The sequence below is a fragment of the Mus musculus genome, chromosome 4, assembly GCF_000001635.26.
Source record: "Mus musculus strain C57BL/6J chromosome 4, GRCm38.p6 C57BL/6J".
NCBI lineage: Eukaryota > Metazoa > Chordata > Mammalia > Rodentia > Muridae > Mus > Mus musculus.
In genome coordinates, this window is record NC_000070.6 from 23,209,877 (window position 1) to 23,354,055 (window position 144,179).

At 36.8% G+C, this 144,179-nt stretch overlaps 1 long non-coding RNA gene across 2 annotated transcripts; it reads left to right on the forward strand.

Annotated features, from left to right (window-relative positions):
* The first annotated feature begins 50,907 nt into the window (after positions 1 to 50,907).
* Positions 50,908 to 106,308, forward strand: Gm38450. 2 transcript variants are annotated; one of them, XR_390439.3, is made up of 5 exons: positions 50,908 to 51,072; positions 61,961 to 62,125; positions 91,478 to 91,548; positions 100,953 to 103,397; positions 105,896 to 106,308. It is a non-coding gene; the product is annotated as a predicted gene, 38450 (long non-coding RNA). The 2 variants fall into 2 exon arrangements; XR_390438.2 differs by lacking the exon at positions 105,896 to 106,308 and having other exon boundaries at positions 91,478 to 91,505; positions 100,953 to 101,148.
* The last annotated feature ends 37,871 nt before the right edge of the window (positions 106,309 to 144,179 follow it).

The following is a 144,179-nucleotide window of genomic DNA, read 5'->3' on the forward strand; positions in this document are numbered from 1 at the left end:
GTATCAAAAGATGGCCTAGTCAGCCATCACTGGAAAGAGAAGCCCATTGGACACGCAAACTTTATATGCCCCAGTACAGGGGAACGCCAGGGCCAAAAGGGGGATGGGTGGGTAGGGGAGTGGTGGTGGGTGGGTATGGGGGACTTTTGGTATAGCATTGGAAATGTAAATGAGATAAATACCTAATAAAAAATGGAAAAAAAATGAAAAAACAAACAAACAAACAAAAAAACCCAAAAATCTAAAAAAAAAAAATTCCAACTCAATTCTTCAACGAATTAGAAGGAGCAATTTGCAAATTCATCTGGAATAACAGAAAACCTAGGATAGCAAAAACTCTTCTCAAGGATAAAAGAACCTCTGGTGGAATCACCATGCCTGACCTAAAGCTTTACTACAGAGCAATTGTGATAAAAACTGCATGGTACTGGTATAGAGACAGACAAGTAGACCAATGAAATAGAATTGAACACCCAGATATGAACCCACACGCCTATGGTCACTTGATCTTTGACAAGGGAGCTAAAACCATCCAGTGGGGAAAAAGACCGCACTGTCAAAAAATGGTGCTGGCACAACTGGCTGTTATAATGTAGAAGAATGTGAATTGATCCATTCCTATGTCCTTGTACTAAGGTCACATCTAAGTGGATAAAAGAACTCCACATAAAACCAGAGACACTGAAACTTATTGAGGAGAAAGTAGGGAAAAGCCTCGAAGATATGGGTACAGGGGAAAAATTCCTAAATAGAACAGCAATGGCTTGTGCTGTAAGATCAAGAATCGATAAATGGGACCTCATAAAATTGCAAAGCTTCTGCAAGGCAAAAGACACCATCAATAAGACAAAAAGGCCACCAACAGATTGGGAAAGGATCTTTACCTATCCTAAATCAGATAGGGGACTAATATCCAATATATATAAAGAACTCAAGAGGGTGGACTCCAGAAAATCAAATAACCCCATTAAAAAATGGGGCTCAGAGCTAAACAAAGAATTATCACCTGAGGAATACCGAATGGCTGAGAAGCACCTGAAAAAATGTTCAACATCCTTAATCATCAGGGAAATGCAAATCAAAACAACTCTGAGATTCCACCTCACACCAGTCAGAATGGCTAAGATCAAAAATTCAGGTGACAGCAGATGCTGGCAAGGCTGTGGAGAAAGAGGAACACTCCTTCACTGTTGGGATTGCAAGCTTGTACAACCACTCTGGAAATCAGTCTGGCGGTTTCTCAGAAAAATGGACATAGTACTATAGGAGGATTCCTCAATACCTCTCCTGGGCATATATCCAGAAGATGCCCCAACTGGTAAGAAGGACACATGCTCCACTATCTTCATAGCAGCTTTATTTATAATAGCCAGAAGCTGGAAAGAACCCAGATGCCCCTCAACAGAGGAATGGATACAGAAAATGTACATTTACACAATGGAGTACTACCCAGCTATTAAAAAGAATGAATTTATGAAATTCCTAGGCAAATGGATGGACCTGGAGGGCATCATCCTGAGCGAGGTAAGCCAATCACAAAGGAACTCACACAATATGTACTCACTGATAAGTGGATATTAGCCCAAAAACTTAGGATAACCAAGATATAAGATACAATTTGCTAAATGCATGAAACTCAAGAAGAACAAAGACCAAAGTGTGGACACTTTGTCCCTTCTTAGAATTGGGAACAAACACCCATGGAAGGAGTTACAGATTCAAAGTTTGGAGCTGTGATGAAAGGATGGACCATCTAGAGCCTGCCATATCCAGGGTTCTATCCCATAATCAGCTTCCAAACGCTGACACCATTGCATATACTAGCAAGATTTTGCTGAAAGGACCCAGATATAGCTGTCTCTTGTGAGACTATGCCGGAGTCCAGCAAACACAGAAGTGGATGCTCACAGTCAGCTATTGGAATGATCACAGGGCCCCCAATGGAGGAGCTAGAGAAAGTACCCAAGGAGCTAAAGGGATCTGCAACCCTATAGTTGGAACAACATTATGAACTAACCAGTACCCTGGAGCTCTTGACTCTAGCTGCATATGTATCAAAAGATGGCCATCACTGGAAAGAGAGGCCCATTGGACTTGCAAACTTTATGCCCCAGTACAGGGGAATGCCAGGGCCAAAAAGTGGGAGTGGGTGGGTAGAGGAGTGGAGGCGGAAGGTATGGGGGATTTTTGGGATAGCATTGGAAATGTAAATGAGAAAAATACCTAATTAAAAATATATAGAAATAGAATATCAAATAAATGTTTCACCTCCCCTCTAGTGAGCTTTAAATAGGGAAGAAGCCAATTAATATCCCCTAACAATTTTGAAAATCATTCAAATTCCGTAATTTGTCTTGCGAATAACTATCTTCTGGGGAAAAACAGCTTTATCAGTAACTCTAAAGCCCAAATAATTATAAGGATCCTGAGTTTTTATCATTTCAGGAGCTATCTTTAATGCTTTTTCATGTAAAGCTTTTTGTAAATCTCTATAACACAAAATCAAATCCTCGGGGCCTTTTCCCGCCATCAAAACATCATCTGTGAAATGAATGATGTAAATCATGGGCCATTGTCATCTTACAGGCTAAATGGTCTGTGCCACAAACTTTTGGCATAGGTAGGACTATTAGTCATGCCCTGTGAGAGAACTGTCCATTGATACCTCTTCATAGGTTCCTTAAAATTTATAGAAGGAACACTAAAAGCAAATCTTTCACAATCCTTTGGATGCAAAGGAATAGTAAAGAAACAATCCTTCAGATCTACCACAATTTTATAATATTCTTTAAGAATGGCTATTGGGGATGGAAGCCCAGGTTGTAAAGGTCCAATAGGTATTATAGTCTCATTAAATTTTCTTAAAATTTTCTATTTTTCTTTAGGTAAAGACCACTGATCCATCCACACTAGAATATCATTAAGTCATTGGATTTTATTGGCATGGGATGCAGGCAAGATAGTGGCCACTACCGAAAATACTCCAAACCTCTTGTGTTAGAGTGAGGTTTAGGATCTTCAAAAGTCTTAATTCCCTGTCCCTTCTTTTTTAGTCCATGACCAGGCAAATGTCCCTGCCTGAGTGTCTGCTTAGTCACCATATCATTAGGACTGTACATTATAACGCCCATCTGTGACAAGAGATCTCTTCCCCATAGAGTTACAGGCAAATTTGACATAACATAGGTCTGAATTTGTCCTGATTTTCCTTACCCATCTCTCCAGGTTAGCAATTTGGAGCTTCGTTTTGGGTTACTAGCATAACCAATTCCATGAAGGTGAGTAAGCATATCAGTCAAAGGCCAAATTGATGGCCAATCCTGTCCTCTAATAATTGTTACATCAGCTCCAGTATCTATCAGTCCTTCAAATCTTTTCCCATCAAATGTCAATTTAAGGTTAGGTCTCTGATTAGTAATATATTGAACCCAATTCACACCAAAGGAGTCAAAACCACCTTGTCCTCTCTCATTCTTAACCAATCTGGACGGTGGTAGATGTGGAGGAATTAAAACAAGTTGAGCAAATCTTTGATTAGCAGGTACAGCTATAACGCCATGAGGGGAAGCAGCTATGATTTTTATTTCTCCCTCATAATCATTATTTATAACACCTGGATAAATCTGCAGGCATTACTGCAGGATAATTCTTTTACAATAGAACTGCTTCATCCTAAAAGAAATCCACAAGTTTCTACAGGTAGAGGTCCAAAGACTCCGGTAGGCAGAGTTTGGACTCCCATTTCTGGGGTTAATACTTTGTGGGTAGTGGAACAGAGGTCCAATCCTGCACCTCCTGGTTTTGCCCTGACAAGTTCAAAAACTGATCTCTTTGGCTGGGCAGCAGGTTTATGGCCCCATAAGCTGTTTTCTGTGAGTAAGATCGTCCAGGCAATGGATGGCCCAGAGTTCCTGGCTTGGATTTGCACACCTTAGCCCAATGGTTGTACTTTCTGCACCGGGGACAAATTCCTGGGGAATGGCCTGCTTGCCCATTCTCGGCACCTTTGCTCTTAGGACAATCACTTTTAAAATGACCCAAACTTCTACACTTAAAACATGCATTATTCCCTTGTTTCTGTGAGAACATTGCTTATATGGCGCTCCCTTGCAAAGTGGTGTCGAAAGCCAAACCCTGATTATATGCCAGCCTGATCTCTGCACAAAGACAGACATATCCTGCTAATTCTGTTTGTCCTTTGTGCGGCTGTATGGCAGTGCGACACATTGCATATGTTCTCATAAGCCAATTGCATAATGAAAGGATTTCCCATGTCAGATTTTTCAAGGATCCTACTAGCTGCTATGAATAGCCTATCCACAAAGTTCTGGTAAGGCTCATCAGGACTCTGCCAAATGCTGGCTAAACTCTCACCAACATCCCCTCTAACCGGTAACTGTCCCCAAGAGCAGCGGGCAGCCACCTCAATCTGTGTGTACACTCCAACAGGAAAACCAATCTGATTAGCCTGGCCCTCATACGGACCTTCTCCCAGAAGTAGTATGTTGCTATCTCAGTCTGGATTACCGGTCTGAGCTTTTAAAGCAGCAGTTTTGTTTTTGTTTTTGTTTTTTTTTTTTTTTTACTGGCATCTTACCATTCAGGATCCCAAAGCAAGAAATCTCCTCCTGACGGTGTAGCCTTACATAGAGTCTTACAATCTAGGGGGGTTAATTGTGACTCCATGAACGTATCTAGTAATGCTTCTGTGAAAGGGGCTGAAGAACCTTATTACACAACAGCTGTTTTTAACTCCTTTATCAACTTGAAATCCAAAGTCTGGTAATGTCTGACTCTAGTATCTTGCTGGTCAATTACCTCGACAACAGGAAAGGCTAGCACATCAGATGTATCCTGTCCTCTCCCACTAGCCTGACTCACTGCTTTTCCTAGTGGCGCTTGGTACATTTCAGAAGAGTTACTCCTTCCTGTATCTGACATCATTTTTAGCTCCCAAAGCTCATTAGTTAATTTCTGCAGCCTAACTTCAAACTCTAATTTGCTTAGTTGTGTGTCCCTATGAGTAGCATCTCCCACGGTGGAGTCTATAGGTGGAGCAGGAGACTTGCAAGGAGGCCAATCCTCCTCAGAATATTTGGCAGCACCTCTTTCTGAATGAACTTCTTTGTCTAAAATTAATTCATCATCAGAGTCTCTGTATCTATCAAATTTAGAGTTGACAGGACCCTTTCCTGAGAAGACCCTCTCTGAAAGGTGCTCTTCCTGGGATTCATCAAGCTCTACCTGGGTACTATGTAACTGCTGCGAGATCACCTTTTCAATAGCATCTTTTATGAGCACCTAGAGTCAACGGGTGAAATTATCTGCCTGAGTGATTTTCAAAGCTTTTCCAATTTTCTCCCAGGTTCTGATAGCTAAAGTTTCTTATTCCTTGAACCATGGGCAACAAGAATCTATCCTATATAAAAGATTTTCTAACAATTGTACTTTGAGCCTTACTCCTCTTGCTCGAAGCAACTCTAGGAAACTGAGGACAATTGCCTGATTCATTTCTTTTTTTAAATCCTTTTCCTCTTGCCTGAGGCAGCTTTTAAAAGCTGCGGACAACCACCTGATCAGTTCCTAGTTCCAATAATTCCGCTGCAGACCCAATTGAATCCAGGGCTGGCTTAGTGCCGAATCCAAACTTAGCCCATATCTTTCCACACCTGTAGCAACCCTTTAAAAAATAAAGTTTTAAACTAGTGCTAGAATGTGTACCTGTTGCTTTGGTGTCCGATACAATCCTTTTCTTTCTCTTTCGTGGAGCTCCACACAAAAAATTGTTCCTTCAGTGTCTTCCTGAACTTCTTCTGGTCCCAGTCCGGGTGCCAAATTGTTGCGAGCCATCCAGAGGCTCACAGTCCTCAAAAGAGACACCACTTCAAGGCACTGTAACATGCCCAGGATCTTAGGACAACAGGATCCCAGGATAACAGGAGGTGGGGTGACACCAGTATTTTAGGGTCTCAGAGGAAGCTTGACTGCCAGAAACTCTGACACACCCAGAATCTCAGGTTCACAGGAGCCCACAATCAAAAGATCACAGAGAAAGCTGGATTCTAAGGAGATCTTAATCTACTGGGATTATAGGAAGGACAGGCTCCAATCAGATATATTGAGGGCAGCAAGCACTTGAGATAATCAGATGGCAGGAGGCAAGCATAAGAACAAAAGCAACAGAAAACAAAGATACTTGGCATAATCAGAACCAAACTATCCCACCATAGCAAGTCCTGGATACACCATCACACCAGAAAAGCAAGACATGGATCTAAAGTCAGTTCTCATGATGATGATGAAGGATGTTAAGAAGGAAATAAAGGAAAACACAGGTAAACAGCTAGCAACCTTTAAAGAGGAAATACAAAAATCCCTTAGAGAGTTACAGGAAAACACTACCAAACAGGTGATGGAATTGAACAAAACCATCCAGATCTAAAAATGGAAGTAGAAAAAAATAAAGAAAACCCAAAGGGAGACAACTCAGGAGATAGACACCCTAGGAAAGAAATCAGGACGAGCATCAGCAACAGAATAAAAGAGATGGAAGAAAGAATCTCAGGTGCAGAAGATTCCATAGGGAATATGGACACAGCAATCAAAGAAAATACAAAATGCAAAAAGATCCTATCTCAAAACATCCAGGAAATCCAGGACACAATGAGAAGATCTGTATAACTTACAGATAATAGGAGTAGATGAAAATGAAGATTTTCAACTTAAAGGGCCAGCAAATATCTTCAACAAAATTATAGAAGAAAACTTTCCATACCTAAAGAAAGAGATGCACATGAACATACAAGAAGCCTACAGAACTCCAAACAGACTGGACCAGAAAAGAAATTCCTCCCGACACATAATAATCAGAACAACAAATGCACTAAATAAAGACAGAATATTAAAAGCAATAAAGGAAAAAGGTCAAGTAACATATAAAGGCAGGCCTATTAGAATTACTCCAGACTTCTCACCAGAGACTATGAAAGCCAGAAGATCCTGAAAAGATGTTATACAGACACTAAGAGAACACAAATGCCAGCCCAGGCTACTATACCCAGCAAACCTCTCAATTACCATAGATGGAGAAACCAAAGTATGACAAATCCAAATTCACACAATATCTTTCCATGAATCCAGCCATTCAAAGGATAATAAAGGGAAAACATCAATACAAGGACGGAACCTACACCCTAGAAAAAGTGAGAAAGTAATCCTTCAACAAACCTAAAAGAAGACAGCCACAAGAACAGAATCCTAACTCTAACAACAACAAAAAAAAAAAACAAAAAAAAACAAAAAAAAACAAACAAACAAACCAGGAAGCAATAATTACTTTTCATTAATATCTCTTAATAGCAATGGACTCAATTCCCCAATAAAAAGACATAAAATAACAGAATGGCTACACAAACAGGCCCCAACATTTTGCTGCTTACAGGAAACCAATCTCAGCGAAATAGACAGACACTCCTCAGAGTGAAAGGATGGAAAAATTTCCAAGCAAACAGTCTGAAGAAACAAGATCGAGCAGCCATTCTAATATTGAATAAAATCGACTTTCAACCCAAAGTTATCAAAAAAGACAAGGAGGGGTACTTCATACTTATCAAAGGTAAAATCTTCCAAGAGGAACTCTCAATTCTGAATATCTATGCTCCAAATGCAAGGGCAGCCACATGCATTAAAGAAACTTTAGTAAAGCTCAAAGCACACATTGCACCTCACACAATAGTAGTGGGAGACTTAAACGCCCCACTCTCATCAATGGATAGATCCAGGAAACAGAAAGTAAACAGAGACACTGTGAAGCTAAAAGAATTTATGAAACAAATGGGTTTAACAGATATCTACAGAACATTTTATCCTAAAACAAAGGGATATACCTTCTTCTCAGTACCTCATGGTACCTTCTCCAAAATTGACCATATAATTCATCACAAAACAGGCCCCAACAGATACAAAAATGTTGAAATTGTCCCATGCATCCTATCAGATCACAATGGACTAAGGCTGATCTTCAATAACAACATAAGTAATACAAAGCCAACATTCATGTGGAAACTGAACAACACTCTCCTCAACAATATGAAAGAAATTAAAGGCTTTTGAGAGTTTAATGAAATGAGGCCACAACATTCCTAAACTTATGGGATACAATGAAAGCATTCCTGAGAGGAAAACTCATAGCTCTGAGTGCCTCCAAAAAGAAACCAGAGAGAGCATACACTAGGGGCTTGACAGCATACCTAACAGCTCTAGAACAAAAGGAAGCAAATTCACCCAAGAGGATTAGATGGCAGGAAATAATCAAACTCAGGGCAAAATCAACCAAGGGGAAATAAAAAGAACTATTCAAAGAACCAACCAAACCAGGAGCTGGTTCTTTGAGAAAATCAACAAGATAGATAAACCCTTATCCAGACTCACTAGAGGGCACAGGGACAGCATCCTAATTAAAATCAAAAATGAAAAGGGAGATATACAACAGATTCGGAGGAAATCCAAAACACCATTAGATCCTTCTACAAAAGGCTATACTCAACAAAACTAGAAAACTTCAATTAAATGGACAAATTTCTAGACATATACCAGGTACCAAAGTTGTATCAAGATCAGGTTAATGATATAAACAGTCCTACATTCTCTAAAGAAATAGAAGCAGTCATTAATAGTCTCCCAACCAAAAAAAAAAAAAAAAAAAAAAAAGCCCAGGACCAGATGGGTTTAGTGCAGAGTTCTATCAGACCTTCAAAGAAGACCTAATTCCAGTTCTTCTCAAACTATTCCACAAAATAGAAACAGAAGGTACTCTACCCAATTCATTCTATGAAGACACAATTACTCTGATACCTAAACCACATAAAGACCCAACAAAGATGGAGAACTTCAGACCAATTTCCCTTATGAATATCGATGCAAAAATATTAAATAAAACCTTTGCAAACTGAATCCAAGAACATATCAAACTATCGTCCATCATGACCAAGTAGGCTTCATCCCAGGGATGCATGGATGGTTTAATATACAGAAATCTATCAATGTAACCCACTATATAAACAAACTCAAATACAAAAACTACATGATCATCTCCTTAGATGCTGAGAAAGCATTGGACAAAATCCTACACCCATTCATGATAAAAGACTTGAAAAGATGAGGAATTCAAGGCCCATGTCTAAACATAATAAAAGCAATCTACAGCAAACCAGTAGCTAATATCAAGTAAATGGAGAGAAGCTGGAAGCAATCCCACTAAAATTGGGGACTAGACTAGGCTTTCTCCCTACCTATTCAATATAGTACTTGAAGTCTTAGCCAGAGCAATTAGACAACAAATGGAGTTCAAAGGGATAAAAATTGGAAAGGATAAAGTCAAAATATCACCATTTGCATATGATAAAATAGTACATATAAGTGACCCTAAAAATTCCACCAGAGAACTCCTAAACCTGATAAACAGCTTCAGTACAGTAGCTGGTTATAAAATTAACTCAAACAAATCAATGGCATTTCTCTACACAAAGGATAAACAGGCTGAGAAAGAAATTAGGGAAACAACATCCTTCACAATAGTCACAAATAATATAAAATACTTTGTTGTGACTCTAACTAAGGAAGTGAAAGATCTGTTTGATAAGAAGTTCAAGTCTCTGAAGAAAGAAATCAAAAAAGATCTCAGAAGATGGAAAGAACTCATGGATTGGCAGGATCAATATAGTGAAAATGGCTATCTTGCCGAAAGTAATCTACAGATTCAACGCAAACCCCATCAAAATTCCAACTCAATTCTTCAACAAATTAGAAAGGGCAATTTGCAGATTCATCTGGAATAACAAAAATCCTGGGATAGCAAAAACTCTTCTCATGGATAAAAGAACCTCTGGTGGAATCACCATGCCTGACCTAAAGCTTTACTACCAAGCAATTGTGATTAAAAACTGCATGGTACTGGTATAGTGACAGACAAGTAGACCAATGGAATAGAATTGAACACCCAGAAATTAACCCACACACCTATAGTCATTGATCTTTGACAAGGGAGCTAAAACCATCCAGTGAAAAACAGACAGCATTTTCAACAAATGGTGCTGGCACAACTGGGGGTTATCATGTAGAAGAATGGGAATTGATCCATTCTTATCTCCTTGTCCTAAGGTCAAATCAAAGTGGAACAAGGAACTCCAGAGACACTGAATCACGATACATGTTCCACTATGTTCATAGCAACCTTATTTATAGTAGCCAGAAGCTGGAAAGAACCCAGATGTCCCTCAACCGACGAATGGATCCAGAAAATGTGGTACATTTACAGAATGGAGAACTATTCAGCTATTAGAAACAATGAATTTATGAAATTCCTAGGCAAATGGATAGATCTGGAGGGTATCATCCTGAGTGAGGTAACAAAATCACAAAAGAACTCACAAGATATGCACTCACTGATAAGTGGATATTAGCCCAGAAACTTAGAATTCCCAAGATACAATTTGCAAAACACATGAAACTTCTTAGAATTGGGAACAAAACCTCCATGGAAGGAGTTATAACAACCAAGTTTGGAGCTGAGATGAAAGGATGGACTATCCAGAGTCTGCCCCACCCAGGGGTCCATCCAATAATCAGCCACCAAATGCAGACACTATGGCATATGCCAGCAAGAATTTGCTGAAAGGACCCTGATATAGCTGTCTATTGTGAGTCTATGCCAGTGCCTGGTAAGTACAGATGTGGATAATCACAGTCATCTATTGTATGGAACACAGGGCCCCCAATGGAGGAGCTAGAGAAAGTACCCAAGGAGCTGAAGGTGTCTGCAACTCTATAGGTGGAACAACAATATGAACTCACCAGTACCACCCCCTACCCCACTCCCTGAGCTCATGTCTCTTGCTGCATATGTAGCAGAAGATGGCCTATTCAGCCATCATTGGGAAGAGGGGTCCCTTGGTCTTGCAAACTTTATATGGCACAGTACATGGCAAACACCAGGACCAAGAAGTGGGAGGGGGTGAGTAGGGGAGTGGGAGGTGTGGGCGAGGGTATAGGGGACTTTCAGGATAGATTTTGAAATGTAAATGAAGTAAATACCTAATAAAAAATTGGAAAAAAAAAACAAAAAAAATTTCAGGGCCAGATGGTTTTAGAGGAAAATTCTACCACAATTTCAAATAACTAATTCCAATATTCCTCAAACTTTCCACAAAATAGAAACAGAACGCACACTGCCAAACTATTCCTATGATGCCATAGTCATTCTGATAACTAAATCACACAAAGACTCATCAAAAAAAGAGAGTTTCAGACCAATTATTGAGTATTTTTGCATGAACACTGATGCAAAAATACTCAATAAAAGACTTGCTAACAAAATCCAGGAACACATCATTATTAACTAGGCTTTAACCCAGGAATGCAGGAATGATTCAATATATGAAAATCCATCAATGTAAACCACCATATAAAGAAAACTGAATGGAATATATCACATGATTATCTCATGAGATGTCAAGTGATTAGTAAGTAAATAACCAACATGATGCTAAATGGAGAGAAACTTGAAGGGATTCCACTAAAATTAGAGACAAATAAAAGGTTGCCTGCTTTATCCCTATCTATTAAATATAGTAATGAAGTTCGAGTCAGAGCAATAAAACCACTAAAGGAGATCACAGGGATAAATATGATATCATTCACTATTTATGGGTGATATGGTAGTATATATGAGTGACCCCATAAATTCTACCAGAGAAATTCTACAGCTGATAAACATTTTCAGCAAAGAGGCTGGATACAAAGTTCACTCAAATAAATCAGTAGCCCTCATTATACAAATGATGAGTGTGCCAAGAAAGAAATTATGGAGAAAATACCCATTACAATAACCACAAATAATATAAAATATCTTATATAAGTGTAACTGTAACCAAGCAAGTGAAGAGTCTATTTGACAAGAATTTCAAGTCTCTGAAAAAAAATATTTGAAGGAGATATCATAAGATGGAAAGATTTCCTAAACTGACGGGTAGAATTAACATAGTTAAAATGGTTATCTTACTAAAAATGATCTACACATTCAATACAATTCCCATCAGAATTCCAACATAATGTTTTATAGACTTTAAAAGAGTGGTTCTTAACTTTGCATGGGAAAAAAAAAAACCAACAAAACAGAATGGCAAAACCAATCCTAACAATAAAAGAACTTGGGGAAGAATCACCATCCATGACTGCAAGCTGTACTACAGAGCAATAGTTATAAAAACCGTAGGTGTTGGTTCAAAACAGGCAGGTAGATCAATGGAATAGATTTGAAGACCCAGAAGTAAACCCTCACACGTTATTTTTGATAAATATGCCCCAAACCATACAATGGAAAAAAGAAAGCATCTTCAACAAATGGTGCTGGACTAACTGGATGTCTACCTGTAGATGAATAAAATAGAACCATACTTATCAAAGTGCACACACTCAAGTCCAAGTGGATTAAGGACCTTAACATAAAACACGATATACTAAGTCTCATAGATGAGAAGGTGGAAAATACCCTTGACACGAGAGACAATTTCTTAATGGGAACACCAATTGCTCAGGGTCTTAATTCAACAATGATAAATGGGACCTCATGAAACTGAAAGTATCCTGTAAGGAAAATAATATTATCAATAGGACAAAACAGCAGCCTATAGGTTAGAAATGGATTTTCACCAATCCTACAGTTGACCAAGTACTAGTACCCAAAATTTATAAAGAGCCCAGTAAGTTAAATACCAACATCCAAATATCCAATTACAAAGTGGGATACAGAACTAAAGAAAGAATTCTCAACAGAGGGATCTCAACTGGCTTATAAGCTCCTTATTTGTCAGGGAAATGCAAATCAAAATAACTCTGAGAATCTATCTTACACCCGTCAGAGTAGCTAAGATCAAAAACACAAGAGATAGCATGTACTGATGAGGATGTGAAGCAAGCAGAGCAGGCTTCCATTGCTGTACAAGGAGCTCAAACTTGTAAAACAACTTTGGAAATCAATTTGGTGGTTTCTCAGAAAACTGGAAATAGTTCTATCTCAAGACCCAGCTATATCACTCCTGGGCATATACTCAAAAGGTAATCCACCATCCTACAAAGATACCTGCTCAGCTATTTTCACAGTAGCTTTATTCACAATAGCCAGAAACTGGAAACAACCTATATATCCTTCAACTGAAAAATGGATAAAGAAAATGTGGTGCATATATACAATGGAATACTATCTATCTATCTATCTATCTATCTATCTATCTATCTATCTATCTAACATTTTTGCAGGGAAATGGCTGGCTCTTGAGGATATCATCCTGAGTGAGGTACCCCAGGCCCAAAAAGACATGCATGGTATGTACTCATTTAAAGTATATATTATCCATAAAATATAGGATACCCATGCTACAGTCCACAAACTCAGAGAAGTTAAACAAGAAGGAAGGTCCAAAAGGATGCTTGAATCTTACCTAGAATGAGGGGTAAAATAGCATAAGAGGAAGATGGAGAAAGGGAAGTGGGAGGGGGAGGGATGGCTAGGGTAGTAAGCAGGATCAAGATCTGGTATGGTGACAAGCAGGTGGGATGGCTAGATGTTCATGAGAAGGAATGGAAATCTGTAACTGAGAGGGGTAGGGAGATAGAAGACATCTCCAGCATGAGAGAGAAAGACCTGGAATAAGGAAGGCACCCAAATTTTAATGGGGGTGTCCTTATCTGTAACTAACAGCATTGGGGATATGGAACCTGAATTGGTCACCTTTTGTAGCCAATCAGGAACCTCCATGGAGATATAGGGATGCCAACACACCCAAAAACTTTCAACCCAGAACCTCTGTATAAGAAATGAAGGGACAGAGAATGGAACAGAGATTGAGGGAATGGCCAACCAATAACCGGCTCAACTTGACACCCATCCCATGGGCAAGCACCAATCCCTAACACTATTAATGATATTTTGTTATGATTGAAGAATGGAGTAATGACTGTTTTCTGAGAGGCTGCACCCAGAAACTGACTCAGAAAGATGCAGACACCCACAGCAAAACAGTTAATGGAGCTTGGGGACTCTTGTGGAAGAATACAAGGAAGGATTGCAGCCATGATGCAGATAGAAACTTCACAAGAAGACCAACAAAGTAACCTAGACCCTTGAGCCTCTAAGAGACTGAACCACCAACTAAAGAACATGGTCTAGACTTAGTCCCCCCAACCCCCGTACATATGTAGAGGCTGTCTAGCTGTGTAGCTTGATCTTCATGTGGGTCCTGAACAACTGGAACCAGGGCTATCCCAAAAGTCTATATGCCTAGTTTTGTAGGGCATGAGCCAGGGTTGGTGGATACTCAGGGGACCCCCACCCATTCAGAGGAGAAGGGCAGGGGAAATGGGGGAAAGTATGTATAAGTGGATGACAAAGTGGGAGGCAGTGAGTGGCATGTAAAGTGAATATGTAAGAGATAAAAATAAAAAATATGTGTACATGTGTTTGTAAATATATATATATATATATATATATATATATGTGTGTGTGTGTGTATGTGTGTGTGTGTGTGTGTAAATATATACATATGTGCATATATACATACTTAGTTCAGAAATATACAGCAATGATAAAATAAGTACAATACTCATTTTTCATATTGGTAAAACTTGTGGCTCTAGTTATATTTTTAGCAGAGGATCGCCTATTGGTCATCAATGGGAGGAGAGGCCCTTGGACCTGTGAAAGCTCTATGCCCCAATTGAGAGGAATGACAGGACCAGGAATGGGAGTGGGTGGGTTGGGGAACAGGGGGAGATGGGAGGGGATAGGGGATTTTTGGAGGGGAAACTAGGAAAGGGTATTTATATTTGAAATGTAAATAAATAAAATATCTAATAAAAAAAAGAAAATGAACTTCAGAATAATGGATTATTGATTAACATTATTGAAGAAGAAGTAAAAACTTCAAGACTTGAGTACAGAGTACAGGTATATGAGTGAGAAGCCTTTGTTCCTTCCATTACATTAGCAATTTTGGGCTTCTACCCATCAGGAGGAGCCATCCCATGCTAATATAATAGATACATGTACATTATTGAAAAGATGTTACTATTCATGGGTTGGCTTCTAGAAACAAGTTAAGTATATGAAAGAAAAAAACAAAAAAAAATGTATCAAGTTAAACAAATCTATAAATTCAGCCACGATCGAGAGTGAAAATGTTGCTATGCTTTTTTATAAAACTCCTCAGAATGCCTAATGAAGCCTGTAATCTGTGTTGTAAATTGAGAAGATAATACATCTAAATGAACATGTGTGTTCATAACAAATTAAAGGAAAACAAACAAGCAAAAAACAAAGTGAGAGAAAAATAGCAAAGAATTTGTAGTGAAGTCAAGATGGTTTCAGGGAGCAGAGCCTTCCTTGTACTGTTCCTTGCTGTGACAGTACAGATCTCTGAACACAGTAGGGACATGCTCATTGTGATGACCAAGGAGCTTATAGATGTGGAACATCATGATGTTAATGATAACTTTACATGTATGAGGCCTCAAACTTGTCTTGTAAATTTGTCCTTGGAAAGAATAAAAGGAGAAAATATTGTACAATAAAGAGATAATGAAGATCTTATAAAAATAGCCATCTACAAAAGCAGGCAAAATGAGTACTTGGAAAGCCAGCATATCTACAAATCAGCAGGTCCAGATGAGGCGCCTTCTCTCTGTGGGATGAAAGAAACTGGCAAGCATGCTAACTGCATTATTTACACTTACTTTCAGAAAAACTCAGGGGATCTGAGGAATTATAAGAGACAAAAAGGAAAGAAAATACAATGTCTTCCTTACATTTATGAAAAGGATGAAAGTAACTCCAGAAAAAGCAATAATAATTAAAGTTAAGGGAAAGAGGAACAATGTAGTGGCCTACATGTAAATGAAATTTGACAAATATATTTATGTTCAGATAGAAGCATTTTTAAAATTGAAATTTATGGAAGAAACATGAATATAAAATAACTTGAATTTGAGTAATACTTCATAATGCTTTGTTCATAATTATTCAAAGAAAAATGTTTTTCTCAAGCATCAGCTCTAGCTCTAGAGGCATTTAAAGATACATTTTGGGGTGACTGTAAATAATAATTATAAATGGGAATCTAACATTTCAAAAATATCAAAGAAATATGATGATCTGTAGTGACAACTTTATGTAGGCAAAATTGCTGTGTTACCAATGATTAGGTACTAAACATTGTGCTGTATTGTGACGCTGATAATCACAACAGGTAAGTCGTTTGACATCTATGCAGGAAGAGTCTAATAAGTATAGGACTTACATATAGGAACAACTGTATGATAATACGAACTAAAATTACTGATAGTTATTAATTTGCAATGTCAATTTTTACATGGTGAAGATGATCTATTGTCTTTTCTCTTTGGACTAATGACTTAATAACTGTATATTATCAAAAAGCAAATGAAATATTTTGTGGAATTTGAAGATAATGAGAAGAAAGAAGGAATATTGACATTACCTATCCACCTGCATACAAAACTTGTGACTTGTGACTTTCATCAGTTCTGGATCCTCTAGTCTTACACATTTTATAGTTATTAACCACAGTAACCACTGTAAATTAGACCAAGTAGCTGAGTTTCAGTCCTTCTAAACTCTCTACATTCCTCCAACAGACCAATTTCCTAAGGTTAGTTCAAAATACTACAACAGAACATCAGCTTCAGCCTCCTTTATCCCTTATTCATGCCTCTTAAGACTCCCACAGGCATCACCTCCTTTCCCATACATCCCCTCTCACTTCTGTGTCAAAGTACCCAGATAGAGCAGACACCACCTGCTTTAACCACATGCTACTCCAGCCAGATAGCATGCCTACAGCCAGTCTCTGCTCTCTCTGTTGCCTTAGCAGATCCAGTCTTTCAGGCTTACCCTTAATGCTGCAATGAGCATCAGCTGGTGCCTACCTCCCTCTGATTCTATTCCTCCTGCCGGTCCTATAGGTCATGTACCCCTGACCTTTTTCTACTCCCTTACTCTTGAATCTAAGACTCCAGTATCAGCAGACATTCCCTTGTGAACACAGCAGCCTAGCAGACCATCAAGACAGGGAACACATAGCTACCACTTTTGGAAAATCCAAAGAGGAAGCAGAAACCAAAGAACGCAAACACATATCTAAAAAGGAACCCAGAAACCAGCACCTAGAACTATAATCACCCTGATTTCAGATCCCTAGTTGCCATAGTAAGAAGGCAGTAACAGCCAGGGCAATATGCCTCCACTGGAGTCCAGCTTCCCTATCACAACAAGCCCTGGACACTCCAACAAAGCTGAGCATAAAAAAAAGACACTAAACCAACAATATAAGGATGATAGATGTCCTTAAAGAAGAAGTGCAGAAATCCCACAGAGAAATCCAGGGAAACAGAAACAACTGGCCAAAGAGCAACGCGCCAGGAGAGCACAGGACACAGGAACTGTGGAGCAGCCAGGGACAGGATCCTTCCGTTATTGGGTGAGTCAGTAATCACCCAATTGGGGGAGTTAACTAACACCTAGGTCCAGATTGATGGCTTTGAGATGGCCCATCCCAAATTCTACATCATCTATGAAATGTTTGACCATGTGAAATGGCTGATTCTGCTGATTGAAAACTGTAAGATCTCCGTGATACAGAGTAACAAATAGGATAACTGAGAGAAGTCTCGGTGAGGATCCAATATTGACTGTGTAGCAGAAGCCAGAGTCTTCCAATCAGAAAAAGACTCATTGCAATGAACATTTCAAAGTAAACAAAAGGGTGTGCTTTGGGACACACACTTTGACACACAACTGCTTCCAAGATAAGATATTTTATATGCTTTGTTTTGTTTATTTTGATGTTTGTTTGTTTTTATTGGGGAGGGAGGGTGCAAGAGCAAAGGGCAGATACAAAGGCATAGGGACATGAGTGAGACTGCAGTGCATGGTGTGAAAATCACAAAGACTTAACAAAAAGCTAAAGAAAAGAAAAGGAAATCAACAAGATAGACAAACTCTAACTAAAACATACAGAAAGAATATATACAAATTAAGAAAACCAAAAAGAAAAGGAACATAACAACAGACAAGTGGGAAATCATAAGGACATATTTTAAAAACCTGTACTCCACCAAATAGAAAATCTAAAAGTAATGGATAATTTTCTTGATAAGTACCACTTTCCAAAGTTAAATTAAGATCAGATAAATAATTTAAATAGACCTATATACCCTAGTGAAATAGAAGTCATTCGCCTTTAATCCCAGCACTTGGGCGGCAGAGGTAGGCGGATTTCTGAGTTCAAGGCCAGCCTGGTCTACAGAGTGAGTTCCAGGACAGCCAGGACTATACAGAGAAACCCTGTCTCAAAAAACCAAAAAAAAAACAAAAAACAAACAAACAAAAAAAAACAAAAAAACAAAAAAACAAAACCCAAAAACAAAAAAACAAAACAAAACAAAATGTCTCTCAACTAAAAGCACAAACAAACCAAACTGAACCTAAACAAACAAACAAACAAACAAACAAACCCCAAGGGCCAGATGGTTTTAGCACAGATTACTACCAGATTTAGACATTTAAAGAAGAATTAACTCAAGAACACATCACAAAGATCATCCACTAAGATCAAGTAGGCTTCATCTCAGAAATTTAGGGCAGGTTCAATATTTGAAAACGAGTCATTGAAATTCATCATTAAAAAAAAAAGTGAAAGAAAAACCATGAAACCACATGATCATCATATTAGATACAAAAAAGGCCATTGGCAAAAATCAAATATTCTTTCATAATAAATATACTGGAGAGATTAGGAATACAAAGGACATATGTGAACATAATAAAGGAAATTTACAAGAAGCCTGTAGCCAATATTAAATTAAATAGAAAAAATTTAAAGCAATTCCACTAAAATTGGGAGCAAAACAAGGTTGTCCAATCTCTTCTCATCTACTCAATATATTATTTGAAATCTTAGCTAGAATAATAAGACAATTGAAAGATATCAGAGGTATATATTTTAGAAAAATCAAAGTCAAATATCTTTATTGGTAGGTGATATGATAGTATACATAAGTGACCCTAAAATTTCTATCCAGGAACTCCTACAGAATAAACACTTTCAGCAAAGTGGATGGATATAATCATGAACTGAAACCAAAACAAATAAAAACCAAAATATCCACAAACAACCAACCAACCAAACAAACAAAAACCACATGTACCATTATTATACACAAATGACAACAGACTGAGAAAGAAATCAAGGAGACAACATCTTTCATAATAACCTCAAATAATACATATATATATATATAATCTAGGAGTAACTCTAACCTAGCAAGTGAAAAACCTGTGTGACAAGAAGTTCATGCCTTTGGAGAATGATATTGAAGAAGGTATTAGAAGATAGAAAGATCTCCCATGTTCTTGGATTGATATGATTAACATATTAAAATGGTCATCCTACCAAAAACAATCTACGGATTCAATGCAATCCCCATCAAAAGTACAACACAATTTTTTAGATACCTTGATGACAAGTATCAACCTCATATGAAAAACAAAACAAAGACAAAAACAGGATAGCTAAAACAATCCTGAAATATAAATGATCTCCAAGATGTATCATCATCTCTGATTTCAATTGTACTACAGAGAAGTAGTAACAAAAACTTCATGGTACTGACACAAATCAGACACCTTGATTGAAAGAATCAAATTGAATACTCACATATAAATCCACATACATATGGACACCTGATTTAAAAAACAAATCCAGAAATACACAATGAAAAAGAGAAAGCATCTTCAACAAATGGTTCTGCTTGACCTTGATAGATGATTCTAGAACAATACAAATAGATCAATATCCATCACCCTGAACAAAACTCAGGTTCAAGTGGACTAATGTCCTCAACCTAAAACCAGATACACTTTAGAACCTCATAGAAGGAAAAGAGGGGATTAGCCCTGTGAAAGAATACCAATAACTCAGTTAAAAATCAGTTTTATGTTCATCTAAGTTCCCAGAAGCCCCTCCATACACCAGAGCTGGGCTCACGTGCTTTGGCCCTCAGCAGAGGTCTGATGTGGGAACATACTATCCTGACACAAGGAGCTCACAGCAGTCCCCAGTGCCTGTGGCACCACTGCTAAATTCTTATGGAGTCTCACTTTGACCTTTACCAAACTTCTGAGCTCCCTCAGGAACGAGATAACTTCAGCAGCGTTGGCTTGAACCACACCGACCACAAAGGGAAGCTCACCTGTGTCCTGGGTACGGTGCATTCCAGAATGTGTGTGGCATAACATTGTATAGCTATTTCCCACACTGTAGAATGTGTTCACAGACAGCAGCTGGTCTCCGTAAATACCCCACCCCACTTCCTTGTCCTCTGCTGGGTCACAGAGTAGCTGTAGTAGTTCAGAAGGGGTCGGGGAGCATCAGGACTTGGGTTTTCTATGCTGTGTGACACAAGGAGAGAAGTGACAATCGTGAAGGCCAAGCATCTGCAGCTCAGAGGAAGCAGAGTGCTGATCTGTGTGCAAAGATTTGGAATTTTTAAAAAGTACCAAGTTCCTGAAATTCAATAAAATATTTTTATTAATTAAAAAAAAAATCAGACCTCATGAAACTGAGAAGGTTCTATAAGGCAAAGGACACTGTCAAAAGGACAAAGCAGCAGCCTACAGAATGGGAAAAGTTTTTTAAAATCAACACTACATGATAGAGTACTAATATCCAAAATATGTAAATTATTCAAAATATATATGAATAGCTCAGAAAGCAAGGTTACTGTAAATACAACTGGTTTTAAAATATGTGTATATCAATTAAATGGTTCCTAATGACATTCTACTATACCCATTGCTCAGTGTCTTGTTCATTAATCATCAGAGAGGCTTCCTCCAGAAGCTGTTGGGAAAGATGCAGAGATCCAAAGCAGAGAGAGAGAGAGAGAGAGAGAGAGAGAGAGAGAGACAGAGACAGAGACAGAGACAGAGACAGAGAGACAGAGAGACAGAGAGACAGAGAGACAGAGAGACAGAGATAGAGAGACAGAGAGACAGAGAGACAGAGAGAGAGAGACAGAGACAGACAGAGAGAGAGACAGAGAGAGAGACAGAGACAGAGACAGACAGACAGACAGAGACAGAGACAGAGAAACAGAGACAGAGAGACAGCGAGAGACAGAGAGACAGAGACATAGAGACAGAGAGACAGAGACAGACAGAGACAGACAGAGACAGACAGACAGAGACAGACAGACAGAGAGACAGAGAGATAGACAGAGACAGAAACAGAGATATTAAATAGAAGGCATCACTAGGATCCCTCCTTTAGAAGCTTGGTGAGTTCTTTCAAAAGCATGCCAAAAGATTATAGAAATCAGAGATGGTGGAGAATACCAGGAGAACACAGATCATTGAATCAATAAGCAGGTTGCATTTGGGCTCATAGAGATTAAGGCAGCAAACATGGGGCCTGCATGCATCTGTGCCAGTTTCTCTATAATATTTGTGTGTGTGTTAGCTTGGTGCTTTTGAGGGACTTCTGCAGTGGGAGTTAGTTTGTTGGTGACTACTTTGCAGCTCCTGGGATTCTTTTCTTTACATTGATCTGCTTTGTCCAGGGTCAGTGTGAGGGCGTTAGCCTTGTCTTGCTTTATTTTGTTTTGCTGCATTTGGTTTTTGTCTCTTGGAGACCTGGACTTTTCTGAAAGGAGATGAGGGATGGATTCAGTAGAAAACGGAGGTGGAGAGAGCTGGGAGGAGTGGATGGGAGAAACCTAGAGTTAAGATATATTGTTTGAAACAAGAATCTATTATATATACCCGATATAAATTTCATAATGACTCTACAACTTAATTACAGGGAGATCACAGAACTGTTGAAGTGCAGTGTGGTTCCTATTTGGACAGATGTGAAAACTGAAGTTCAGGGTTTCCAAACCCTTTATGACTTTCTCAAAGTCATAAAGCTAATTTTAGTAGTAATAACAGAATAAAATTATTGAAGAGTAAATGCGTTCTAATCAATATATTTCATATATTAATGACTTTTAAGACTCACAGGAATTCTATGAAGTTGATATTTGTATTGTCCTATGAGAGAAATCAGTCCCAAGAGAGGCTAAATGAAGGGCCATATGCTAGAGACCCATCAAAAATTCAATTTTCTGACTGGTCTACTACTCTCTATCTCTGGTGTCCAGAGACAGTTTCACGTCTGTGAATAATTTTTTGTAATGTCCATGTCCCTTTGATTACCTTTACACCACTTTACCTAATATTTTGATAATATTATCTACTTTTGTCCCCATTTCCATTATAAATTAAAATATACATATAAGTAAATATTAGATATTTAACTTCAATTATTCTTGCGATAATTTTTTTTTTATTTTTGTAAGATCTCATTTCATCAAAATGAAACCTTACCCCCAATAAATCAGTCATTATTGCTATACTTACTTAAAAGTCATTTTTGGGTATGGGTACGTTGTTGGCATACACATTGGTGTACCATGCACATTCCTGATGATTACACAACAAGATGAAGCCATTTAATCATGGAAAATGATGGTTTTGAAGTGTTCGTGGATTCAGTTAGCAAGAATTTTATTGAGTATTTTTGCATTGATATTCATAAGCGAGATTGGCCTAAAGTTCTCTTTCCTTCTGGGGTCTTTGTGTGGTTTAGGTATCAGAGTAATTGTGGTTTCATAGAATTAATTAGATAGTGTTCCTTCTGTTTCTATTTTATGTAATAGTTTGAGGAGTATTGGTATTAGGTCTTCTTTGAAGGTCTGGTAGAATTCTGCACTAAATCCATCGGGGCCTAGACTTTGTTTGGTTGGGAGGTTTTTAATGACTTCTACTATTTCCTTGTGTGATTTGGGCCTGTTTAGATAGTTTATCTGCTGTTGATTTAACTTTGGTATATGGGTATCTGTCTAGAAAACCATCCATTTCATCCAGATTTTCCAGTTTTGTTGAATATAGGCTTTGTAGTAGGATCTGATGATTTTTTTGAATTTCACCTGTTTCTGTTGTTATGTCTCCCTTTTCATTTCTGATTTTGTTAATTTGGATGCTGCCTCTGGGTCCTTAAATTCTAGCTTATCCCAGAGTAACTTCAATGTAAGATACTTTCCATTCTTCCTGCATATATCAGGAGGAAAGAAAAGGCATTGGACTTCCATGTATTCTTGGTGATATTATGAATGTAGTATTACTTTTTTCTTGCTCACTTTCTGATTTTCCATTATGAGAAGGTATAGATAAATGACAGCCAAAACTATATAGCCCAGCAATAAGTTGCTGTTTCTGATATAATTTTGTAACATCTTTGGTTTTCAGACTCTAATCATTTTAACTTCATCTTATGATTTTCCTGTACATGAAAAAAATATTTAAGCACAGAATATATCTCTATCTATCTATCTATCTATCTATCTATCTATCTATCTATCTATCTATCTATCTATTTATCTAAGTGTATATATATAATTTATATAATAGGAAAATGATTATGAATGTGAAAAGATGTCAGTGTTAAATCTTCACACCCTTAGTTCTGTCTGCTCAGAGACCCAGTAGTTTCCTGATAACTTCACTGGTATTCACTTCTCTGTCTGAAAGTTCTTTCTAGATTTCCCATAGAATTGTTGGGCCACTAAAAATAAACTTTCTTGACAGCTTATGGCTTATCCCCCTCCCCAGCATCTCTTCTCATGATACTGGTATTTCTCCCCATTTAAAATATCCATGCTGTCATCTACTCAGGCTAATTCATATGCGTGAACTGTATCATTCCTTGGCATATGTCTAAAGAACTCAACATTTTACTCCATGGAGAAGCCATGTTCATTGTTGCCCTCATAACAATAGACAAAGAATGGAAACAACCAAAAGGCCTTTAAATAGATGAATGGATAATGAAAATGTTATTCATATACAACATGAGGGTAACTCAGTGGTAACAAAAAATAAATGGAATCATATATAACAAAGTAGCACATGTAACTAGAAAAAATATGAATTTAAAGTTTCCCAGAAGAAAGACAATTGCCATGTTCTCCCTAATCTAAGGTTTCTAGCTCCAGATCTTCAGATGTGAGTATTCTACAGTGGACTGACTATAGAAAATGGGAAAGTAAAAGGGTATCATTAGGAGACTGTCTAGAGAGGGAGATTATATGATACAGGTGCTATGAATTGGAGTAATAGGCAGAGTTTTTTAAAGAAGGGAAAGGAGAGAAAGGTTAATACAGAAGTATAGAGAAGGATGGGGGCCAAATAATGCTAATTATATTTGATAAATTTTACCTAAAATTTTATATATACATAGCTTAAATGAAGTTAAACCTCTTGGGCTGACAATGATCCTCCCAAAAGCCATAGACTGCCTAACATGGTCCAGTACCAGACTTGAGAAATAGAATGATCTTTTTAATGTGTTTGATATAAGTCTTAGCTTTTACTATTTTAGAAAAACCAAACTAAAATTTGAATAAGTATCATTTTCAACTTCTTTGAATAACTAGATTGACCTTCTGATACCAAGTCTTTTTTTTTTATTCGTTTCTCTCCCCAACCCCCTGATCAGTCTAAAAATTCAATTACTGAATGTGATTATCTTTAGAAAACCACATTTGTGGAACCTAAATGATAACTGCTTCAGCAATTTCTTCCATGCTCAATACAATATACATTCAAATACACAATATGCCATACATTCAGATACTCAATACATCATACTTTCAGATATGCAGTATAGTACGTATTCATACACAACATGATATAAGTTCAGATACACAATAAAACATACACTCAGAATACAACCATACATACCGAATACACCAGGACATGCATTCAGCTGGCTAAAAGCATCTGGCATTGCTCATCTCTGTGGAGGTATAGTTATTCTTCCATTTGATTTGATAAACATTTATACAACTATCATAATTGGCAAACCCCTGAACTTCATGAAAACTGGAAGTTCAAAGTTATGCTGGTGATAATTGCTGTGGGGTATGTATTAGTCACCCCCTCCCAGTTCTCCTCTCTTTCAAGTGCTTCTCTTATTCATACCTCTGTGTGCATCAGATAAGAAATCTAGAGGCAAGAGAAAATGGCTAACACTGATAATTAGACCTCATAATTACTGAGTGCTGACCGCATGCCAGGCCCCATGGTGTGTGCTTTCTGCACATTAGCTTAGGTAATCCTTATAAAAACCCCATGAGGTAAGGGTCATTATCTCCATTTACATTTGAAGAAACTGAGCCATGGTGTCAAGTAGCTTGGCCAAGCTCACCCAGCCAGGATGGCCCTGTCAACCTTGTGGCAGACACACATAGTGAGGCATCTTGGATAAATGTTTCCTTGCCCAGTTTTAAGATGAAAGGGAATGTGGACTTAAATGATGTCCTTATATATCTGCTCTGAAATTGTTTCACTGCAGGTGAGGTTAGCTGTATATATAACCACAGAACTGTGTGTGATAAGGGAGTAGGTTTTCAAAGTGGTAATTTTGCACTTTTCTTTTTAAGCTTTTGCTTTAATGAATACACTTTTTTTTTGTCTTAGTAGGCTGCCAATTTCTATCCTATTTTTCTTCTGTGTTTATTTTAAAGAAATTCATCTCCACTGAATTGTCTTCGTAATTTAGAAAAAAACTTGGGCTGATAAATCATCTCTATAGAGAGAAATTAAGCCTCTTGTAATTCCAGGGAAAATATATAAAAGTAACAACCTGGTGAAAAAAAAGTCTGGGTGAGTATCTGGATAGAATTTCTAATATAAGTGTGAGTGTGTAAAGAAGTTCTAATTTTTGAAGAGAATTGTGGTCATTGAATTTTCTATTTCATACAGTGAAGGAATAATAAAGAAGGACAGGAGACACTGGGAGAAAACAAAAACAAAAACAAAAACAAACAAACAAACAAACATGTCCAGACATCTATAGGAAGGTACCCTTGGCCATATTGTGAATGGCCATTTTAGTGCTGACTCTTAACCCCAATTATTTGTCAAATTTCTATTGACAAACATGCTACACAGGCCTTTCTATGATGCTCACTAATGCAAATGCTATCAGTATCTCCTATGCTATTATATTTTTGATAGATATAATGAATTACTATTTTTAAGACTATTTAGTATTTTTATATTATCTGCTTTCCCCATCAGTGCATCAGCTTGATGAAACAGAACAAATGTATTATTTGTCTGTCACTATACAACTTCTAAAATAGGCCTAACATAAGGTATCTATATGACAAAATTTTGTTGAATTAGTATAAGTAAAGGAGTCAATGGAAACATCATTTTGAAAAGTTTGCATTATGTATTGGCAAAAATCTATTGAAAACTCAAGAGGACAAGTGGTTTCTGAAGCTGCTCCCACCTGTGTATGTACCTTTATATGTATCACTGTTCCATCTCATAATAATTTCAGCACTTGTTCAATATATTAAAAATGATAGTCATAAAAAGAAGATTCTTAAGGTTTAGATTATACAGTTACAGTTTAGAACAAAGGAAAGAGGAGAGTACCCATGAGAAAATGCAGAAGAACTTGGCCATTTTATATAAGATGTCACCACAGACATACTTGAAGCTAGGCTTCATATTTCTTTGGGATGCTCCACTCACATCAACAAGGAGAAAAGGCTACTAACCTGCCTTTTATGCTATATACCAGATTTCTACTATTATAAAGTTTTAAATTTGAGACAAAATCAAAAGAATGTTGTATGCCATCGCATGCCAAATAGTGTGACCTCTTTCATCAGTGATCATCAATTATTGAATTGTATTCTTTGTTCTACCATTGTTACTCTCAAATGTATCTCTTAGTTTAATGTGAATCGTCTGATTCATGTAATCTAGAATATACTTTTTCCATTCTTATATTAGTATAATCATACAAATTGGAAGAATGTAAAGCCAAATGGTATTTTTTAAAAAAAGGTGAATCCAAGCCAAACAGAAACCCTTTTCTAAGGTAGAGAACAAAAAAAGTGAATGCAACTACAGATCTTTCTCCAATTTTGCCTGAATGCAAACATTAATGCAATGGGTCTGTCATCCTTGAGCTGGAAATTCAGAGAAGGGCATATTGTGGGTTCTTGATTTTCCCATACTTCTCAGAACAAATGAGGAATAAATTTTGACAAGGGAGTACAAATGCAACACTATACCAGAGAAACTATATGCCAGAGAAAGTAAAATGGACACAGCTTTCGAAGGACTGAGAAAAGACTGCAGAAACATCAGTGCTCATTAGCTCTTGGGTCTACAGTCCTTCTATGCTACTAGAGAGAAAGTCCCATGCTCCTCACCAAGATTTTATACAAGGAAGAGGCACAGACTTAATTCACCTGCCCTTGAGTAGTTAAGTTATCAACATACTATTTCTAAATAGTGAAACCTCTTTTAGATTTTATTTATAGCAAATGAACTCTATTGTCTATTGCACAAGAAGATAAGATTAAAATGGGGTAAAATATGAAAATGCTCAATGTGTAATTTTGTCAATTATTTTACCTAAAGATTGGATAATTATCAAAATATGTCTAATGCAATGTATGTGTTAGAAGTAGAAACCACATTATCCTTTGTAACTAATAAAAGTTCATTTTTAATTACAGTTCATATGCATTACTAAATTTATACATTAGTGTGGTGCTAGGCTCAGTAGTTTTAGAAGTGTATTTATAGGGGAGGGTCATATAATGACTAACATATAATGGATTTCTAGGTAAGAATTATGGTATGTGCTTCTGAGTATGTTTACTTATCATCAAGCTGATGTTTAAATATTTAATAATTCCCTAGTGAAACAAACTTGACCCACTACAGAAAGCGAAAGTGTCAGTGAGAAGCCTATTAATTTTTTTAAAAATTTACTAAAGCTTCTCAAAGTTTTAGAATTCCAATCAACATATTTTTTATTTTGCCATAATAAATATATACCACATCTAAACATCTGGCAACAATGATTTCCTTAATGTTTATGCTATGTGACATTTGTGTGAATAAAGGTCTGCTCTGCAAACTGATCTGGAGTCATGGTGATGGAGTAGCCCTTTTCTGGAATACTGCCATTTTTGTTGGAGAGGGACAAGAATAAAGAGCAATTGTAGAATATTTCCCAAATCTTCTGGTTTCTGATTATTTGAGCTATTTTTCAAATTTTGGACAAAAGGGATTAATATCATAATATTGTTTTAATTCAAATGTGTCATTATTTTTATCATATGCATCTCCTATTACTGCTCTTAACTCTTTATGCTCCTCCTCCCCCTCCCCTTCCCCTTCCCTTCCTCCTCCTCCTCCTCTTCTTCTTCTTCTTCTCCTCCTCCTCCTTTTTCTTCTTCTTCTTCCTCTCCTCCTCCTTCTTCTTCTTTCTTCTTTTATTCTTCACAGTTCTTTCTTTATCATGATAAAGAACACATATTTTCCCAATAACATGATTTTAAAACACTATACAATAAATAACAACAACAATAACCACAACAACAACAACAATAACCAACCATACAACCAACTCCTATACTTTGTTCAAATAGGGTTTTTATTATTGGGAGATTGGTTTGGTTGGTTTTTGTTGTTGATGTTTTTGTTTTGTTTTGCTATCAGAATCTATAAGAATCTCTCCTCTTTACCTCCTTCTCACTTTGCTAAATAGCCTACTCTTCCCTATTGAACTAGGAAAGTGCTTTTTGTAATAGCAAACCAGATTAGTACTGATAGCCCTGCAGGAAATATTCATTATTGAAGATAAAAATTGGAAACTATTGTTTTCCATAAGTGTACAATCAAAATCTTTTAGCTCAACCTGTCCACGTCTTGCCAGTTATCTCATAGCTTAATAGTTACAGTTACCTGATGGTAAGAAAATACTTTTGTAACATAAACTTGGTCATATGATCTTCTTTCTTATTGACAATGTCTTAAGAACTATCTTACCTTAATCCATATAGAATCATAATCTCAAATATTTCACCTTTTTTTTTTAAACCTGTTTGCCTCTTTAGTGAGTTTCATGGCCAGGAAATGACATTTCATGGTTTCTTCCATAGACTCTTTGGAAGCTAGTTAACTCTCTCCATTTTCTGTACTGATCTTCATTTAGTCTTTAAAAAGATGTAAATATAGCCAAGTTCTCCAAAGGAGATATGGTGTCCGTTCTCAGAATAGTATTTCACACTTTATTTTCTTGATATTTTTACCAATAAGTAATCAGAAGTATCTAAGCAACACAACATAGAGTTTCAACATGAAGCCTTCAAGTCAGGAGGCTTTGCATTTATCTTTGTCTATATTATATGAGTTAAAATTAGTTGCATTTTAGCTAAGGTACATTGTAAAAAAATATATTCAAAGGGGGGTATGTGTAATATATTTTGCTTAATCTTTGCTTCTCTATTATAGTTGTTAAACTACAGATATTTTCCCCCTCTCCCATCCCTTTGTTCATTTCTTTCTTTTTCCCTTCAACCTTTTCTTTTTTGGTGTCTCCTTTCTTACTCCCTCCCTTCCTTTCTTTTTCTCTTCTGCCCAAAGACTGTCCTGAAAAGCCATTAGAGTTCAATATGGCTGCCTTCCTTGACATTTTCATGATTCTCAACTTTATTTTTCCTGCATGGGAGCTATCTGCCTAGCTAATGAAATGAAGGTCGCACATTCAGCAATTTGTGCAAAACCAGTCACAAGACTATATTTTACTGTCTGTTGAATAATTAGCAATGTGCATGAAGATAGAATATAGAGTAACTTTCCTGACTTTTGGGGAAAGAAAAGATTAGAATGACAAATAGTCAGACTCTAGGGTCAAATGCTTTGCCAGTAGTTGCATATGTTTATGCCAAAATACATAAAGAAATGTCACTTCAGCACATGACTGATGACAAACACTCCAAGTGGGACTGCAGTTCATCAATCATTTCCAATGCATAGATTGGGCTTACCTGTATAAACAAAAACAGTAAAGCTACTCTGAGTCTCACCTTAAACAATTGAAGCATGACATAAACACTGTTACTGCACAGTCAAGCCCCATTTTACTTGAGAAGTAGTCAGAAATGTCCTAACAAACTATGATTTATTAAGATTAATAAAGCATATCTTTAATATGAAAAGTTCTGCTAATATTTTGCATAAATGTAGGCATCTCATTCAGCATCATATTGTATCACAAGAAATATGATTAATGGAACCTAAAGCTGTAGATTCATAGTCATTCTCAACAACTCTTTGATACAGTGTGCTAAACATAAAGAAAATTTGGAGCAAGAAACACAGTGGATGCATAACAATGTGTTCAAGTCAGGTATGGGAGGAGGCGTAAGAGGGTCAGGAAATTGAACATATGTATGTAACAGTGGGGAATGGGGAACTGGGAGTAGCCTCCCAGGACCCCATAGAGTTGTCATTAGCTGAAATACTAGACAAGGAAGGAGAACCTGTCTAGACCATATTCAGAGGTTAGGCATGCTCCCATGGTTGAAGGATGGGGCCACCCACCCATCTCCAAAATTCTTGTCTAAAGGAAATACAGGGACAAAATGTGCGACAGAGAGTGAAGGAAAGGCCACCCAGAGACTGTCCCACCTGGGGATCCATCCCACATGCAGACACCAAACCCAGACACTGTTGTGGATGTCAAGAAGTGCTTGCTGACAGGAGCCTGATATAGCTGTCCCCTGAGAGGATCAACCAGGTCCTGACCAATACAGAGGTGGATATTCAGAAGCTCACAGTCAACCATTGGACTTAGCACTAAGCAAGGGGGTGGGGGTCCCCAATGGAGGAGATAGGAGAAGGACTGAAGGAGCTGAATGGGTCTTATCTGGCATCAGTGGGAGGGGAGGCCCTTGGTCCTGTGAAGGTTTAATGTCCCAGTGTAGAGGAATGCTAGGGCAGTGAGGCAGGAGTGGGTAGGTCAGTGGGGGAACACCTTCATAGAAGCAGGGTAAGGGTGGATGGGATAGGGAGTTTGCTGAGGGGAAACCAGGAAGGGGATATTATTTGAAATGTACATAAATGAAATACCTATTTTTTAAAAAAGCTTGAAAATATATTTTATTAGATATTTTCTTTATTAACATTTCAAATGTTATTATTCCCTTTCCTCATTTCCCCTCCGAAAACCACCTATCCTATCCCCTCTCCCACTGCTCACCAACTCATCCATTCCCATTTCCCTGTCCTGGCATTCCCCTACACTGGGACATCAAGCCTTCCCAGGACCAAGGGCCTCTCCTCTCATTGACATCCCACAAGGCCGTCCTCTGTTAACATGAAGCTGGAGCCATGGGTCCCTCCATATATTCTCCATGGTTGGTGGTTTATTCCGAGAGCTCGGCGGGGGTGGGGTGGGGGGGGGGCACGTACTGTTTGGTCCATATTGCTGTTCCTCTCACAGGCTGCACACCTCCTCAGCTCCTTGTGTCCTTTCTCTAGCTCCTCCATTGTGGACCCTGTGCTCATTTCACTGGCTGGCCATGAGCATCTACCTCTGCACTTGTCAGGCACTGGCAATGCCCCTCAGGAGACAGTCACATCTGGATACTATCACCAAGCACTTGTTGGTATCCACAATAGTGTCTGGGTTTGGTAACTGTACATGGTATGGATCTCCAAATATTTTAATATGTTAACCATATTACTTACAAGAATTATATAAATTTTTATTCAAGAAGAAAATAAATAAAGATTATTCTTTAAAGAAAGCTAAACCAATAAAGCTGTGGTTAGCCACTGGTTCTCTACATTCTTAAGGTTGGGACTCTTGAATTCTGACACTTTCTGATGTTGTGTTAACTCCAACCATAAAATCATTTCATTGCTTCTTCATAACTGTAATTTTGCTATGGCCATGAATCATACTGTTAATATCTGATATGCAGGATTTCTGATATGTGAATACAGATTAAGAATCATTGTTCTAAGCTATTGTTTTCCTACACAAGATACTTTTGAGATATTGATGCCTTTAAAACTTTCTTATGATTTTGTAGAATGCATTCAAGTCTATAAATAATCAAAGATGAATGAAGTTATTACCTCTTCCAACCTTTCCTGGAAAAGATAAACTGTAAGCAGGGAACTCACTTTCTGGCTTTCTTCATCTAACTACTTGTAGTACCTGAATCTTATGCTATCATCAACTTTTAGATATTATAAATGAAAGAATAAAGCATAATATAGAAATATATCTTCAGGCGAAGCCACAATCTATTAATAGCAAATGATGGAGAACCTTATGGTTTTTGTTATCTTAAATTCTTTATTAATGTGTAATTTAAAAATAAAAATTGTATATGTTTATGATCTATAATGTGGTTTTGAAGTACTATTGGCTAAATGTAGAACCTAATGAATACTAGAAAATTGCTTCATGACTGAGCCTTCAGTCCAATCTGAGGTGATAATTAACATATTTATTATCTCATACAACTGTATGTATTGTAGAGGCATTGAAGATACAGTCTCAAAGCAATTTCCAAATAAAAAAATATATTACACTTAGCTATAATCATGTTATGCAGAGGACATCCAGAATTTATTCATCATCAAACAGAAATGTATACCTTTGACCAATATCTGCCCAATTCAAATGCTTTAACTTTGGAAATGAAGGACTTAATTTAATTGGACTATACTCTTTTAAATTTGACCTCAAATTTGAGAGAAAATATAGGCGGCAAGACTTTTACTTCCACTGTAGTTCCATACACAACCAAACAAGAGGTCACCTCTTTTCCTGTGGTATGCTTGAAATACAAGAATCATTTAGCCACAGTTTTGTTTCATTTGGCCAATTTTGTAGATTAAGAGGTCTTTTAAAATTCAGAGAACATTTAAAGCAAATGTATGAGAAACTAAAATTGTTGTAAGAATCATTGGTTGTTTTGCTCCTTCAGAGTTAGAAATAAACTCAACATTTGTCTTAAAGTGTGACTGGCTAATACTATAACTGAAAATTGATTAAAATAAAGCTCAAAATATATTAAGTTCTACAAACATGTAAAATTCATCCTTAGCAATGACAAAAGAATGTTATTTTTTAAATAGCAAATATGTTGTTTTTTTGTTTGTTTGTTTTTTGTTTGTTTGTTTGTTTGTTTTTTTTAGAAATGAAAGAACATCAGTGAACAAGGGCACAATGCATATCTGGTATACTGGACAAAAACAATCGAGAGCTGGTGAGAAAGTCCAACATAAAGAAAATCTTTTGCCAACAAAAAAGTATTTTTTTTTAATTTAAAATAAAAACAAACAAATTGAAAACAGAGTCCAAAGTAAAGGGAAAAGTTACTATTAACTTTGAAACTAAGGTTGGAGTTTTCATTTCATAAGGAAGGACTCATTAGTTCATGGAAAATTTTTGTTTTTAATAAATTATTTCATTTATTTACATTCTAATAGTTGCCCAGTCATTGACTTTTTCACCCCATCCCCCTGCCTCTAAGGAATGTCTCCCTACCTACCCACCCACTTCCACATCATCCCCTCCAGCATTCTTTTACCCTGGGGCATCAAATTTCCACAGGATTAAGCACATCCACTCCCAATGCTGCCATACAAGGCAGTCCTCTGCTACACATGTGCCTGAGGCCAGGAACCACAGGCCACTTATGCTCCTTGGTTTTTGGCTTAGTTCTGAGGGGTCCAGGTTAGTTGACATCATCATTCTTCCAATGGGTTTACAATCTCCTTCATCTCCTTCAGTCCTTCCTCTAACTCTTCCAAACTAGTGCCCAACCTCAATCCAATGATTGGCTGTAAGTATCTGCATTTGTCTCAGTCAGTTGCTGGTAAAGCTTCTCTGAAGACAGCCCTGCCAGTCTCCTGTCTGCAGGCCCAATATGGCCTCAGTAATAGTGTTAGAATTTGGTGTGCATGTATGGAATGAATTCCAAGTTAGGTCGGTCACTTGGTTGACTTTCTTTCAGTTTCGGCTTCATTTTTTTTCCTGCATTTCCTTTAGACAGGAATAATTCTAAGGTTAAAAATTTTGAAGATGGGTGGGTGGTTCCCTGACTCAACTGGGGGCCATGCCTATCTACTGGAGATGGTATCTTCCAGTACCATCTTCCCACTGTTGGACATTTCAGTTAATGTCATCTCCATTGAGCCCTGAAAGTCTCTCATATCCCAGGTCTCTGGAACTTTCTAGAGGTTCCCCCTGTCCCCTAACCTCTAGTGATGCATACTTTGATTCATTCTCCTAGCCCTCTGGGCATCTCTCCTATCTTTCCCCATACCTGATCCTGCCTATCCTATTTCCCTCCCCCTCCCCTATCCCACCCAGTTTCCTCTCTCCCTCTTCTTCCCATGATTATTTTGTTCCTTTTCTAAGTGGGTTTCAGATATCTGCCGTTGGGAGTTCCTTCTTCTTAAGCTTCCTATGGTCTGTGAATTGTACCATGAGTATTCTGAACTTTTTGGCTAATATCTACTTCTCAGTGAGCACATACCATGCATGTACTGTCCAGATTACCTCACTCAAGATGATATTTTCTAGTTGCATCCATTTGCTTCCAATTTCATATCCTCATTTTTAATAGCTGAATAGTATTCCATTGTGTAAATGAACCATATTTTCTATACTTATTCTTTGGTTCAGGCACATTTGGGTTGTTTCCAGCTTCTGGCTATTACAAATAAGGCTGCTATGAACATAGTGGAGGACCTGTCCTAGTGGTGAGGTGGAACAAATTTTGGATATATTCTCAGGAGTGGTAGAGCTATGTCTTCATATATATCTATTTCCAATTTTTTTGAGGAACTGCCAAATTGATTTTCAGAGTCATTGTACTAGTTTTCAATCCCACCAGGATTGGATGTATGTTCCTCTTTCTCTGTATTCTTACCAACATGTAATTTCACCTGAGTTTTTTATCTTAGCCATTCTAATGGGTGGAATCGCGGGGTCATTTTGATTTGCCTTTCCCTGATTATGAAGAATGTTAAACATGTCTTTAAATGCTTCTCAGCCATTCAATATTCCTCTGTTGAAAATTCTCTGTTTAGCTCTGCACCCCATTTTTATTTGAGTTATTTGTTTTAGTTTTAGTTTTTCTTCTAACTTCTTGAGTTCTTTATATATGTTGGATAGTAGCCCTCTATTGGATGTAGGGTTAGTGAGGATCTTTTCCCAATCTATAGGTTGTCTTTTTGTCCTATTGACAGTCTTTTGCTTTATAGAAGCTTTTCGGTTTCATGAAGTCCCCTTTGTTATTTGTTGATCTTAGAGCCTAAGCCATTGGTGTTCTGTTCATTAAACTCTCCCCTATGCCCACATGTTCATGTCTATTTCTCATTTTCTCTTTTATTATATTCAGTGTTTCTGGTTTTATGTGGAGATCCTTGACCCACTTGGACTTGTGCATTTTACAAGGAGATAAATATGAATCAATTCGCATTCTTCTACAAGCAGACATTGTGTTAGATTAGCACTATTTGTTGAAGATGCTTTCTTTTTCCACTGTATGGTTCTGGCTTCTTTGTCAAAGATCGAGGGTCCATGTGTGTGTATTTTTATTTCTGGGTCTTCAATTCTGTTCCACGGATTGAGTTGTCTATCTGTGTCTTGACTATGGGATTTTTATCACTATTGCTCTGTAGTGAAGCTTGAGGTCATGGATGGTGATTCCCCCAGAAATTATTTCCTTGTTGTGAATTGTTTTCTCTAGCATGACTTTTTTTTCCATATAAAGTTGAGAATTACTCTTTCCACCTCTGTGAAAAATTGTGTTGAAATTTTGATGAAGATTGCATAGAATCTGCAGATTGCTTTTGGTCGGATTACCATTTTTACTGTGCTAAGCTTATCAATTCAGGAGCATGGGATATCTTTAAATCTTCTGAGTTCTTCTTTGATTTCATTCTTCAGAGACTTGAAAGTCTTTTCATACAGATATTTCACTTGTTTGATTTGATTTACACCAGGAAATTTTATATTATTTGTAATTATTGTGGAGGGTGTTTCTTGTTTTTCTTTCTCAGCACATTTATCATTTGTATATCATTTGATTTGAGTTAATTTTATATCCTGACATGTTACTGAAGTTGGTTATCAGCTGTAGAATTTCATTGTTCATACTGAATTACTGTGAGAATCATTCACTTTGAACTCAAAGTGCTGACTGCTCTGCCACTCCCCAGTGTCATTAGATTTTAATATGGTTCAAACCTGTTTATTTTTAATTAAAATAGCAAGTGATGTTTTCTACTTAACAACTCAACTAAAATAATGTGAACTGATAGTGGTTTTATTTTCCATTCCCTCTCCTCCCAATTTCTGCCACTGAATGAAATTGCCCTCTACTAGACACTAGTGAGAGGTGTAGCTAGAGTTCAGGTCCATAATTAAGTATTATGAGGGTAAAAGAAATAGCATGGGACAATTTAGGAATCATCAAATCCAACAACTCTGCCCTTTTGAGTTGTAGGGTTCTTTGGAATGTAATTCTTTGAGTTTTACCTTATAGGATGTCTTACAACATTTCTTGCTTTTACCAACTAGATGTTAATATCTTCCTTTTCCAATTTATAGCAGCTGAAGCTATTTCTTGCCAGTGTGACCTAATCCTCCTGCAAGAGAGAGAGAGAGAGAGAGAGAGAGAGAGAGAGAGAGAGAGAGAGAGAGAGAGAGAGAGAGAAAGCATAATCACCCATTTGAAAAAAACTTACATAAATTGTAAAAGTTATAGGAAAGGTCAAGCCAAGTGCAAATCAAATCAGTCACTGCAGAAATAACTGAAAGTTTGCTTAGTCTGAGAGCCCTAAACAAGTAAGATGTAACTATGATTTGATCATCTGAGCAATGAAAGAAGGTTAAGTTTACCTACTAGGTACCTCTGTCATTTGTCAAGGGTCAAATATGGAGGTTTGATTCCTAGGTCTTATGTATATTTATATCAGAATGGTTTGGTGGGTTTACACAGGATTTATACAATTCATCCCCCTCAAAAATCTCTAGCTCAGAAAGTATGAGAATACTGCCAGAGAAAGGTATGTTGGTCACTCTTGTAAGAAATCTCATACTTGGAATAAATGCTATATATACATTAAGAGGAGTGTCAGGAATGCTGGCTGTATTCCACAGAACACATTCTAAATTGTTCCCTCAATATATACTTAGGTAATCGAGTATCAGTGAGAATTAATTTGAGAAATTTTAGATCTCTATAGAAATCAAGTGTAGTATTGTCATGATACAAGGAGAGATGGGAAGTATTCATTGGTTAGGATACACAACAGATGGAGAAAAATCTATTAATATTCACACTAGTCAATGGCTTTGGGTCTTACTTTTCAATTGTTGCATTTCAATGTATTTAAGCCATAATATCAGGTAAAAGAAATGCATGGAAATAATGCCAAATCTTTATAGAGGACCAAAATATAAGATGCATAAAAAGTAGGCAAAGAGTATGAAATCCAATTAAAATTTCACAGGAAATTTGCTGTAAGAATATATTTATTTAAAAAGCTTAATCACAAAAAAAGCTTAATCACAATTTTTAAAATAAAATTAAGTTCAGCATTTAACATTTTTTTAGAGCAGATGTCAGTTTATCAGGTGTATATTTAATTAAATGTATATTTACAATATTAAAATATAATGTGCACAAATATATCCATAAGCATGCATTCATACACATCCACATAGCTATTTCTCAGTTTTCATTTAGCTTATTAAAAATGAATATAAACAGACTCTGCGCTCCAGGACCCTCTAACAGCTTATAGCCTGTAGCAGCTTTCAAGATAAGAGCATCTTCAACCCAAGGAATTCTGACTTTTTGGTCATGCTGTTTGAAGTTTTTCAAGGCTTGGGGAGAGGGTGGTCTTTATAGAAAGAGCCAGCATTTCAAAGAGAAGACATACCTTTTTTCCCCCTCTTTAGTGACAAGATTTAAAAATGCTCTGAAGAGAGAAAAAAGAAATATTCCTTTTAAAATGTAGTATTTCCTAAAGAGACCCATCCCTCTACCTGGAAGAGTCCAGATGTGCTCCCTGCTAAGGCTTCATTCTCACAAGTCCTGGTCATGTCTTCAGACCAGGTGCTCCAGCAATATTTTGGCACTGACCACCTACAATCATTAGAATGTCTGTTTCTAGAATTAGTATCCATTAGTTAGTTAATTTGTTGTTTAGTCTTAAATATTTACAAGCTACTCCTTTGACCTGGATACATCTAATTCTTACATTAAAAGGCTACTGTAATTTAAATTTTATAAAACCACATTGTGGTATAATGTAGCTTTTTTTTTTTTTTTTTTTTTCTGTTCCAATTCTCAAAGCAGCTACAGAATTTAAGGATACTTCAAGAAAAGGAAATCTGAGGCTTGAAACTTTGTTAAGCCTTGTGAAAGTTATTTAACCTCACAAAATTTAATGTTCTCATCTGTCAGATAAATCTATATCAGAGTATTCCTGTGGAAATAAAATCATATAAAGAATATAGAGGTCTGACCAAGTTGAAGTCATTGTCTTATGCCATGCTCTTTCCTATTATTTAGACACTGAAGTATCCATTTGCATAAGTAACCTCCATTCTCATCTTGTTTACTGGAAAAACATCAAGAAACACATCAGTGAGGTATTGAAAGAACTTAAGTAAGACACAAAGAAATCTCACTTTAGCATTTGCCTGTGATAACTGATCCTTGAATATTAGATAGCAAGCATTGGAAGTCAATCCTTGCAAAGAAAACATCATTATCATTATTAACTACACTGAGTAGCATCTAAACTGCACATAGCATTGTGTTAGATGATGAGTGTTGAAATGTTAAAGATTATTGACTAATGAGAAGTTGGAAAATTATAAAGTATGAATTCTATGAAAAATGAGTATACAAAAGAGTGATAATTAATCATTGTGGTTTGAATGAGACATGCCACCAATACACTCAGGAATTTGAATGCTTGGTTCCCAGTTGGTGGCATTTTTGGAGGGGTTATAGGGAGGTGTATCCTTACTAGAGGAAGTACATCACTGGAGGCAAGCTTTGAAAATCTAGTGCCTTGCCCCAGTTTTAATTCCCTCTCTGGTTCATGTTTGCCTTTTTTTAAAATTAGGCATTTTCTTCATTTACATTTCCAATGCTATGACAAAAGTCCCCCATACCCTCCCCCCCACTCCCCTACCTACCCACTCCCACTTTTGGTCCTGGTGTTCCCCTGTACTGAGGCATATAAAGTTTGCAAGACCAATGGGCCTCTCTTTCCACTTATGGCCAACTAGGCCATCTTCTGATACATATGCAGCTAGAGACACGAGCTCCAGGGGGTACTGGTTAGTTCATATTGTTGTTCTACTTATAGGTTTGCAGATCCCTTTAGCTCCTTGGGTACTTTCTCTAGCTCCTCCATTAGGGGCTCTGTGATCCATCCAATAGCTGACTGTGAGCCTCCACTTCTGTGTTTGCTAGGCCCCGGCATAGCTTCACAAGAGCCAGCTATATCAGGGTCCTTTCAGCAAAATCTTGCTAGTGTATGCAATGGTGTCAGCGTTTGGAGGCTGATTATGGGATGGATCCTCTGGTATGGCAGTCTCTAGATGGTCCATCCTTTCGTCACAGCTCCTAACTTTGTCTCTGTAACTCCTTCCATGGGTGTTTTGTTCCCAATTCTAAGAAGGGGCAAAGTGTCCACACTTTTGTCTTTGTTCTTCTTGAGTTTCATGTGTTTTTTAAATTGTATCTTATATCATCCTGAGTGAGGTAACCCAATTACAAAAAAACTCACATATGTACTCACTGATAAGTGGATATTAGCCCAGAAACTTAGAATACCCAAGATATAAGATAGAATTTGCAAAACTCATGTTTGCCTTTAAAGATGTGATTTGTAAGCTTCCTGTTACAGCTGCTGCCTGCTGCCACAGTGTCTCCACCATTGTGGATTTTGATCTCTGGGTACCATAGGCCAAACGATAATTTTTCTGTAAGTTATCTTGGCCATGGTATTTTATCACAGTGACAGAAAATTAAGTTAAACAGAAATCAGTACAAGTGACACAAAAGTCATACATAATGGACATTTGAAGTAGAAAACTAGTAAGTTTAATGTTAGACATGCCATATACTGGAAGAGAATCTCTAACTAAACTAAATGATTTGAGATTTGCCACAAATGCCATTAAATAGAAGTCTGATTTTTATTTCAACAGAGGGTAGGGCATTGTCATGTTATTAGCCCACCAAGGTAAGATTCCATGGCCAGAGCCATGGAATATCTGTCAAGGAGATCTGTCGACATGGAATAAAAACAGACCAATAGAGAAATTTAAGTTGCCACCATCAAAGCTGGAGGGCAGAGTTAATTAATTATGCCTGTTGAAACTAAATAACCAGATACTAGATATGGACCTAAAGGATTTGGGATTTACTCTGAGGGATTCTTGTCATATTTAGGTCTGTTTACACTTGTTGTTTTTATTAATGTCTCTTTTGGGGGGAAAGATAAGTATATTTTGTATCATTATATACTATAATTAATTATAATTTGCTTTTCATTTCAAAGGGTTATAATTAAGAAACTACCTTGAAGCTCAAATTAGACTTTGGATATTTCAATAGGTCGACATCTTTGAAGACTATGAAGACTTTCAAGGTTGGACTAATTACATTTGCTTTATGATATGGACACAAGCCTATAATAGAATGGGGTGATTTGAATGAGATAGTAAAATGGCCACTTCAGCTTGTTTCTTGAAAACAATGTTTGTTTGCTTGGAAAACATTTTTCCAGACCTTTACTTTGAAGCTGTATCTACCTTTGTTTCTGTGGTGTGTCTCTTTCATGTGGCAGAATGATGGATACTGTTTAGGCATCCACTCTTTTAGATTGTGTCTCTTTATTTGGTAATTGAGACCATTGAGGTTGAGATATTAATAACCAACAATTATTGTTAGTTCCTGTTATTTTGATAGTTGTAGTGGTACTGTTTGTGTGTTTGTGCGTGTGCATGTGCTTGTGTGTGTGAGAGAGAGAGAGAGAGAGAGAGAGAGAGAGAGAGAGAGAGACAGACAGACAGACAGACAGACAGACAGAGACAGAGACAGAGAGATAGAGAGACAGATAGCCAGAGAGCCAGAGACACAGAGACAGAGAGACAGAGGAAGACATAAACAAGGAGAGAGACAGAGAATGAGAGAGAGACAGAGTGGAAGACAGAGAGGGTGAGAGATTCAGAGTCAGATACGGAGACAGAGAGAAAGAGAGAGGGAAGGAAAGATAGAGATATTCTCTTCATTTGGTTTCATTCATGTAAATTTATTAATTTCTCCTGTTGCTACCCTCCTTGTGCTAATAGTTTTCCTTCAGTAACTTCTTTGTGAAAAGGGCTATGTGAGTGGAAAGATATTGCTTAAATTTGGTTTTCTCATGGAATATCTTGCTTTCTTCATCTATGGTGATAGAAAATTTTGATGGATTAACATCTGTGGTCTATTAGGGTCTGCATGACATGTGACCAGGCCCTTCTGGCTTTTAGAGTCTCTGTTGAGAAGTCAAGTATAATTCTGATCCATCTGCCTTTATATGTTACTTGGTCCTTATCCCCTGCAGCTTTTAATAGTATTTCTTTGTTCTCTATATTTAGTGTTTTAATTATTATGTGGAAGGAGGATTTTCTTTCCTGGTGTTTTGTGGCTAGGAAAATTTTCTTTTATATTTTTGTTGGAGATATTTTGAGGGACTTGGAGCAGGAAATCTTCTTCATCTATTCCTATTGTTATTAGATTTGGTTTTTTAATTAATGTCCCAAATTTCTTGACTATTTTGTGTCATCAATTTCTTATTTAGATTTAGCATTTTCTTTTGACAGTTGTATCAATTTCTTCTATCTTATTTTCTATGCCTGACATTATCTCTTCCTCTCTTGTATTCTGGTGGTGATGTGTGAGTCTGTAGTTCTGGTTCTCTTTCCTAGGTTTTTCATCTCCAGGACAGTCTCAGTTTGTGCTTGCTTTATTGCTTCTATTTCAATTTTCAGGTCTTGAACTGTTAACTCATTTCCTTCCTCTGTTTGATTTTATTCCATGTTTTTTCTTAAGGATTTCTTTATTTCCTTTTTAAATGGATCTATCTTCCTTATAAGAATAGACTTAAAGTCATTGTCTTTTGCTTCAGGTGTATTAGGATATTCAGGGCTTGCTGTAGTAGGATAAAGATAGTTTGGTTCTGGTGGTGCCATATTGTCCTGGATTATTTATTTATTTATTTATTTATTTATTTATTTATTTATTTATTTATGTTTTTATTTTTATTTTTTAATTCTTACACTGGCCTTTAGCCATCTGTTTGTCCCTGGTGTTGGCTGGCATTGTTTTTCCTGATGGTATCTAACCTGTAAGACTGCAGATAGGGCTGACAGTCTCCAATAGAAGAAGGCCTCTGGGCACCATGGGTAGCAGCAACCCTCAAACATAAGAGGCAGAAATGTGGCCCACAGAATCTCTTCAATTTTCAATTGGATTATTTTGTTTTGGTTTTGGTTTTGGTTTGGTTTTAATATATAGTTCCCTGAGTTCATTATACATTTTGGATATTGGATCTCTATCAGATGTGGATAGAGTTGGCAAAAATTTATTTTTTGTGGGTGACTGGTTTGTCCAAAGGACTATGTCTTTTGACTTATAGAAACTTTTTAGTTTTATGAGATACCATTTATTACTATTTGATGTAAGCGTCTGCACTCCCAGTGTTCTGTTCAGAAAATTGTCTCCTGTGCCAATGAACTCATGGCTATTAGCCACTTTTTTCTTCTAGCAGGTTCAGTGTGTCTGGTTATATGTTAAAGTGTTTGATCCAATTACAGGATGAAAATTATTAATCAACTTGTATTCCACTACATGGGACTGTCCAGTTTGGCCAACACCATTTGATAAAAATAACGTCTTCCTTTCAGTATGTATTTCTGACTTCTACATAAAAAATTAGGTGTCTAAAGATTGTGGATTTATGTCTAAGTTTTCACTTTCATTCAGTTTATCAACATTTATATATCAACACATGCTGCTTTTATTAAATTAGCTATGCATTACATCTTCAGAATAAGGGATGGTCACACCTCCAGCAGTTCTTTCATTGTTCAGGGATGTTTTATGGATCCTGGATTTCTTTGAATTTCCACATGAAACTAAAATTTGTGATTTCAGTATCTGTAAAAGAAAAATTCTGTTGGAATAGTGATATGGATTGCATTGACATTGTATATTGTGTTAGGCAGGATGGCCATTTTTGCTAATTCTACCAATCTATGAGCATGGGAGATTTTACCATCTTCTCTTATCTGCTTTAATTTCTTTCTTTAATGACTTGAAGTTTTTATCATACAAGTCTTTTCACTTATTTTGTTAGTTACTCCAGTACATTTTACATTATTTGAAGCTATTCTGAAAGGCATTGTTTTTCTGAATTTTTTCCTCATTCCATTTGTCATTTATATATAGGTAGGCTACTGATTTTTTTTTTTTTTAGTTAATCTTGTATCCACCTACTTTGCTGTAAGCTTTTATCAGCTGTAAGATATAAAGTTTATTGTTATTTACGTATACTATAATATCATCTTCAAATAAAGACAATTTGATTTATTCTTTTCCAATTTGTATACCCTAGATGATTTCAAATACTCTAGTGAGTAAACACAGAGAAAGTGGACAACTTTGGCTTGTTCCAGCTTTTCATGGAATTGAGTTGAGTTCTCTCTTTTAAGTTGATTTTAAGTATAGGCTTGTAATCTGCCTTTAGTATGCTCAGGTATACCTTTTGCTTCTTTAAATTCCCCCAGGACTTTTATCACGAGTGGGATGTTGAATTTTGTATAAGACCTTTACCATTGAGATTATCATAATTTTTGTTCAGTTTTATGATGCATTATGTTTATTGATTTTCATATATTGAATCATCCTAATATCTCCGAGATAAACCTTACTTGATCATGGTGGTTGATTTTTTGATGTGTTCTTGGATTTGGTTGAAAAATACTTTATTGAGTATTTCTGTGGGTTTATTTCTGGGTCTTTGATTTGATTCCATTGATCCACCTGTTGGTTTCTACACCAAAGCTATGCAGTTTTTATTAGGATTAATGTGCAATACACCTTGAAGTTAGGGATAGTGATAATTCCAGAAGTTCTTTCATTGTTCAAGATTCTTTTAGCTATTCTGGCTTTTTTGTTTGTTTGTTTGTTTTGTTTTAGTTTTAGTTTCTGTTTACTTCAATGTGGAGTAGAGAATTCCTCTTTCAATCTATAGATTGCTTTTGGAAAGGTGGTCATTTTCACTAGGTTAATCCTAAAAATCCATGAGCAAGGGAATTCTTTCCATCTTCTGATATCTTCCTTGATTTCTTTGAAGTTCTTATCACATAGGTCTTTTACTTGTTTTGATAGAGTTATACCAAAGTATTTTATGTTATATGTGGATATTGTGAAGGGTATTATTTCCCTAACTTCTTTCACAACCCAATTATCACTTGTGTAGAAGAGGGCTACTGATTTTGTATCCAACCACTTTGCTGAAGGTGTTTTTCAGCTGTTGGTCTCTGATAGAATATTTAGGTTCACTTATAGACACTATCATATCATCTTCAAAGAGTGAGTTTGACTTCCTCCTTCTGAATTGATATCTACTTGATCTCCTTTAGTTGTCTGATTCTTATAATTAGAACTTCAAGTACTGTATTGAAGAGATATGGGAAGAGTAGACAGTCTTGTCTCATCCCTCAACTTAATTAAAATACTTTAAGTTTCTCTCCATTAAATTTGCTATTGGCTGTTAGCTTGGTGTATATTGCCTTTATTGTGTGTCGGTATGTCCCTTATATCCCTGCTCTAGCTAAGACTTTTTAAATAAAGGGGTGTTGGATTTGTTGAACAATTTTTTCAGCATTCAGTGAGATGGTCATATAGTTTGTTTGTTTTTTTTTTCAGTTTGTTTATATGGTAGATTACGTTGATGGATTTTCATATATTGAACCAAACCTGCATCCCTAGGATGTGGATTACTTGATAATGGTAAATGATGTCTTCGATGTATTCTTGGATTTGGTTTTGTGAATCATTTTTGAGCATTTTGCGTCAATGTTCAAAAGGGAAATTAATCTGAAATTCTCTTTCTTTGTTGAGTCTTTGGGTGGTTTAGGTACCAGGATGACTGTGGCTTCATAGAATTACTTTGGCAGAGTTCTTTCCTTTTCTCTGTTTCTATTTTGTGTAATAGTTCCAGGAGTATTGGCATTAGACTTTCTTTGAAAGTCTGGTAGAATTCTGCACTAAAACCATCTAACACTGGACTGCTTTCAGTTGGGAGACTTTTAATGACAGCTTCTACTTTCTTAGGACTTATCTGACTACCTAATCTTAATTTGGTTTTGATAATTGGCATTTATCTATAAAATTGCCCATTTTGTTTGGATTACACAGTTCTTTGGAGTACAGGCTTTTGCAGTAAGAGCCAATGATTCTTTGAATTTCCTCAGTGTTCATTGTTATGTCTCCCTTTTGATTTCTGGTTTTGTCGATTTTGTTATTGCCCCTCTGTCTTTAAGTTAGTCTAAGAGTTTGTCTAAATTGTTTATTTTTAAAAAAGAACCACCTTATGGTTTCATTGATTCTTTGTATTTTCTTTGTTTCTAATCTACTGATTTCTACCCTGAATTTGATTATTTTCTGCCATCTTTTCCTCCTAGGTGTGTTTGCTTCTTCTTCTTCTTCTTCTTCTTTTTTTTTTTGTTTTTTTTGTTTTTTGTTTTTCTAGAGCATTCAGATGTACTTTTAATTCATTGGTATGAGGAATCTCCAATTTCTTTATAAGGGCATTTAGTGCTATTAATTTTCCTCTTAGAACTGTTCCTGCATAGAACTTATTTAGAACTCTTAGTTCCTCTTAGTATTCATAGTGCCCTATGAGTTTGGGTACACTGTGTCCTTAATTTTGTTGAATTTTAGAAAGCCTTTAATTTCTTAACTAATGCAGCGGTCACTGAATAGAGTTCAGTTTCCATGAGTATGTAACCTTTCTGCTGTTTGTGAATTTGAAGTCCAGCTTTAATTTATGAGGTTATTTCAGTCTTCTTATATCTGTTGATTTTTGCTATGTGACCAAGTGTATGTCAAATTTGGAGAACGTTCCTTGAGGTTCTGAGAAGAATTCTTTTGTGTTTGTGTGAAATATTCTATAGATATCTGTTAGGCTCATTTGGATCGTAACCCTTGTTAGTTTCATTATTTCTCTGTTTAGTTTGTCTTGATGCCCTGTCCATGTATGATTTAAGCTTTAGTAATTTTTCTTTTCATAAGGTGGGTACATTGCATTTGGGGAATAGACATTCAGAATTGAGATGTCCTCTTGGTGGATTTTTACTTTGATGAGTATGAAGTATCTTTCCCTGTCTCTTTTGATAAATTTTCATTGAAAGTCCATTTTGTTAAATATTAGAATGGCTACTGCAGCTGGCCTCTTGAATCCATTTACTTGGAAAACTTTTCTCCTTTTACTTTTACTCTGAGGTAATGTCTATCTTTATTGTTAAGGTATGTTTCTTGTATGCAGTAGAATGATGAATCCTGTTTTCACATCCATTCTATTTTCCTATGACATTTTATTGGAAGAATTGAGTCCATTGATGTTGAGAGATATTAATTACCAGTGATTGTGACTTCCTGTTATTTTGATTTTGGTGCTGGTTGTGTGTGTGTGTGTGTGTGTGCATACATTTATTTCTTGTGTTTTCTTGAGTATACATGGCCTCCTTGCTTTCAGGTTTTTCTTCTAGTATCCTCTTAAGACTTAGTTAGTAGGCAAGTATTGTTTGAATTTGGTTTTGTCATTGAGTATCTTGGCTTCTCCATCTACAGTGATTGAAAGTTTTGCTGGGTATATCAATCTGGGCTTACATCTGTCTCAGATGAGAAATTGGGTACAATTCTGAGAGGTCTACCTTTATGTGTTATTTGGCCTTTTTCCTTACTGCTTTTAAAATTCTTTCTTTGTTCTGTATATTTAGTGTTTTGATTAGTATCCGACAGAAATATTTTCTTTTCTTGTTCATTCTGTTGGGTATTCAGTAAGCTTTTTGTATGTTTATGTATGTCATTGTTTTATGTTGTTTTATATTGTATGTTTTTGTATGTCATTGTTTTAGGTTAGGAAAATTTTCCTCTATGATTTTGTTAAAGATACTTTTTATGGACACTTGAGCTGAGACGATTTCTTCTTCTTCTTCTTCTTCTTCTTCTTCTTCTTCTTCTTCTTCTTCTTCTTCTTCTTCTTCTTCTTCTTCTTCTCCTTCCATTTGTATTATTTTTAGGGTTGGTCTTTTTATAGTGTACCAAATTTCCAGGATGCTCTATGTTATGGACTTTTTAGATTTTGCATTTTTTTTTAATGATAATGATTTCTATTATATCTTCTATACCTCTTCCAGGTCCTGTATTTTGTTGTTGATGCTCACATCTGTAGTTCCTGTTTTGTTGCCTAGGTTGTCAATTCTCAAAGACCAGCCTCAGCTTGGAGAGGTGTTTTGAGGAAAGGAATGTCTGGGATTGGCAAAAACAAAGGCCTCGAAGTCACATTGTGGATTCAAGCTGGTGACCTATGCTGGGTACAGCTTTCCCGTCTGCTTTTGCTCTGTTCTGTATTTTTTCTCTCTGGTACGCTTTTCTGGACATCTCTAGATGGCTCATTCTTTATTTTCTGTTTGAGAAAGTTCTCTAAGTAGTTCTTTCTTGTTATTCTAAAACATTTTTCTGGATAGCTCATCTCTGCAGATCATAAGTCTGGGCTTTTTGTTTTTGTTTTCTTTTTCCGTATCTACCCAGTCATTTACCTCAGGTTTACTTTTGATTATGGAAGATCAGCATCCTGTGACCTCAGCCTCTTTATTCTTAGGAAACACAAGCATACTTTTCTTTTAATTTGGTAAAATAATTCAGAGAATTGCCTTCCTCTGTTAAGCACAGATGCTAGGATAGCTGAGTGGGACCCTGTCCTTAAATCCTGAAATTACCATTTCTATGACACCTTGGCCTAACCTTGCTCTGTCTCAGACTGATCCTAAATGCAGGAATTTGTCTGTGTTTGTAAGCATAAGCAAACAAAGAAACAAACAAACAAAGTTATCTGGGTGGGATGTCATGCAATCCCCACTCCTTAAATCTCTTTATTTCCTTCCTTGTTATCTTTCTGACAAGTTGGCTCATAGTATAGCTGCCTGTTTCTTTAGATTTATGAAGCCCCTCATATAATTCATATTGCATTCTTATTTTTTGCATAAGTGTGAAGTTATATTTTTTGAACTCACATTTTTAGAGCTCTTTTTCACAGCCTTATGGGCTGTGCTGACAATCCCAGCATCTACCATATTGCTGAGACATTAGCCACACCTTCACCTTCTGAACTCATGCTGTCTCAGATTATCATGGGCTCATTAATATTAACAGGGAGGACATTCCTTAAAGGAGAAATATAGAATATGTACATTAGTATACAAAGGAACCCTACGCCCAGGCAACCACCAACACTCTTGGAGACCACACCCACTGGCCATGTGCCAGGGGCTGAAACCCTGTAATTCTGTCCTCACAAAGGTTGAACAAGACCAGCAAGTCCATCTCCAGAATATCCTCAGTTTTTGTTTTCACCATTGCTTCCACTTTCCTTTCGAGTTATTGAACAGTTTTATTCATAGCCTTCACCTGTTTGATTGTATTTTCCTGCATTTCTTTACATTTATTTGCTTTCTCTTTTAATTCCTCTACCTGCTTGTATTTTTTTTATTTTTTTATTTTATTCATTTATTATTAGATATTTTCTTTTTATACATTTCAAATGCTATCCCGAAAGTTCCCTATACCCTCCCTCCACCCTGCTCCCCTACCCACCCACTCCCATTTTTTGGCCCTGGCATTCCCCTGTACTGGGGCATATAAAGTTTGCAAGACCAAGGGGCCTCTCTTCTCAATGATGGCTGACTAGGCCATCTTCTGCTACATATGCAGCTAGAGATATGAGCTCTGGGGGTACAGGTTAGTTCATATTGTTGTTCCACCTATAGGGTTGCAGACCCCTTCAGCTCCTTGGGTGCTTTCTCTAGCTCCTCTATTGGGGACCCTGTGTTCCATCCAATAGCTGGCTGTGAGCATCCACTTCTGTGTTTGCCAAGCCCTAGCATAGCCTCACAAGAGACAGCTATAACAGGGTCCCTTCAGCAAAATCTTTCTGGCATATGCAATAATGTCTGGGTTTGGTGGCTGATTATGGGATGGATGTATTTTATTGTAGATCCTTCTGGGATTTATCCAGTCCTCATTAAAGGCCTCTGTCATCTTTATAAGACTGGATTTAAAAACTCTCGTCTTGTGCTTCAGTTTCATTAGGATATCTAGAGTTTGTTGTAGCGGGATAGCAGGGCTCTAGTCATTCCATATTGTTCTGGGTCTTGTTGTTGATTGTGTTCTTATGCTATCCTTTAGGATGATTTTCCCTGGTGTTGGCTGGATGATCCTGATGGTGGGGAGAGCTGTGGACTAGACAACAGAGGTTGAGATATTCTACTCTGTTGGCTGTGCCTCAGACAGACCCCACTCTACAGTCTGTGTTGTAGGTGGACCTTACTCCGCAGGTTGTGTCCTAGTCAGACTCAGATGGGCTTTCAGGAAGATCCAACTGCAATGGATTCCCAGGTGGTTAGTTTTGGGAGCCTCCCCTGAAGGTATCCACAGGGAGGTGGGATGCTCTTCAAGGCTCCTAGAGCTGGAAGAGTAAATCGGAGCTCAGGGTACCACAGGCACCATTCACCTGTTTCCTCAATTTTTTTCTCAGTACATTTGTCATTTTTATATAAGTTTACTGATTTTTATGTGTTAGTTTTATATTTTACTACACTGCTTAAAGTGTTTATAAGTTGTAGAAGATTCCTAGTGGAATATTTGGGATATTTTATATATAAAGTAATATAACCAAAACATTAATATATATATTTTTTTACTTCTCCCATTTCTATTTTTATACATTTGCTATCATTACTTATCTAATTGTTCCACTAAGATTTCAAGTACAATATTGGTTAGGTCTTTAGAATCTGAACATACTTTTCTTGTTTCTGATTTTAGCAGAAGTATTTTGTTTTCTCTCTTAAGATCACAATTGACTGTGACATTGCTGAATTACATTGAGATTTTCTTATATCTCTAAACACTAGGACATTTACTGGATACTGTTGAAAGCCTTTTTTGTATCTGATGAAATAATTATGTGACGTTGTCTGTTAGTGTTTTAATGTTGTAGACCATATTTATTGATCTATACATGTTAAAATATGCCTGCATATCTATGATGAAGATCATAATGGATGATCTTTTGCATGTGTTCTTGAATTTATTTTGCAAGAATTTTAGTGTGTGTGTGTGAGAGAGCATGTCCTTGTTTGCATTTTTGTGCCTAATGGATATCAGTCTGAAATATTTTATTGAGTCTTTCTGTGTCATAGTATCAGGGTAATAATAACTTTTAACCATAATATGGAAATGTTCCTTAAGTTTCTATTTTGTGGAATAATTTGAGACATGTTTGCGGGAAGCAGGTGCGGCCAAGATGGCACCCTGGCCCATTGCCAGGCCCCGTGAACCCCACAGTGAAGCTGCCTGCCAAGTTAGATTATTCCTCATGATCCAGATCTGTCAGCCTATCTGTGACCAACCTGAGCTCATGCCTGGAGCGTGTGTGATTCTGATTGGATGAGGTGGTGTGGAGTGAGATGATGTCAGTCACTGTGAGTATAGGAGTTTAGCCCCTGCTGCAAGAAGGACAGGGAGAAGAAGCTGCTGGGGAAGAGAGCTGGAAGTGAAAAAGCTGAAAGTAAAGAAGCTGCTGCCTGAACCCGCCTTGGTGTCCTTGTCGTTCTTGTCTCTGTGAGTCGGAGACTGTGGCAAGTGGTGGCCCTTACGGGGAACTCATCGCATTGGTCGGCAATGGTAAGTAAAGAAAGTACAGGCCTTAGGAAATTTTGGTAAGCAGCAGTAAGGAAATTTTGGTAAGCAGCAGTAAGGAAATTTTGGTAAGCAGCGGTAAGTAAAGTCAGGATCCCTGGAAAAAAAGGGAGGAAACATTAATATTCTCAGGAATAGAGACAAAGGGAATTTCAGCAACATGGGTTCAACTGCGACGAAAATATGAAAGTAAAAATGTTAGCCATCTGGAACTTGGTCAGGGCGTGCTTAAGGGACACCAGTGGAAAGTACAATGCTGAAATAGAGGAAGGAGTGGCAGTGCTTGAGGAGGCTAAGGAGATTGCTTCTCAGGCTAGCCGCCACCGAAAACCTAAACAGCTTAGACAACAAACCAAAGATAAGAAAGAGAAGAAGGAATCTAGCTCTGAAGGGTCAACTAGTGACAGCGACGGGACTGATAATGACAGTGACATCTGTAGTCGGATATCCCACTGGGGTTTGAGGTGTGGTAGGCTGCCCAAACCATCAGCCCCTCCGTTGCCTTCTCTCACCTATAAAGATGAGGGAGACAAAAGGGAAAAGTGTAGTCTTAATGCAAAAGTCTGGAAAAAATGTACCCACTGTTGCGGGAGCCTTCCCAGTATTTCAGGACCAACAGGGGCAATGGTATCATGAACCCCTGGATTGGAAGGTTGTAAAGAGTCAGTTTCGACTTATGGGGTCCAGGCTGCCTTTACCATAACTCAGGTTGAGTCCCTACAGTGGTACTGTATGATGCCATTTGATTGGCAGAATCCCTGCAAGGCCGTTCTTTCGGGAGGAGGTTATTTAACATGGAAGGCTGCTTATATTGAGCATGCCATTGAGCAAATTGTGGCTAATGCTGCCGCTGGACTCCCCAATGCAGCCTGGAATGTAGACATGTTAATGGGGCAAGGGAATTTTGGCAACAATCAAACAAGTTATCCTATACAGGTTTATGAGCAGATTAATAACTGTGCTCTTAGAGCTTGGAAGATGCTATCAGGCACTGGAGACCTTGGGGCCAGCTTGTCTAGGGTGATACAGGGGCCCAATGAGAAGTTTTCAGACTTCCTAGCATGACTAGTGGAGACAGCCAGGAGAGTATTTCTGGATGTTGATGCTGCAAAACCACTGGTCAAGCAATTAGCCTATGAGCAGGCCAATAAACCCTGGAGAGACACCATATGCCCTTACAAGAGCAAATCGCTGGATGTATGTAAAGGTTTGCCGAGATGTGGTGGACACTCCACTAACCAACCAGGGGTTAGCAGCAGCCATAGTTCAGGCTCAAAGGCAGACTTCTCATCAGTGTGGATGGCAGGGGGGAACCCAGGAGGGATGCTTCTCTTGCAGACAGCCAGGTCATTTCAAGCGAGACTGTCCTAATAAAGGAAGACAGGAAATTCAGACAGGCATGTGGCAGCCCAAGTTATGTCCTCGCTGTCGCAAAGGAAATCATTGGGCCGGAGAATGTCAATACAAGTGGGATGTAGATGGTCTCCCCCTAACTTCTCACTTCACAGGTGCTAGGCCAAAAAATGGAGTGCGGGGTCCACAGCCTCAGGCCCACAAACATATGGGGCCATGCAGCAGATTCCCACACCATGGCCAGACCTTCAACACATTCCCCGGCGCAATCGTCTACGGACGTCCCCAGAAGAGTTACAACAGGAAGTGCAGGACTGGACATCTGTGCCACCACCAGACTCTTATTAACCCCAGAAATGGGTGTGCAGATGATTTCTTCAGACTTTAAGGGTTCTTTGCCTAAAAACACCGTTGGTCTCTTATTAGGACGTAGTTCAGCAGCCATTAAGGGATTAATTATCCATCCTGGTGTCATTGATCCTGACTATGAGGGAGAGGTTAAGATCATGGTTTTCTCCCCCAGAGGGGTGTTTGCCATTTCCCATGGAGATAGAATTTCTCAAATTTTGCTTTTGCCTAGTCACCATGTTAGCTTCCTTTCAAGGGGACTGAAAAGAGGAAATTGGGGCTTTGGCTTCACTGGAATACAAATTTGAAAGCTGGTATTCTTAGGGTTAACCAAAGAGTGGATTGGTTGCAGGAAAAGATAAATATTTTGGAGCAGTTAGTATTTGCTTCCTGCATTACTCATATGTCAGGAATGTGTGTAACATCTGTTCAGTATCAGAATTTTTCCAGAGCTGCAAATCTGTAGTGTGCAATTGGTGTGATGCTGCTAGGAAATTGGAATCATGATCTTGACACAAAGACGAAGAAATTGTGAGCATCGATTGTTGACGTGAACAACACCCATGTAGAGATTGCAACTGCAAAGCAATGGCTGTAGATCATCCAGGGAACTGTGGAATTCTTAAAAAATTGGGGAGGGATGGCCATTTGTTGTGTGTGGAGGAATTCTATGGTGGATGGCACGTATGTGAAGGTGGCACAGGGCTGATAAACGAGCCTTAGTGCAGGCTATGGCAGCCTTGGAAGCAGGAACATCCCCCCAATGTTGGCTCAACATGCTGGATCAGTAATCAATGACAGGTAAGACCCTCATGTGCACATGCCAACCTAAGACAGGATGGCGAAAGTGAGTTTGTCACTCCCATGATGGGTAAGGATATGGCACGGATGGGGGTGACCTAAGACAATGTTGATCCCAGAGCTACTAATAAAACAAAAAGGGGGAGATTCAGGAAGCAGGTGTGGCTGCATGGGCCAAGATGGTGCCCTGGCCCTTTGCCAGGCCCCATGAACCCCACATGTTTACTGCCTTGCCCGAACATGCACAGTGAAGCTGCCTGCCAAGTTAGACTATTCCTCATGATCCGGATCTGTCAGCCTATCTGTGACCAACCTGAGCTCATGCCTGGAGTGTGTGTGATTCTGATTGGATGAGGTGGTGTGGAGCGAGATGAGGTCAGTCACTATGAGCATAGGAATTTAGCCCTTGCTGCAAGAAGGACAGGGAGAAGAAGCTGCTGGGGAAGAGAGCTGGAAGTGAAAAAGCTGCAAGTAAAGAAGTTGCTGTGTGAACCTGCCTTGGTGTCCGCGTTGTTCTTGTCTCTGTGGTTCAGAGACTGCAGCACATGTTGGCATTAGGTTTTCCATGAAAGTCTGATAGATTTCTGTACAAAATCCATATGGCTCTGGGCTTCTAATTGTTGGGAGATTTTAATTACTGCTTCTTCTTTTCGGGAGGTTATACATTTGTTTAAATTGTTTATTTCATATTGATTTAACATTGGTAAGCCATTTATATTAAGAAATTAATTTATTTCTTTCCTTACTTTTGGGGAATACAGAGTAATAAAAGGTGTTGTTATAATTCTTGAAATTCTGCTATGCCGGCTGTATTCACTTCCATTCATCTCCAATTAGATTGGATATCTTTTCACTCTCTTTTAGATGATTTTGTTAAATATTTGTCAGTATTGTTGATCTCTAAAGAACAAAATTAATTTCATTGATTTTTTTGAATTGAAGGCTTGTTGATATTGCTATATCATTCATTTTAGCTATGAATTTAATTATTTCTCCTCATTTATTCTTTTTGGATATGGCTTCTTTTGTTTTTCTAGATCAACATATATCTTTAAGTTATTTATAAATAATGTTTTCAGATTTGTGATGTAGAAACTTAGTGCTATGGACTTCCCCTTTATAAGTTTCTTCATTGTGTTCTACAGATTCTAACTATATTTTAATATCAATTTCTTTCTTGATCCTTGTCCTGACCCGGTTTTCATTCAGTAGAGGGTCATTTAGCTCTCATGACTTAGTATATTTTTTGTCATTTGTATTCTTGTTGCCATCCAACTGTAATCCATGATGGTCAGATAGATGGAAGGTATTATTTCAATTTTCCTATATATGTCAAGACTGCTTTCTTTCCTAATTTGTAGTTAATTTTGGATAAAGTTCCAAGGCTTTCTGCAAAGAAAGTAATCCTTCATTATTGAGTTGAATATTCTGTAGATGTATGTTAGTTCCATTTGATTGTGGTATTATTTAATTTCAATATTTCTGTTTATTGTTTCTGGGTAACCTGTCTATGACCCTGAGAAATGAAGTCATTCACGAACACAGTGTTAGGGCCATATGTGATTTAGCTGTAGTTGTTTCATTTTCTGAAGTCAGATGCCTTTATGTTTGGTGCATAAACATTTAGAATTCTAATATCTTTGGTTATATTTTATTCTTCAATGAGTATGTAGCATCCTTCCCTAATCTTCTGATTAATTATGGTTTAAAGCTTATTTTCATCAGTTATTATGATAGTTAGGCCTGCTTGCTTCCTGAAGGAGAAGTGTGTTTCTTGCATTCAGCAGAAACAGTTCCTGTTTTCTTTTTTTAATCAATTTATTTATTTATTTCCCCTTCTGAGTTAGATTCAAGAACCTTCTGTCTTCCTTGTAATTTAGTTTCTGTGGATTGTAGAATGTGTATCCTGTGCTTTATGGTTAATATGCACTTATAAATGAATACAAACCATGGGTGTCTTTCTGGATCTGGGTTACGTCAATCGGCATATTTTCTAGTTCCATGTACTTAACTGCAAATTTCATGATATTTATTTTTCTTTTTTTATTGGATATTTTCTTTATTTAAATTTCAAATGTCATCCCCTTTCCCAGTTTCCACCCCCATGAAACCTCCTATCCGGCCGCCCTCCCCCTGATTCTATGAGGGTGTTCCTCCACCTACCCACTCACTCCCACCTCCCTGCCCTTGCATTTCCCTACACTGGGGCATCAGGCTTTCATAGGACCAAGGACCTCTCCTCCAATTGAAGCTCAACAAGGCTATCCTCTGCTACATTTGCAGCTGGAGCCATGGGTCCCTCTTTGTGTATTCCTTGGTTAGTGGTTCAGTTCCTAGGTGCTCTGGGGGTTGATTAATATTGTTGTTCTTCCTATGGGGTTGCAAACCCCTTCTACTCCTTCAGTCCTTTCTCTAACTCCTCCACTGGGGACCCCATGCTCAATCCAATGGTTGACTGCAAGCATCCTCCTCTGTATTTGTCAGGCTCTGGCAAAGCCTCTCGGGAGACAGCTTTATCAGGCTCCTGTCAGCAAGCACTTCTCAGCATCCACAACAGTGTCTGGGTTTGGTGACTGTATATGGGATAGATCCCCAGGTGGGGTAGTCTCTGGATGGCTTTTCCTTCAGTCTCTGCTCTGCATTTTGTCTTTGTATTTGCTCTCATGAGTATTTGTTTCCCTTTCTAAGAAGGACCAAAGTACCTACACTTGGTTCTTCCTTCTTCTTTGAGCTTCATGTGGTCTGTGAATTGTATCTTGGGTATTCTGAGATTTTGGGCTAATAACCACTGATTAGTGAGTACATACTATGCGTGTTCTTTTGTGATTGGATTATCTCACTCAGGATATTTTCTAGTTCTATCCATTTGCCTAAGAATTTCATGAAGTCATTGTTTCTAATAGCTAAATAGTACTCTATTGTGTAAATGTACCAGATTTTCTGTATGCATTCCTCTGTTGAAAGACATGGGTCTTCACAGCTTCTGGCTATTATAAATAAAGCTGCTTATTTATAAGCATATGAACATAGTGGAGCATGTGTCCTTGTTATATGTTGGAGAATGTTTTGGTATATATGCCAAAGTGTGGTGTAGCTGGGTCCTCAGATAATACTATGTCCAATTTTCTGAGAAACTGCCAGACTGATTTCCAGAGCAGTTGTACCAGTTTGTAATCCCATCAACAATAGAGGAGTGTTCCTCTTTCTCCACATCCTTACTAGCATATACTGTCACCTGAATTTTTTATTTTAACCACTCTGACTGGTGTGAGGTGGGATTTTAGTGTTGTTTTGATTTGCATTTCCCTATGACTAAGGATGCTGAACATTTCTTTAGGTGCTTCTCATCATTAGATGTTCCTCAGTTGAAAATTCACTATTTAGCTCTGTACCCCATTTTTTTTATTTTTAAATTTTTTATTTATTATCAAACATTTTATTCATTTACAATGATATCTCCCGTTTGCTTACCCCTCCACAACCCCTACCCCATTCCCCTCTCTCCCTCCCCTTTGCCACTATGAGGGTGTTCTTCCACAAACTCACTCACTTCTGCCTCAGTCCTCTTGCATCCCCCTACTCTGGGCATTAGGCTTCCACAGGACCGAGGTCCTCTCTTCCCACTGATGTCAGATAAGGCCATCCTCATCTACATATGTGTCTAGAGCCATGGATACTCTTTGGGAGGAAGTTTAATCCCTGGAAGCTCAGGGTCATACAATTAGTTGATATTGTTTTTCCTATGGGGTTGCAAAACCCTTCAGCTCCTCCAGTCCTTCCACTATAGAATGCAATAATGGAACAATGTTAATTTTAAAGATATTTTGGAGAATTTGAGATAATATTTTAGAGAGGGTCAACTTTGTAAGTGACTCATCTATTTTAAAAAGACAGTTCCTAAAATATTTAATTTGTAGACTTAGGAAAAGGCACACAAGTTTCCATCTTAGATAAAGAAATATAGGAAACACATGTCCTACCTGGATGAAACATCTGAAGAACAGCCAATGGTGGATTTTGTTGGGGACATCCTGAGATGCAGTGAAAGTCCCAACATATCTGATAAACAATGATCAGGCGAAGACCACAAGGAATGGCAGAAGCTGTGGATAGAGCTGCCTATACTTGGGAGATGAACAGTATTTTCTGAATGGCAAAGTATAGTTGTCTGGGTATTATCGAGAAAGGAAGAACCAGAGTTGCAGATGATAGATATAAACCATTACACGGTTAGATTTTGGATTCATTATGATTATGACTGTGTCATATCTCTATCTTTTAAAGAAGAAACTATATTTTTTTGCACGGGTTTAACATTGAGACATTCTGAATATGTAAAGGGACATTGGGTTTTTAAACATAGCTTGGATTTATACAGGCAAAAGGGAGGGGGGAGGGCAAATGTGAGATAGGGGATGGTGGAGGGGTAACCAGGAAGTGAGATATCATTTGAGATGTAAATGAATGGAATAAAAGAAAAAAAATTTTAAAGTTAATATTTGACAATTTAAAAGAGAAAAAATAAAGGTACTGATCACAAAGACTGTGAAACTAAGTGTTATAATGTCTACATTATGTTATTAAAATACTAATATGAAAAATGGGGATGAACAAAAGAGAATAGGCTTGGATTTATGAAAAGATATCTGTGTGTCAAATTGACAGAGGATAAGTTTTGCTCTTTTGTTTGTTTGTCAAAATGACCCAAACTTAAATGTCTTGTCAGGGGGAATTTCAACTAGGACAATTCCTTCATATGATTATTCTTTATATAACTCTGCAGGGCATTTATTTTAGATGATAATTAATATAGGAAGGCCCAGATAAGTAGAATGGTGCCAACCCTAAGCAATTGGTCCTGGGATATATAAAATATAGGTTGAAGCAGCAATCAGGTGTATGCCCAATTAGCAAGACTCTATCATAGTCTCTGCTTCAGTTGCGGCCTCCAGTTTCTTGCTTTTGAGTTCTTGCACCAACTTTCCTTCATGATGGACTGCAAAAGTCAGCTGAAATAAAGCCATATTCCCCAAGTGGTTTTGGCATTTTAAGACAATATAAACCTAGTAATGCAAACCTGACATTGCAGAGATTGTGCTATGATTTGAATTTGTATATGAGGTCTAATACAAAAATGTATAAATATTGTAAAAGAAACAAGTTTTTCAATGTCAAGTCAGCTATTAGTTATAGAAACTCATTCTTTTATATATTTTGTATGAAAGACACTTCATACACATTTTTTTAGAACTTTGAACTGAATCTTATGAATTCATATTACTGGAAGTTCTATTGATGAAAATGAAAGTGAGCTCTAGGATGATTGAATTATTTCATTCTGGATATAAATTACATGGGCATCACTATCCTATAAAGACGTAGTCACCTATATCCAATTGCCACCATTGACTTATGGACAATATCAAAGAGATTTTAGTCAATGATGTGGAAATAAAAGGAGATTTTTTAAACAGCAATTTAAAATTGTTATATTTTGCTTAAATGTTGCAGTGTCTATGTTTATCACCTTTAATAAATTTGTAATTTGAGTTGCATTGTATTACTTATTCTTAAATTTTCAATCTTATTTATCATTTCTTAATGTTAAAGTTAAGTAATTCACTTGAGGTAATTCTATCATTCCTGGATGCAAAAATGACAATATGTTGTTTTCTTCCTTTATATTTTATTATGTATTTGTAACAAATATTTGTTGATCAGAGGTTTTATAGGTTTAATTATTCATTTATCTACAGGATACTCTGTTTCTCTATATTACTCAATAACAAAAATTCTATGAAAAATTGAGTCTTTTACTTGTATAATGCATGAGAATATTATATAATTTTTTGTCTAAATTTTCCAATTTTGAGACATTTGAAATACGTTAACATAACTATCTCATTAGATGCTAAAAAAGCATCTAATTCTGAAAAAAATACAACTCTTCTTCATGTTAAACATATTGGAGAGATCAGGAATTCAAGTCACATACCTAAACATAATAAAGCCAATAAAGAACAAACCAACAGCCAATATCAAATTAAATGGAGAGATATTGAAGCAATCCCACTAAAATCAGGAACAGGGATATCCACTCTCCCTATATCTATTCAAAATAGTACGCAAAGTTCTAGCTAAAGCAATATGACAACAAAAGGAGAGTAAGGGGATAAAATTTGGCAAAGAAAAAGTCAAGGTATCACTATTTGCAGATGATATAGTATACATAAGCAACCACAAAATTTCTACCAGAGAACTTCTAAAGCTGATAAACAACTTCAGCAAAGTGGCTGAATATAAAATTAACTCTCACAAATCAGTAGCCTTTCTTTATACAAATTATAAACAGGCTGAGAAGGAAAATAGGGAGACAGCACACTTCACAATAGTTTAAAAATAGTATAAAATACCTTTGTGTAATGATAACCAAACAAGTGAAAGGTCTGCATGACAAGAACATCAAGTATTCAAGAAAGAAATCAAAGAAGACTTCAGAAAATGGAGAGATATCCCATGATCATGGATTGGTAAGATTAACATGGTAAACATGGCCGTTCTACCAAAAGAAATCTAGATTCAATAAAATCTCCACCAAAATTCCAACACGATTCAAATATTTTAGATTATATTTTGAAAAACAAGTGATATCTCTAGTTAAAAGATATTATGTGGACCATAGGTTGTACACAAGGAATGAAGATGGGCTACGATAAGTTGATAGGAAGAAGCTCAGGGACCCTAGTCCTAATGGGATAAAGTTGGCTTCTTGGATTCTAGAATTTTTGACAAAATTAATGCAACAGTCTCTGAAAAAAGGAAGAGAATATGAAAAAATTAAGATGGGATGAAAAGAGATGTGGTAAAGTCTTATACCTCACTCTAAATGTCATGTAAAAGACATTTAGGTAATAAATAAATAAATAAACAAAGCCAAATTGTTAGAGGGTATAGTAGGAGAATTTCAGGCAATCAGATCTATTGGACTTGTTCTAAATGTTCCCCATCCCAAAAGCTTTCCTGGGAGCAGAGTGGAGTGGTCATAGACAGAAAATTTGGTAACATTCAACATTTTTTTTTAACAGGTCACTTCTATGTTCTATGCCAGAGTCAATGTCTGATGTGCACCTTGTAAGAAAGATAAGATCTGAACATCCATCATAGAATTTAAGAATTGGTGGGAAATGTGTCAGTTCTGGGTAGTTTGACAAAGAGATAACTATTTACTTACAGTTTGGGAGGAAGATAATTCAAGGTCCTAGTGATGGCGGAGGTTTATTTTTTGATGAAAGCTCTTCTTCTACCTTATAGCTGCTTGCCTTTGTCTTGGTAAGAAGGCTCAGTGTCTTCCCCTCTTCTTTTAAGATCATCAACTGTACCAGATCGTATGTTGACCTTAATTAATTATTTACATATTTCTCTGAATATAGTCACATTATAGGGCTAAGCTTTCAACAAATAAGTTCAAATTGGTACAGTTCAGTATATTCTGATGGACAACTTGAAACAGAATTATAATTTAATAGAAAACTAGAAAACTACTTATGTATCCTTGAGTTGATCGTTTACATTTCCTGGGTCTCATATTCTCTACTTCTATATATTCAGAGATGAAAAAATAAAATAAAATAAAATAAAATAAGACTGTTTTGCCAAAGATTTCCAGGTATCCACTTAGGTTTAATATTTTCTCATTTCCTCACTATACATTTTAGTATACAACTATTTTCATAGTTTCATGCAAAAGAAGCAAGAGAAAAGATGGTGGAGAAGTATAGTCATGGATCTCAGTGTTTCTGACAACTGGGATGAAGCAGTGGAGAGAGTCCATGAAGCAGGCCAGCAAGCATCAAGTTGAAATGGAACTTCTCATTTAGGTTTTTTTTTTTTTAATGTATTTACTTTTGCTTTTGGCAGCTTTTCTCTGAAAGCAAACACATTAATCTGCCTAGCATACTTTTTAGAGAAGAACTAAAGCAGCCAGATTCTGACCTACTCTCAACATAACTTTAGTCATGCATTTTCATTGACAGAAAATTATCTATGACTATCTGATGTTTAAGCAGTTTGATGAAATTCAGACGGTTTTCTTTTCTAAAATGACAATTAAAAAACCTCTTAATTAAAAAAAAAATACTAGCTTCAATCTGCTTTTCTGAAGTGGAAGCATCAATCCTGTTTAGATTTATTTTAAGCTGTGATCACAGCAAATATTTCTAAGGGATGAAGAAACTGAAGATTAAGACTTCAGGCCAAGAAATAAAAATGTGATAGTGATAGTTATAGCATCTTGCTATTTTCTATTAAACTTCCCATTATTAGAAACCCATGATCAGATTCAATAAGGACTCTGCAATCTGCTTTATTTCAGCTTCCAGTTTTTACTAGAAGCCCATCAGATCCATGATCTCTGGAAACCCTAGAGACCGAGAGCACAAGCAAATCCTAGAAGGAAAGGCAGGAAGCTCAGGATGCCTGGATGCTTCTTCTCCACTCAGCATTTTAACCAGAAAGTAATGTCCTCTGCCTCTTTAAGGTAACTGTTTACTTGCCCTGATATAGACAGTGAACATTTGCTTTGGCTTAAGGAAAAAAAAAAAGGAAAATGTGTGCTCTAATGGAAGAATCAAATTATATCAGAAAAGGAAGCACTTTAAGCTGTATTGCTGTAGATCACTCTGCCTCCAGCTGTGAAACTGATTGATGTTTAAAGCCCCTGAGGCACCAGCAGCTGTGGTGTCTGATTCCAATAAGAAAAAAAAAAAAAGGTATGTGAGTGTGTATGGGTGTGAATACCCTGTGTGCCAAGTGTGTAAAGGTAGAGTAAGACATTGTATTAGTAAAATTTAGTTTTTTAACTTTTCTCTAAAGATTTTTCATAAATTTTCTTTAAAACGAGTACATAGAAATTCGGTCAGTCAGTATTTAATGAACAGATGTTTAGTATGTCTGTGTGTATGCATACCTATATACTTATATTACATATATATGTATACATATGTGTGTTTAATTTTTTAGTCTTATTAAAAGTAAACTGTCCAAAATTAGGATACAAAAAGATTTAATAAGTACTTTTAAGGGATAATTTAACTAAATTCAATTAGATTGAATTGACCTGATTTTAAAACTGCCCAGGCTAGAGGCTTATTTGTCTATGGAGTGGATCTGGAATTTGATGGTATGGAGAAAAAGAAGACATTTGAGAGCGGTCTCTGACCATGAAATACTTGTTAAACTTATGCTTTGTTCCAAGATATTTTATATAGAAACATAAAGGTTGGTCCTGGACAATTTTTATTCCTCGTGAACCTTGTGGCCCCTACTGGAAGCATTTGATCTTAGTTTACATTTAAATAAAACATGTCAAGATTTTCTTAACGCCTTAAAACTAAATCTGCAGATGGGCTTTGTTTCTCATGTGCAGTAGGTTCCCTTGAAAGACTTGGACTCAATGAATAAAAACCTGAAGATAAGCTGAGGAAGTGTATGTACACACATACGCTCACAAATAAATGTCTACCACATTCCTCTGCACACTCACACAAAAAGCATGCATACTGCACACACATGCGAAAATATTCAACAAAGTTCTTCCAGAACTGATCCTTTGTACCCATCAAAGAGAACAAAGATATGAGATGGCATGGATACTCTTTGTACTGAAGAGGTGAATGGGAGAAAGAAAGAAAGAAAGAAAGAAAGAAAGAAAGAAAGAAAGAAAGAAAGAAAGGAGGGAGGGAGGGAGGGAGGGAGGGAGGGAGGGAGGGAGGGAGGGAGGGAGGGAGGGAGGGAGGGAGGGAGGGAGGGAGGGAGGAAGGAAGGAAGGAAGAATGGAGGGAGGGAGAGAGGGAGGGAGGAAGGAAGGAAGGAAGGAAGGAAGGAAGGAAGGAAGGAAGGAAGGAAGAATGGTTATTCATTTGTGTGTTACATTTGATTCCTGAAAGAGACACATTGGGTCTCAGAATGTGTCTTCCTCTGGAATACTAACATGCTTCTGCAGTTTCTCTGATAGTGCCAGACTCTCTTACTCCTTAACCTCCCATCAGGATATTTGTTTCCCATTCTCCTTTTGGGTGAGATCATACACTATCTGCAAGCCAGGTGTCTACTGACTCCCAACTCAAAGCTGGGAAGAAATCAGTCAGCCTAAATGCCCTGAAGAGAGCTGCTTCTAGAATGTCTGTCAGAGATAGACATAGGATAGAAACTAAAATAGAAATCTCAAATAAATAGGTAAGTAACCCTTACATATAAAGTTAGAAAATCCCAAAGCAGGTTCTAAGCAGATTAGGATCACTTGGGTGAGCTGATTAGAACTCAGGTTGGGATCAGGTTTTCTTCCTAAGAGGGCAAGAGTGTCTTTAATTGTGCTTCGTAGTACACTGCAGTGAGCACTTTCACTTATGGGGAAACATTCTCTTTTTTTTTTTTTAATTTTTTTATTAGGTATTTTCCTCGTTTACATTTTCAATGCTATCCCAAAAGTCCGCCATACCCACCCCCCCAATCACCTACCCACCCCCAGATATAGCTGTCTCTTGTGAGACTATGCCGGGGCCTAGCAAACACAGAAGTGGATGATCACAGTCAGCTATTGGATGGGTCACACGGCCCCCAATGGAGGAGCTAGAGAAAGTACCCAAGGAGCTAAAGGGATCTGCAACCCTATAGGTGGAACAACAATATGAACTAACCAGTACCCCGGAAACATTCTCTTAATCACACTATAAGCCTACTTCCCTTTCTCCTGGCTGCTGAAGGCTCTTTGTAGTCCTTGAAATTCCAGCTTATTTGTTTTTTAAAGGGAAGGAAAATAAAAGAAATAGAGTTTCATTCTTGAATCATGGGCTAAATAGTTTACATTGATTTCTTAAACCTATTAGCCTGGAAATTAACTTAAAAGTTTATTAGGAACATTGCAAAGAATTCCTTGTGCTTATTTTCTCACCATGATCTTCATATTATTTCAAGCTTCCTCTTAGTGCTTGTAGGCAGAGGCCTCATAAGACAGCTGGAAGAGAAATGAGCTGTTTTTACCATAAAAGTAATTGTAAAATTATGTCTTTCATGCATAGTCAAATATTGTGATTACTATCTTAGTTGCATAAGGAAAATGAGAAAGAGTATGACGGTTACACAAGATTCTTCTTTACAGTTTTAGTCTTTCGTGAGATGATTTTTGTTCTTCCTCAGGAATACTAACATGCTTCTCCTGCAGTTTCTCTGATAGTGCCAGACTCTCTTACTCCTTAAACTCCCATCAGGATATTTGTTTCCCATTCTCCTTTTGGGTGAGATCACTCACTATCTGCAAGCCAGGTGCCTACTGACTCCTGACACAAAGGTGGGAAGAAATCAGTCAGTCTAAATGCCATGAAGAGGCCACTTCTGGAGTGTCTGTCTGAGAGAAAAGACGAGTGTCAAGCTGCATGGAGACAGTGCCCTTGAAGCTGCATTTTTTTTTCCAGAAACTCTGTTTCTAAATATGACTTTATGTTATCTAGAGCATGTTTGAAGGACAGTGGCAATGGGCTGAATGTTTGTTATCTGAAGTGGGAAATTCTAGTTTCTTTGGAAAGTTAGTTATGTCAAATGATGTTTTGAAGGGGCAGACAGGTGAAAGGATGTCTTGCTAAAGTAAACATGTGAAAGACTCTTTTCCTGAACCAGAGACAGGTGAAAGGATGTTTTGATGTAGCAGACTCATAAAGGACACTTGATGAAGGAGTATAAAATATGACCCTATCAGACCATGGAAGGTGAGCACTGAGCATTGGTTTAGTTTGCTCTGCTTTGCTATTTTTCACTGAAAACATGCACGTGTTGGTCCACCTTACATAGCATTGTTGAGCTCAACTTGTATGTGGTAAGGCTACATTTGAGAAAACCTCATACAAGAACTGCTCAGGATATTCCTGTGCGGTTTGCAGCCTCTGTCGGCAACCTCAGCTTAGGCTGGTTGGTGACCTTGGGGTTCCTTCAGGATTGATCTACAGCTGCCTGGTGTCTCCTTGCTGAAAGGACTGGACTGTAGCTGCCAGTTTGAGCCTGTTGTCTGCTTGGCTAGAGCACGGGTCTGCAGCTGCTGAATCATATTTGGTGTTTGCTATGGGACTGGGACGGAACTGCTGCCAAAGAAGATGAAGCTTGCCTCAAAAAAACTTGCTGAACAGGTCCACTTCCCCCATATCCTAATAACATTTCTCTACCACTTTCTCTGCTGAGTGGTGGGTTACAGGAGAGATTGAACCCTTATTAAAAGTAGGTTGCAAAAAAATTATGCCTGCAGCTACCTCCTCCCATTTCACAGGTTGGAATCTAATCTCCATTGTTATTAAATTATAAAATGGGTATCTTTGTTGAGAGGACAAGGATTAGTGCCATTTGAAAATCTACCTGCCCTTCATCTTTTCTCCTTAGTTAAATTACTCTAAGTAGATGCCATCTCAGAAGAAATGGGAATTTCACATACTGAATCTAAATTTCTGAGTCCCTGGATCTAACAAATAGTTACTGGTTATTCGTAAGTCATCAGATATAATATTTATACTATAGCATAAGATAAGGTTTTCACTGTGTTAGGACTGCTCATCATCCTCAGTGATATTGTCAATTGCATTCTATCATTCTAAAACCATCTTCTTCCAAATCAGTATGGATATAATTAAACTTAAAGACATTGGATGTTCTTCAGTTATGTAAGTTAAAATAAAAATATTGGGAGAATATATAAAAGCAATCCACTTGTGAAACATGTCTTACCTTACCCTTTCATCTTCATCTTTTTCAGAGGTGTTCACATACACTATTTTACCAGATAATTTGCACCCTCTGCTGATGCTTGTCTACTAGTTAATAGACAGATCTTCTGCATGAATGTTAGGGATGCTCATGGCATCAGCATGTGTAAGCCAGACACAGTTGTGCATAGTTCTGTAGTTTTCAATTGTAACAAGTATGTGTACATTTGTTTTCTGCAGTGTTCTTCCCATCTTTACTCATGCCTTTCTATTTCACAGCATGCCCTAACATACTCCTTTCTGTGGTTTTCAGTGTTCTGTCTTTATGCCTTGTGTGCGGGATACTGATGTTGCTTACTCTTAGTTTGCATGAGACATGGTGCCTTGACACATACTCATATACAAGTCTCCTGTGATAAGAAAGATGTCTACCATCGGGCTGGAGAGATGGTTCAGTGGTTAAGAGCACTGACTGCTCTTCAGAAGGTCCTGAGTTCAAACCCCAGCATCCACATGGTGGCCCACAACCATCTGTAATGAGATCTGACGCCCTCTCCTGGTACATCTGAAGACAGCAACAGTACTTACATATAATAATAAATAAACCTTTAAAAAATAAAAAATAAACAAAAAAATAATAAAAAAAGATGTCTACCATCATTATCTAGAAGAGGAATTGTTTGAGCAAATGCCTAAGTCGTATGGCTATATTGATGCATGTTGCCAAATAGCCTTTCAACAGTTTTTAGTAATTTATAACTCCCAATGTAGAATATGAAAACACCAATTTCTCTCTTGTTTCTTTAACAATTGCTATTATTATTTTTTCCACTTCATCTATTAAATATTTAAAAGCAGCACACTCTTTAATTTACCTGACTTTAATAGCTAGAGATTTGACAATTGTGCATTTGTAGTTTTCTTTTTGAGTTTTTTAGAGCTAGCATCCTTGGAATTTTCAGATTGGCATCTCATCTTTTCCATACTGGTTTATAAGATGTATATAATAAAACAAGAACCCCTTCACCGAGGAAACAATAATGTATTGAGACAGTTTTCAAAAAGTTATTCTGGAATTGACACTAGCAACACTTTGGGTTTCATAGAAGTAGAAATTCACAGCCCCGACCCACCACCCTTACGAAGAGGTGTGCCTTTACAAATCTTCCAGCTTAGAAGATGCTCATTGAAGATTGAGGACTATCGCATTAGAGAATCAAGATAACTTCTCTTCTCAAAAGGATACAATTCCACTGCCCAGTGGATGTGTTTAACACATGGCTTGCATAGATTAAGCTTCATGAAGTTGCTGATATGTGGTGGGTTTTGCCCTACAAAAATGCCTTTTTATGTGGTTCAACTAAGTAAATATTCACTAGTACATTTACCAGAGATGCTACCTGAAACATTTTAAAATGCCTAGGATCCTCATTAAGTAGAATGTATTTCTTCATTGAGGAAGATGGTCCTCTCCTGTGCCTGTGGCGTTTTAATACTTCTCTTGTCCAAAAGGAAGAACATAGGGAAAGAAATCCTTGTGGCTGATCCTGGTACCTTTGACTGGTGGAAGGAGATACTTTTGGGGTTCTTCCAACTCTAAGTAAGTATGCAATAGCTTAGCTCTCCATACAGCTATGTGCAGAGGTGACTGAGACATCGGCTCCATTTTACGGAATGAAATCACCATGATCTTCGTGCATAGCCTCAGAACTATGTGTGTACAGATAGTTGCAGATCCAAAAAAGGGCCTTAGGTACCCTGGACTTGAAATTACAATTGTGGTTACCAAGAAACAAACTCAGATTCTACAAGAGCAGCAGTTGCTCTTAAGGACTAAGTTAGCTGCCAGGTGGTGTTGGCACATGCCTTTAATTCCAGAACTTGGAAGGCAGAGGCAGGCAGATTTCTGAGTTCGAGGCCAGCCTGGTCTACAAAGTGAGTTCCAGGACAGCCAGGGCTACACAGAGAAACCCTGTCTCAAAAAAAACAACAACAACAAAAAAACAAAAACAAACAAACAAACAAACAAAAAACAAAACAAAAAAACCCCAAAACCAAAAAAAAAAAAAAAAAAAAAAAAAAAAGGACTAAGTTATCTTCCAGGCCTGGATACTGATTGTTGTTTTGTTTGTTTGCTTTTTCCTTTTTCTTATTTTCTGGGGAAAAGGTGACAGACCAGGTCTTATGGATTCAGAGTCCATTTGAGAGAACCTCACCTAAGGTTGAACTTGAGTTATCTAATAGGCCAGTACCTAGCACCAGTTTCCCGGCTACCCCCCAAAAGACCAGCATCTAAAACCAGTTTTCAGGATATTCCCCAACAAATCTGCACTACCAGGTTACAAGCCTTCCCCTGACATTTCACTTCCTAACAACCACCAATGAGGAAAAAAACAAAAACAAAAACAAAAACAGAAACAAAAACAAAAACAGAAGTTAAGATTATGGTTTAGTTCCCAGCACCAGCCCATTGTATTAAAGCCATAATGGACCTCCAATCAGATGTGTATCAGGATAGATAACCCCTTCTTGCCTCCATAAATTCTTGCCTAAAACTAGACTCAGGGCTCCACCTTCATGTAACTGTCATGGCTTCTCTATTTCCCTAGACTCCACACAAAGGGAACATTTTTGGATGGTACCTAACCTGCTCACTGTGAAAAATGTCCTGTAGGAAAAACCTTCAGAGAAAAATTGTGTTTCTTTATATCTGACATTTTATGTGATTCTCTCTGAAACATAAAACAAATGATAGATACTTTAGTTTTTATTTTTATCAGTCCTTTTGTCACTACCTACCTGGCCAAGCATGCCTTTGTTATGAATGACAATGTACATCGTTGTACCTTTGGGCAAATCATCGCCAACGCCAGCAACCAGGACATAAGGGGTTCCAACGTAGAATTGTTGGGCCAGTTTTCCTTTTCAGGGAACAAACTGATTTTTTTTGTATGGAAATTGATTTGATGAGGAAAAATGTAGCAGGTAAAAACACCTGTCTAATTAAGTCCTCCTAATATTGTCTTAGAAGTAGATCCTTAAACCAGTACTAATTCCTTTAATTCAGCACCAAGAGTTACTGCCGAATATACCACTTTGTTATGACAACTGATGACCTAGAACAAGTGAAACCTGTAAACATGAAACATACCATTCAGTATAATGCACTTTATTCTGTTCAAAGGAAAAGTTATCATTTTCCTTTGCAAATGAGACTCTATGATGGGGAAATTAAGTTAAATGGTGATGTTATTCCCTAAGGACAAAACAATTCCTTTCAATAAATTAATTTTACATCAGTAACTCTTTCTTTTCTTGAAGCTGACAGTAATAACTTGACAGCTTAAAGCTCTAATAAACTTCAAGTTCAGTAGGACTATCCTCCTTATACAAAGAAAGAATCAGGATAGTACAGGCATGCTAATCATTCTCTGTTGATCACAAGGAGAAAACCCTCCAAATCTGATTTACCTAACTGTGTTCACTTCGTGAAGCAGCACACTGGAAATAGTTTTTGACAGTGTTGGCTTGAACAACCTAACATTCTCATTCTTTGGGAAGATCGCTAAACCTCACTGACATTTCACATTAAGCTATTATAAATAAATAACACTTGAAACCTGGAAAGCTATGGGAGAAAGAATTCTATCATCCTAATAAAAGATCCTAATAAAAGGGGTGGGAGAAGAGACTCACACCCTTACAATGGAGCCTCTGGCTTCAATAAAATTTAAAGCTACTCGGGTTTCAGCCACATGACTCAGAGGTGGTTTAAGACACCCATATTTTTAGCAATTAGATCCATCTAGCACCTATTACTGATAAGAAGCACAAATAAGGGGAAACTGCAGGCTCTGTGTCTCCACTTCCCCGTCTCAGCCTCTGCTGTCCTCAAATGAGCCACCAAGAACAAATATTAACCCCCAGGCACAGAAGAAGTCATCTCTTTTACTATTCTTCTCATAAAATCTTTATGTTTCTCTGAAAGTATTTTACAGCCATGACAGAAAACATTATCACTGATTCCGGTAGACTGATATTGGCCGAAACCTGGGAATTCAGCCAGCACCAGAGCAAGGCCTCTGAATCCTCTCCAGAATATGACTTCATTCCTAATACTTTTGTACCTACACACCGAGCTTTGGGTAACAAACCATATGCATTGTGCCAAATATCCCTGCACTTATCATTTTTCATTTTCAGATGATGCTGATAAATGATTTGCGAATGTAAAAACGACCATTAAATGGAATAAAAAAGAGTAGCTCCGATTCCTTGCCACATTGAGTGGTTCCAATTAGAGGCTGAAGGAGTCCTGCTGCTTTTTCATCATTCAAGTTTATGACATAATACACATCCCAGGGGTCCCAGGGTCCTGAAGACTCAAAGAGAAATGTCACCTGTACATCCAGATAGATTAGAGAATTTTGCTAATCTGCAAAAGAAATGCTAGTGTCTCAAAAGCAGGAGACATGCACTGCCTGTTTTGAAGAAAGTACAATTTAATTGCTATCGTCCTGTAATTATTCACCAGTCATGTTGAGCAGGGAACAATTAATCCCAAGACTTAGCTCAACAGGCTCTACTACAGCCTGAGAGTTAGATTTCAAACTATTTAAAGCAGTTAACTGCATGCATTTTTTTCAGCTAAAGCTGGGAGACTCCTTACACGTTTGTCATTTGTGCCATCAAGCATCCTAACACGGAAGCCTATGTATTTGATACAGAATGGAAGTGTCACAAACTTCTGCTCCGAAGAGTCTCAATCCCTCTGAAGAGATTTAGAAGCCAGAGCTCCGTGAATTCAGGGCAGAGAGGAGGCACTGGTTTTAGTTTCATTATTGAAGTCTCTAGGGCCTCCAAAGATAAAAGAATAATGTTCAAGGTTAACTTTTCATTGGGAGCAATTGGCTATTCTCTGGCCTAAACATGTAAAGTCCAAGTGGAGTGAACCCTGAATATTTGGCTGGACTTAAATAACCAATACAGTCTATACCCCTGCATTCAGGAAAGATTAGCTCTTATCTCTCACTTGGTGGATAACAAGATGCAAACAAACCCAAAAAGGTCAGACAGGTGATTCCACTTGGTACCTTAAGGCAATTTTAGTCCTGTATAACTACTCTCAGAGGGTTTGTTTAACGACCCTATTATAGGTATGATTCTGTAACAATATAATTGGTATAATAACAATACCTCCAGAGATAATTTTACATTTCATTTAGAGCCAACACAAGGAAATAACCATTGTGAGTTAGAATGGATGACAGAAAGAAATGCTTTTTTAAAAAATTTTGATTGTATAAGTGTAAAAAGAGCTTGACCAAATTCTTCAAACTGATGTGAATTCCTAGCTTCACAGATCTGCAGTTCAACCTCCTGTTCATATCAGTTTTCATACTCTACAAACCCTGGTACAGTTTTATTATTCTTTTGCTTGTCAATTTTGTATTGGACACTTTATAGAGCTAGACATGACTCTGGTTATAGCAACAAAGAAGAAAACAAATAAAACAAAACCACTTATCCTTCTGAGGCTTACGTTCATAGAATCGACAAGCATTTTATTTAAAGGGTCTCAGAACTACATTTGATGAGCATCTAATGGAGACACAATTGAAAAAAGACATCTCTGTAAGTATGTTTATCAGAGACCGGTCCATAATAGCCAGTTATGAAACAAGCCCTGGTGCCAATGTTACCAATAAATGAAAATAAAGTGTGGAACACACACACACACACACACACATATATGTATATTGAAATATTATTCAACTGAGAGGGGAAAAATATAATTTGTGGGAGAACTAGTGCTACTAGTGATTATTATGTCAAGTGAAATAAACGAAACTCAGAAAGATAAATATTGTTACCTTGTATCTCATGGAGAATTTTTAATGTTTTTAAATCTTTTAAAAATACAGGAATGTTAAACGGAAGATATTTGGGAAGAGGAAATTAATAAGAGGCTGAGGGTCAAGAAAGCATAAGACAGGGTCAGTATAATCATTAATATGTGTACAAGAATAACATAATGAAGCCCGCTATTTTTTCGTAGAATATGTGCTAATAAAACATGTAGTGAAACAAAAAGGCAAATGAACTATTTATTACATACAAAATTGTAAGAGATGTGTGTGTTTGTGTGTGTGTGTGTGTGTGTGTGTGTGTGTGTGTGTGTGTATTTTGGTAGAGAGGTAGCCAAAAATTTACATAAAGTAACCAGCATGATTTCCCTTTTATTGAATACCAAAAGGAAGTGAATGAATCGCATTAATATCTGAGACAATGACCTTCCACTGATCAAGACAGACATCTAGTAGCAGAAAGAAAAACAAAGCAATAATGACGACAAATTCATGAAGAAAAAGGGGGACAAATCTAGGTGATATGACAATGTTAGTTATTATAAGTACTTCTGAGTTTTGTTGCTTCAGTTTGGCTGAGAGTAGAAACCATATATGAAATATGAGTACAGGACTGGACCCATTTTTAAAGTTGTTACCAGGATGAAGATACTGATGAAGGCAGTGTGGAATCAGAAACCAGGAAAAAAGTCAGAATGGGCATCAACAAAAGAGCTAGGGATGATCTGAACCAAGGAGGAAACAGTAGAGATGATGTAGGAACTGTGGTCATAGTTTTAAGTAAATCCAAGATTGGTGTAGCATTTGGAGGAAAAGGAATTTCATTTACTGGGTTCTTTCCAGCCCTTGGCTATTATAAATAAGGCTGATATGAACATAATGGAGCATGTGTCCCTGTTATATGTTGGAGCATCTTTTGGGTATATGCCCAGGAATGGTATAGCTGGGTTGTCAGGTAATCCTATGTAAAATTTTCTGAGGAACTGCCAGACTGATTTCCAGAGTGGTTGTACCAGCTTGCAATCCCACCAACAATAGAGGAGTGTTCCTCTTTCGCCACACCCTCGCCAGCATCTACTGTCACCTGAGTTTTTGATCTGAGCCATTCTGACTAATGTGAGGTAGTGCCAACCATAGGACTGAGCACTGAGTCGCTAATGGAGAAGTTAGAGAAAGGACTGAAGGAGCTGAAGGGGTTTGCAACCCCATAGGAAGAACAACAATATCAACCAATCAGGACACCCCCCCCCCACCCCGGTCCCAGGGACTAAACCACCAACCAAAGAGTACACATGGAGGGACCCATGGCTCCAGCCGCATATGTAGCAGGGGATGATGGCCTTGTCAGACATCAATGGGAGGAGAGGCCCTTGATCCTGTGAAGGCTTGATGTCCCATTGTAGGGGAATGCCAGGGTAGGGAAGAGGGAGTGGGTGGGTGAACACCCTCCTAGAAGCAGAGGGAGAGGAGATGTCATGGGGGGGGGTCCAGGGGGAAACCAGGAAAGGGGATAGCATTTGAAATATAAATAAAGAAAATATCCAATAAAAACGAAATAAAAAAAGAATTTCATTTACTAAAGAAGGACACTAGCTGCCCAGAGTTTGAGAGGTAACAAATTTCACCGGTTTTGTTATGTGCTTTGTGTGTGTGTGTGTGTGTGGTGATTAAATGGAAATGTCAGCTGCGTATTTTGTATGAGTGTAGAATGTAGCAAAGAGTCGTGGAGTAATGGAATTAGCTAATCATTAGCACGTGGATGATGCTTTATATGATGTTAGGATGACGTCCCTAAGAAAATGGACAGAGGGATTAGAGATTGATAAACAATCAGGACACACAATTCCTTTCCATAGGCCCCTTTCTCTCACTATAAAGATCTTTACACTTTGACCTTTGTTAACAGCCAAGTATAAAGGCATCTAATTTTCAAAAAAAATAAAGAAAAATAATTCTTTATTGAAATAGATGTGTCTGGGACCTGAAAGAATCCAAATATAGATACTACTGCAGAAGGTTGTAACTATCAGTTTATTTATGAAAACATTGGCAATACATTTTCACATGCATTCCATTCTGTAGAAAGGCAACTGAAGATTTTCAAATTATACTAGTTTATACCTAAGTATGTAATGCTGCATTTGAAAACATATGGTCAGATATGTAAATGATCTGACCTATATTCAGTATGGAAGGATTATCCTTTCTATTTTTTATTTTATTATTAATTTTTTGGGTTTTTTTTTTTTTTTTTTTTTTTGAGACAGGGTTTCTTTGTGTAGCCCTGGCTGTTCTGGAACTTACTCTGTAGACCGGGCTGGCTTTGAACTCAGAAATCCGCCTGCCTCTGCCTCCCATGTGCTGGGATTAAAGGTGTGTGCCACCACTGCCTGTCTTATCCTTTCTATTTAATCTATGCAAATATCACTACCACCATATACAATCTTATAGCTGCCTGTGTAAAACAAATGAATAGCTTAGTATCAATGAATTTACATGTAATAAAACTAGAATGGGCAATGAAAGCGACGTAGCACACTCACTCTGACCTCTGCTACATCCCAGTTCCTTGTAGCCTAATTTCCCTTGTACAGTGCTCTGGGCTATAAATTGTGTTTACAGCTTTCTTTCAAAAACATTTTTGGCTGGTGGGTTGTTTTTTTTTTTTGTTGTTGTTGTTTGTTTTTGTTTTTTGTTTGTTTGCTATTGAGTAGATATATTACTTTGCTTGGGACTAAATTTTTCAAATGTCATTTGTTAATGTTTTGTGGTAATATGGCTACATGTCTTTAAATACGTAACAGATTTACTATTTTCTCAAAAATATTTCACACAGTCACACTTGCATCCATATATGTTCTCATGTTTATTGCTAAATTCAAGGATTCTATGTGTAGCTCTCTATTTGAAGGGATGTGTTTTACACTTTCACTGCCAAATGCCAACAAAATAAAATAGGGAAACCTTTCAAGCAGAACTAGGGAGGTCAGAATGATGGTCACTTAATAAGGGCTGCATTGGCCACTTTAACCTTCCTCTTTTTTCCCCACAATCTTTCTTTGTACTGCCAGATTTGCCTCCAGCTCGAGGTGACAGACAGCCCAGTCCAGATTGCATCTACAGACAAACCCATCTGGGAATTGTCTGTGAGTTTCAAAGATGTTCCCTGTGGCAACAATCACTTTATAAGTCTCTTTGCAAAGTTTAGGTTCTATTTAAATGTGTTTTACTAGTTAACATCCAGGATGTGCTCTGGGTAGACACTCATGAGAAAGCCGGCTGCACTCAACTGGGGCTAACTACTAGGTCAGCTGTGTTTTGTGTACTTGGGAGTGTAAACAGGTCTGTGCTGAGTACATTTCGTTGTCAGTTGTGTGTCCATTGTTTGTATTCCACTGCTTCTATGAGGACACTGTCTCATGGTTAGCTTCCTTATTTAAGCATGTAATAAAGTAAGAGGATGTGAACTACGGTTTACTCTTCCTAATTAGTTTAATCCTGTGTGTAATGGTCACATGTAAATATTGAGAAGCATTAATACATATAATACAATGAATTGAAAAGTATATTGTAGTGAGCAAGAGAGGTTTGTAAAACTTGTAATTTGTATGTTGATTTTGCAAGAAAAGAGGTGAGATTATCTTTGCTAAATAATGTTAAAAGAAATAATTACTTTAGAACATGAGGTGACAATAGAGACAATTGCCATCCTTGAAGTTTAGGGGATAGTAGACAGGTAGAAGGATTTATTAAAAAGGATTTGAAAAGGTAAAAATTAGGTTTATATCAGAGAGGCACACGAGAGGATAAATATATATGCACACAAGCCAGGTGTGGTGTTGAGCACCTGCAATCCCAACACTTACTAGGCTGAGGCAGGGTGACCTTGACTTTGAGTCAAAGTCAAATGAGTCTTCCAACAATGTTTTTGGAGCAGTATAAATACAACTTGCCCTATTTTCATTAGAATTAGACTCCTATTCAATTCAGATATGACAGCATATGGTGTTATCACCTTTATCAATTATTAATGAATTTTTGGACAGTATTTTAGATCTCCTCCCAACAAAGTACACTGAGGCAGGACTGAGCAAGTAACATGCTAACATATAACCCAGTAGAGGGAAATATAGAGAAACAAAAGGTATAGTGTAAACAAGCACAAATATTTATCATATAAAATACCAAGGTGCCTGTTGGAAAAGGAAGGATGTGAATACAAGTGGTAAAGCAGGGTTTTGTGGAATAGCAGTATATAAGATTAATAGTAGAATGTTATTTTATTGAAAATATCCTATTAACTTTATAAGAGATGCAGAATTGTCTCCTATAGTTGGGAAAACCTTTAATAAATATCCATTTGAGACTTTGAGATTTTTTCTTTCCTTTTTTTTTAATTTTGGAGGATTATAATATTATTATGACATTTTCTTCTTGCCTTTCCTCCCTCCATGTTTTCCCATATATCCCTTCTTGTTGTCTTTTAAACTTACCGACTCTTTTTTCATATATATATATATATATACACATATATAGTGTGTGAGAGATATATACGTACATAAATAAAGTGATGTATATATAAAGTGATATACATATACATATATATATATATATATATATACACATATATTTGAATTTAAATTTTCCTCAGGGAAAGCCTTTTCCCCTGCACTTAGCATTGTTCAGTTGCATTAGTCTTTTGTGAAGAGTTGAGGCCTTATAGCTTTTGCTCCTTTTAATTTGGCATCTCTACTGGTACCATCCTTATTCAGTTCAGGTGTGTGCAATCATGTTGGTGAGGATTTGGTTGTAGTTTCTGACAATAATAAAAAATAAAAAAAAATATTTCTAGAGAAAGACAAAGGCCAAGGAATAATATGGTAGGATTGAATGAATCTAACAATAAGGCTGGCTTTGAGGGGGGTGGGGTGGGTATGGGGGACTTTTGGTATAGCATTGGAAATGTAAATGAGCTAAATACCTAATAAAATATGAAAAAAAAATAGCCTATGCTGGAAATTGATAGAGTTTGTGGACCGGCTAAAACAAGTGTCAACACAAGACTAAAACAAGTGTCAACACAAGAATATTATGGGCAGTGGGGTCCTGTCTTCCATGGGACTATGATAAGTATATGATGTTTCAGTGACTGAAAATTCAGATTAGTATTGAAAAATACAAAAGACCACATCCCAGTGTAACACATAAAGGCATATGGCAAAGAAGGTCACTCTTACATGATGCATGCTTGCAATTCCTGAACTGAATTGCATTGTAGACGTCAGGATGTATGTATGCGAAGGCTTAGTTACAGGCAGAAAACAAGAACAACAAAAGAGGTGTTCTCACTTTAAAAAGTTGCTAGAAAAATTTTAATTTTTTGTAGTTATTTTTATATAAGCAAGCATATTATACCAAAATGAGCTCTACCAAGAGCTTACTAAAGGCCTGGCTGAGATAACCAAGAAATCCTGGGACAGGGCTGCTCTATGCCAACACTGTTTGGATTTATTTCCTAATAAGTTAACTAAAAGAAACTGTGGAGAGATTTATAATTATCTTTGGCCATATATCTAGGCTTTTCTCTGACTATAATCATAACTAAAATAACAAATTTATTTTAACCTACATCCTGCCATGTGGCTATTTACCTGTGCTTAGGTACCATGTGTCTATCTTGACACATCTTTCTAGCAAATCTTCCCATGCCTGACTCTATACCAGAATTCATTCTCCTCTTAGATGTCTCACTTTGTATTTCCTGCCTAACCATAGGCCATAAGACTTTTGATTGAGAGGTGGTACAGCCATGAAATACACAAGATTTAAATGTAAATGTATATGGTATCTTATATAGTTTCATAATTTTTATAATTGCATCCAATATATAATACCTCTTATCTTAAAAATGGGTAGGCTTTAGAATTTATGAGGATGGAGGGTGTAAGAATTCCCTGAAAGATATTGTCTCTCCTTCACTCTGCTCCAGGATGCTGGAGCATTATTGGCTTTCTGTTTACCAGTAGAGAAGGGAAAGGTATATATCAGCAAACTGAAGAAGACTTGGAAAATTCATATCTAACCTATGGGGCAGTTAGGAATATTAAAGGTAATTCTAATACTGCTGTGAACTTCAAGACTGATCAGATAGAAAAAAGAATCAAATAACTGCAATCCATGCTAGCATACTAAGCTCTCAATCTCCCATCTGGGATGTGAAATTCTAATTCTCTTTCCTATGGGACTAATGGGACCCTAGAAAAATGTATGCATACAATTGAAAACAAGGAGTGCTCTGTTATTATGATAGTGGTCAAAACAAACTTCCAATAATTCAGTGTCTTAAACCAGCATACTCTTACAGTCTCACAGTCTAACTCATAGGTACAGCTTAGATGTGGAGTCATAAGGCTAGGTATTGGCTATGAAATTCAGTATATTATAGCACCACTGTGACTATTCGCAGAATTTGGATTGCTAGCAGTATTTTCTTTCATGCTTTCTGTTTTGGAAGAAATGAGGGACAGCAGCAGCGGTCGCCATCTTGGTCCGGGACCTGCCGAACTTAGGAAATTAGTCTGAACAGGTGAGAGGGTGCGCCAGAGAACCTGACAGCTTCTGGAACAGGCGGAAGCACAGAGGCGCTGAGGCAGCACCCTGTGTGGTCCGGGGACAGCCGGCCACCTTCCGGACCAGAGGACAGGTGCCCACCCAGCTGGGGAGGCGGCCTAAGCCACAGCAGCAGCGGTCGCCATCTTGGTCCGGGACCTGCCGAACTTAGGAAATTAGTCTGAACAGGTGAGAGGGTGCGCCAGAGAACCTGACAGCTTCTGGAACAGGCGGAAGCACAGAGGCGCTGAGGCAGCACCCTTTGTGGGCCGGGGACAGCCAGCCACCGTCCGGACCGGAGGACAGGTGCCCGCCCGGCTGGGGAGGCGACCTAAGCCACAGCAGCAGCGGTCGCCATCTTGGTCCGGGACCCGCCGAACTTAGGAAATTAGTCTGAACAGGTGAGAGGGTGCGCCAGAGAACCTGACAGCTTCTGGAACAGGCGGAAGCACAGAGGCGCTGAGGCAGCACCCTGTGTGGGCCGGGGACAGCCGGCCACCTTCCGGACCAGAGGACAGGTGCCCGCCCGGCTGGGGAGGCGACCTAAGCCACAGCAGCAGCGGTCGCCATCTTGGTCCGGGACCCGCCGAACTTAGGAAATTAGTCTGAACAGGTGAGAGGGTGCGCCAGAGAACCTGACAGCCTCTGGAACAGGCGGAAGCACAGAGGGGCTGAGGCAGCACCCTGTGTGGGCCGGGGACAGCCGGCCACCTTCCGGACCGGAGGACAGGTGCCCGCCCGGCTGGGGAGGCGACCTAAGCCACAGCAGCAGCGGTCGCCATCTTGGTCCGGGACCTGCCGAACTTAGGAAATTAGTCTGAACAGGTGAGAGGGTGCGCCAGAGAACCTGACAGCTTCTGGAACAGGCGGAAGCACAGAGGCGCTGAGGCAGCACCCTGCGTGGGCCGGGGACAGCCGGCCACCTTCCGGACCAGAGGACAGGTGCCCGCCCGGCTGGGGAGGCGACCTAAGCCACAGCAGCAGCGGTCGCCATCTTGGTCCCGGGACTCCAAGGAACTTAGGAATTTAGTCTGCTTAGGTGAGAGTCTGTACCACCTGGGAACTGCCAAAGCAACACAGTGTCTGAGAAAGGTCCTGTTTTGGGCCTTCTTCTTCGGCCAGGAGGAGGTCCAAATACAAGATATCTGCGCACCTTCCCTGTAAGAGAGCTTGCCAGCAGAGAGTGCTCTGAACACTGAAACTCAGAGGAGAGAATCTGTCTCCCAGGTCTGCTGATAGACGGTAACAGAATCACCAGAAGAACAATCTCTAAACAGAGTCAACTATAACTACTAACTCCAGAGATTACCAGATGGCGAAAGGTAAACGGAGGAATCTTACTAACAGGAACCAAGACCACTCACCATCACCAGAACCCAGCACACCCACTTCGCCCAGTCCAGGGAACCCCAACACACCTGAGAACCTAGACCTAGATTTAAAAGCATATCTCATGATGATGGTAGAGGACATCAAGAAGGACTTTAATAAATCACTTAAAGAAATACAGGAGAACACTGCTAAAGAGTTACAAGTCCTTAAAGAAAAACAGGAAAACACAATCAAACAGGTAGAAGTCCTTACAGAAAAAGAGGAAAAAACATACAAACAGGTGATGGAAATGAACAAAACCATACTAGACCTAAAAAGGGAAGTAGACACAATAAAGAAAACTCAAAGCGAGGCAACACTAGAGATAGAAACCCTAGGAAAGAAATCTGGAACCATAGATTTGAGCATCAGCAACAGAATACAAGAGATGGAAGAGAGAATCTCAGGTGCAGAAGATTCCATAGAGAACATCGGCACAACAATCAAAGAAAATGGAAAATGCAAAAAGATCCTAACTCAAAATATCCAGGAAATCCAGGACACAATAAGAAGACCAAACGTACGGATAATAGGAGTGGATGAGAATGAAGATTTTCAACTCAAAGGTCCAGCAAACATCTTCAACAAAATTATTGAAGAAAACTTCCCAAATCTAAAGAATGAGATGCATATGAACATACAAGAAGCCTACAGAACTCCAAATAGACTGGACCAGAAAAGAAATTCCTCCCGACACATAATAATCAGAACATCAAATGCACTAAATAAAGATAGAATACTAAAAGCAGTAAGGGAAAAAGGTCAAGTAACATATAAAGGCAAGCCTATCAGAATTACACCAGATTTTTCACCAGAGACTATGAAAGCCAGAAGAGCCTGGACAGATGTTATACAGACACTAAGAGAACACAAACTGCAGCCCAGGCTACTATACCCAGCCAAACTCTCAATTATCATAGAGGGAGAAACCAAAGTATTCCACGACAAAACCAAATTCACGCATTATCTCTCCACGAATCCAGCCCTTCAAAGGATAATAACAGAAAAAAACCAATACAAGAACGGGAACAACGCCCTAGAAAAAACAAGAAGGTAATCCCTCAACAAACCTAAAAGAAGACAGCCACAAGAACAGAATGCCACCTTTAACAACTAAAATAACAGGAAGCAACAATTACTTTTCCTTAATATCTCTTAACATCAATGGTCTCAACTCGCCAATAAAAAGACATAGACTAACAAACTGGCTACACAAACAAGACCCAACATTTTGCTGCTTACAGGAAACTCATCTCAGAGAAAAAGATAGACACTACCTCAGAATGAAAGGCTGGAAAACAATTTTCCAAGCAAATGGTATGAAGAAACAAGCAGGAGTAGCCATCCTAATATCTGATAAGATTGACTTCCAACCCAAAGTCATCAAAAAAGACAAGGAGGGACACTTCATTCTCATCAAAGGTAAAATCCTCCAAGAGGAACTCTCAATTCTGAATATCTATGCTCCAAATACAAGAGCAGCCACATTCACTAAAGAAACTTTAGTAAAGCTCAAAGCACACATTGCGCCTCACACAATAATAGTGGGAGACTTCAACACACCACTTTCACCAATGGACAGATCATGGAAACAGAAACTAAACAGGGACACACTGAAACTAACAGAAGTGATGAAACAAATGGATCTGACAGATATCTACAGAACATTTTACCCTAAAACAAAAGGATATACCTTCTTCTCAGCACCTCATGGTACCTTCTCCAAAATTGACCACATAATAGGTCACAAATCAGGCCTCAACAGATTCAAAAATATTGAAATTGTCCCATGTATCCTATCAGATCACCATGCACTAAGGCTGATCTTCAATAACAAAATAAATAACAGAAAGCCAACATTCACATGGAAACTGAACAACACTCTTCTCAATGATACCTTGGTCAAGGAAGGAATAAAGAAAGAAATTAAAGACTTTTTAGAGTTTAATGAAAATGAAGCCACAACGTACCCAAACCTTTGGGACACAATGAAAGCATTTCTAAGAGGGAAACTCATAGCTATGAGTGCCTTCAAGAAAAAACGGGAGAGAGCACATACTAGCAGCTTGACAACACATCTAAAAGCTCTAGAAAAAAAGGAAGCAAATTCACCCAAGAGGAGTAGACGGCAGGAAATAATCAAACTCAGGGGTGAAATCAACCAAGTGGAAACAAGAAGAACTATTCAAAGAATTAACCAAACGAGGAGTTGGTTCTTTGAGAAAATCAACAAGATAGATAAACCCTTAGCTAGACTCACTAAAGGGCACAGGGACAAAATCCTAATTAACAAAATCAGAAATGAAAAGGGAGACATAACAACAGATCCTGAAGAAATCCAAAACACCATCAGATCCTTCTACAAAAGGCTATACTCAACAAAACTGGAAAACCTGGACGAAATGGACAAATTTCTGGACAGATACCAGGTACCAAAGTTGAATCAGGATCAAGTTGACCTTCTAAACAGTCCCATATCCCCTAAAGAAATAGAAGCAGTTATTAATAGTCTCCCAGCCAAAAAAAGCCCAGGACCAGACGGGTTTAGTGCAGAGTTCTATCAGACCTTCAAAGAAGATCTAACTCCAGTTCTGCACAAACTTTTTCACAAGATAGAAGTAGAAGGTATTCTACCCAACTCATTTTATGAAGCCACTATTACTCTGATACCTAAACCACAGAAAGATCCAACAAAGATAGAGAACTTCAGACCAATTTCTCTTATGAACATCGATGCAAAAATCCTTAATAAAATTCTCGCTAACCGAATCCAAGAACACATTAAAGCAATCATCCATCCTGACCAAGTAGGTTTTATTCCAGGGATGCAGGGATGGTTTAATATACGAAAATCCATCAATGTAATCCATTATATAAACAAACTCAAAGACAAAAACCACATGATCATCTCGTTAGATGCAGAAAAAGCATTTGACAAGATCCAACACCCATTCATGATAAAAGTTCTGGAAAGATCAGGAATTCAAGGCCAATACCTAAACATGATAAAAGCAATCTACAGCAAACCAGTAGCCAACATCAAAGTAAATGGAGAGAAGCTGGAAGCAATCCCACTAAAATCAGGGACTAGACAAGGCTGCCCACTTTCTCCCTACCTTTTCAACATAGTACTTGAAGTATTAGCCAGAGCAATTCGACAACAAAAGGAGATCAAGGGGATACAAATTGGAAAAGAGGAAGTCAAAATATCACTTTTTGCAGATGATATGATAGTATATATAAGTGACCCTAAAAATTCCAACAGAGAACTCCTAAACCTGATAAACAGCTTCGGTGAAGTAGCTGGATATAAAATTAACTCAAACAAGTCAATGGCCTTTCTCTACACAAAGAATAAACAGGCTGAGAAAGAAATTAGGGAAACAACACCCTTCTCAATAGCCACAAATAATATAAAATATCTCGGCGTGACTCTAACGAAGGAAGTGAAAGATCTGTATGATAAAAACTTCAAGTCCCTGAAGAAAGAAATTAAAGAAGATCTCAGAAGATGGAAAGATCTCCCATGCTCATGGATTGGCAGGACCAACATTGTAAAAATGGCTATCTTGCCAAAAGCAATCTACAGATTCAATGCAATCCCCATTAAAATTCCAACTCAATTCTTCAACGAATTAGAAGGAGCAATTTGCAAATTCATCTGGAATAACAAAAAACCGAGGATAGCAAAAACTCTTCTCAAGGATAAAAGAACCTCTGGTGGAATCACCATGCCTGACCTAAAGCTTTACTACAGAGCAATTGTGATAAAAACTGCATGGTACTGGTATAGAGACAGACAAGTGGACCAATGGAATAGAATTGAAGACCCAGAAATGAACCCACACACCTATGGTCACTTGATCTTCGACAAGGGAGCCAAAACCATCCAGTGGAAGAAAGACAGCATTTTCAACAATTGGTGCTGGCACAACTGGTTGTTATCATGTAGAAGAATGCGAATTGATCCATACTTATCTCCTTGTACTAAGGTCAAATCTAAGTGGATCAAGGAACTTCACATAAAACCAGAGACACTGAAACTTATAGAGGAGAATGTGGGGAAAAGCCTTGAAGATATGGGCACAGGGGAAAAATTCCTGAACAGAACAGCAATGGCTTGTGCTGTAAGATCGAGAATTGACAAATGGGACCTAATGAAACTCCAAAGTTTCTGCAAGGCAAAAGACACTGTCTATAAGACAAAAAGACCACCAACAGACTGGGAAAGGATCTTTACCTATCCTAAATCAGATAGGGGACTAATATCCAACATATATAAAGAACTCAAGAAGGTGGACCTCAGAAAATCAAATAACCCCCTTAAAAAATGGGGCTCAGAACTGAACAAAGAATTCTCACCTGAGGAATACCGAATGGCAGAGAAGCACCTGAAAAAATGTTCAACATCCTTAATCATCAGGGAAATGCAAATCAAAACAACCCTGAGATTCCACCTCACACCAGTGAGAATGGCTAAGATCAAAAATTCAGGTGACAGCAGATGCTGGCGAGGATGTGGAGAAAGAGGAACACTCCTCCATTGTTGGTGGGATTGCAGGCTTGTACAACCACTCTGGAAATCAGTCTGGCGGTTCCTCAGAAAATTGGACATAGTACTACCGGAGGATCCAGCAATACCTCTCCTGGGCATATATCCAGAAGAAGAGTCTGGAAAAAAGACTTCTGAGCAAAAATTGTGGAGGAAGGAATGGTGATCAGTTTCATCCTTAGGGTAAAGAGCAGTGTCTGGCCCTAGGAAAAGAGGGCAGTAATCTCCAACAACATCACGATGAAGTAGCTCTCTTCTCTGGACCATAATCTAGAACCCACACTGACTAATTCTTTAGGGACATTTTGATTTTAGATAGGATTGTGAGTAATATATTGTATTTAAAACTGGGTTGTCAATTAATCAATTAACTTTAGGTCAGTCAGAAATATAGTAACTACTCCAAACCTGTTACATATCTGAAGCTGTTTAGATCAGATGAGGCACTGGAAGGACCCATAGAAAGGCTGATATATCACTATGGAAAGGTCTAAGTATTTCTTGCTGCAAGAAACTGTGAGAATACAGATGTTCACTTCTGTTAAGGAACTCATCCTCTCCTACCATAATCCATAATAAGAAGAGAATCTCTTAGCTTGACAAACTTGCCTCTGGCCATCGTTATTACTAAGGGTAGCCACATAAGCATTTCATTGTGATTCATGAGAACAATGATGCTAACCTACCTACAAGTGTGGAAAAACTTTAAGAACTTTAGATACAAGGGACAACTGACTTGAATTCAGAGCTTAGAAGCAGGACAAACCTGAGATCCTAAAATGTGGAAGCAAACAGAACAAAAGGAGAAGCAAAAAGTATGGAGAGTTAGGTCACTGGTGTTTCACAGCATGTTTATAAAAGAATGAGAAAAGGAATCATTTAGGGACAACTTAAATAAGTTGTTGTCGTATTCACACTTTCATGCTTCAATCCAATTTATTAGTTAGGTTTTTTTTATTTCAAGTACTAGAGCCTTTGTACCCATTTGCTTCTGTCATACACATATGAAAGTCACTTAATGTTCTAACATAAATGTAGATTTCTAGACTTTTAATAGTCTCTTTGAAAATAAATGTGATATGGATAAATGAAATAAGAAATAGTGTTGCCTGTTTGGATAATGAAAATGAGGAAGTTAGCCTTCATTCTTTACTGAGAGTTAGGTGTAATTAATTTTATGTTATGACAATCATGATGATTTCAGAAGCAGCACAAAATGGAGGCATATGCAGAATTATATTTACTATCATGGGAAAAAGTGTTTCTCTAAAATTCAAATTTTGATAAATAATTGGCATGTAACATATTTTATGACACTTTAAATGGAGTGAGATATCTTGTAATATATTGGCCATGTTAGATGACCTTACTCTCCACACTTGTCTTTGAAGTCAAGAAATGTCAAAAAAATACAAACAGAATTCCTACTATGAAGGAAAGAAACTTTCTGTTTTCACATGAATGTAGTCCTGGAGAAAGACCCCATAAATAATCATAACTATGATGAGGCTGCAGCCTGCAAAATCCATCATGTCAAACATCTGATTATTACTTTCTTTAAAATAATGGAATTATTGTAATCAAACTATAAAATATGAATACTGTCTTAGTCAGGGTTTCTATTCTTGCACAAACATCATGACCAAGAAGCAAGTTGGGGAGGAAAGGGTTTATTGGGCTTACACTTCCATACTGCTGTTCATCACCAAGGAAGTCAGGACTGGAACTCAAGCAGGTCAGAAAGCAGGAGCCGATACAGAGGCCATGGAGGGATGTTCTTTACTGGCTTGCTTCCCCTGGCTTGCTCAGCCTGCTCTCTTATAGAACCCAAGACTACCAGCCCAGAGATGGTCCCACCCACAAGGGGCCTTTCCCCCTTGATCATTAATTGAGAAAATGCCTTAGAGTTGGATCTCATTAAGGCATTTCCTCAACTGAAGCTCCTTTCTCTGTGATAACCCCAGCTGTGTCAAGTTGACACAAAACTAGCCAGTACAAATACCAAGATACAAAATACAGAAGCAAAGCAATTCACTTAACGCAGTCATCAATTTAAAAGCCTTTGAAAAAAATCATAGCCCCCTCACTTCACTTATTTTAAGGTAATTTAATAATATTGGGTACTAAGTGAAAAGATAACCCTGTTTAAATGTTAAAAATAGACTCCCCTTAGTCTCCCTATCCCAGGCCTCCATCTAGATCCAGAAATGACTCTGATTTCCATTCTCATTCCCCCATGTCTCAACAGCTGATCTCATCCCCTCCTCAGCCCAGATTCCTCTCTCCATTCACCTATGGTGACTATTTCATTTCTCCTTCTGAGGGAAATTCACACATTCTCCTTTGATCCTCCTTATTACCCTGTTTGTTTGTTTGTTTGTTTGTTTGTTTGTTTGTTTGTTTTAATGCCTGTGGATTGTAGCATGATTATCTTACTCTGTGTGGTTAATGTACAGTTTACAGTTATAAGTGAGCACATATGATACATATCTTTCTGGATTCCCTCACTCAGGATTATATCCCCAAGTTTCATTTGCGAGTAAATTTGATGATACTTTTGTTTTTAATAACTGAATAGTATTCCATTGCATAGATGTACCACATTTTCTTTATTCTTTCTTCAGTTTGGAACCATCTAAGTTGTTTCCAGTTTTTGGCTATTACAAATAAAGCTGATATGAACATAATTGAGAGAGTGTTCCTGTGGTACAGTGGGGCATGTGTTGGGCACATGTCCAGGAGTAGTTGGTACAATTGGGTCCTAGAGTAGAATTATTCCCACTAACCTGGGCCCAGGGGCTTTAAAGACCAACCAAATTCGTGCAGGACCCAGGTCCCCTACACATCTTTAGAAATGTGCAACTTGGTCTTTATATGGGTCCCATAACAATTAGATAGGGTCGTCTCTGATTCCATATTCTCCCACTGGTTCTCCTGCCCCTACTTTGACTACCTGTTTTTGAATCAGTGGAAGAAGATGCGCTTGTCCTGTTGGGTCTAGGTTTCTCAGAGCAGGTTTCTACCCATGGTGGGCTTCCCTTTCTCTCCAGAGAAGAGAGGTAATAGGTGAAGGGATGTGTACAGTTGTGACTGGAGGACAGGAGGGAGGGGTTTTGTGTTTGAGATTTCATGGAAATAAAAAAAAAAAAACTATTGAAAGAAAAAGCAAAAGTGCATGAGTGTGTGGTTAGCGAGACAGGGAGGAGATAAGAGAAACTAGGGGACAGGAAATCGTCATCAGAACATATTGTATGGATTTTTTCAATAAAAATATTTACAAAAAATTTTTTTAAATACTCATAATTTCCAAATAGAAATATTCTAAAATTTTCCATCAAAGGATTATTTGTGGATACCTAAACACTATGTTTTCTTTAGAATTTATAGTTGAATTTGAAAGATGATTCTCCAGTAAGTTTAATATCAGCATATCATGTGTATCATTATAGATCATTTCTGTCAGTTATATATTTATATATGAGACATATGTGTGTGAATATATAAAAACATATAAGTAGGTATACAATTGATTATATATGCATATGCATATATATATATACATATATATATATATATAAGATTCTAGTTCTAGTAATTCTCATATACATATTTTTTAGAGCTTTCAAACACTATTGAAAGCCTAAAGTTCTAAACTTATGGTATTATCTTAAATTTTTCAAACTGTAATCACTAGACATGTTAAACATGTGCTTTATCATTAACATATATTCCTGCGCACAGATATCAAAATTGTGCTCAATGTAAGTTGCATATAGGCCTTACCAAATGAAATTGTATAGTATATGTAAATGTTAGCATATGTGTGTATATATATATATATATATATATATATATATATATATATACAGATCAGTCAAAACTCTAAAATATTTATATTAAACATACAGATAACTGTTTTACCTTCTTTTCTACAAGCTGTTGTTAACCTTGATGAAATTATTTAGAACCCCAGTAAAATTTTGTTTCAAAAGACCATTGACAAGTTAAGAACTTCAGTAATCATACAATACACTTAAATATATGATTTCATAGGTCAACTATGAAGCATCTTCATAATAATATTTTAGGGGAGACTGTAAAGACAGAGGGGTGAGTGTGTGATTTCTGGCATTGGCTGGACTATAAGGCAGTACAATACATATCTAAACATAAGTATTCTGGATAAAATGCTGACTGGGAGTTCATAGCAAATTTTTGTAATAGGAAAGCATGCCCATGTATGGATATGTACAAGATGCATCCAGATGGGAGGTGTATTCAAAGTATACGCCTATGTGGGCAAATTATTTTCTGATAAAGTCTACTGATGTCATGAATGGTTGAATGGTTAATTGTAATTTTCTTGACAGAGTAGGGTCAACAAAACTTAACACTTCCTCTTCACACAGTGCTTTAGGAATGAGAACATTCCTGAAACTGGATTCCTGATTTATGGAATATTAATCTCACCAGTCAGGACAAAAAAAAAAAAAAAAAAAAAAAGCCTATAAAACAGAAGACAAAGCCTCCTGTGTAGACTTCTAAAGTTTCTCTGTCTCTCTCTGTCTCTCTCTCTTTCTTTCCATGTGTGTGTGTTTGTGTGTGTGTGTGTAATCAATAGGATATGTAAGAGTGTAAAAACTAACATGATAAACCAATAATTCTGAGAAACATTAACATGAGTTGCCACTGTAAATGTACTATAAACAAGATCTTAAGAGAATGTGTGTGTGTGTGTGTGTGTGTGTGTGTGTGTGTGTGTGTGGTGTCTGGGAGCAGTGGGGAGAGAGGGGGGAGACAGAGAGAAAGAGAGAGAGAGAGAGAGAACACAGAGAGGCAGAAAGACAGTCTTTACAGAAAGAAAATCATGTTTAGAGCAGTACAGGACCATCATTCATTTAGTAAGGTAGCACACTGACAACCCACCCACAGAACTTCCTTGATGTTGGGGATAAACAGCAAACATTCTTTATACCACCACATATTTACAGACAAACTTGATAATGAGTAGCTTTCATTCAAGCAACTACCAAGTTTGAAGTTCTGGTTTACAACACCTTTGACACTACCCTCCATTGCAGTGTATTGTTAGAGAATGTCTGGAATGATCCCTCGCTTCCCTTTTAAAACAACAACCAAGGGACAGCTCATTCAGCTACCCTTGGAACCAAACTTTTATTCCTACATGTTTTCCATGAGAACTGTGTTTAATTTACTTTGTGTTTTGAGACTATTAGCCTGACTGTCTTCCTAGTTTTTTAGTAGACCCAGCTACTGTGTGTTCAGAAATAACAGGCTGGGGAACTTGCAAGCTGAATCTCATTATAGAAGTCAGAATAGAATAGCCAGACAGTATCTTCATGCTCTTGGGCCTGAGATATCCTCTCTACAGGGTCTTTTTTCTGATCCTCCAGAGCTGCCTGAATATATATATATATATACTTACAAACATTTCTTCCTATGTTTCTAATTATCACAGTTATATGTTTGTCTTATTTGCTCAACTGTGCATTTGCTTTTCTTTCACTATTTCTTTCCACTTTCTTCCTGTCTTCTTTTCGTTTTCCCCCCAGCAATTAAGACCAGTACCACAATTATCAGTGACTTCCTATTAGCATCTGGTGCCTGCTGTCACATAACTTGGAGTCACTGGGCAGACACGGAGTAAAATATAAGAGGCTTAAGTCATAAGAATTTACTTTGATATTTGAAGAGGCAAATTTGACAGGCTCCAGGACCTTAGGTAGTGAGAAAAAGTTTAAAACCAGTAGTCATTTTATTTATTGGTAATATACCACATTTGTGGTAAGAGGGAAAATATGACTGGATACTAACAGAATGGATGCTTTCACATGTAGTATATTAAGCAGAATTGTACTAAATATTTTAGATTTTGCCCAGGTGAATGATGAGGCTACAGAGAAAATGAATGAGGAAGAGATTTTTTTAAAGAAAGAAAGGAGAGAGAGAGAGAGAGGGGGGGGGTGGAGAGAGAGAGAGATAGTAGAGAGGGACAGAGGAGGGGAGGGCAGGGAGAGGGAGAGGAGGGGTAGAAGACTTACTCTTCACTAAGTACAAGTAAATCCTTTTGGAAGCAAAGTGGCAAGAGTGCTCATGCACACAGCAAGAAACAGGTTCTAAAGGTAAAGATGTGGGCTTTGAACCCTGCTGTGAAAAGCGACTCTTCCCAAATCAAAGGGTGAGGAGGGCTGCAGTTCTGCTCTTCAGCTGGGCACTGATCAAAGCCTTTATTTGCTTCTGCTCTTTCAAAGAACAGCTATGAATGGCAGATTACTGCCCTAATCCTCACATCCTCAACGAGTCCCTTTCCAATTTTACAGAACCAGGATTTTTTAACCTCAGGATGCAGAGTCTAACTGTATCAGCAGTTTCCTTCATGACAATGAAGTCTCGCTCATCTGGCTGTCATTGATTAATAATTGAGTCTCAAATTAATGTCTTCTTATGGAACTCTCTGGGCAGGGCTCTCCAAACATTTCTCCCTTTTGCTTAAGGAAAGTCCACTGTGTAATGATTAGACAGCAATGGGATAAGACAGGAAGACATCTTGTTTCACAACCTGATTTGTTGAATTCTTGGATAAAGCAACCTGATTTAGTGTGTCTGACTCTGCAATTTCTTTCCTCAATTTTTAATTTCCTCGCCAAGACACTGGTCTCTTTTCTGAGCACATTGTATGATGTATCTATAGTCTACACTCTGATTCTATTTCTCTTTTACACATGCAGGTAAACTGATGAGGTGGCCAACATGAAGGTAATGATCTTGCATCATCACAGTCCAGACTTTCACTTTTAAAGTAAGAAAAAGGAGGTAACTGACTAGCAGAACTATAAGTAGCAATATGACATACCTGAATTATGCTGCCAAAGGGATACTCTTGTTGCTATAATGGGGACAGTCAGAAGAGGTAAGGTCAGACAAAGGAGACCTGCTGATATTTGCTGGCTGAAAATTACTCTTGTTGAACCGTGTAATATTGGCTGATGGAGACAGTGAGTTGTGGTTGGTGTTTCAATTTTATACAAGGTAAAGCCTAACCTGATTTAAGGTTTTAGAGAAACCTATATCATGGATATTTGAAATATAATAATGTTATTAGTCACAATTATGAAGTCTGAGCATATTGCAAATTTGATATGGCAAGTATACTCACTGGTAATATTTCCAAAAAGAAGATAAAATAAGTAAAAACTTAGTTTTCTGTTATAAGTTGAAAAACAGTAATTGAGTGTATACTTAATCAAAAGCCAATTGGTTCAGGTTTTGTCACATATAAATAATACATTGGACACAATAAAAGGACAGTGACAGTCCTAAATGTGAGTTAGAAGGTAAGGTAGAGATTGGGTAAAAGCCCTAGATTCAGAAATAGAGGGTCGAAATCTGTGCTATCTCACAAAGAATATTTTCTCGTTCCATGTATTTCACTTTTCTTTATAGCTTTGTGTTATAGTGTGTGTGTGTGTGTGTGTGTGTGTGTGTGTGTGTATGACAGGGGAGGGAGAGGGAGCGAGAGGGAGAGCAAGAGCAGGTGAGCTAGCGAGCAAGCGAGTAAGCAAGAGAGAGAGGGGAGAGAGAGAATATATATACACAATGGATTTAATTTTATCCTCTGGACCCACAAAGAGGAAGGACAGAACTATAACTTTCAAATTGTCTTCTGAACTTTACAATCATGTCTCTGGTACTGTGTACCCCACTTAAGCCCCCACAGTCAATGTAGTAAAATATTTTAATAGGGAAGTAAATAAATATAGGGTTTCACAAACTTTTCAAAACATAGGACTTTTAGACAAATTATTATATTGTTAAAAAACTTAAAACTTAATTATCTTTTTATTTTATGTGGATGAGTGGTTTGCCTTCCTATATGTTTGTTCAGTACATGCATCAGTGCCTGTGGAGGCCACAAAAGGGGGGTATGATATATATCTGGATTTCCAGATATCTGTGTTCCACCCCTAAAATTATGATTCATAAATGAGACATCGTAATTACTTTTTGTTTCTGAGTTGCACTGATATAGCTGATCCAAGGACTACACCAAAGAAACTACTGGCAAAGGAGAAGTAGATCTAATGTGATGTAGAAATTGTAAGAAAAATAGAAGCTTAGAAGAAAGTATCCCCTATAGAGTCTAGTAGTTTCTCATTAGGCACTTCACCAAAACAACAATGTGGACGCTGATGGCAACCTGAACCATGGTTTAGAGAAATCATCTTCCTTTCAATAATAGGGCATTCATAGCAATGCTTACAGAGGAAGAACCTACATCTTCCATTCTAGGACTGCTTATCCATAAATAACCCTGTCCTACTCAAGATATTTACAATAATTTCATATTCTTATTTCCAGCAAAGACTTAAAAATATGAATTATAAATGGTATACAAAGCTGTCTAGATGACATTTCCATTTGGATCTTTCATGGTACATCAATGCCAACACATTCCAAAGTTTAAAACATTAGATATTCCTTACCTCTAGGAGTAGATAAATTAATGACAGATCAATACATAGATAGAGAGATAGATTATAGATGGATGGATGGATAGATAGATAGATAGATAGATAGATAGATAGATAGATAGATAATAAATAGGGAATAGATTAAAATGTTGGGTATATGGCAGGCCAAATGTAGATGGATATGAAGCACATAGGCTATGATTATAGATACACAGAGATATAAATAAATACTAAGGAAAAAAACACATGCTATATTAAAAGCAGATCGAGTCTCAGTTGGTGCAAATATCCACATATGAATCAGAGAAGAGTTGTCCAGTTGAACAACAGTATTAAAACCTTAACATATTTTTGCTGGAAGCCAGACCTATGTGGCTATGAGGATAAGGCGTTTTATAAGGAGAAAGAGAACAAAGATGAATATGAATGTAAGTAGACTGATGATAGATAATAATAATAGATAGATAGATGATAGATAAATAGATGATAAATGAGAGCTAAATATTTGATATCAGATATCCCTTTGAATTTCTTCTAGATTCTATACTGTGGTCATAGCTTTTCCTTTCAAAGTAATAATCTGTATAATATTACTTCAGTTAAAACTTTTCAATAACTTTTCAGTGTTCTTGGCATAAAAATATAAATGTACAACATGGTGTGCAAAATTCTTGCTTTATTTCCCAGTGACATCTCTGGTCATATTTTTCTCAACCCTGGCATAACACACATAATGCTTTCTTTCAGTTCATCAATGTGTCTTTTTTTTCTCATCTTAGAGTATTCACACAAGATTTCCCCTCTCCAACAAGTTCTTCCTCCAACATACTCTTTCTGTTATTTCTTCCTCATTTTTTGGATCTTATTTCACACATCAATTTCTCAAGAAAACATTCCTTTGTTTCTCTGGCTAGATCTGGCTCTTATAAGTTCTGTAATTTGCCAACAGAGTAAGGACTCTATTCTAGTTAAACCATTCATTATAAAACAGTTTTCCTCTTATATTATTAGAAAGGCAAGTTTTACAATTATAGATGGTAAATATTGTTTCTTTTCCAGAATACCCACTGTGTCTTATACCATTGTTTGCACACAGTAGATACACAATAAATGTGCTTCCCCCAAATCAAACTTGTAGATTAAATCACCTGGGGTATGCAGATTTGATTCTGCAGATCTGGACAGGGGTCTGAGAATTGCATCTCTAACAAGCTCCTAGTGCTCCTGCTCTTGGTTCTGTACACTACTCTGAGAACAGGGCTGCAGGAGAATCATAATTAAGTCCTATGGGTAACATGGAGCAAACAGTGGGAATTATTTAATATTTTAAACCTGCACTACCATTTTAATTTGATTCATTTAATTTCACCAAACAATTATTGAGCCAACTATTTCCCAGGATAGGCTAACATAAGTAAGATATGGTTCGTGTGCTCTAAAAGCTTACAGGATAATGGGCATAAACTAAGTACAAACAAATCAATGTGAGACAGAAATTCCTTATAATTAAAGTGACCATAAAGAGGAATGGGAACATAAAAAGCGAAGCTGCCATGTCAATTTAAGGAGTTTTGAAATTTAAGACATATTAATGATTTATCCTGACAATATTGAGTTTTGTCTCTTTTTAGACCTATATGTGGCCACTTGAACTGAATTACTGAGAAAGAATTGATTTGACTTTCACATTTTATTTTTGAATCAAACCAGTTCTTAACCTTATATTCTTTGAAAAGCATGAGGGTTCGATGGCCTTGTTTCTGATGCACTGTATGACTCTAGAATATTTAATTTCTATTTAATTTGGTAAATACTTACCAGTCTTGCCAGTTTTGTTCAGATCAGAAACCAAAATGTGCAGGAAGGGGAAATGAGAGAATGGTTAAACAAGCTGTGAACAGACAGATACTCGTCAGAGGAGTGTTGTCTCTAAAAGAACTCATCAGAGTTCTCTTTTCTCTAGCTCAGATATGTACCCAACAGGAAGAACATTTTAACTGTGATCCAGAATCTTCTTCAATAGCAAATTGGGGTGTAGTAGCTCACTTTAATCTTTGTACTCTTAACTTTCTTACAGCCTGTTAAGGGTCTCCAGAGAAACACGATCATTCTCTGTCCTACATACAACTTTCTTTAGCTACTCTTTTGACTTTATTTCAAGAGAGAGAGTGGTAAATAGCTATGACATCCAGTTTAGTGGTTAACCATGTTTTGTTTTGTTTTGTTTTGTTTTTTTGAGTACACAAATTTGAAAAGTATTACATATTTCAAGAATAAAAACGTTATTCAGAACTTAGTCTCTACTTAGTTCTTTGAAATTACTTTCATTTGCTATTTATCAATAGCTATTACAGGACTGGAAAGTTTTCACTTTTAGACACCACATAGGAAAGTGATAACAGCTGTGTCACATAGGTCCCTGGGTTTTGCATTACATTGTTTCCAGTCAAACCAAGTATTATTTTAAGGACATTTCCTCAGCCCAAATCACTAAGAAACATCCTCCTGTCACATTCAGCCCCCATGTTTTCATTGATGACAGCGTTTAAATATTATTATTCAAACTAATTATTTAATTTTTTCTTGCTCCTTCTGCTCCACTACCATTGTATTCTAAATTTCTGCCTTCCTCAGGATACTGACTTAGTCTAAATAAGAATTAAATATAGTGGACAATATCAGTAAGGCATGTGATTTTTGACATACACCCCTTAGGATTGGGAGCTACTCTATATAAAGTACTTACTTGCTCACGGGCATGTGTCACTCCCATGTATTAAAGTGCATCTGAGAAGTCAGCAGTGATTTGCTGTGATTTATGTGTAGGGCACAGTTTTTTTTTTCCAGCTGGGAACCGAGAATAGATTTCCATTCTCTGTGGTTTTCTTCCTCCTTTTTTTTTTTTCATAATGTAATTTGAGATTATTAGTGCAGCCATTTTTACAAAAGGCACTACAGGGCTGGTTGGATGGTTCAGTGAATAGAGGTACCTGCTACCAAGCACTCGGAGTTTATGACTCAGAACTCAAAAGGATGGAAGTCAAGAATTGACTCTGAATGTTGTCTTCTGATCTTCATACATTGGCCATGGCCTCTTTGCTTACTCACCTTACACACACACACACACACACACACACACACACACACACACACACACTAAATATAAGAAAATATTTTAAAGTATGGGTTTATGGATAGGATATTATTACTGATTATGATTTGTGAAAATAAATATCTTAGGATCCATTGCTTCACAAACTGAGTACATATTTTCACTTTTATGCTGTTGAATAAGTTCTGCTACAACCGAAGTAACTGGCTCATAATGTAAGAGAATTCTTAAACTTAAGAAAGTGTTTCTTAGCTAGCACATGGACTCTAGAAGACTGTCCTATATTTTAAATCCTGTTCTTGCAATTCAGTATCGTATTATTCTTATAGAAGTCCCTGGGACATAGGAAAATTCACTCTCCTAACTTACAAAGTGAAGTTTAATCAAAGGACTACTGAGCCACAAGTACTATAAAACTTCACATGCACACATCTGTGCTTATAGGATGTGTAACTGGTATTCAGAAAACGATGATGATAATGATGGCTCAGTTTCCTGGTGAATCTGTGTATACTCAGTATACTTTGAAGTATTTCCCTCTTTCAGGAGGAAAATACTTAAATCTATGAACTGTATTTGTAAAATAAAATTGACTTTGACTGTGTACCTGGCCACATACCTTCTTTACTATATTGCATTTATAGCTCTCAATATTTTATAATCTGAATAGTATGAAAAATGTTAGCACTATTAATATTTCTGGAGACTTGATAAGGGTGGATAGAGAAAACCAATTTAAAAATATTAAAATCAAAGAAAGCTACACTAGTTAGCTGCAGTGTCAGAAATGAGCAATAGCCACTGTTTTATGATATTTATCTCACTATTACTTTCTGTGTTGTTCTAAACTAGAACTCTCATTCGTAGAAGCAGCCAGTAGTTCTTCACTGAGCCTAATAAAATAAAAGAGAAAATTGCAGGGGAAAGATATATCAAGGCAGTAATCTATTGGTTTAGATAGATCAAATGCCTGGCTATATTGTTTATGGGAAAAAGTGTTATTCCTTCCCCCTAAACTTTGCTATTTTCTCAAATGGATCCACTTTGAGATGTAATTTTTTCCTCCCAACTTAGACCAGTTGGATTCCATCTATCATAATTGTGACAGATAGCAAGTGATTTGTTTCATTACATTGTTAATGGCTGTAGTGGGACCATTTGAGCTATTACATGAAAAGCTGTACTTGTGTCATTGCGAGGCTTCCAAGGATAGAATTTTCTCTTTATTCTTTGTTTCTGCAATAGGCTCTCTTGCCCATAACTGGGACACATACTGAGTTGTAAATCCGTTTCTGCCTGGCTTGAGAGAGTTTTCTTTTTATCCAATGTGTCATTGTTAAGTCCAGTGTTCAGAAACAGTGTTCACTTTCCAGACAGTGAAGGGCATAGAATTAGCAGGAGCTAAATAAACTTAAAAGTTGGTATTAAATGTTACCATTCCTTAAAAGTAACAAGGGGAAAAAATAACAGTTTAAAAAATTATATATATATATATATACATATACATATATATACAAATATATATTCATATTTATAAAAATTACTTTAAGTACTATGGGGGAGGGGAAGTTAACATCAGCAAAATAGGAAAGAAGGCTTTAAATATATCTATTTACTAAAATTACTTTAAGTCCCTGCATATAGTCTAATATTGACTGGTTTTTTTTTTTTCTAAGAATATGTAAAAAACAGGGTGGAAGTTGTCTCAAGAAGACAAGATATATGGGATACTGAAGCATGTTTAGATATATACTTTTAAAGGGGCTAGACTAGTTTATATATTTTATGAGAAATATAAACTTAAATAAACTTGTGTGTCAACTTGCATAGAGTCATATATATATATATTAATATATATGTATATATGTGATTAACGAGTTCATTCAGGTTTGTATTGAAAAAAAATCCCTCAAAACTCTGCTTCCAAAACTACAAGTAAGATGTTAAACGTTTGTATTAGATAATCCAGACATCATCAAGGTCATTCTTAATTAGCTTTATACCTTTGAACCAAGGATAGTATTTGTTACCAATGGCAAGTGAGCAAGAGGGGCTTTGGTAGCTCTGGGTCTTTTTAAAACTGATTTAATATTTTTAGTAATCTTAATCTGTATGAGTAAAACAAACCATAATTCAGTCATTGAAAAGCCTTGGCCCTTTTGAATGCAATTGTCTTACCATCACTTTCTCCGTGGTTTACGTTTCTGAACTAGACAACAACAGCACTTAAAACCTTATAAAAATATTGAGATTCTATTTTGAAGTTAATGTACTGATATTATGTTGAATTCCATATTCTTTTTTATTTCTAACCTTACAAATTCTTCCTAAGGATTGCTTTTTTGACATTGACACCTTCCATGGAATAGTTTTAAGAAATATCATCTTGTTTTCCTGGTTAATGATTTTAAAATAAAAAAAATCAAAGAATAAGGATGGAGAATGTGAATTAATTGAGACCAGGCAGTGTTAGGATATAGACCTCACATTTCCAGCCTCTTCTCCGCCCCTAGATTGCCTACCTGCTCCCGGATGGTACCGCCCTTCTTTGAGAACCATCCTGTTAATGTTTTTAAAGTAAGCCATGGATATTTACACGGACTAAAATGTGTTCAAAGGAGAGGAAGAGCTAAATAAAATGATTAAGACAACTGAAAGAAAATTTAAAAAAAAAAGTAATAATTAAAACCCGTCCTATCTAGAAAGGGGGGATAATAGATGAATCAGATAAAATGCAAATAAAATAAATAAAATGCACAAAATGAAGGAGGCAATTGATTTTTCATCTTCAAATGCTTAACTTACAGGATGGGAGAACACACAATTTAGCTTGTTTGGGGTTAGCCCTCCTAATGTATTCTACAGAGTAATTTCTTTTCAGAAGCCTCACTGCAGTGCTCCTATTATGATAATGGGAATTTATGCACATGAGTATTTGTGATCACATCACAGAGCAGTTTGGGCAAGAAATATGGGGGAGGGGAAGTCAACATCAGCAAAATAGGAAAGAAGGCTTTAAAAATTCTTCTATGCTCTCAGTTTATTATTCATTCTATCACCACACACAGGAATACACACAAATTCACAGTGAGTTGTCTTATTTGGGCTAAGCACTTCTTTAGGGGAGAAGCAAAGTTGGAAGTAAAAGCGGCTTAATGCACAGAAAGCTTGCATGGATGTGTTGATGAGAGGGTCTCTGCCCTTGAGATTGGAAAACACAGCCCAGCAGCCCCAGACCTCTCCAGCCATATTCGTTTTGCTTACTCAGGAGCAGACAATGACAGGCAGCAACTTAGTGATAAACCAAAGTCACTGTGATTCTGTGTCTCTCTGCTAGAATTGCTGTCAGCCTAGTGAGTTGACATGAAGTAGGGGAGTCGACCAGTAGACATGGCTGAAATTGTAAAGAAGGATAAGCTCTTTATGTGTAGACCCTGCTTCTCACTTTCTTCCATCACATTCTATGTTTCTATACAAAACCCAGACCTTTCAGAGTAAATGACTTTTCTGGTCATGAAGGAAGCAATATCAGCCCCCCAAATCGCTTAACAAGAGAATAGATTTTACCCTGCTTTTTATGTTCTGCTTGTAGTCGATTGTGTATGGCAGCTTCAGGACCGCTTATAGAATGTGCCAATATTACTGTACATAGCAGGTCACTCGAAATATGAATGCTAAGGGAGAGATTGTAGCAAAGTCACAGCTTGGGTACATTATTGAAAATAAAGCTTACTGAAGTGGCTGAATGAAAATATCCATGCACGAAAGTTTATTGGCACAAGTCAGCTGTCACAAGGTAAGCTAAGGGAGGCAGAATGTTTGTCATTTTTTTTTTCCTGGTAGAATGAAGAGTAGTTATTTTCTCCTTTTTAATTGATAATCTCCAACTGAATAGAGCACTGCTTACTGCTAACACCCTTCCCATATGTCTCAAGATGGCTATCTCAAAAAAAAAGTGAAGTTATAAATGGCTGAATTATTCTGAGGATAGACAACATCATTATAAAAGCAGCTCTTATCCTTATAAAAAAACACATGAAAATAAGATGCATTGGAAAATGCATGTTTTCACTGTTTACTGTTAAATATACTGACATCTATTTAGGCTATGACTTGGATTTAGACTGATTGCAATTGATATACATTATTAAAATATTGATGTTTGCCAGAAGATGAAATACACAGTAAATCACTGAATTTGTTTCTATTCTAATACTTTGCTATAATTATTTTCAAATAAATGCTAAAACAAAGACATAGATATTATTAGTAAAGGTTAACCTTGGGCTATAAAATATCTGTTTTTTAAGTATCAATTGCATTTGAAAGTTGAATTTCAAAATTATAGTAGAGTTGTCAATTTCCTAGCAACATCAATCAATAGGCACAAGAATAATATATAACTAGTTCAACCCAAATAATGCCATATTATTTTTCCCTTTTAAGGAAATTATGACTGCACTGCAAAAGGAAAGTTTCTACACTATTTAATGATCAATTTGAGTAAAATCAACAACAGGATAACATTATCTTAATTACTTATTACAGAGAAATTACAGTAGGGAGCTTTAGGAGATACAGAGTTTTCATGCGTGTGACTGTCTTGTGTTGTGCTCACAGTCATCCATCTCTATGAAGAGGAGCCTCATCAGCACCCTTGCCCATCTATGCACTGGTGCTCGAACTGAACCACACATTTGCTGAAAATTCAATCTACGTCTCAAAGAAATAAAGCAGAGAAGTGAACAAGCCTTTGTTACCACTGTGACCTACAGAGGTGTGAACGATGTTCTTAGAAGACCTCTTAGACCAAGTGTTGGTGAAGAAGAGAAAGGAAAAATGTAGGTCAAGGGAATTCCAGAAATTTCACGGTAAAAAAGTATCATTCAAAAATTCTAGTTTTAATAAAAATCCTCCTTTTCTTTTTATTACGTAGTTAGTACACAATGCTGTGCTCTAGAGCAGTGCTGAAGTGAGAATAAAATAAGAATCCTCAACGTACTCTTTTCTTCCTAATAAAGGCAGCCTCCAGCCTACAAACATTACAAACATCCATTTGTTAGGTGCTCATGTGGGATCTGAAATGCCTTTCCTCAAAGAATCAATGCTGTAAATCATTGTTTGGTTTTAAGGCTGGCCCTTGTAAGCCTACTTAAAGAATAATGTTTCTCAGCTATCCAACTATAGACTTCTGGGGACTAGCAATGGTGATCTATGAAGCTGAGCCCTGGGATGAGGATCTCATTTTGAGTGGGATGCACGAGGAGCAAAGGGCATTTTCACCTTTATTCCTCCGTGTAATGTAGCTCAGGTTATGGAACCATATGTTTTTCATTAAAAAGTGGCTCACATGATTCAACAAAGGTGTTTTTTTCTAATGAGAAATAAAATAAGAAATAAAAGAATCCCCCCAGAATATCCTATGTTTGTTATCAGAACCCTCCAAGTAAATCCAGCAGGTTTGTTTGCTATTTAATCACAACATTTTCAGGAAATATATGACTGTTCCTTTGTTTTAATTGAAAAACTCATCTAGAAGTGGAAAATTCCTGGAGACTGGTATAATTGGGAGAGAGAGAGAGAGAGAGAGAGAGAGAGAGAGAGAGAGAGAGAGAGAGAGAGAAGCAAAGGGGGAAGAAGGGAAGGTTTTTATGTGAAAACAGGGCCCTCTGGCAGGGTAGAGAGGGAGTTGAGAGGGGTCAGATGCAAAAGCAGATTAAGGAGATAGACTAGGTTAAGATAAGAATGAAGAAGCAATCAAAGAAAAGGAGCCAGGTCATTTCTGTCTATGTGTTCTTGTTCTGTGCAGCTCCCACTTTTCTACACTTTAGACTTTATAGAGTCCCCAAAAGGCAGTAAAGTTTTAACAATGTGATCATGAGAGTGACAATATTTATTGAGGTGGGGGCATTACTGACAGCTCATAAATATGCCAGGTTCTACACCACAGTTGTTTCTCCTCTGTTTCATTTTATCTTCAAATAGCAATCTTATGAGAAGATATTGCTTCTTATAAATGTAGGAATGAAGTCACAAAGCAAAGTGACTTTCTCAAAGGAGCAGGTAAGTGATGATGAAACATGTTTTATGGCATTAGAACAGGTTTCTAACAGGTTTCTTTCCCTCATTGTTTGTGCACCCACAAACTTTGTTTCAATGTAATTCAATTCATTTACTCAGTAAGTTAAAAGGCTCCATGAAAGTTGCTACTATATGCTGGATACTATCTTAGAGACTATTAATTGAGCTAGCCTTTGCCTTTCAGAATCTTTTGCTTGGTTGCCATCTTGGGAAAGAATCATATAAGCAAATAGGAATAGATTAGTCTTTTCTTATAAGTTAAGGAGACCTGTGTTTCTAAAATAGTTACACACAGCTGTTGTTGGGGTATTGAAAGGTGAGTAAACTCTGTCACTACCAATAAGTCCTCTGTAACTGTAGGCAGAGCCACAGGATGGAAGGTTTGTCCCGAGTGTCTTTTATAAACAGACATTGAAACCCAAATTCTAAACATTCCTTTTCCCAATTAGTAGTACCTTGACTGTGGGCTGCTAATTTAACTTCATGGTTTTGTGTATTTAATGTAAAAATTAGAGATAGTCTATGCCTATACAAATAACAATGCAACCTGGGTCCATTTTTATCATGCACACTTAATATATCTGACCTAATATTATTATTATACTTATTCTCTACAGGCACATCTATTCCATATCTGAATACAAGATAATGAATGCATGCCCTAGTATTTTCATTCTGTTATTCATAAAAATATCACTTCCCTTGTATGTTGTATTTTCCAAGAATTGTAAAAATTTTCAACATTCATTCAGGTGATCCCTATGACGAATGACCAAACAGACCAACAGAAAGTCAGATGATACACAAACCTTCTACCACTCACTTAGCAATTTTTCGGTGACAACAGAAAAAAAAAAAAAAAAGAAAGCAAAACTCATGATGTCCGTGTGATTCTAAGTGGCTAGTTATACTTTTGGTTCAACTGGGAGAGCATACGGAAAGAAGAGATTTGGTAATACATGAACACACACATACCACTTGGTGGTAAGTGCCTTTACCTCTTAAGTCATAGTCGTATTACTGACTCTTCGCTGTCTTTTTAATGTACAGAATCCAATAGTGATTCTGTTTCTCTTGTTATGTTATGTTATGTTATTTCCATTTTGTTTCCCCGTGTGTGCCTCTTAACACTCAGATAAAGAATGTTTAGTGGTCAAAGATAAGAATCCTTCGATTGTCCCTGTGATGTACTTTTTTGACAGTCTAAACTTTGGTTATATTCGCCTCGGTTCACTGGGCTACTACATGAGTAACATTTAGCTGCAGCTAGTTATACAAGAGAATTCAAAATGAATGCTGGTACTCAGGAATCTCTCAGAACAAAAGTACAGCACACAAAATAGTCCAACATTTCTATACTGTGGATCTGAGGAAAGGAAGGGCAGACGCCATGCTACCATGCTTCTTTTGTGCTTGTATCATGAACAGGAGTGAAAAATGGGCTCTAGCACCAATAATAGCATAAAAACCAGAGTTTATGGTTTCTTCACTTTTCATTTTCCAACTACCTGGAAGAGTAGAGGAAGCACTAGGAAGAGCAGATCATTATGTGACAGTAGTAAGCACGTTGATTAAAATAATACAACATTTAGGTAGTGAATAAGTCCTCTAAGTCCTAAATAGCAGAGTTGTCATCACATGAGAAGAAAATTACGTTTGGTTTCTTCTCTTGCCTGAGCAGAATGATAGAATGATGAGAATTGTTTAGAGGAAGATGTGTATGTGAGGTCTGGCCTAAGTTAATTATAGAAATGATGTTACTGCAAATGACTAATTATTAAAATGGTGTCACTTTAATTCACCATATTGTCAAATGGTTTTGCAGAAAAACTAAGGTTTGCCACAAGGGCTTTAACTAACTTTCAGAAAAATATAATTGTATTTTGTTCTTAAAATTACTCAGTTCTAAACACAAACAATAGCATATTTGAAAGAACAACTGACCTTATGACTATAATGTGTGTGTGTGTGTAGATTTAAATCTTTATGTGATGTATTTACATGCTAATCTTGAGGTATGTGTTGAAAGTGCAGTTTCTTCAGTCATTTTGAAGGACTGTTATACACCTTCCAATCTTCATGTAATTAAGGCAGTACTTTTGTTGTCATTTTGTCACAACTCAGGAGAAATATTCTGAAAGCTCACGAGTTTATGTGCAGTATGTGCAGAAAGTCAGAATTAGACAGCTATATGAAATTTTGCTTCATGTTCCAAGGCATTTCATAGCCCGCATTAGCACTCAACTCTTCCTTTTCTGTCGACTGTATCCCAGCTCCATTTTCTAAACAGGTTTTTTCTTAAAGCTATCAAAAGGTATGCTAATTAATACACCTCATTTCAGGATACATTGTGATACAGACCCTAATGTTTGTAATTATAGCAACAAATGAATTTAAGTTTTTTGCTAATTTTCTCAGATCATTACTTCATATCATGTAATGATACATAATACCTCAAAATATAATTACCAAATTGGTTTTCTAAATAGTCTAGATTATGACAAACATGTATTGGATATTTGACATTTATTATTTCTTGATGTTTTGTTAAAAGTGTTTCTGTCACATAAAGAATAATAAGGGGGATATTATTCAGTAAATGCTGTGTTTTATTTACTTGATAGGCTTAGACAGAACCACTTACAGTTTAGAAAATGTTTTCTTGGCCATATTACTTCTAGGTATAGAACACATGTTGTAAGTTCTTAGACATTATACAATACTGAAGAATTCATTATTCAATAATAAATATCTAAAGGATAGCCTTGAATTTCTCAGATTTCTTCACTCAATCACATATCTACTATGATATTAAACATAGGTGCATAACAGACATTAGCTGAAGATTTTGTAAGATAGTCAATGATATAAAATTATGCAATATAAAATAACCTTTATAATGACTATAAAAATGTAATTGGGACATTATAACCCAGCAAGACAGGCCATTTTTGCAAAGTCTCTTGCTTCCAAGTCTGATGAGATGAATTTAATAGCAGGAGCACACGATACACGTTGAGAATGGACTCCTATAATTTGTACTCAGCCTCCACATGCATGTGATGGCACCCAATTTTCATTCACACGGTAATTGCTTTCAAAAATAGACATGATTGAAAGACGATTTATGTCACTAAATTATCAGAGACTTAATTGTGAGTCAACAATGGAACATAGGCAATTTATTATCGGTCTGGGAAATACATACAGTATTCAGCAAGGCTTCAAGATCTCTCACTTTGACTACTTGAGAACTCTATATGTGAATTACATAACAAGAGTGACATGGCTAGACTTAGAGCACATCAGAGAAGCAGCATAGAGATTCTGAGGACTGGAAGTGAAGTTAATTGTACAGGAAATCAGTGAACACTGATTGCTATCAACACATCTGGAAAATGTCATACTGGCTTTAAAATAGCTTTAAAAAAACTAGGTAAACATTTTTGTGAAGAAAAGTATTTATTTCTCACTCAACTTAGGTACTCGGGCTTATAATTCTAACTACTCAAGAGGCTGCAACAGGAAGACTGACTGTCCAAGACCACACTTGATCCTCTGGGCTCCTCCAGAAGGCTGGCTTCACTTCTCCAGTCCTGCCCTCTGTAGCACTGTAAGCTCAGATGGATCCACTCCACTGACTGCTACTGCCAGTATCATCCCATGGTACTGGCTTCTCTAATGCACTGGGATCTTCCACTGCAACTAGGCTTCACCAATAGCCTCTCATAGGCTCTCTTCATGTACCAAGCCAAAAACACTTTGCATGACCTCTGCAGTCTTGGGCCATCAACTACAACTAAGGCTATACCTTTACCATTAGCCTTCCATTGCTTCTCACAGTGCCAAGACTCAGCTGCTCTTCATGATCCTTCATGCCTTCAAAACCAGTACCACCTGGCTGACACTCCTGGTACCAACTTTTGTCTTAGTTAGGTTTTACTGCTGTGAGCAGACACCATGACAAAGGCAACTCTTATAAGGACATTTAATTGTGGCTGGCTTACAGGTTCAGAGGTTCATGCCATTATTATCAAGGTGGGGGCATAGCAGCATTCAGGCAGACATGACATGGGAGGAGCTGAGAGTTCATTTTAAGGCTGCTAGCAGACTACTGGCTTCCAGGCAGCTAGGATTAGAGTCTGAAAGCCCACGCCCACAATGACACAGCTACTTCAAGGCCACACCCCCAAATAGTGCCTCTCCCTGGGCCAAGCATATTCAAACCATGACAACATCTAATAAAATAAGCAGATTTTTTGATTGTTTGTTTGTTTGTTTGTTTGTCTTCTTTCAGGTTATTTGTATGGTGGATTACATTGATGAATTTTCATATTTTGCACCACCCCTGCATCCCTGTGACCAAGTCTACTTGATCATGGTGGATGCTGTTTTCCCTATCTTCTTTGATTTGTTTGCAAATATATTAAGTATTTTTGCATCAATGTTCATAAGGGAAGTTGGTCTGAAATTCTCTCTCTCTCTTTTTTTTTTAATATAGTCTTTATGTAGTTTAAGTTTCAGGGTGACTGCAGTTTTAAATAATGAGTTTCGCAATGTTCCTTCTGTTTCTATTTTGAGGAATAGTTTGACAAGTATTGGCACTAGAGCTTCTTTGAAAGTGTGCTATAATTCTACATTAAAACCATCTGGCTCTGAGCTTTTTTTGATTGCGAGACATTAAATGATTGCTTTTATTTAATTAAAAGATATAAAATTATTTAATCTTAATTAATTTTAGTAAGTGGTATCTATCTAGAAAAGCCTCCATATTGTTTAGATTTTCCAGTTTTGTGGAGCACAGGCTTTTGAAGTAAGAGAATAATGATTATTTAAAGTTCTTCAATGAATATTGTTGTATCTCTATTTTTACTTCTAACTTTGTGAATTGCTGATCCGTCTCTCCCTTTCGTTTAGCTTGGATAAAAGATTGTCTACCTTGTTGATTCTCTCTCTTTCTCTCTCTCTGTTTCTGTCTCTGTCTCTGTCTCTGTCTCTCTCTCTCTCTCTCTCTCTCTCTCTCTCTCTCTCTTACACACACACACACACACACACACACACACACACACACACACACACACACACCACACCACACCAGTTCTTGGTTACATTTATTACTTATAATGTTCTCTTTGTTTATAATTGACAGATTTTAACCCTGAGTTTGATTATTTCCTTCAATCTACTCCTCTTAGGTTTGTTTGCTTCTATTTTTCTTTTTTCCTATAGCTTTCAGGTGTGCTATTAAATTGTTAGTATGGATCTCTTCAATTTCTTTATGAAAGAACTTACTGCTATGAATTTTTCTTAACACTTATCATTGTGTTTTATAACACATATGTTGTGCCTACATTTTCATTGAATTCTACAAAGCATTTAATTTCTTGCCTGACCCAGACTTCATTGGGTGGAGAGTTGTTCAATTTCCCTGAGTTTGTAGGCTTTCTGATGTTTCTGCTGTTGTAGAAGTCCATCCAGCTTTAATCCATAGTGGTCTGATAAATTACCCAAGGCTATTAAAATTTATTTGTTTTGTGACCTAGTATATGGTCAGTTTTGGAGAAAGTTCTGTGAGGTGCTGAGAAGAAGGTATATTCGGTCTGTTTGGTTGAAATGTTATGTAGTAAGCTGGAAAGAACCCAGATGTCCCTCAACAGAGGAATAGATACAGAAAATGTGGTACATTTGCACAATGGAGTACTACTCAGCTATTAAAAACAATGAATTTATGAAATTCTTGGACAAATGGGTGTCTCTGGAGGACATCATCCTGAATGAGGTACCCCAGTCTCAAAAGAACTCACTTGATATGCACTCACTGATAAGTGGATATTAGCTCAGAAACCTAGAATACCCAAGATACAATTTCTAAAACACAAGTAAATCAAGAAGGAAGACCAAATCATGGATACTTCATTCCTCTCTAGAATAAGGAATAAAATACCCATGAAAGGAGTTGCAGAGACAAAGTTTGGAGCTAAGATGAAAGGATGGAACATCCAGAGACTGCCCCACCCGTGGGTCCATCCCATAATCACCCACCAAATGCAGGCACTATTGCATATGCCAGCAAGTTTTTGCTGAAAGAACCCTGATATAGCTGTCTCGTGTGAGGCTATGCCAGTGCCTAGCAAATACAGAAGTGGATGTTCACAGTCATCTATAGGATGTACCACAGGGTCCCCAACGGAGGAGCTTAAGAAATTACCCAAGGAGCTGAAGGGGTCTGCAACCCTATAGGTGGAACAACAATATGATATTATCAGGACCCCCAGAGCTTGTGTCTCTAACTGCATATGTAGCAGAAGATGGCATAGTCGGCCATCATTGGGAAGAGAGGCCCCCTTGGTTTAGCAAACTTTATATGCCCCAGTACAGGGGAACACCAGGGCCAAGAAGTGGGAGTGAGTGGGTAGGGGAGCAGGGTGGAGGGTATAAGAGACTTTTGGGATAGCATTTGAAATGTAAATGAAGAAAATATCTAATATAAAAAGAGAAATGTTCTATAGTTATTTATTAGGTCCATTTGACTTATAGCATCTGCTAGTTTCATATTTCTCAATTTAGTTTCTGCCTCAGTGACCTGCTTATTGGTGAGCGTTGGGTGTTGAAGTCTTCCACTAATAATGTGTTTGGTTCAATTGTGATGTAAGTTTTAGTAATTTTTATGACTATATAGCATTTGCGGCATAGATATTCAAAACTGAGGTATCACCTTGTTGGAGTTTTTCTTTGTATGAGAGTCCTAGTTAGGGTTTAATTGCCACAAAGAGATACCATGACCAAGGCAACTCTTATAAAGGCAAATAAATAATTGAGACTGGCTCACAGTTTCAGATAGTTAGTCCTTGATTATCATAAACAGAAGCATGGCATCATGCAGGTAGACATGCTGCTAGAGGAGCCTAGAATTCTAGATCTTAATCTGGAGAATACAGGAGAAGACTGTCTTCCACAGTCAGTCAGGCAGGCAGAGAATCTTATTTCATATGCAAGGGACACTGAGCATAGGAGATCTCAAAGCCCACCCGCACACTTCCTCCAACTAGGCCATGCATACTTCAACAAGGTCACACCTCCTAATGTGTCATTCCTTACAGATCAAACATCCCAACATATAAATCTATGGAGATCAAAACTATTCAAGCTACCACGAGTATAAAGTTTCCTCCCCCATCTCTTTTGATTAATTTTGGTTAAAAGTATTTTCATAGAAATTAGAATGTGTATTCCAACTTGATTCTGGGGTCTGTTTCCTTAGAAACCCCTTTCCCAGCCTTTTACTCTGAGGTAATGTCTATCTTTGTCACTGGAGTGTATGTCTTATATGCAGCAGAATGATGTCTCCTGATTTTGCATAAATTCTCTTAACCTGTGCCATGTTATTGGGGAATTGAGTTTATTGATAATGAAAGATATTATTGACCAAAGATTTTTAATTCCTATTGTTTTGATGCTGTTGGTGGCAGTGCATGAGTGTGTGTGTGTGTGTGTGTGTGTGTGTGTGTGTGTGTGTGTGTGCTGTTTCCCTTATTTTGAATTTGCTGGTGTGGAGTTAATTATTTCCTGTGTTTTCTTGGGTATAGTTAACATTCTTTAGTTACAGTTTTACTTCTAGTATCTTTTGTAGGGCTGGACTTGATGATAGATATTTTTTTAATTTTTGTTTTCTTTTGGAATATCTGATTCTCTCTATCTATGATAATTGAAAGTTTTGCTGGGTTTTGTAATCTGTGCTGGCATCTGTGTTTTCTTAGAGACTGTAAGACATCTACCAAGGTTCTTCTGACTTCTCTTGAGAAAATAGGTTTAATTCCAATAGGTCTGCTTTCATATGTTATTTGGCCTTTTCCCCTTGCAGCCTTTATTCTTCTTTCTGTGTGCTATACATTTAGTACTTTGATTATTATGTGACATGAGGATTTTCTTTTCTGGTTCAATTTATTGTTGTTCTGTCAGCTTTGTGTATGTTTATAAGCATTTCTTTCTTTAAGTTGGGGAAATTTTCTTCTATGATTTTCCTGAAAATATTTTCTGGGTCTTGGAGGTGGAAATCCTTACCTTCTTCAATTCATAATATCCTTAGGTTTAATCTTTTCACAGTGTCCCTAGTTTCCTGCATTTTCCTGTCAGAAGCATTTTAGATTTAATATTGTCTTTGACAGATATATAGATTTCTTCTATTGTATTCTCCATGCCTCTAATTATCTCTTATATTTTGTTGATGATACTTGATTCTATAGTTCTTGTTCTCTTCCCTTGGTTTTTCATCTTCTTTATTGCATATATTTATTACCATTGAACAGTTTTATTCATATATTTCACCTGTTTGAATGTATTTTCATATATTTCTTTAAAGGACTTGTTTGTTTCCTCTTTAATGGTCCCTATTCTCTCCATTAAATTGGATTTAATACGATTTTCTTGTCCTTTGGCTATGTTAGGATCTGCATTGCAGTAGGATAGCTGCAATCAGGTTATGCTATCTTGCCCTGGATCTTGTTGATTGTGTTATTATTATTATTATGATTATGACTATTTTTTTTACACTCTAGTCTTTGTCCCCCTCCCAGTCCATCCTCCCACATTTCCTCATCCCATATCTCCTCCCCCACTGTCAAAGGATGCCCCATCCACCGTCAGGCTTCCCCATTCTCTGGGGCTTCAAGTCTCTCTAGGGTTAGGTTCATCTCCCACTCAGGCCAGACCAGGCAGTCCTCTGAGATATGTGTTGTGGGCCTCTGACCAGCTCATATATGCTGCCTGGTTGGTGGCTCAGTTCCTGAGAGATCTGAGCGGTCCAGACTAGTTGAGACTGCTGGTCTTCCTATGGGGTCATGCTCCTCACCTTCTAACAACTTTTCCCTAACTCAACCACAGGAGTCCTGACTTCTTTCCTTTGGTTGGGTGTAAGTTTCTGTGTCTGTCTTAGTCTCAGAGGGCAGATATGCTAGGCTCCTGATTGGAAGCACACCATAGTATCAGTAACAGTGTCAGGCTGTAGAGACTTCTGAGCTGGATCCCAGTTCAGGCTGGTCACTGAATCTAATTTCCCATAGTCTCTTCTCCATTTTTTCCCCTACTGTTCTTTTAGACAGGAGCAATTCTGGTTGAGGATTTTTGACTGTGGGATGACGACCCTATCCTTCCTTTGATGCCCTGTCTACTGGAAGTGGACTCTGAGTTCCCTTGCCCCACTATTGGGAATTTTATTTAAGCTCCCTAAGAGTTTCTCTCCTCCCAGGTCTCTGGTACTTTGTAGTGGGTCCCTCCACCTCCCATGCCTTGAAGTTGCATATTTCCATTCACTCTGCTGCCTCTCAGGGCTTCTCTCCTGTTTCCCTCTCCCATACCTGATCATGTCCCTTGACCCCCCTTCTCCCACCCAGGTTACTTTCCCCTTTTCCTCCTCTGATTGTTTTCTTCTCCCTCCCAAGTGGGATTGAGGCATCCTCACTTGGGCCCTTTGGCTTGTTAACCTTCTTGAGTTCTGTGGATTGTCTCTTGGGTATTCTGAACGTTTTTGGCTAAAGTTTGGACTCACGTCACAAATGTCCCTGTGCAACTGGTTAGGAAAGTGATGTTTGGTTCTAGAGGCTTAGGTTTTATATAGGGAAAAATTGTAAGATGAGGTTTTCAGACCTTGGCTTACATGATTGGGTAAATGAGTAAAGGAACGTTAACCTTTAAACGGACTGGTGCATAGTGTTTGTTCAAACCATAAGGAGAGACCACACATCTAAAAGGGACATCTTGACATGGGAATGATTCGTGTTTTTTTTTTTTTTTCTAACTCATCCTGCTATTATGACCAGTTTTTTTCTCTTCCTCTTCCTCTTCCTCTTCCTCTTCCTCTTCCTCTTCTTCTTCTGTTTTGTTTTTGATTTTTATTTTTTGTTTTTTGAGACAGGGTTTCTCTGTATAGCCCTGGCTGTCCTGGAACTCACTTTGTAGACCAGGCTGGCCTCTAACTCAGAAATCCGCTTGCCTCTGCCTCCCAAGTGCTGGGATTAAAGGTGTGCACCACCACCACCCAGCACCTCTTCACTTCTTTAGCTGTCCTTTAGCCATCTGGTAGTCTCCAGTGCCAGCAGCTTCATAGGAAGGAAGGCAGCATTGTGAGCTGGTTGTCCCAGATTTTGGTAGGCCTAGTTGTCTCTAGTGCAGACAGGCCTCTGCTTATGCAGGAAGAGCTAGCTGTATGTCCTTGCTGCCAGCAGGTTTCTGGGAAAATAGGTAAAGCCATGGGCTGGGCAATGGAGTTAGGGGGACTGATGTGCATCAGGGAGACCTGGGAGACAGGAGATTACAGAGCGAGTAGTCTAACCTGGATATTCCTGTTGTTCGCTGGACTCCTGGAATACAAACTAGATGTGGAGTACAGAGGACAGGGTGCAATTCAAGCTGCTGGATGTGATTAAAGGGACCTGGCTGGCAAGGGTTCTGGGGCAGAGTCTTCCTTGGTTTTCTAAGATGTTGGCAGGTCTGGTTGTCTCTGGGGTTGGTAAGCCTCCAGGAATGCAGGCAGAGATATATGTTGACCTTGAGTTCTTGAGATTGTCTAGTATATTTAAGAGAGAATACCTTTATCATACATATGAAGCACAACTGTGTTTGTTTTTGTTTTAAAAATTGTATTTAGTATATATAAAAATTAATAACAATCTCACAATTGTTAATTTCATCAGTGAATATTTCTTAGTGTCTAGTGTGATTTCCATGAGAATATCTTTGCTTCTTGTCTAAACTTTATTTCTCCCTTATTTATCAATTTATCAAACTTTCATGCTGCCTGAGAAATCTCATTTATTGTACTGGCCATGCACTCATAGTCTTTAGGAGGACCTGAAGATTTGGGAATGGTCCGACTTGAGGTTAGGAGAAAATTTAATATGATTCCTTCAACATATTTATTTTTATTACCAAAAATACCTTCAACATTGGCCTTATGTAACTGTTTAACATGAGTTTAATTCTTTTACAAATAATGATATTTTATGCCATTTCTGTTCTTCATTTTGTTTTATTTAAAATGACCTTATCCTCACTCTATCTGAATTTTCACCCTTATTTTTTCCTATAAAAATTATACTTCCTTGTATAAGCAGTTTATATATATATATATGCTGTTTAAGTGCTAATTATCAATTTTAAATTTTCAAATACTGTTTGTGTTTAAAATGATATGGAAACTTTATGGGGAAAATCTCCTGTGCGTCCAACAAGCTACTGCTACATTTACTACCTTCTCATAATTCCAATTTTACATATTTTTCTATTCAATGTGAAGGATAAGCTTATATTTCTCATGATCCCCATTTTCTGTAGTCTATCTGAGGAATAAACGTATAAATTTAAATTCCTATGTAACTGAAGATAAGCTGTCATCAAAGTTATTTTTTTAGCTTGATAGGGTCTAGAGTTGGTTAGATGTAAGTGTAATCACTGCACACCTCTTGGGTGGATGTCACAATTGACTTCTGCCCAGCAGCAGGCTATATTCTAATCTGCCACATTCACACCTCTCAGGCTTCTTCTCATCAAAGGAGCTAGTATCTTCAATTTTTGTAAGGGACTTTAATTATTAGTGCTTATTTCATATTTCAATTAATTTTGGGTTTTAATTTTCACTACCTGTCATCCCATGTTTTGTCATGATCTTTCAGTTTGGTACTGTTTTAATTATTATCCCAGGGACTCATTTTTCTCATTTATTTCCCATGTTCATTAGTTACTTTCAGTGAGTGAATATCAACTTTCAAGGGTGAATATGAGCAGCAGATTGCCTGATAATGTTGAATATTATAAATATATTTTTAAAATATGATTTCTATTAGTGTTCTTATATTTAAATTGTATAATCATTGAAATTTACATTAGCAAAGAATTTAGAAAACATATGGCATACATAGTAATTACTTTAAAATATCTACATTCTATTTAATCTTCCAGACATCATTTTAACAGAGAATTTGTTTTTAAAAATCACCAAAATTGCTTTTTTTTATATTATAGCATTAATTCAGTTAGGAAATAATACAGAATTTTTGTTTAGCAAGATAAAATGATCTAGTATATTTAAATAAATAAACATGTATAAAATTATTATAAAAATATGTTTAAAGTTTTAAAATTTAATAAGCTGAATTTGAATTTTATTTGATTGTCACTACAATTTTGCCTTGACTCACATATATCTACAAAAATTAATAATAAACAATAATGTTGAGAGTCTTTAGAAAAAAATTGCCTATTTAAATCATATAAAGGAACAGCCCAGATACATAAATGTACGGACTACATACAAAGATATCAGGTAATGTGCATGATTTTGATTGCTCAACAACACTTATTTCTCAAGCTATGTTTGTCACTGGAAGCTAAGAAGCAAACTATTGGAATTGGGCCTGATAAGATGGTTCATGTAGACTAAGAAGTGATTGGCATATTGAAGTTTATTATGCATGAGGTTCTACAAAAAGCACCATTGGGGCACAGGGTACCCAGTGAAGGAGCTAGAGACAGTACTCAAGAAGCTGAAGGAATTTGCAGCCCTATAGGAGGAACAACAATATGAACTAATCAGTACCCCCAGACCGGAGAGCTTCCTGGGACTAAACCACCAATCGAAGAAATCACATGGTGGGACTCATGGCTCTACCTGTATATGTAGCAGAGGATGGCCTAGGTGTCCATCAATGGGAGGAGAGGCCCTTAGTCTTGTGAAGATTCTATGCCCCAGTACAGGGGAATGCCAGGGACAGGGAGCTGGAGTGGGTGGGTTGATGAGCAGGGGGAGAGTGGAGGGGATAGGGAGTTTTCAGAGAGGAAACTAGGATAGGGAATAACATTTGAAATGTAAATAAAGAAAATATCTAATTATATTGGCCTATAAACAAAAAACAAATTCAATTTCATGTAATTTCTATCATAAAATAGAAAGAGGGGAAATATGCTATATTTTCTGGTTATATTTATTGTGTGCTTCTAGTGTTTTCTTCACATGGCATATCATCCTCTTTAAACAGACATAATGAAAGGTAAACTTTTATTTGAACTTTATCATGCCTGATGATTACTGATAACTTTCACACACTAAACCTATGCTTATATTCTTCTTGACTAGTTTTTTCCTCGGTGATTCGCATTCTGCTGTCGCTGGAGCCAGTGGCCAGGCCGTTTAGTGAGCTCAACTATATGTTAGCTCTTGTTTTACTATGCTGGGCAAGTGGAACCACAGAGTCAAAAAATAAATGACAGATATTTCTTGTATATATTGGGTAGAAATTTAGCTCCTCACAATAGTAATTGATAAACAAATAGACATATTCATACCACAGACCGATATATTTTCAATGCTTTGTGCAGAAAACAGCACTTGGTAAAAGAAGATGTAGTAAGACCAGGCATAACCTCATATCAAGGTTGTCCAAGGTTAACCCAGTAGGAGAAAAGGAGTCCCACTAGCAAAGTCAGAGATACCCACAATCATCCTGTTAGGAGTCCAACAAAAACTTCAAACAAAACAATTACAGCACGTATACAGAGGATGTAGGTCAGAAATATGCAGGCTCTACAATTGCTGCTTCACTCTCTGTGAGTCCACATGAGTCCTGCCTAGTTGATTCTGTGGGCCATGTTTTCCTGGTATCCTTGATACTTCTGGTTCCTAAAATCCTTCCTCCTCATCTTCTGTAGAGTTCCTCAAGCTCAACCTAAGTATTGGGTGTCAGTCTCTGTATCTGTTCCCATCAGCTACTGGAGGAAACCTCTCTGACAGCAAGTGGGTTAGTCACAAATATGTAGGAATAGTATAATATCATTAGAAATCATTTCATTGATATTTTTTGTTGTTGGTTTTACTCTATGACTTAGAGGTATCCAATTTCCAGGTCATGGTCATCTATGTCAAGTGAGACATGGGTTCCATCTCCTGGCTTTAGACTCAAGTTAGACTAGTCATTGGATGGGCACTCCCATAACTTCTGAGCCAGCATTGCCTTAGCACATCTTGTAGGCAAGAGAGTTTGTAGGTCAAAGGTTTTGTAACTGGGTTAGTGGCCTAGTCCCACCACTGGGAGACTGCCCTTGATACAAAAAAAAAAAAAAATGGCCAGTTCAGGGTCCTTGTCCATCATTAATAGAAGTTCTCCTTTGTAGTTTCAAAGACATTTCCACATAGCTCCCTAAAAGCTTCCCCGTTCTGGTTGTCTCTCAATCAATCCCTCTCTACCTGACCTGAACCTTCCTGTTACAATTCTGATTCACCTGCAATCCACCCACAAAATCTATTCTACTTCTACTTCCTAGGGATATCCATGTGTCCCCCATTTGAGTATTCTTTGTTATTTAGATCTCAGGTCTATGGATTGTAGTGTGATTATCCTTATTTTAACAGCAAATAGCAACTTATAAGTGAATGCTTATTATGTCTTTTTCTGCCTGGGTTACCTCAATTATGAGTTTTTCCCTAGTTCTATTCATTTGCCTACAAATATCATATTATTTATTCTCTTACAGCTGAGTAATACTACTTTGTGTAATATACTCACCATTTTTATCTATTCTTTGGTTGCAGGACATCTAGGAAATTAGTCTATTGTTATTTTGAATGTAACTTCTATGAACATAGTTGAGCAAATGTTCTTGTAGTAGGATGAAACATCTTTTGGGTGTATGCTCAAGAATGGTGTAGCTGGGTCTTAAGGTAGATCTATGCCTAATGTTTGTGGAATGTCTATGTTGATTTTTATGGTGGTTTTAAAATTTTTGCACTCCTATCAGCAATGGAGGACTATTCCTTTGCTCCACATCCTCACCAGCATGAGCTGTCACATGATCTTAAACATTCTGTCAGGTGTAAGATGCAATCTCCAAGTGCTCTTGATTTGCATTTCTCTGATGGCTAAGAATGTTGAACATTTATTTGTTTCTCAGCTGTTTGAAATTCTGCTATTGAAAATTCTCTGTTTAGTTCTGTATCCCATTTTTTATTAGATTATTTGATTTGTTGATATCTATGTGATATTGATGCTTTGGAGTTCTTTATATAATTTGGATACCAGCTCTCTATCAGATGCCTAGATGTCAAAAATCTTCTCCCATTCTGTAGGTTTCAGTTTTTTTCCTTTTGACATTATCTTTTGCCTTACAAAAGCTTTAGAGTTTCATGAGGTCCCATTTATTAATTGTTGATCGTAATGCCTGCGTATGCTATCAGTTTCTGTTTAGGAAATTGTCTTCTCTGCTGATGTTTTCTAGTCCATTCCTTATTTTTTCAGGAAGGTTCATTGTATCTGCTTTCAGATTGAGGTATTTGATCCATTTGAAATAAACTTCTATTCAGTGTGATAAATATAGATCTATTTGCATTTTTCTATATGCAGCCATCTTGCTAGACCAGCATCATTTGTTGAAGAAGCTTTATTTCTTTCATTATATATTTTTGGCTTTTTTAATAATAAAAATCAGGTGTCCATTCCTGAGTAGATTTAGGTCTGCATTTTTAATTTGATGCCTCTGATCAACAGGTCAATACCAACAATGTGTAACAATGTTTTAAATCAGACATGGTGATACCTCCAGAAGTTCTTTTATTGTGCAGCATTGTTTTGCTTTAGCTATCCTAAGACTTTTATGTTTCATTTTATTTTTTGTATGAAATTTAATACTGTGCTTTCAACATCTGTAAAGAATTGAGTTGGAATTCTGATGCTGATTTCTTGCTTTTGGATGAATAGAACCATTTTTACTCTATTAATTATACCTATCCATGAGCATGAGAGATCTTTCCATCTTCTGATCTTTGTTTTTCAATTTTCTTCTTCAAAGACTTAGAGTTTTGTCATATAACTCTTTGACTTCCTTGCTTAGGGTTATTCAAAGATATTCTATAATTTTTGGCTGTTGTGAACAATGCCATTTTTCTGATGATTTTTCAGTTTGTTTATTCTAGTCTGTTTGTCATTTGTATATAGAAGAGCTACAGAATTTTTTTAGTTCCTCTTTTACCCAGACATATTGCTGAAGGTGTCTATCAACTGTAAGAGCCCCCTGGTAGAATTTTGGAGTCACTTATGTATATGTTTTATCATCTATGAATAGTGATACTTTTCTTTCTTATTTCCTATTTGCATTCCTTTGATCTTCAGTTGTCATGTTGTTCTAGCTAGAATTGCATGCATTATTTTGAATAGATGTGGACGTGGAGAGAATGGACAGTCTTGTTCTGCTCTTGATTGTAGTGTTCTAGTTCCCTTCCATTTAGATTGATATTAGCTAGAAGATTTCTGTACAATGACTTTAGTGTACCATGTATTGATCATCTATCCAAACCTTGAGTCAGAAAGGGATATTGGATTTTGTCAAAGGGTTTTTTATCATCTAGTGAGATGATCATGTGTCATTTTTTTCTTTCAATTTGTTTATATGGTGGGCTACATTGACTGATTATGGTGGATGATATTTTATATAACTTCTTGCATTCATTTGCAAATATTTTATTGAGTATTTCTGCATCTATGTTCATAAAAGAAATTGGTCTAGAATTCTCTTTCTTTGTTGAAGCTTTGTGTGGTTTCTGTATCAGTGGGACTGTGGTCTCATTAAATTTATTAGGCAATGTTTCTTCTGTTTCTATTTTGTAGAACCATTTGAAAACTACCTGTCCCTGGGTATTTGTTTGTTTGATTTCTTTTGTTTTTTGGTTTGCACCTTTAAATGGCTGCTTTTCTTCCTTTGGGGATTGTACATCTATTTTAGTTGTTTATCTGGTCTTGATTTAACTCTTGTAACTGGTATCTATCAATACAATTATCAATTTCTTCAATTTCATGAAGTACAGGTTATTAAAGTATGACCTAAAGATTATTTGGATTTCTTCAGTGTTGATTACCACTCCTGGTTTGTTTGTTTGTTTGTTTCTTTGCTTATTTGTTTTCATTTTTTCTTTTGTTAACTTGAATTGTTAGTATGGACAAGAATTGTTCTACCATCTGGATTTTCTCAAAAAAAACAATTCTTTGTTTCATTGATTCTTTGTACTGTTCTCTTTGTTTCTATTTTATTGATTTCAGCCTTCAGTTCGATTATTTCTTGCCATAGGTCCTCTTAGGTAGGCTTGTTTTTGAGTTCTATATCTTTCAGGTATACTGTTAAGTTTCTGGTATGAAATTTCTTCATTTTTTTAAAAATGTGGGCACTTGGCACTATGAATGTTCCATTTATTTATTTATTTATTTATTTATTTATTTATTTATTTATTTATTTAGGTTTTGTTTACTTAATTCACATTCTGCTCATTTCCCTTCCTCCTTGCCACTCCCTCCCATAATCCTTCCCCCATTTTCCCTCCCATTTTCCTCTGAGAGGGTGTAGGCTTCTCTGGGTATCCCCCCATCCTGGCACATCAAATCTCTGTTGAGCTAGGCACATCCTCTCTCAACTGAGGTGAGACATGGCAGCCCAACTAGAAGAATATATCCAACAGACAGGCAACAGCTTTTGGAATAGCTCCCACTCCAGTTGTTCAGAACTCACATGAAGACCCTGCTATACATCTGCTAGATATGAGTGGGATTATCTCCAGAGCATGTATGCTTTTAGTTGGTGTTCAGTCTCTAGATGGGCCAAGAGTCTAAGTTAGTTGACTATGTATCTCCTTCAGGGCCTACAACCCTCTCCACTCTTCCATAAGTGTCCCCAAGCTCCATCTACTGTTTGACTATTGATCTCTGCATCCGAGTCAGCTACTTGCTGTTGCCTCTCAGAGGACAGACATGCTAGACTCCTGTCTGCAAGCATAACAGATTATCATTAATAGTGTCAGGAATTAATGCTTTTCCGTGGAATGGGTCTCAAATGGCCAAGAAGCACTTAAAGAAACATTCAAAGTTCTTAGTCATTAGGGATATGCAAATCAAAATGACACTGAGATTCCACCTTACATTAATCAGAATGGCTAAGATTAAAAAAAATCAGGTGGCAGCACATGTTGGCAAGGATGTTCAGAAAGAGGAACATTCCTCCATTGCTAGTGGTTTTGCAAGCTGCTACAAGCTCTCTGGAAATCAATCTGGTAGTTCCTCAGCAAACTGGAAATAGGTCTACCTGAAGACCCAGCTATATGACTCTTGGGCATATTCTTTCAATTGGGGGATTGAGTCCATTGATATTGACGGCTATCAGTGACTGAAGATTGTTAATTCTTGTTGTTTGATGATGGTCATGTGTGTGTATTTCCCTATTTTGTTTTTGCTGGTTCTATTCTTACAGGTTTTAGAGTTTCCATTGAGATGTTGGGTATTCAGAATTGTTTTAGCTATCCCAGGTTTTTGTTTCCTGATATGAAGTTGAAAATTGCTCTTTCAATGTCTATAAAAGAGTGTGTTATAATTTTGATGGGAATTGTATTGAATCTGAAAATTCTGTTTGGTAAGATGGTCATTTTCACTGTTAATCCCACCAATCCATGAGCATGGGAGATTTTTCCACCTTCTGATAGCTTCAATTTCTTTCTTCAAGGACATGAAGTTTTTGTTATACAGATCTTTCACTTGCTTTGTTACAGTTACATTGACATATTTTATAATATTTGTGGCTATTGTGAAGGGTGATATTTCCATACATTCTTTCTCATCTAATTTATCATGTGTATAAAGGAAGGCTACTGATTTCTTTGAGTTAATTTCATATCCAGACACTTCTCTGGATAGTTCTCTGGTAGTTCTTCCTTTTCAGTTCCATTTTTTTTATATATTCTGTATATGTATTTTATCTTTAGAGTCATCTCCTTCTTTAGGTTAGAAATCTTTCTATGATTATGTTGCAAATGTTTTCTGGGCCATGGAGCTTGGAGCCTTCATTTTCTTCTGTTCCTATTATTCTTAGATTTGATCTTTTCAATGTGCCTCAGATTTCCTGGATGTTTTATTTCAGTTTTTTTTTTATTTATTTAACATTTTCTTTGGCTGTTGCATCTATTTCTTCTATCGAATCTTCAACAAAGTGTGATCAAGTGTCTCTCTCCCATCTTTTGTGATGCGTTTGTCTATAATTCTATTTGTTTTCCCAGATTTTCTATTTCCAGAATTCCCTCAGTTTTTTTTTTCTTTATTGGTTCTACTTCCATTCCATTTTCTGTTCTAGAACACTGTTATTCATTTCCTTTAACTGTTTGTTTGTTTGTTTGTTTGTTTGTTTTTCTCATCTTCTTTTGGGGGTGGGGATTTATTTATTTTCTTCAATTTTTTTTTTTTGTCTTTTTCTTTAAGGGATTTTTAAAAAATTTCTTAAGGACCTCTATTATCTTCATAAAGTTGGTTTTAAGGTTTTTTTTCTTATGGTTCCACTGCATTGGAATATCAGGGCCTGCTGTAGTAGCATAGCTGAGCTCCCCTGGTGATATATTACTCTCGATATCATTAATTGTTTTCGGTTTTTTTTTTTTTGGCATTTAGGAATCTGGGTTTGTGGTGGTTATAGGTCTAGGTGCTGATTTGGGGATTTATATTTGTTCGATGTGTGTTTCATTTCTTGATTTATGTTTTTGGTCTAGACCTTCTAGCTTGTGTTGCTTGTGATTAATCTGCGTGTCTCCACCTGAGTTAGAGCCTAAACTTCTTGTGGCTGGCATGGTTTTCTGGCAAGTGTGGCCTGTGGTTCAGCAGGGGGTGCTTGTCTGAGGGAATGTAGACAGTGGGAGAAGAATATGGGATGGGAGTTACAGACATATCTACTAAACCACATTAATACATACACAAACAAAATGAGACAGAGACAGAAACAGAGAGAAATAAAATGGGGGAAGAAAGGGAAGGTGGGAAGAAGGGAAGGGAAGGAAAGGGAAGGGAAGGGAAGGGAAGGGAGGGGAGGGGAGGAAGGAAGGAAGGAAGGAAGGAAGGAAGGAAGGACAGAAGGAGAGAAATAGAGTGAAATTTGAGGACATTCTTGAGCAAGATATTGAATTTATATTATTCTGTTATCTGACTTATAATACTTGAGATTTCTGATCAGTTCTGCATGAAAAATATTGTTTGATTTTTATATTTTCCTGATCCTTCTGATGATCTGATCCCTTTTACCCGTTCTTATTTACTTGAGGGACATATTGTGTGGGAAAAAATAAAGCAAGTGGAAGTGGTAACTGAAAGTATCAAGTAAAAATATTTTAAACCCTAAAATGTTTTAAAAATTATTTGAGACCTATAAGTCTCTGAATTGCCCTAAATTTCTGCAAGCATTTTGTACATGTGCTTATTTTGCATCATAATCAAAGTTACTGGTTTTGTCCCTGGTAGATCATTATTACATGAATAATGAAAGTTGTTTGATAGTAAAATAAAAACCTAGATAAGTAATGAAACTGGCATGAGAGTCCACTTGTCATTAATACTTTAACCCCTTCCAAAAAAGAGAAGAAATAGATACAGTACTGCTGATTGTGAATCAATAGTGTTATCTTCATTTGCAAAGGACAGCACAATCGAATGAGGTGATTTACAGTTCCTATTCCTGTTGAATAAACAACGCAGGTCTCTAATCATCACCCACTAAATATATTTCTCTAAAGGTGAACAAAAGGAGAGGGTGATTTGATGCTTCTTAATTAAGCTTACAATATTTTTACACATTTACAAGCATTTGTTTATGAAAACTAAATGAGTATAGATTTCTGATTGAAAGGTTTCCACCCCCATCAGCTGTGAATGATTTTGGTTTGTAAATTATATGTTGTCCTCTCCAATGCCTTGTAAATGACCTTAACCCAACCTTGACACAGCAATATTTCTAAGAGAGAATTACAATTAATTCTCCATGTTCGATCAACTAAGGTTCTCAGCTATAATTCTGTATCACTTGCCAAGAACACTAGTTCTTGATATTTAGATAAAAGTGGTGTGGGTAGGACAAAAAAAAAAAAAAAGACTCCTAAGAGTTTTAGCATACAGGCAGTTAGTTTTAGGGTAAATATATGGGAAGATTTGGATAAACAACCAACTAATAGATAGTTAGCAAGTGGAAGAATTTCCTTCTGTTTTACACACATGATAGTGTTACTAAATTCTGTATAAATCCCCTCTTCTTTTTCCCTTCTCCATCTCCACCCCTGTGTTTCCTTTTTCTCAGCATCCTTCCCTTTGTCCCTTCTCACCATTTTCCCAATTCTATGAGGTTATAACAATGATTTACATTCATAACATTTCTATGATTAAGGTTACTACAATTTAAACGAGAATTCCATATTTGGTATATTGACAAACATTTTCTTAGACTCCAGCTCATATTCTCTCATTTTAAATCTTTATTTATATGTATGTACCCCCTACATTAATGTTTTGATATCTAAAAATTTCACTCTCACAGAGCCAGCCATTTAATCACACTAATTATTATTCACACATTAGCGCCTATTAGTCAGCATGGGTTTCTTTCTTTTTTTTTTAAAATGTTTTATACAGCATTCAGAATTCATTTACTTGGCAAAAGTAACATATTATAGTGGGTTTAAAAACCCGCAGTAAGCCCAAGAAGTGATCTCTTTTGTTGCCTGAATTTTCTAATAACATTATCATTATAGATCTAAAGACTCAATATGTATCTTTATGAGGAAAAATTTTCGAGTGGTCTTTCAGTCTATCCCAAGGTTCTATTGCTAAGGCAATGAAGAACAAATTTGGGTTCAAATATTTTTATTTGATATGCAATTACTGTTAGGAATTTTATAACCATTATCTTCTTTTTAACCATTATGGATAATTTAACTAGCATTATTTTTTATAAGCCTTTGAAGTAGAACATAACAAGAATATTTAGGTGTATGATTTGCAAGATGGTAACATAAATATAATATAAATTAAGATAGAATAGTGAAGACAGCCAATAATAAAGTACTGGACTTATTCTTAGTTTAGTAATCAGATGACATGATAGTGTTCCTGATGATAGTATTAAATTCATCTTAAATATTTCTTGTAGCTGGTTTATAATTAAAGGGTAGAATTGACTGAGGGGCTATTGATATTAACTATTGCTTATTGAACACAATTGTAGTGTGACAGTGTTTTAAAAGTCCCTATATACTTAAAGATATTTCTTTTGGTTAATTAAAAATAATTATTTCATTAACTTATTCTTAAAACAAAACAAACAAAATAATCTAAAGTAGATTGTCAGGACAAAAATCCAGGAAAATGGGACACTGCATTCTCCAATTAATTCAGTTTGATTGACACTTGAGTCTTAGAACCATGAAATTGAAGAAGTCAAAGACATAGCTTTGTGTATTATTTAAGATTATCCAAATAAACCCAGAGGAAACACAAGATAGATAGATGGATAGATGATAGATAGATAGATAGGTAGATAGATGAAAAAAATGGCACACTAGATGAGTGAAGGCAAGAAAGTACTTATGATCTATAAACTTCAAAGAGAAAAATTGACAAATCTAGCAGTGTAATTCAGTGTGAGATTAAAGGCCCGAGAACAAGTGATCTTATAATAAAATTACTAGTTGGACAAAATAAACACAGTGGGATGAAGCAATACTATTATACCTATTATTTCAAAGACTTTGAAAATTTGTTATCTTCTATGACTGAAATAAAGGAAAAGGATCCAGAGGGCTTGAACATGGAGAGGACCTAGGAGAATCAGAGGTAGGAGAAACTATTATCAGGATATATTATATGAGAAAAGAATGTATTATCAATAAAAGAAACAAAAGGATAAAAACAAAGGAGTAGCAGTGTGGGTTGAGGGTCCAGGAAACAGGTGAGTCAATGTGCAAGGGCAAGCAAGGATAGATGTCTTAGGCCAACCTCACAGTGGCTCAATTCATCTTTATTTCTTTTTCTTTGCTTAAACTCTCAACTGATTAGGTGATATTGACCCTGATTGGTAACTGTGATGCCTTTATTTTGCCCATCTACTTTAATGTTAATCTTTTGCCAGGATATCCTAACGGATACATTCAACAGTAACATTTATACATACTATTCAGACATCTTTTGTACCAGTTTCTTTGACACATGAAATTAGCCATCTTACTGAACATTATCATGAATTAGAAGAAAAGATGATGCTACAAAGAATATTAATATATATAGAGTGTTATGAAAGGGGTATGAGCTTCTATCTTGTAAAGGGTTAACTTAAGGCGTTTTGTAATGATAAACCCCAGACATGGAGAGGATTGATAATGTGGGAACAACCTTCAGAGTCCCCTCTAAACTCTTTCTGGTACCTCACATCTGGATGCAAGTTCTTCAGGCTTTGTACATTATGAATCTTTATGTGTCCTCTTTCAGGGCACATGTTCCAGAATATTGTTTCTTCTTACCTCTTGAACAATAAGGTCTTGCAGTTCAGAATATGTATTTATTCTTCAGTTTTCAGTACACTGTTTTACAAAATATAAGTCTCAAACAATTGTAATACAAATCGAATGAATGAGTGAGAAATATTTGAACACTTCAAGGTCTGTGTTTCATTTCATGTGGTGCAGGTCAGACTTTTTCTTTGGCTATTTAATTCACTTGCTTTGGGTGTGGTGAAAATGATGTTGAGGTCACAAGTTCAGTCCCCGTGCCAGCAGCTTGCTGAGTTCTGTTTTATGACCACAGAGTACATTGGCCATCTGTCTCAAAAATGTATGACTTTGAGCACCAAAGGGTGAGAAAGGATACATATGGGGCATCACAGAAACTTCTTCATCTCTGAGAGCAAAATAATCAATTGGTCTTTTCTCAGAGGCTACTGTTGTCATCTTCAGAGTTTCTATGCCTAACATTACACTATGATCCTGTTAGAAATGAGGAAGTCAGAGGAGAGCACAAATGGGGTGCAGTGCAATCTAAAAAGCAGGGACAAACAAAGCAATCACCACTGAGAAGCTAGAGCCAAAATTTTACCTATGCAACTTCCAGTTAAGGCAGTTCCTTGAAAAATATTTAATCTTTCCAAGAAATAATTGCTTTGTTGTAAAATTTAGAAGAAGTAATGTGGATTTCCTGAGTAAATACTGGCTGTCAGTGATAATTCTTTTGCAAATAGAGTGACAGGGAGTGGCCAACTACTGATTTAAGCAGCAGAGAACCAACAATCAGAGCATCATTGCTGTCAAGGATCTCGGGATTTGCCCGATTCTGAAGTTTACTGATAAGAAATTGAAGTCTCAAGTTTAAGTGCACTCGTTGGTAATCACAATGTGACAGAACGGAGACTATCATACCCATCTGGAAGTACAATCTCAGCATTCTTCAAGCTTGGCAGTAGGAGGCAGTAGGAATCTAAAGTGTGTGTGGGGGGGTGTGATTAGAATATTTTACTGAGAATCTCTCAAACCTCAAAGAAAACTGATGTTTGGCTGCTTAATTCAAACATTACTTAAATATTTACCTCATGGTCAACATGATCCTAGGTAATAAAATATTCAGGAAGTATCAAGATTTATATGAAATGGCTTCTACCCTTGAAAAGACAAACTTTCAAAACATGAAAGCTAGTGAACACAGTTCATGGCAACCAAAGTGCAAAAAAAGACCTTAGTTAAAAAAAAAAATAGCCAAGGTCTGAATATAAAGGCTGGAGCCCTCTCTTTGGAGGAAATTAATTATGCTCTACCAATATGGTCAGAGGGTCCCTGCCCTCCTTCCAGATTTGTGAAATACCATCCAAATAATATGCTATGGAAACAGTAGAATTTCCATCACTGCTTTATTTAAATGCATGCTAGCTCTGTGGATATTTGTTAATGGAATTGAAACTTGAAATTCAAACAAATGGGCAAATAACAACAACAAAGCAAAGGTCTTAGGTGAACATAAGTGAGTTTTAGGCACTTTGCATTGCTTGCTTATGTAGACAATCCTACTCCAGGAATTTACAAGTTTGATGCTAATATGCCTCTCTCTTTATGTGTGCCTGAGCATATTGTCTTTTGGAAACCTAGAGGTCACAATTCTTTTTTAAGAGTTTCTATTACCATGCTGTTAGGCAAAAGAGGAGAATTTATGGTCACATTAATTCAGTCTATCTATTTCACCTTTTCCTGGGTCTATTGTCTTCTAGTTATTTGTAATAAGAACTCTTCATGCAAAAAAAAAAAAAAAGAATTAAGAAATAACCCAATGATTGTTCTTTGTAAATGCCTTAAGGGACTTATGGTTGAGCTAGAGAAAGTACCCAAGGAGCTAAAGGGATCTGTAACCCTATAGGTGGAACAACAATCTGAACTAACCAGTACCCCCTGGAGCTCGTGTCTCTAGCTGCATATGTATCAAAAGATGGCCTAGCCAGCCATCAGTGGAAAGAGAGGCCCATTGGTCGTGCAAACTTTATATGCCTCAGTACAGGGGAACGCCAGGGCCAATAAGTGGGAGTGGGTGGGTAGGGGAGTGGGAGGGAGGATATGGGGGACTTTTGGAATAGCATTGGAAATGTAAGTGAGGAAAATACCCAATAAAAGAAAATTTAAAAAGGAAAGAATTGTCTTAATTTTTGAAAGTATGAAGTTATAAAATTATGAAGTATTTCCTAAGCACCATCTTCTGTATGCTGACTGCTTTTGATCATACGTCAGTCTCTTTGTTGACGAGCTCTGATTGACTCATGCATTTACTGACCCTTTGTCCCTTAAAGATTACAAAAAAATAAAAGTAACCAAAATAAATTGATGAATATCTAGAGTGCTCACTCAAGATACACAAGTTTGTGAGAATATTAAATTTACAGTGAATTAATCTATTTTTATGAAGAATGCATGTTTTAAAAATTAGATAAAATGTTTTAGATTGAATAAAAGCAGTGTATTCTAAGAATAATGATTATTTTGGTTTAATAGAAAAATATGAAGAAGTATGAAGATTTTTTTAAAATACAGGAATAAGCTCCACATTTTCCCAAGTGGAAATAAATAACAAAATAAACTATTCAAGTTAAAAAAAATGCCACCACATTCATGTTCTTTACCCAAATTGAGCAGGTGCATTGGGTTTCAATGTTACACTAAGCTGATGCAAAGGCTACATTTTCCATTTATTGTATAATTGGAATTTGAATCCACACCCCAATGTGCATATGGCAAGAATTTTATTAAGGTTCCCTTCTATTCTCAAAATAGTCACCTTATTTCAGGGGTCTGATTTTCTAGAATCAGAAAAGTGAGTATAGACAAACAACAGATGACCTTTATGAGTAAAACATTCAAGTACAGGAGGATTAATCAACCCCCATCAGCCAGTCATTAAGTCAAAAAGGAGCATTGCCTTGTAGTTTTAAATCTCCGATTTACAGTCAGGCAAATTGTGTAAAACGGCTGGTAATACAGTGACGCCCAGTGCCACTGGGCTTTACGAAGCTGACAGTTCCTGTAAAATAGTCATTAAACAACCTCTAGAAGAGACTAATCAGCAGATGCCCCCAGGTGAAGGAGAGAGAAAGCTGAGAGAAAGAAGGCGACTCTCACATCTTAGCACAACTGAATTAAACAGAGCATAATATGCTGATTTTCAGAGAAGACCCAGTAATTTAATTTTCAGAGCAGTTCCTTTGATTGTAGCAACCATTTTATAAAACATTAATAAAACTTGTGTAACACATATCTTTTCTCCATTTCATTATGAAAATGGGGTCAACATATTCAAACATGCTGACCATTAATTCTATAAATGCCAACAAAAATTACCGGTATTCTTAAATGCAGGGAGCAGAAGCTCAGCTCTCCCTATATTATCCCATACCAAGAAAAACAGAGAAAAGAAAGTGCATAAAGTTGTTGTATATTAGTTCTTGGGACTTTACATTAAGAGTCTGCGCTAAATCACTACTGTAATGTATAATCCAAATGTGACTCTGTAACTTCTGCATAATGATGTCAATTGTACTGGCAAGTAAATTATTGTAGATACACTCGGCCTATACACTGTATATCAGACTTATGGAAAATGGAAAATAGTTATTTTTGCAGCAAGGTACTCTGTATAAAGTTGCTTTAATGGTTTTTATTATATGGTTTGAATAAGAGAAGATTCACTGGAGCAAATATTTTAAAGAAGAAATTGTTCTTAAATAATTAATACAAAATGTGCCTTGTTTTATAGAATGCATATATATATATATAAGAAACCAGTGTCATGAAACTATATTTTTGTAAGTTAACTTATATTTTCTCATTTATTTCCATCATAAAAGAGAAGATCTATTTCACTGAAGTAATTTTTGGCCCAAAGACAATAGTCACATTTAAGAATGAATCATGCCTTTTAGATCAGTAGTAAAATTTATATTCAGATCTAGCAATTATCCTTAGCCTGAGAATTTTCCCCTTTATAACCTCCATTCTTTTTTCATTACACAGACCTTGTCTTCTTAACCAAGACTTTTCCAGATGCCTAGTTTCTCCCTTCTCCATTTTTATAAAAAAGATATAAATACATATGCTTATGAATAAGTCTCAATGATCTTCTAAATTAATAAGAAAAGGTAAAATGTTTCTAATTATTAGCTAAAATAAATGCATTAAGTCAATCACAACAAGGATACGGGAAATATCCTCTGTGCATGACTTTGGAAGATTTAGGGTTCCCAGGAGCCAAAGTTTGCCAGGGATGCTATCTGCCTCACTGAATCACTTCAACTCTCTTTTAAGATTTAAGGATGATTTCTTCATCCTTAAAATCTAGAACCTGTAGTAATATTTTTCATGTTTCTTTCATCAAAATAATGCTACAATTTTAATACACATATTATTGATGAGTAAATATCGAGACCTCTAGATATACTTATAAAGAATGTCTTTGTTAAGTTTTGCCAGTCCCTAATTGTGGAACAGACATTGCTACATATGCAATAGCCATTATGTTATGATGTCCATGAACACACCTTCTGTGTGTACCTAATGGGTTACTTATATGTGTGTGTGTGCCTAAAAGGTTATGTGTACCTAATGAGTTACTTATATGTGTGTTTGTGTGCCTAAAAGGTTATGTGTGTGTGTGTGTGTGTGTGTGTGTGTGTGTACCTAGTGGGTTACTTATGTATTTGGCATCTGGTTTTATACTTATCTATTTTCCAAATATGCTAAATTATAAAATATTGATGGTTACAGCAATCCTGAGCTCAAAATTCATACCGTGACATCTGTTTCTATATCTGCAGTTCAAATATCAGTTAGTAAGGACCGAATTATACTTCTTTTGATTATTACTTTTGTTTATAAAAACATGTAAGTGTGTCAGATTATATTCCATTTCATTGAATAAAATGCATTAATTATCTCTAAATTTTCTAAACTTAAAATGAATAGGCTGTTGTGGTAATATCACCAAGACTCATACTTTAGCTTACACTTTAGTCACTTGCTATCAACCACTATAAAACTCCAAAGATTAAGTGCCACACATTCAGAGAGAGAAGGAAATGAAAGTCAGTTGTTTAACATACTTTCATCTGCAAGGGATTTCATTAAGAGGCTCCTTGCTATGTGCCAAGATATGAATGCTGAGTGTAATTCAATTTTATACAAAAGAAAATTCCGTTCAAATCTAAAGACTGAATGTTTCTATTTCAACTTTCTTTCCACTGAATTACTAAAAAGAATTGGAAGATAAAAATCTGAAATCATAAATGTATGACACAAGCTTTCAAAGAGTTGAAAAATAACACTTGCAAAATCTTGGTGTTGTGGTTGACAGCAGACTAAGGTTGACAATATATTAGATTAAGTTTAATTCTTCTCTATGTGGTAGGAACACAGTCAACATGGGCAGTGGGAGAAATCCTGACTGTTGTGAAGTCATTTTTTATTCCTTTAAAAGGACACTCTACTATGGAAACTCAAATGCCAGTCTTAAGTTACATGATCCATTGGGCTACACTTTTTGTTCAGAAGTTTAATTTCCATTGTTAGTCCCATGAAGAACAGCCATGCTCTTTCTATTTTCTTACAGGGATGCTTTTGATGGAAAACTTTGTGGATGTTTGTAATATTGCTCAGAGCCCATTGGCAGATGAGCATCTCTTGCTGTGGCCTCCATCATTATTTGCCTGTCTTGTCTATTAACGAGCACTATCATCCCATCGTGGGATGACAGCTGCAACACGTACTCAGGCGCAATAAACAGCTAAATGAGGCGCACAGCAATTTCACTTGTCACCAGCGCCCTCGGCACGACTGGCTGCACAGCTTGATGCATAAATTCATGAGGCTGTTGCATATGATGGAGTATGCTTGGCTGAAAGAGGTGATGGATAGCAGGGCAGCTAAAAATGGCCATCACCTTGACTCTGTCAGGACATTTTTTAAAACTACCCCATCAGCTTTCTTGTATTCAATGCACTATCATAGCATAGAAGATTATAAGGTACTGATTTGGTAGTTTTCTTCAGTCAAGACTTTAGTGGATTTTTTTTCCCTAAAACATCCCACATATTGAGGTAGGTTAAATTTGTTCATAATTAACTCTTGGGATATGTTTAAGAGTAGGATTTATTATTGTATTAACAGTCTCAGAAATCTGTTTAAGTCTCAAAAATAGTGTGAGGGAGCAAAAAGGGATTTAAAAATATTTCTAAGTTTTACCATGGAGCTTATAATTAGTTAACTAAGATTTTAAGACTTTAAACACATAGCATATGAATATTGAACCACAGTTTTAGGAGACTGAATATATATGCAATCTATGACAACCCTGAGTAATATTCTGGGGAACATCCTTACATCACTGCTGAGATGTATTTTCCAATAAGTTTACAAAAACGTAAGATTGTATTGAAGTCCCTCAAGAGGAGCTCTATCTTGGAGAAGCCTAAAGATGAGTAGCGTTGCAGTTCTTTCTCAGTTGTCTAATTTCTTCCTGCCCAGCTGCCTGAACTCAAACCAGAACTTTAGCCCCCTTATATTGGACACTGGGTGTCCATTTATGTCATTGTAAGTCATCAACTGAAGACAGACATAAAGGCAACACAGTCTATGAGGCAGTCTCCTGTAAAGCTGTATGCATTAATTTCTATCACAAAGAGATATGCACAAGCCAGAGTGAGGGAAGGAAGTCACTTGTTCTCTAATAAAAGAGAAAATGCTTGATAATAAACAATTAATAAAGTTGTCATGATTGGTTAAGTAACTATGAATCAACAGACACACAAAAATTGACCATTACAGGTATAAAATATGTATGATTCTATCATAATAAAAATACTCATTAATATGCATGGAGATGAACAGCTCTAATAACTACTATTTCTTCTCTTATCATACAAAAGGAGAAACTTTCAAGAGAACCTGCAAGAGATTAAAGCAGGCAAGAAATCAAATACTGTTGCCATTCATTTTTAAACTTAATTTGATTTATTTTTTTACTTATTCACTCTACAACCGGCTCACTTTCCCCCCTCCTGGTTACCTCTCCCACAGTTCTTCCCTCTTCCCCCTTCCCCCTTCCCTTTTCCTTTGAGTGGGTTGGGACCCCCTGGGCATCGCCGCCCTGCCCCATGGTACTTCAAGTCTCTGTAGACTAGGTTGCCAGTCACTTTTATGTCACTATTGTTACTTACACATGTCCAAACAGTTCATCAAACTAATTGACTAAAATTTATAATTTTATTTTTTAAAACAAATGTTAGACAAAAATATAAAATCCACTGGAATAAACCTTATATATAATATTTAAATGATGGGAGAAAATCTACTCTCTATAAAAAGAAACTATTTGAAACTATTTGGAAATCAAAGTACTTCTAAAAAGGAATTTTACAGTGTAATGTCTAAAGACATTATCATGTGACTTCTCTGAATAGGTTATTATCTGGCCAATCTCAGGAGTGAAGCTGTTGCTCTAAGGAGAAACTGACAGTGACCACAAGGATAGATGTGGTGATAATAAAATAAACCATGAAGAAGTGGAAAATATGAAGGTTACTACATGGAGCTGAGATGAAACTTAGAGGAATCTACAAACAAACAATGTCATGACCAAAATGTTGAATCTCTAACCTGTATTATATCAAGCATTGCTATACTGAGTCTAGGAAGAGCCAAATCAGGAACTTGACATGAGTAAAAAATTTAGGAGACTACCATAGAAATCTTAATAATTCAGATACTACTATTTTCATAGAATATACTTAAAATTCAAATTAATGAAAAATAAAGATTATAATTGCAATGATTTTGTTCTTATATGACAAAGAATAATTATTTATCATTCCTTAGTTATTATAGGCCTGAAGTCTACGAATGTGTAAGTATCTCCACAGATACTTACAAGGCTGAAATCACATTGCAATCCAGAAACCCCGCTAACGGTATTCTTAGTAATGGCAGAATGTAGGATTGGCATCTTCATCGCTTACTGCCTGTTGGCCTTATTCAACAGTTTTTCTCCATTCTTTCCTGTAACCCTTTTTTAATGAAAACTGGTGCAGATTGATTCCTTCCTATACTTCAAGTCTCCTACACTTTTCTATTTCCTCTTAATTCTCTGCTTTAAAGAGCTCTTAAGATTATAACTATGATAGGTAATATAAGGATGAAAGTGACAGATCGTCATATTCCTGAATTCTTCAGTTTAAGAAAAGACACTTTGAGGGCTATTTTAGAAATTCTACGTAATACAATAATGAACAAAAGGTTAAAATTTTAAACAAACATAATTTATCTTTATTTTAAAGACAAAAATTAAAATAAATCTTGAAGTTACAGGAATAACTGACTCACTTGTGTTACCTTTGCCTCAACCAAATTGAGGTGAACGGTTTAAAGAGTTTTGTTCCATGGTCATATCTCAGTTTAAAATTATTTGCGTAGCACATCTGAAGTCTTAGGTTTGATATTCAGTACCACAAAAACATAATGATAAATAAAAATATATTTTTCTAAAAATACTGCATTAAAATAGTGATTATGTGAAGGGTTTCATTCTTTTTTTGAGACTGTACCCACACAAATACTCCAATCACCTCACCTAGATGGTGTCCTTGTTTTGAAACCTTTACAATATTAGAAGCTGGGCATTGCCAAGCACTTTCACAAATGATCAAAGAGAAAATGTCAGCAGGTTGCTCACCTATGGAAATATCAGAAGACTGTGAGTATCCTAGCTCAAAGCCACAGAACTATTTTTTCTCTTATAATTAAGTCATAGGAAAATGTGATCGTTTGTCTCCCCCCCCCCGCCCCCATAAAAATCACATTGGAGATTAGTTCCAATGCAATAGGATTCAGGTACAAGAATATGAGGAATTACTCCCCAAAAGCTGTTCAATGTTTTGTCAAAGGGCTATCAGGAGTACACTGTCTCTTTGGGCTATTTACTTGCCTCCATGTCATCAGAAGCATAATGCCATGTACACAGCAGACACCGGGACCTCAGCTGATATCAAATCTGCTAGAGTTTGGGTACACTGGGATTGCCAACTCCAGTTCCAGAGACAATATACTCTTCTGGGTTATAAATTACGCAGTCTAAAATATACTGTGATGGCAGCAAAACCCAACCATGAATGTTAAGAGCACATATCTTTTGTATAGATTATTTAAAAATATAACCTTAAAAATAGATGTCCTGACCTGAGGCTCAGGAAGCTTTCTCCCACAATGTACACATCAGTAATTGTTGATTGAAGCATTTAAGAGTCAGATAAGACTCATTTTAGACAAGCCTGTGAATAAAATATAAATATTTTAAGACAACAGACAGTTTTGGTTTTATGTACAATTGATATATAATACTTCTCTAGGCAAACTGATGGTGAAAAATCAGTGAAATAAAAGAATATTAAAAGTGTGTTATTTCTGAGGGGTTGGAGATTGATGGTAATTCAGGAGGTTTGGTTGCAGTTTATTAGTAGTCATGGTCTAAAAAAGAAACAAGAAGAAACAAGCTAGATTCAGAAATATTTCTTTCTCTCTCCCTGTCTTTCTTTTTCTCCTAGATAGTGATAGTGGGTTAAACAGGGGTGGGGGATAAAGAGTGGATAAAGAAGAACCCATAAAGTAATAAAGTAGTGAAACCTGACTACAATCCATGAACAATTATTATTTTTTTCTACAGAAACAAAATAAGCTAAGAGGATTTACAATATCTAAGCTGTTTACTTGAATTCTTTTGTGGATATTTTGTTTCTTCAATATACTTGTTATTTGAGGCCAGGGCTTAGATTGTAACATTATACAACCCAGTGGCCTACAGGATGTGATACTAGAAAAATAAAACAAAACAAAAATCTCTCAAAGAAACAAGGACTTTTATTTATTCATCAGAACTCTATTCCCACTGGAAAGTGTGAAGGTAAATTTTAATAGTTGAGTCTTTGGATAAAGAAATGGCTAGAGAACTGCTGATGCATACTCTGGGGTGTCTCCCAGGATGTTTACAGAGAGATTTAACTAGCAAGGAAAGACCCATTTTGAAAGTGGGAGAGTACCATTCAAAGGAGATAGAGGGATGAAGAGAGAGAATATGCAGGGAATAAAGGAGAGGAGGGACAAGAGGAAAAGACCATTCCTAGATAACCCACTAACCACATGTTTCTGTCTATTAAAAGCTATTTATTGCCTAAAATTTAAACCATGTAACATTAGAATACGGATTAAATTTATTAAAAATGCTTTTTTAAAATATTAGAGTATGTTTTTGTATTTTGAGAAAATTTGACACTATACATTAAACAAACATCAGCCAAAGCAGAGTTGAACTCCTTGAGAGTATGCAGGAGCTCCAAGTGCATGTTTACCCTCGAGGTCAGCTCTAGCACAAGGAGGGTGTCAGCACTGGGAATTACAGTGATGGATTGGAACAGACTGGACACTCTATAGATTTGTTACAAATACTTTGTTCAAATAAATTTTCCACTGTAGCTGTCTGGTATTCTCAACTCTGTTTATCTAAATTGATATCTATCCATATACTCACTCCTGTATGTTTAGAACACATTTAAATTATATTTTCTTCAAATTTGCATTAAAAGTAAATTTTATAATTGTGGATATACAACTAATAGCCTTAGGAAACTAAAACTCTCTGAAGTATTGATAGTTTTTAAGTGTCTCTGTGTACACACATGTATAAAATAACATTTTATATGTGTTTTTGACTCCCATTCTTCCTTCCCTTTTTCTCTCCTTCCTGTCTCTTTTGTCCTCTCTCTTTCATTTTCTGTTTTTTGAAAGTTGTGAGTCTTGTAGCTTTCTGAGTGTAGACGAGAACTTGAAGGACTGTTGACTGACCATGCACCTGAGTACCTCGTGGATCTGTTCAACACATGCATTTTGCAGGCTTCTCTGTAATATTCTGATGATAAAAGTCTCAGAACAACTCTAGGCCACACGGACTCTTTGATGCAGCTTATATATTTTCAGTTGTATTGCTCACTCACATCCTGTCTTTTATGCCTGGAATCCTGGGCCTGTGTAGTCCTTTCATGTTCAATTCCTGTCATTGCGGATTGCTGTTACATTCAATGCCAAGTGTTTTTTCCATCCTCCAAAACTTTTCAACTCTATACCTGTGATTTCCTATTTTATGAGAGTTGACCACAGCCTTCCTCATATTTTATTTGTGTACTTAAATGAATATCAATTCATTGTAAGACTATACACTTTCAATATCAGAAACCACTAGAATTTGAAGTTTGCATAATACATGATCATGCTACTTTTTAATAGATTTGTCAAACTTGAGTGTACTAGATGTTCCCATTTTGACCTTTGTTCAGTTAGTGAACAATGTTTACATGTAATACATACAATTTGTTTATATACACATATATACATATGTATGTCTGTATGTGTGTTTGTGTGTATGATATACACTGTGTTTTATACATTTAAAATAACACTTAAATGGATATGGCTACACTTCAACATGACAACCAAAACTGAAACCTGCAAAAAGAAACCATTATTTAACACTGGAGCATTAAAGATGTAGAAACTGAAGAACTGGTTTTAAAGTAGGCTGTCTTCAACATTTTGCAAAATGGGTCCACAGAGAGCAAAAGTAAGGCACATAATCTCTAGTTTGCCTACCAGGCAGCTTTTATTACACATTCCACATTAACCTTGCCCATGTTAGTAATCCTCAGAATGTTTTCAATAACCTTTGCTTAAACTTCCTTCAAAAGTTTTCTGCTTCCCCTCTGTGTGAGCACCTCATTTCATGGTGACATAGCCTGTATTTGGAGAAGCCATACATATTTAGTTCTTTTTAATCTTATCTCACATCAACCCTTCCAGCCTCTCAATCATTTTTTTTAGTCCTTCTCAGAATTCTCTCTAGTATGATGGCATCCTGCTGGTACTGGGATTTTCATAAACGGATACACTTGTCTGACTTGTGATATGTGATCTCTACACACACTGCCCAAATAGTTTTTACAAACCACTATATCATCCCATGCAATCTCCTGCTAATTTCTGTAACCGTCACTCGCAAGGTTCTCCACTACTACTTTCCAAGTATAAATCCTTCGTTTTCTGGTTATCTGCAGACATTCTATCCAAGATGCATTACTTTACATTTTTTAAGTGTTAATCCTATTTTGATATTTTCTACTTGAATCTGTAATGTCTCTATACTTACAAACATATTGTCAATTATATGTATCACTCATAAATTAGTATATAGGTATTTTATGTAATAACTAACTAAATAAAATATATAAATATTATATTGAAATAAAATATACGTTTTTCAATTGCTGTTGTAAATTTATATATGTGTGTGTGTGTGTGTGTGTGTGTGTGTGTGTGTGTGTGTATACGTATATATAAACATTCTTGCTATTTCCCTATAATTATGGTCAAGAATAAACCTTGGCAAGTTCTTCCATTTAGTCCATTTCCATGTGTTTTTTCATTTTCATGCAGATTAGTGGACACTCCACCATGTATTTCCTAGCATATCAGTCTACTTTTTATGTCGTATTATAATTTAGTACTACAATATATAAAGAGCTATAAAATGAATTGGATTTTGTCTTGAAGTTGTTTTCTATCATTGCTTTTAAGAAGTTTTAATTCAAGTACAATCAGGTCAGTCTTTTGAACGAAATAAAATACTATTCCTGGCATCTATTTATTTAGAGAATATTCTTTCCTATCTAAGTTGGACAATACCCCCAAATCCTCCTCACTTTTTTTCTAAAGGTTTCATATACATAGGTTCTTTACAGAAAATGGTGTCAGGTGACCCATTAAGCATAAAATTGAAAGAAGTTCTTCAGCTGTTTGGGATGATTACCAAGTGCTTTTCTACACTGCAATTTAATGTCCTGCCATATAGTTTGATGTAATTATGTACACTAATAGAAAAAGCATCATAAGATAGTTACAAGTTTATAAATTATAAGGGCAATTAAATATTATAATAACTTTTTAATTGTGGAAAAGTTAAGATACACGCACTGGATGATGTGTTCACACAAATCAGCCCAAAGTAGAATTTTGAAACCCTATTATAGGGATCACATATCAGACATTGTGCGTATCATATATTTACACTATGATTCATAACAATGGCAAAATTACTGTGATTTGATGGCAACAAAATTATTTTACCATTGGTGGTCTCCACAACATGCAGAATAATGAATACAAATTCATTCATTTTAGCTACAAGTAATTACAGACTTAAACATATATTGAACTTCCATTGAAAGAGAAAGCCTACTCTTTTTTGCACACGTTCTCTTTAAAATATAAGGTTAAGGTGCCAGAGGCAAGGTTTAGTGGTTAAGAATGCTTCCTACTGTTGCAGATAACCCAAGTTCTGAGTTCCATTCTCAGTATCTATGTTGGCATCTCATAAAAATTTGTAATTCCGAATCAATGATCTACACACTCCTCTGGTCTCCCCAGTTATCTATACACACTCGCACACATACATATAAAAAAAAAAACTTTAAAAATCTGAAAATAACGGAAGCTTGAGGTATCTCATGACCTCAGGTGTTTCTGCTAGCTAGTGCTCACCCGTTTTACCTACTCCTGGATCTATCATTATGGCTAGCTTTCAGATTATTTCTATTGGCATTTAATGAAGTTATTTTTCTATTAAAGAATCCCTTATATATTTTTTCTGATATTTTTAAGTATTTTAAAATAAGAGTTCCAAGACCTTCAGAGTGCTGCTTTTCCAAGACAAGACTGAACTGTTTTCCCACATTTCTCTTTATTCTTGACATAGACTGTCAGCGAAGATTCTAACACTCATACCTTTTTGCCAAATTTTGCCTTGTACTGGATTATTATTGACCAAAATAATAAAATCACCTACTGAGACCGCTGTTTATAGTTGCTCAATTCCAATAAAATGTCTTGAACTCTTTCATAACACACAGGACATACTAGTGACACTGATCTATTTCATAATCTCTTTCACTAACCTCGATCACAGAATCTAAATTCATAAGTCAATATCATATTATTGTCAAATTAATTAAAGAAAATGCAAAGAAACTATTGTTTTTGCTATAATTTGGCTAATTCCTTGGAAAGTCTTCCACAGACCTCAGGATAGGTATGGCATTGCCAAGATTATCTTTGAAGAGGCCTGATCAATTTATGTTTAATGTTATTATTGGCACTTGCAACATGGTCACATCTCTGCTTACTATAGTCATGTAAATTTACTAGTTGTCATTGAAACTTTGCTCATGCCTGAAATTTGAAATTAGTAAGATTGCCTGATAAACATGTTGTTTTTTTTTTTTTTCACACACCCTATGGTTACTTGGTAGTTACTTGTGAAAGCTATCATTTTTCCATTCTTAGATGCTATTGGAATTGGCCCTGCTTCCTGTACTTTGGAATCTTCTTACAAAGGTAAGCAGTGTATGATCTTCTGTGGCTAAACTCTCAAGAAACTATTGTACCCGTTTATTCAAACCAATCACAAAGTAAATAATTCTCACCCTGTTAAAAATGTTTTATTTTTGTGTGCTTGATGCCTCTGAAGAAAGTTCTAAAGCATTTCCTCACAATGGTTCTTGACCTGGAGGGTGCAACCCTTTTGTGGATCAAACAACTCCTTCACAGGGGTCACACAACAGGTATCCTCTGTTGTATTTACATTATGATTCATAACCATAACAAAATTACAGTTATGAAGTAGCAGTGAAATAATGAGAAACTCTTTTGAAGGTCAAGAATTAGAAAGGTTGAAATCCACTGCTTTAGAGAATAGCAGTCAAGTAACCAGTTTTATGATTTTTTTCCCCTTTGTATTTTTTAACATAGCATTTATCATAATACTTTTTCTTCTAAAATAATTTTAAGAGAATATATGAGAGTGGCCACATTTACCAAATTGATTCTTTTATTGTAGTAAAATAAATATTATCATTTGTCTTTCCTTAGAAATAGTTTATATATTACCAGATGACTTTTTTCAAAGTCTTTATTGTTATTCATGCCTCCTAGTATTTCCTCGTCTGTGCTGCCTCTTCCCTTCTATACCACAGTATAGCCCTTCATGTTCAATACTGTCCTTTTAAACCTTTACACCAATGTCCACTATTATAATAACCTTCCTAGGAATCTATCTATGCACATACATAAAAAGAATTTAATGGGGTCACAATATATTGTAGCAGCAATACCTTTACTGGCACTGTAGACTGATAAAGTATAAGCCCAGGGCCATAAATGTGCTGTTACTCTTGTCACTGAGGCATCGAAGCCCCCAAATATAACAAGCCAATGCTCATGATAACCCTGTAGAACTTTATATAAATACCCTATTTCTGAAAACTCACATACTCGATTTATGAGCAAAGAGAAATCAAGATGGTCTGACCTGAAAGCTTAATGTTGACTGAATATTTTTTAGTAATGTAAGGTGCTATGTAAACTACCAGAAGACAAAAGCAATAATCATTCTTACCCAGCTGTGAACTCAGTGGGCTCCAATAATGGCATTCCTAACATGACATTCCCAATAGGGCAAGGGTGGGACGAACATCATGGAAGTGATCAACTACATTCTTATTAGATTTAATGCCTGCATAGAATAACTTGCAGTATTATCAGAACAAGAGAGTATTTCTAAACAGGTTATCACCCTAGAAAGGACCTGTTACTATTATTCTGCAAAATGTACATAATGTTAATCAACTCCTAATGACTTATTTTTATACCTATATGTAATATCTATTCTTGATTATCAACTTGAGTATAAATGAAATTAACTAAAACCCATTTGTCCAAGTATACCTCTGATGGATTTTTCTTGATTGCGTCATTCAAAGTGGGAATATTCATCCTAAATCCAGATCTTTTAAAGTGGATAAGGGAATGCTAGCTTTTGTCTACTTGTTTATCTCTCTCATTCACAAGTTTATTCTTCTTTACTAGTTTGTTTTTTCACTGGCATTTGATTCTGTTTCTTCAGGATCACATTATGTACTGAAGAACAGATAACACATCCAGCTTTATTGACTAATCAAGTCCTGAATCCTTAGATGTTCCCTTATTAGACATCCACTGTTAGACTAGTTGAACCACAGCCTGTAAGCAATCTTTAACTCTAATAAATACACATACACACACACACACACACACGCACACACACACACACACACACACACACACACACACACACACACACACACTTCTTTCAAAAGCTTACTAATAAACCTAGAACAGTGAATTTCTTAATCCTCATAATAGAGGCTATTATTTACATTTGTTGATGATTAATACAAAGACTTATAATTGGACAAGGTGCAGAGAAAAGAGAATTCAGAATGATTATGTATAAATGACACATATATATTTACTATAGTCTAAGGTTCAGAGAATCATTGTGGAAGAGTGGAGGAAAATTGTTAAAACAGTCAGATGTGTTGGATGATTATAAGGAAACTTTCTTCTGTACACAGTAGAGAACATGAAGATATTAACTAACAGTGGTTATAACAGCAATCAAAATATCTGTTCAAGCTTTATCCAGACCAAATTCCAGAAAGGAGAAAAAAGTTAGGTATTAAGTACAACCCATGACCAGGGGGATTTTGACATTTTTAAGCTGATGGGAGTGGGAGACTCTAGGTTCTCTTAGATTGAAGCCAAAATAAGTCAACCATTTTCCAGGTTTAAGGTTAAAGAAAGATCCAAAGACACTTGAGGAGCACAAATTGGTCTTAGGTAGAAAGACAACAAATGAAAGTGATGGGAGGGTAAAAAAAATGAATAATATTCCTAAAAAAGCTGCAGGATATAGTATGAACATGATGAAAGCACACTGGGCAAAACCCTCAAAGAACTAATACAAACTTTATACATATATAAGATAAAGGTCATTGACCCCAGGCCAATGGTTGGCTGTAAGTGTCTGCATCTATCTTAGTCAGCTGCTGGTAGAATGTCTCAGAGCACAGCCATGCTAAGCTCCTGTCTGTAAACACCTTATAGAATCTGTAAGTGTCAGGCTTTGGTGCCCCACTCCATGAGATGGAATCTAAAATGCTCTGGTTACTAGTCAACAATTCCTTCACTATCTGCTCTATTTTGATTCCTATATTTCTTTTAGACAGGTGCAATTCTGGGGAAATATTTGAATGTGGGTGTTTGACCACCATGCCCCCACTGGGGCACTATCTATCTACTGGAGGTGGTCACTTATGGTTCCATTTCTACTACTAGGAATTAAGACTAAGATCACCCCCACTGAGTCCTGGAAGCCTCTCCTATCCCAGGACTCTTTGACTTTCTAAAGGATTCCCCAGCCTCCTACCTTCAGCAGCTGCATATTTCCTTTTATTCTGTTGGCCCTCTGGGCTTTACTCCTATCTCCCCCCATAACTACCCCTGTCCCTTTGTTCCCCTCATCACCCTCTCTCCACACAGGGCCCCTCCTTCCCTCTTCCTCCTGTGATTATTTTGTTCCCCTTCTAAGTGGGGTTGAAGCATCCACTCTTGGGTCTTCCCTCTTGTTCAACTTCTTATGGTCTGTGGGCTGTATCTTGAGTATTCTGTATTTTTTTGGCTAATATCCACTTATCAACGAGTTCATACCATGCATGTCCTTTGGGGTCTGGGTTACTTCATTCAGGATGATATTTTCTAGTTCCATCCGTTTGTCTGCAAAATTTCCTCATTTTAAATGGCTGAATAGTATTCCATTGTGTAAAAAGGATTAAAGGAGCTGAAGGGGATGGGAACCACATAGAAATACCAACAGTGTCAACTAACCTGGACCCATAGAAGTTCCTAGAGACTAAACCACCAACCAAAAAGAATACATAGGCTGGTCTGTGATCCCTGGAATGTATGTAGTAGAGGACTACTTTGTCTGGGCTCAGAGAGAGAAGATGTACCCAATCCAGCAGAGACTTTATGCTCCAGGAAAAGGGAATGCCCATGGGTGGGGTGAAGAACTCTGGGATAAGGGACTGGGAGAAGGGCAACATTTGGAATGTAAATAAATAATATTTTAAAGAAAAATACATATACAATAAAAATTTAGAACATGTTTTATTATAATCTTTTCAGAGAGTAGTTTTTACATCTCTAAAATTACTGCCAAGCTACATTCTCATATCTTGTGTCTACTGATTAATTTATTTACGAAATAAAGAACAGTTGTTTCACAATTTGCTTGTCTCCTTTTGGATACTCGACTGCATGAAGAAACAGCCATCAAGTTTTGTTTTGTATTGCTAGACTGTATGTTACTAAACTTTAGCATGTTCTACATTTAATTACACATTTACTTTACTATCTTGAAATTCTATATTGTGAAGATTTAATTCTACTACTTCTTA